A 144,179-nucleotide genomic window follows, 5' to 3' on the forward strand; every position below is an offset into this window, starting at 1 on the left:
CCTCTGCCTTTGGCCTCATCTCCTTTGAGCTTAGGTGGGGTGGTTTTGGCCTGCAAGGGGAGGGGAAGAGAGAGCGCGTGTCCTCTAGTTAGCTCAGCATAGCACACTTTATGTTACCGTAGAACAGACCTGATTACATAACCTAATTTCTCATGGACAGACTACATAAAACGGTACAGTAGATCTGTCATGATACAATGGGATGTGTATGATAACGAGCAGCATTAGTTTGGGTGCTTTGGACAAATCACGATTTCACAGGAGTCTTTCGAAATTGGGATGGGGAGGGGCCAGTTGGCCCATAGACTTGGTGTAACTAGCAGAGATTATATATAGCCTGACAGGTAACAGCTTGCAGGAAGCCATGTCACAGTTGGTGTAAGAATTAGCCGGGTAGAACGTGTCCTTGAGGGGCTACAGCACAATACATTTTTATAAGATTTATATTTTGTGAGTCCTTTACATCAAGTCATTAATTAGTTGTCCATTGCATAAATCCATATCGTTATGCAGCCCCGTCTGCAGAGGCCTGGTCGGTCCACTGCTCATTATGTGAATTACTTCATGTGTTATTTTTTTGGAGGATGATTACATGAGCGAGCTGCGCTAATCACCAGAAGCACTCCGGTACATCCCGAATGGCACCCTATTCATTAAATAGTGCACTACTTTTGACCAGAGCCCTATGGGCCCTGGTCAAAAGCAGTGCACTATTACAGCGAATAGGGTGCCATTTGAGATACAACCTCTGATTGGGCTTGGCAGGGAAAGGATAGCACCTACAATCACAGGCCACGAGGAGAGCTTATTTCAGATTTCAGTAGTGTGCACTCTGAAAAAGGTCAAAATTCAGCTTCACAATACCAGTGAAAAAGGGATCAGAGTTGTCAAGTTGGTTACAACTAATTCATGTAAACTACACTGGCGCTAGGCCTACATCATGGCTCATACTATTAAATATGTCCCTATAATTTGTTTGACAGATACAGTTCACTATTAGATCCACACAGTTCCACAGGAAACATTTTGCCTCCAGGTGACACTTCGCATACTTGAATAAGATCTTACCTGGCTGAAGGTTGGGGGTGGAGGGGGGCCTCCAGGGGGTGGAGGGGGAGGGGGAGGAATGGGCATCCTGACCCGCTCAACAAGTCTTGTGGATGGCCTGAGGTCTCAGATACACAAACTCAGTCACCACCTGCAATAACGCAGAAAAACATGTTTCAGAGTCATCTAGTGACATTTTTCAGTCTTATCTAGCATGAATTTGTCAACTAGTATAGTTAGCTAAGTAGAAGTGGTTCACTTTGATTTGATTGTTTTCCTTGCTAAAACTATATATTTTAAACCACGTAGCTAGCCATCTAATAAACGTTAACATACTGGTCTCATGTGACGTTACTGATGACGTCTTCACTTCGTTAGCAAGTTGGCCTATCTAGCTAGCTAGTTATGCTAGCAGAGAGCTAACGTTTGGTCAGTGCTGCTGTGTAATGGAAATGAGCCGACTGTAGATAGTGTGACGTCTCCAAATAAACCTGGTCATCCGTAGCTAGGTCAGATTAGCCAATTAATTGGTTGACTAACGTTAGCTAGCTAACCAGTTACCATACAAACTTGAAGCCATTGCGGCGGCACTTCAGCAAAAGGATAAGCTAACTCCATACATAACAGCTCAACTAGCTAGCCATCTTGTAATAAAGTATGGCTACAATACATCCTAACAAACGTAACGTTCGCTATGAATCTCAGCTATATCGTACATGGCGCGAACTCATCATGGCTATCATGTTTGGCTAATGTTCATGGCTGTCATGTTAGCTAACTACAGGATCAGTAGCGAGCTAACTACCTGGGTTAGCTTGCCAGAGTTGGCAACCTTTGCAAGTTAGCTTAATTAGGCGAGTTGCTAGCTAGATTGCTTCAGAATGCAACTTACTGGAGATCCTTAGCAGCCCATTCGTTTGATATTTGACGTTTTAACTCATATTAGTTTCTTCGTTCTCGGTAGTTCCTTCATCTCAAGTGTATTAATAAGTTTCAAGCCGGCCATTGATATTTCACTCCTGCATTCACGCACACGTCCCTTCACTTGCAGCAGAGAATTGCTGAAGCAGAGAAGATGGAAGTGTGCAGACGGAAGATTTCCAGAGATGGTAAAGAAAGCGAGACACCCCACTCCCTATTTTATTCGAGTCGGGGCGGGGCCACCCTGGTCTACCTATTGCCCCCGCCCAGCGGAGGGGGAGCCCCCAGAAACGTAACATCTTTCTAGGGCAGGGAGGGGGCAATAGGGCACCAATGTTCCAGGAAGTGAATTCTCAATACAATCACCCGTTGTGATAAATATTAGCATATGTTGATGTAGTGCCCATTGGTTAAGAATGTTTCAAACTCTGTCTTGAGAAGTCATGTTTTTACCGTCACTGTTATGGGTGTAAGATGGCACAGTGATGCCATCTGTTGGTAAATGTTAATTACTTGGCCCTGATGGTCAGATGCAGACAGGTCAAGCTAAGGCTAAGCATAAAAAAGCTTCAGTTTAAAGTGCCAGAGGTCCACTTTCATGGGCACATCTTGTCCTCCACCAGATTGAAGGCGGATCCTGAAAAAGTGAAGGCTGTCTTGAAAATGTCCCACCCATCTGACGTGAAGGGAGTGCAGCGCTTCGTCGGATTCGTCACCTACCTGGCCAAGTTCCTACCGCGGCTCTCTGAAGTGTGTGAGCCACTAAGGAGGCTCATGGACAAGGACACCATCTGGCATTGGCTCCCAAAACATGACGCAGCGGTGAGGGAATAAAACAACTGGGCACCCAGACACCTGTACTGCGATACTACAATGTGTCAAAACCTGTCACGATTCAGTGACTCAAGCCAGTATGGACTTGGGTGTTGCCTCATGCAGGAGGGCCAGCCTGTGGCATTCGCCTCTAGGGCACTCACCCCAACAGAGCAGAACTATGCCCAGATAGAGAAGGAGTGCCTCAGCATTGTGTTTGCATGCCAATGCTTCCACCACTACTTGTATGGGCACGACAATATTATCGCAGAGACAGATCACAAGCCCCTTATTGCTATATTCAGCAAGCCTCTTCTGAATGCCCCGAAACGACTGCAGAGCATGCTACTGGCTCTACAAAACTACAACCTCAAGGTGGTGTATAAGCCAGGGCCAGAGATGTATGTGAGTGACACACTCAGCAGGGCTACTGCATCAGGCACTCACACACGCTCCATGCATGAACAACACGCAGTGTGCAGCTTACAAACAGAGCAAGTGGATGTTGAACACATCAACCAGGCTGACTACCTCAATGTTACGGACCAGCGCCTTATAGAAATCAGACAGCACACAGACAGGGACGAGCAACTCCAGGCATTGAGGTCTGTGATTCTGATGGGCTGGCCCGACTGCAAAGAAGAAACTGCTTTAGCCGTCAGAGAATATTGGCCAGTCAAAGAGGAGCTCAGTGTTCAAAACGGAGTAATATTCAAGGGTCAGAGAGTCGTTATTCCCCGGTCTCTGCGCCCTGAGATGTTAGTGCGCGTGCACTCAAGTCACACAGGAGGTGAGGCCTGTTACAGACAAGCACGTGACACACTGTATTGTCCAGGAATGCAGAGTGAAATCAAAGACTATGTCAGTAAATGCACAATCTGCAATGAATATGCCATTGAGCAACAGACAGAGACGATGATGTCCCACGAGCTACCGATGCATTCCTAAGTCTAGATCTCTTCCAGCACAGTGGCAAAGACTTTCTGCTGGTAGTCGATCAATTACTCAGACTTTTGGGAGATTGACCTCCTCCCCGACCTCTCAGCAGAGACAACGATCAAACGCTGCAAGGCTCAGTTTGCCCGCTATGGCCAGACAGATAGGGTCATTTCAGACAATGGACCCCAATTCTCCGGAGTTGAGTTCCGAAAATTAGCTGCAGAATGGGAATTTGAGCACGTCACTTCATCACCACGACACCCAAAAGCTAATGGGAAGGCGGAGTCCGCAGTAAAAATCGCAAAGAACCTCTGCAAAAAGGCTCTGCGAGAGGGCAAAGATGCCTGGAAAGCAATCCTGCAGTGGCGCAATACCCCGACAGAAGGCATGGATAGCAGCCCGGCCCAGCGCCTCATGGCACGGCGCTTAAAAGCAGCTCTGCCAGTAGCCAGCACTCTCCTGGAGCCATGTGTGGTGACAGACGTGCTGGTGAAGCTACGTCACAGAAGACAGGTCTCCAAGTTCATCTACGATAAATCAGCAAAAGACTTACCTGAGCTCAGGGTGGGTGAAACGGTGCAAATGAAGCCACTACCAGGGGACCGGACGGGCCTCTGGAGACTCGGATCCTGTGTACAGAAAGTGGCACCACGCTCCTACTTGGTCGAAGTGAATGGATCACTGTACCGTCGTAACAGGGTTGACCTTCGGATTGCTGAGCCAGCACCTACTCAGAACCCTGATGGACAAAGGGGTCGCATGACAAAAGACGGAACCCCAGCAAGTCACATGGGGCCTGAGGCACTGGGCGAAGAGCCAGGGGATCACAGGTTGGCTGCTCCCTCGCCCATCAATACTCCCCATAGACAGTCAGGTGACACGCCTGTGCGGGAACCCGCAGTCCTCGCAGACAAGCCCCCTGTCTTTTCACGCTGCGGGCGTCTGTCCCAGCCACCAAAAATACTTAATCTGTAGGTTTCCCATCAGGGATTGTTGACAGACAGAGATAAAAGTGAAGAGAATATCAAAATGTGTTGTTGTTACCTGAATTTTTTTTTTTTTTTTAACTGTTCATGTTGGAATTTATTACTAGGTTTGTTTTGTTAGTGAATTGACACCTCCTGTCCTATTTTATTAAAGGGAAGATGTTATGGGTGTAAGATGGCACAGTGATGCCATCTGTTGGTAAATGTTATTTACTGCAACTCCTGTGTTTTACCGGTGTGCTTGAGATACCCGGATGTATTGTAATGTACTGAACAAGACTGGTTACTCGCATCAATGCCTCTGTCTCGTCATTTAACATTCAAACAGTCACTTTCTGGTACAAAGAGCACAAAATAACTACACGTACCATGAGCCTTGAGGTCTGTATCGTCAGAACACGTCACTTTACAGAGAATGATAGAGGTCTCTAATGGCCAGAAGGCCATATTCACATGGCCAGCGCCATTGAGGGCTTCCACCATGCTTCCGCTATTTTAAAGTAGTCATAGTAGTCAACTGGGTGGGGATTCCTATGTGTTGTTGTTGCCTCAATGATGCTGCCCATGCTGTCACCGGCGCTATAATGGCACAGATATAAAGATGAGTCCTCTATCCATGTATATCTTTTTTTATATTTTTAATCTCATTTTCCATCTACAACATACTCTCCTGCAACCCGCCTCACCCAATGTGGTATGGATCTGCTATTTTTTATACTTTAGAACCGGAACCCCCTTCAGAAGCTAGCCAGCTAGCCAGCTAACTAGCTACTAGCTAGTAGTCAGTTAGCCACTGCTAGCGGTCATCGCCGTTAACTCAGACATCTGCCAGCCTCAGCCCGGTCAACTCCTGCCAGCCTGCACAGCGCGATATCAACCCAGAGCATATCGGACTGCATCTCCGGATTCCTACCGCAAGCTCTGAACCTTTACTCCGGATCATTGCAGCTAGCTAGCTGCTATCCGAGTGGCTACTCCTGGCTAACATCTCTGTCCCGAAACAAGCACCAGTTAGCCTGGAGCTAGCCTGGAGCTAGGCCCATCTCCCGGCCAGCCGAAGAAATCCATCAGATAATACCTCTTTTGCCAATTGTCCTGGACCCTTTGCTGCCTACACGGAGCCCCGCCGATCCATCACGACTGGTCTGCCGACGTAACCGTCCGAGGGGGTTTCAACAGGCTCTCCCGTTGCAACGTCCCCCTGATGCCCATTTGCTAGCCTGCTGCTAGCCCCGGCCCGCTAGCTGTCTGAATCGCCGTGACTCCAGCTTGCCTAGCTACTCACTGGACCATATGATCCCTCGACTACACATGCCTCTCCCTAATGTCAATATGCCTTGTCTATTGCTGTTTTGGTTAGTAATTTTTGTCTTATTTCACTGTAGAGCCTCCAGCCCTGCTCACTATGCCTTAGCTAGCCAATGCCTAGGCTTACCTCCACTGTACTCACATCCTTCCATACCCATGTCTGTACATCATGCCTTGAATCTATTCTTCCGTGCCCAGAAACCTGCTCCTTTTACTCTCTGTTCCCGAATGCACTAGACGACCAGTTCTTTTAGCCCTTCAGTACTCTTATCCTACTCCTCCTCTTCCTCTGGTGACGTAGAGGTTAACCCAGGCCCTGCAGCCCCCAGCATCACTCCCATTCCCCAGGCGCTCTCATTTGTTGACTTCTGTAAGCGTAAAAGCATTGTTTTCATGCATGTTAACATTAGAAGCCCTGGTGCACAACTGAGCAAGAAGACAAGTACATTAGAGTGTCTAGTTTGAGAAACAGATGCTTCACAAGTCCTCAACTGGCAGCTTCATTAAATAATACATGCAAAACACCAGTCTCAACGTCAACAGCGAAGAGGCAACTCTAGGATGCTGACCTTCTAGGCAAAGTTCCTCTGTCCAGTGCTGTGTTCTTTTGCTCATCTTAATCTTTTATTTTTATTGGCCAGGTTTTGCTCGCCTGAGGTAGAGTATCTCATGATAAGCTGTAGACCACACTATCTACCTAGAGAGTTTTCATCTGTATTCTTCGTAGCTGCCTACATACCACCACAGACGATGCTGGCACTAATACCGCACTCAATTTTATATATTTATTTCACCTTTATTTAACCAGGGAGGCTAGTTGAGAACAAGTTTTCATTTTACAACTGCGACCTGGCCAAGATAAAGCAAAGCAGTGCGACACAAACAACAACACAGAGTTACACATGGAATAAACAAACATACAGTCAATAACACAATAGGAAAAAAGTCTATATACATTGTGTGCATAAGCAAACAGGAATAAGCAAACAGGAAACAGTTTTACCTAATTTCTATCAGCATGTTAAATGTGCATCCAGAGGGAAAAAAATTCTAGACCACCTTTACTCCACACACAGAGACGTGTACAAAGCTCTCCCTCGCCCTCCATTTGGCAAATCTGACCATAATTCTATTCTCCTAATTCCTGCTTACAAGCAAAAATTCAAGCAGGAAGCACCACTGACTACTTTAAAAAAGTGGTCAGATGAGGAAGATGCTAAACTACAGGACTGTTTTGCTAGCACAGACTGGAATATGTTCCGGGATTCTTCCGATGGCATTGAGGAATACACCACATCAGCCACTGGCTTTATCAATACGAGCATTGAGGAAATGTCCCCACAGTGACTGTATGTACATACCCCAATCAGAAGCCATGGATTACAGGCAACATTCGCACTGAGCTAAAGCGTAGAGCTGCCGCTTTCAAGGAGCGGGACTCTAACCCAGAAGCTTATAAGAAATCCCTATGCCCTCCGAAGAACCATCAAACAGGCAAAGCATCAATACAGGACTAAGAATGTCAGAATAATAGTAGAGATTTATTTCAGCTTTTATTTCTTTCATCACATTCCCAGTGGGTCTGAAGTTTACATACACTCAATTAGTATTTGGTAGCATTGCCTTTAAATTGTTTAACCTGGGTCAAACGTTTCGGGTAGTCTTCCACAACCTTCCCACAATAAGATGGGTGAATTTTGTCCCATTCCTCCTGACAGAGCTGGTGTAACTGAATTAGGTTTGTAGGCCTCCTTGCTCGCACATGCTTTTTCAGTTCTGCCTACAAATTCTCTATAGGATTGAGGTCAGGGCTTTGTGACGGCCACTCCAATACCTTGACTTCGTTGTCCTTAGCCATTTTGCCACAACTTTGGAAGTATGCTTTGGGTCATTGTCCATTTGGAAGACACATTTGCGACCAAGCTTTAACTTCCTGACTGATGTCTTGAGATGTTGCTTCAATATATCCACATAATTTTCCTACCTCATGATGCCATCTATTTTGTGAAGTGCACCAGTCCCTTCTGCAGCAAAGCACCCGCACAACATGATGCTGCCACCCCGTTCTTCACAGTTGGGATGGTGTTCTTTGGCTTGCAAGCCTCCCCCTTTTTCCTCCAAACATAACGATGGTCAATATGGCTAAACAGTTCTATTTTTGTTTCATCAGACCAGAGGACATTTCTCCAAAAAGTACGATCTTTGTCCCCATGTGCAGTTGCAAACCGTAGTCAGTTTTTTTTATTGTGGTTTTGGAGCAGTGGCTTCTTCCTTGCTGAGCGGCCTTTCAGGTTATGTCGATATAGGACTCGTTTTACTGTGGATATAGATACTTTTGTACCTGTTTCCTCCAGCATCTTCACAAGGTCCTTTGCTGTTGTTCTGGGATTGATTTGCACTTTTCGCACCAAAGTACGTTCATCTCTAGGAGACATCACACGTCTCTTTCCTGAGCAGTATGACGGCTGCATGGTCCCACAGTGTTTATACTTGTGTACTATTGTTTGTACAGATGATCGTGGTACCTTCAGGCATTTGGAAATTGCTCCCAAGGATGAACCAGAATTGTGGAGGTCAAATACATTTTTTCTTAGGTCTTGGCTGATTTCTTTTGATTTTCCCATGATGTCAAGCAATGAGGCACTGGGTTTGAAGGTAGGACTTGAAATACATCCACAGGTACACCTCCAGTTGACTCAAATTATGTCAATTAGCCTATCAGAAGCTTCTAAAGCCAGGACATAATTTTCTGGAATTTTCCAAGCTGTTTAAAGGCACAGTCAACTTAATGTATGTAAACTTCTGACCCACTGGAATTGTGATACAGTGAATTATAAGTGAAATAATCTGTCTGTAAACAATTGTTGGAAAAATTACTTGTGTCATGCACGAAGTAGATGTCATAACCGACTTGCCAAAACTATAGTTTGTTAACAAGAAATTTGTGGAGTGGTTGAAAAACAAGTTTTAATGACTCCAACCTAAGTGTATGTAAACTTCAGACTTCAACTGTATGTGAGAATGCTAGTCATTGACTACAGCTCAGCGTTCAACACCATAGTGCCCTCAAAGCTGGATCCTGGACTTCCTGAAGGGCCGCCCCCATGTGGTAAGGGTAGGTAACAACACATCCGCCATGATTATCCTCAACACGGGGGCCCCTCAGGGGTGCGTGCTCAGTCCCCTGCTGTACTCCCTGTTCACTCATGACTGCACGACTCCAACACCATCATTAAGTTTGCTGATGACACAACAGTGGTAGGCCTGATCACTGACAACGATGAGACAGCCTTTGGGGAGGAGGTCAGAGACCTGACAGTGTGGTGCAAGGACAACAACCTCTCCCTCAATGTGATCTAGACAAAGTAGATGATCGTGGACTACAGGAAAAGGAGGACCGAGCAACGCCCCCATTCTCATCGACAGGGCTGTAGTGGAGCAGGTTGAGAGCTTCAAGTTCCTTGGCGTCCACATCACCAACTAACTAACATGGTCCAAGCACACCAAGACAGTCGTGAAAAGGGCACGACAAAACCTATTAACGCTCAGGAGGCTGAAAAGATTTGGTATGGGTCCTTAGACCCTCAAAAGATTTTACAGCTGTACCATCGAGAACATCGTGACGGGTTGCATCACTGCCTGGTATGGCAACTGCTCGGCCTCCAACCGCAAGGCACTACAGAGGGTAGTGCGTATGGCCCAGTACATCACTGGGGCCAAGCTTCCTGACATCCAGGACCTCTATACCAGGTGGTGTCAGAGGAAGGTCCTAAAAATTGTCAAAGACTACAGCCACCCTAGTCAGAGACTGCTCTCTCTGCTACCACGTGAGAAGCTGTACTGGAGCACCAAGTCGAGGTCCAAGAGGCTTCTAAACAGCTTCTATCCCCAAGCCATAAGACTCCCGACCAGCTAATCAAATGGCTACCCAGACTATTTGCATCTCCCCCTTCTGTGCTGCTGCTCTGTTATTATCTATGCATGGTCACTTTAATAACTCTACCTACATGTACAGTGGGGAGAACAAGTATTTGATACACTGCCGATTTTGAAGGTTTTCCTACTTACAAAGCATGTAGAGGTCTGTAATTTTTATCATAGGTACACTTCAACTGTGAGAGACGGAATCTAAAACAAAAATCCAGAAAATCACATTGTATGATTTTTAAGTAATTAATTTGCATTTTATTGCGTGACATAAGTATTTGATCACCTACCAACCAGTAAGAATTCCGGCTCTCACAGACCTGTTAGTTTTTCTTTTAGAAGCCCTCCTGTTCTCCACTCATTACCTGTATTAACTGCACCTGTTTGAACTTGTTACCTGTATAAAAGACACCTGTACACACACTCAATCAAACAGACTCCAATCTCTCCACAATGGCCAAGACCAGAGAGCTGTGTAAGGACATCAGGGATAAAATTGTAGACCTGCACAAGGCTGGGATGGGCTACAGGACAATAGGCAAGCAGCTTGGTGAGAAGGCAACAACTGTTGGCGCAATTATTAGAAAATGGAAGATGTTCAAGATGACGGTCAATCACCCTCGGTCTGGGGCTCCATGCAAGATCTCACCTCGTGGGGCATCAATGATCATAAGGAAGGTGAGGGATCAGCCCAGAACTACACGGCAGGACCTGGTCAATGACATGAAGAGAGCTGGGACCACAGTCTCAAAGAAAACCATTAGTAACACACTACGCTGTCATGGATTGAAATCCTGCAGCGCACGCAAGGTCCCCCTGCTCAAGCCAGCGCATGTCCAGGCCCGTCTGAAGTTTGCCAATGACCATCTGGATGATCCAGAGGAGGAATGGGAGAAGGTCATGTGGTCTGATGAGACAAAAATAGAGCTTTTTGGTCTAAACTCCACTCGCCGTGTTTGGAGGAAGAAGAAGGTTGAGTACAACCCCAAGAACACCCTCCCAACCGTGAAGCATGGAGGTGGAAACATAATTCTTTGGGGATGCTTTTCTGCAAAGGGGACAGGACGACTGCACCGTATTGAGGGGAGGATGGATGGGGCCATGTATCGCGAGATCTTGGCCAAAAACCTCCTTCCCTCAGTAAGAGCATTGAAGATGGGTCGTGGCTGGATCTTCCAGCATGACAACGACCCGAAACACACAGCCAGGGAAACTAAGGAGTGGCTCCGTAAGAAGCATCTCAAGGTCCTGGAGTGGCCTAGCCAGTCTCCAGACCTGAACCCAATAGAAAATCTTTGGAGGGAGCTGAACGTCCGTATTGCCCAGCGACAGCCCCGAAACCTGAAGGATCTGGAGAAGGTATGTATGGAGGAGTGGGCCAAAATCCCTGCTGCAGTGTGTGCAAACCTGGTCAATAACTACAGGAAACGTATGATCTTTGTAATTGCAAACAAAGGTTTCTGTACCAAATATTAAGTTCTGCTTTTCTGATGTATCAAATACTTATGTCACGCAATAAAATGCAAATGAATTACTTAAAAATCATACAATGTGATTTTCTGGATTTTTGTTTTAGATTCCGTCTCTCACAGTTGAAGTGTACCTATGATAAAAATTACAGACCTCTACATGCTTTGTAAGTAGGAAAACCTTCAAAATCGGCAGTGTATCAAATACTTGTTCTCCCCACTGTACATATTACCTCAATTACCTCGACACCGGTGCCCCCGCACATTGACCCCCTGTATATAGCCCCGATATTGTTATTTACTGCTACTCTTTAAGTATTTGTTATTCTTATCTCTTACTTTTACATTTTTTTATAGGTATTTTCTTAAAACTGCATGGTTGGTTAAGGGCTTGTAAGTAAGCATTTCACTGTAAGGTCTACTACACCTGTTGTATTCGGCGCATGTGACAAATACAATTTGATTTGATTTGAGATGGAAACGTCAGACATCCTGCCCAGTGAATTACCACAACAGTCACTTGGTGGCAGTAGGCCTATACTGTATGAAGTCGGGACACAGACACACACACACTGACTGCCTCCTTTCTCTTATGTTATCCCAGAAATCCTATCCATATAATCAATGCTGAATCTCTACCTTCTCTTTATACACTTTATTTCATACTTCTCTCTTTTTTTATGGCTCTCTTGGCGTATGTGACGCACAGTAATGTCGGTTACATTGGAGCCGTAACCCGGATCCGATTCAATGGCACCGTTTCAAGCTGTGGGTGAGTTTATCCGGTACGATCTCCCTCTGTTACATGCACAGATGAATAGGGGTTAGTCATCAGTATATTTATCATAAGCTTTGGGTTGTTATTGCTATTTGAAACCCGAATGTGGTACTGCGAGGGCAGATTTCCTGCCTCTTAGGAACACATGGGGGCGCTGTGAGACAGAGTTTCCTTTGGATTCTTCACCGCCAGCCTGCAGTGGTTTTAAAGGCTGGAGTTCGGGCCTTGCTTGACTGACAGTGAGTGAAAGCAATAATGACCTCAAGGCTAAATAAGATCCAATTAGTCATACAAATACACAGGAGACAGGCTAGTTAATATAGTTTGTTTATTTGAAAAAAAGTTTCAAACTAAAAATGTTCTGTAAAAATGCATATTCATAGTGTTAATTTCCCCTTCATTCATATGGTATACTCATCTCTTATCAACATCATCCTTCTATCATCCCTCATTTCTCTTTCCCTTTTCTATCGTTTGGAAGGTAGGAATGTGCAGCGGGGTCGCTATGGAACACACACTCTACAAACAACAGGTTCACGATTACTGCTTCCCCCCACACAACCCCCACACAATCAAAATAGAAAATAAACAGAAAGCTATATGATTATCATCGTCACAAAATAAATCTCTTTGGCATACATCCCCTGCCTCTTACCTCAGTAAAACACACTCCCATCTTCCTCACCCCCTCCCCAACCCCCCAAAAATCAAGACAGAAAAAAACATCTTCCATAACAACGTACATACTTTGTGGAAACGTCAGTTGTAGTAGCTGTAAAAGGGTGCGGGCCTGCCAGACATGACGTTTTGGATCGTACACACATTTTATGTTGAAGCACAATGTATTAGTCCACGATGCATATGTATACTGTGTCGGTTGAGTGTCTGTAACTGTTGGTGAGCAAGACTGGTCCACAGGAACAGAGGTGAACCAACCGCACCAGCTGAAGTCGTGGTTTAGTGTGCTTAGGAGACCACTCGACTAGGAGAGAGTGGTTGTGGACAAACCTTCGGGGGAGAGGGTGCTTGTCTTGGAACCTCAGACCCAGCAGCAGTCTGGATCATGGACTGGACTGTGGGGATAGACAGTTATAGGCAGCACAGGGACCGCTGCTGCTCCAATTAGCCACCGGTCTCATTACGTGATAGGATTTCTTGTCTGAACTCAATGTTACTGGTTATTGTTGAGGACTACTGTATGTGGCTCTGCATACCGCCATGTAAATTATACACATGACGAAAATGTAAAATAATGTGCAAGGTAAATATGCAAGGAAACGTCTAAAACCAACACAGCATCTAAAAGTTAAAGTTCAATTTCCCTCCACATTAACTGTAACAAAGAAACTTTTCATTTTGAGGAACACTAAATTCTTGTTATTGTTTTTTTAAATTTTATTTTTCTTGTGTTTTCTGACAACAGCCCCTGATTGGCCAATGTCTCCCCATGAAATAGCAGTTTCCCTTTGTGAAATCCTCGTTCAGCTGTCCCTCCATGGTGTTCATGCCAATTTCACTCCTTCCATTTTGTGCCTTCAATGGAAAGAGGCAGTTATTTAGACATAAGTCATGTTTCATGTGGTCTTAAAATGTTGCAATTATGGAATGTTGAGTTATTCATGTGTGTACTATGCAATTGACTATGTAACTACAGAGCTGAGCTGTCTGTGTTTTACAGCCATTCTGGGCGTGTGTGTGTGTGTGTGTGTGTGTGTGTGTGTGTGTGTGTGTGTGTGTGTGTGTGTGTGTGTGTGTGTGTGTGTGTGTGTGTGTGTGTGTGTGTGTGTGTGTGTGTGTGAGAGAGTATGCATCTATATCACTGACCTTGCACTGTGTGTTAGAGGGGCTCTGGGTAGGCCTGTCGGGGATCGTAGGCCATCTCAGGCATGTACTGCTCATGCATCTCTGCTTCCAGTGGCATCCCGTCCATGCCCAGGTCAGAGTAGCCGTAGGGGGGGTAGCCTCCATCCAGCTCTGAGGAAAGGAGGGAGAGAGAGATGAGAGAAATATAGAATTCACAGGCCAACAGAGAGGCAAGCTCATCCGGTGTATTGACACTGACAGACAGTGTGCAAGCATCCAAATTATTAGACAGGCAGTCAGAAAGGAGCTTTGCTCCCATCAGCAGACGTTTTCCTGTGACGGATGGAAAGAAGAACAGGAATAACAATCTCTTTACCTTCACCTCTATTCTATTCCATTAATGCTATTTCATACCCTGTTTAATAATGTGAGCACTGCAATATGGATTAAGCGTCAGCAGCGAAAGGACGAATGGTGACTAATGTACCACACACACACACACACGCACGCACACACACACACGCACGCACATTCACACACTGGGGGATATATGAGGGATAGAGTTCAGAATTATAATTAAAGATATTGAGATGAGGAGGATTTACTGTGTGCAGAGAGAGGGATGGACGAGAGGAGAGGAAGACAGAGTGGAGATTCACAACGAGGACATATGACAGAGACCTAAGCTTAGCTGGAGAAAGACGCCGTATGACTGCAAAGAGATAAAGTAGTGACCGATAGAGCTAGGGGAAAAAAACAAAAGATAAATTCACCAGATAAAGAGAGAGTGCCAGTGTTTTCTGTTGAGGAGAAGTGTTACGCAATCACAGGAAGGAGGGAGGAAGCATTAGCCGAGCAGTGGAAAAGAGAGAGTGTGTGTCAACTCAGCAGCGTGTGTGTGTGTGTGAGAGAGAGAGCGGGATAGAGTGCGGGAGATCGCTTGACGATGATAGATGGCCAGTTAATGGAAATGTAAATGACATGGAAATGTGACCAGAGGGGAAATAGATAGATACCTCTGTGAATTTAATTCCATCCCAGATGACAGCACCCCTCCACCCTCCCTAACCAGCCCCCCCTGACACCCTCTCCAGGGCATGGAGGGAGCAGACACATCAGAGAGAAACACACACACACATGAATGGACATGACTGCACGCACGCACACACACCCACACTCTCCGCAGTGTGGCCAGGGGGCCGAGTCCATTATATAAACAGCAGGGGTCCCCCACATTCCCTGGGGTCTGATGGACTGCTGAGGGGAAAAGGACAAGACCTGGCTCCGGCTTTCTGTAGACACATGTCTCTCGTTTTCCTCCTCTCTGATGCTCACTACTGTGTATGTGTGTATGTGTACGCGTGTATACGAGAGAGAAACTCAATTATTTTGGATTTTTTTTCTTCCAATCATGTTCAAGTAAGTGTTTGTGTGTGTGCGTGACTAGTGAGATGAGGGCAGACTTTGCTGTGACATTGCGTGCACGCTGATTTAATGATCACCCTCTGGTACACACAGTCCACTGTCACTCGTCACAGCCACTAACAGGAAACCAATCAAGTGGCACTTAACCTAAATGAGGTCTGACGCTGGTATGTGTGTGTGCGTGTGTGTGTGTGTCAATCCATTTCAATCCGTGTGTGTCAATCAATCTCTGCTTCTCTCTCTTCTGGTCTGCGATCTGTCTCGCTCTTGCCTTTTTTTTTTGTGAAACGCAGTAGTGTAATGAAAGATGTTCATTGCAGTAGTATAATTAAGCATTAAGGCCTGAGGAGGTGTGGTATGTGGCTGATGTACCATGGCGATGGGCTGTTCTTACGGACGCCGCAACAGTGCCTGGATACAGACATTAGCCGTGGTGTATTGGCCATATACCGCAAACCCCCAAGGTGCTATTATAAACTGGTTACCAACACAATTAGACCAGTAAATAGTAAATATTTGTTATACCCGTGGTATACGGTCTGATATACCACAGCTTTCAACCAATCAGCATTCAGGGCTTGAACCACCTGGTTTATAATCTAGCATAGTATACAATAGTGGTGTACATTGGTGTATTGTACTGTACGATAGGACTCGTCCACACTCACCATCTGCCAAGTATGCAGCTTGCATGGGTACAGCATTGTGGGCCTGGAGAGAAAGAGAGAGATTGAGAAATATTCATGTAAATCTGTACAATTTTAACTTCAAAACACTATACTTTTACCGATCCCCTTCTAAAAAACAACAGAGGCAGACGCTGACTTTACACCTGGTGCCAACGACGCTCAGTCAGTAAATCTATCCCTTTGGAGTTCGATACTTCCTCATGGCGGATGTAGTGTAAACAGTAGACCTGTTTGCTTTCTGGCCTCCCTGTCTCCTCTCCCCTTGACAACCTGATGAGTCAGCAGGTTCCGCGGCTCGGTGTGATTGATTAACACCTGGGCCAGATCTGCCACTAATCCAATCGGTGAGCCTCGATAGTGGTAGTTATCCAATGAGCTTTGGGAGCCTGTGGCGATGTGTGGGGCTCAGAGATACTTAGCGCATTAGGCATGCAGGTTTTGAACAAACACTAGATAGAGTTAGTTCAGAGTTATTCATTCTAATAGTAATGCAAGTATGGAAGGTAAACATACAGATTGATTACTGAGTGGTATCGATTGTGTCGTGTGGTATCGATTGTGTCGTGGTGTGGTGTGTATTTAGATTTTGCTACAGTTCTTCCCTAAAGCAATGACTGACCTGAGAAATATTGGATTGGTTTAAAGCAATCCAAGGGTGGAGGTCAGTCAAGCCTCTAAAGACAAAGGAGATTAACCTTAAAGGTGTTCAAACAGGGCCAGCCACCACTGATCCTTGTACTGATCGCTCCCAGGCTATAGGCGGCGTCAGAGGCAGAGGCTTACCATCTCCCAGGCCGCAGGGTCGTGTTTGAACAGTGAGTGGGTGAGCTCCACGGACACACGCTTCCTGTAGTCAGAACTCTTGTCCTCCGAGATACGGAAGAGAACGGCTGCCGCATAGGTGGCTGTGAGGGAGAGGTCGGGGAGAGACATGGAAAGAGGGAGTGGGGGAAAGAGGGCGTGGGTGAGGGAGGGAGAGAAGAAGGACGAGATATCAAGAGGTTGTTTGTCATTGCCTCTATGCTATGACAGTTATGATGGGTACTCAAAATGCTAATGGGGTACATTGAGAAACATTGAGAAAGTGAGATGGGCAGAGAGAGGTGGGAGGCAGAGATATAGAGAGATTTAAAGAGGCAGAGAGTCATGTTTGATTAGTCAGCACACATTATTAAAAGGAGATGGAGAGAGCCCAGGGAGAGATAGAGAAAGAGGTCATATTTGTTTGTAAGAGGTCTGTGTGCATATGCTTGTGAGAGAGAGAGAGCGCGAGAGAAAGAGAGAGAGAAAATAAAGAAAGTGTGGCTTATGGTGTGTTTGTTTGTGAAGACTTGTGTGTACACTTCGAAAAAACGTTTTCCAAAAGGATTCTTTGTTTGTCCCCATAGGAGAACCCTTTTTGGTTCCAGGTAGAACCCTTTTTGGGTTCCATGTAGAACCCTCTGTGGATAGGGTTCTACCTGGAACCAAACGGGTTCTACCCAGTACCAAAAAAGGTTCTACAAAGGGTTCTCCTATGGGGACAGCTGAAGAACCCTTTTAGGTTCTAGATAGCACCTTTGTTTTCTAAGAGTGTAGGAGTGTCACGTGTGTGTGTGTGTCTATTTGTATGTACAGTATATGGGACTGTTTTGAAAGCCCAAGTCTTTAAACAAGATATAGTTGATTGTTCGTTGAAAGTCCAAGAGTCCAAGTGCTGTATAAAATCCACTAAAGCGTAAGCTGCTGTTTATGAAGAGACTGACCAATGCCCTCGTTGCTGGAGTGCAGCAGCTCCATGAGCGGGGCAGAGGCTCCCTCTGCGTCGATCATCTCCGCAGACTGCTTGTCCAGGGCCAGCTCACACAGCACCCCCGCAGACACACGCTTCACATTCTCCACATACGAGTACAACAGCTGCGGACGGATGGAGAGAGGGAGGGGAGAGCTCAGACACATCTGCTAAAATACACCAAAAACTCACAAGTACACACACTCACTTGTTTTCACTCTCTTTCCCACGTTCTCTCTCTCTCTCACACAAGTGCATACAACACCAACTGAGAGTTTGGTGTGTTAGACGTTAACCTGTACAAAGAGTGGGATGGTCTGCATGCTGGCGATCTCTCCCCTGTTGACGGGGTCTCTGGCCAGGATGTGCAGGGCTCCTGTACAGCCCTCCACTATCTCCTCCATACGAACACCATCCTGGGAAGAGAGTGGGGAAGAGATTTGGGAAGTGTGTGTAGTATGTGTAACTTTGTGGAATCCTCTGTGGGATGAAACATTGATGTATGGGTTTGTTTTCAGCACTTAACATTGTGTGTGTGTGTGTGTGTGTCTGATCTACTTAATGTAAGCTGGTTTGACAATCTTAACAATACAACAGCTGGGCGCCATTCACTTTGACACTCAGAGAGGACTGTAATCCCAATGGCTTCAAAACCCTGTAAAATGATTAATAGACTTGAGAGGGTGTATTGGTGTGTGTGTGTGTGTGTATGTATCCTGCCTCATGTTTAAGTAAACCATTTACAGACAACGAGCAAGGGGAATGGGCCTGTTGTGCTTAGTAATCCTTTTTGGCTTGCCGGAAAAAGCTGACAGGTGAAAATCCGAAACAGGTGGGGGCATATGTCTGCAACCTTCTGCTGAGAATTAGTGAAAAACTCCCTGGTCGTCTCTCACAAACTCAGCCTACATTTCTTATTTCCCCTCAAACCACAGCTCTCTGTCTATACGTGCGAGTATTGTTGTGCAGCTCAGAGTTCAAAGTGGGCCAGTGGACTGAAATGGATCTCTGCCACTGGGTCTCCCTATAGGCCAACTGGCATACACTGGGTTGGAGAGGTCTGGAATGGGGCGTGTGCTGGAGCTGTGCCATGGTGTTGACCACTGGACTATCCCCTGTGTCTGACCCCTGTGTGACGCATTGCACCCCTTTGCTGAGTCTGAAATACAACCCACTCGTTTTACAGTGTGAGGAGCTGTTTCAAACACAGAGAATACGGTCTTGGAATTTGTGTGATTTGATGTGCAGAAGTGTTGAAAGAATGTTGCCTTGGGTGCCTCGGTGTATTTGAATTGTGTATTTGGCTGAGGTGATTGTGTGATACGGCTGGCATGTAACGGAGTGGATTCGTCAGCCGGGTTGCAAAGGAGGCGACTCCCTCCTGTGTAAGTGCTGTAACTGTGAGTGACTTGCATATTTGTGGTGAAGGTGACATAACTTCGATCGTCATGGATTGTGACAGTGTCATTCCTGTGATCGTGAGTCTGATGTGTTGAATGGCGTCGCGGCTGACCTGGTACGTCTGCTGAGAACTGGAGGCGTGTCTCTGGGTGTCCTGGTGAGCCTTCAGCAGCAGGTTGACCAATCGGGGGATGGCTCCAGCATCCCTCAGTGGGGCCTGATTGACTGGGCACAGCGCCAGGTTACGGATCAGACCAACCGTGGCCTATGGGAAAGAGAGGGGTGGCGGGTTGAACGCAGCTCTATGGAAAAAGCATCAATATAATCTCTGTTACTGCTACAATACCTTATCCACAAATACATAATATACTGCATGACTATGAGAGTGCGTGTATGAAAGCATACAGCTATTAAGGACTCGGCACTGCAGTGTGGCGCTCATGTGAAAGAACGCATACGTACCCTAAGATATACACCTTTATGTGCGACTGTGCAAGCGGTGCACGCTGCGGCAATGTAACTGCAGTCACATTTAGCAGAACGTGAGATGCCATCTCCTGATATGATGGTCTGGCTTACCATAACCCTGCCCTGTCCTCTGATGTCTCCTCCCATTTCACATACCCCGACCCCTAGCCCCAACAGGGGCCAATAACATCTTATATAAAGTCCCCTTCTAAAAAACCTCATCATTCAATTCACATCATAAAATAACAATATCCCCTTTATTAAAAGAGCTCCGGCTGGATTGAGAATCCTCCACTGGCGTGTGCTGTGATGGAGATCGGGTCGCCTAATTCTCCACACACACACACACACATGCACACATGTGCACACACACACGCACACACACACACACACACACACACATTCCCTGCTGTCTGTCAATGAGGAGTGCAGATCAAGAGGAAAATTCAGGCATGGCTCGTAGCATCTGCCTCCGTACCGCACTGAGAGAAAGAGAGAGGGAGAGGGCGGAACGATTGGCTAATTCAGACTGTAATTGAATGATTAAATCCCGCTTAGGCACAGACATGTATGTGTACGCAGTCACAGATGAACATTACACACGAGTGCATTCCAGCATTCCCAGGTAAATATTTATAAGGCTCTCTCTGCTTATCCATATGAGTTTGGACAAGCACACACACACACACACACACACACACACACACACACACACACACACACACACACACACACACACACACACACACACACACACACACACACACACACACACACACACACACACACACACACACACACTATGAGATTTAAATTCAGAAGGCGTAAATGAGTGATTAGGCACAGCTTGGTGCAGAGACCTTCTGGCTGACGTAGAGCAGAAGGAGGCAGAGATAGAGGAGTGTGTGTGTAATGGAGAGAGCAGTGTGTGTGTGTGTGTGTGTGTGTGTGAGAGGGAGAGAGAGAGAGCCGTGTGTGTGTGTGTGTGTGTGTGTGTGTGTGTGTGTGTGTGTGTGTGTGTGTGTGTGTGTGTGTGTGTGTGTGTGTGTGTGTGTGTGTGTGTGTGTGTGTGTGTGTGTGTGAGGGAGGGAGGGAGAGAGCAGTGTGTGTGTGTGTGTGAGGGAGAGAGAGAGCAGAGTGTCTGTGCGTGTGTGAGGGAGAGCGCAGTGTGTCATTCATGTCCTTTGTGTGGGAACTAAATACTAGTCAATCAGAGCTAATGAACTCAAAAAGCCTAATATCCCCCAAATGGGAAGAGTTGTATACATGGTCAAGTAATCGGGAACAAGGTGCCAATACATGGATAGCTGGCTGCCAATAGGCCTTAGAAAACCACAACAACCCTTTCTTTCAGTTGGAGTAGAGGACGAGAGACGTCAATGTTTACCTGGTGCTGCAGATGGGGGAGATGTGTCACTGGAGTCATGAAGACACACATGGCCACTTGTCAAGTGTACATGCATAGGCCTACATGCACACACAGAGAGTACAAATACTCTTAAATAGATTACTTCCTCTGTCCTTTAAGACCAATGACAGGTCGAAAAGACTAGATAGCTGCCTACCATAGTGCTTTCACTCACTCATCAAATACTTTCAGATCAGAATTGAAGGAAAGGACACAAGGAAAGAACACCTCGATGGACTATTGGGACACAACCACGACACACAGAGAGGCTAGTGCACATCGGGGTAAAAACAAAGGGTCATTCTTGTGGACCAGTGCCCATGGGAACAGAGCAGGACAGCAAGACACACAAGCACACTCGACCATTGAAGGGTTCTGATCCGATTGGCATGAATTCAAGCGTGCTTCACGGATGCTGCTTGCTCGGAGCGAATCAGAGGAGCATCTCGAAACCAATCAGCGATCAGACACTGAAGCACGGGCTTGGAGGGGGAAGGGAACCTAACATTTCTTATTATACTAGTTGACTGTCTAGATCATAAGAGAGGAAAACTACCAATCATAAAGCAATGATGACATTAACTGGTAGGTGGTATTTTTAAAACAATGATAATGTACCATTGATATTACTATTACTGGTATCCAACTATTGCTATTCTGTATTACTATTGATATTACTGTTATGCCTACTATCATCTTAATAGATCTACTGTATATCAATAGCATAGCTAATAATGTTAGATATTGGTTTACCCTCATACTAGGCTGACATTTTAGCATGATTTACTTCGTTCGATTATTCTGGCAAGTTGAGCATGTAACTAACTTGCTATCCTTAAATCTACCTGCTGTCAAAGATGGGTGTGCATTATTCCCTGATGAAACAGGGAATAACACATTGATATAAATTCCTAAGGTAGCCACTGAATTCAGAGAAGAATCCAACCAATCTTGTTTTCATTGCAACAAAAAAAATGACAGCGACGGCCTTGCAATTCCCAGATGATGTTATCCTTGTTTCACGGTGCCATTGTTGTGTAAAGCATACTACACTCGTCTCTCTCTCTCTCTCTCTCTCTCTCTCTCTCTCTCTCTCTCTCTCTCTCTCTCTCTCTCTCTCTCTCTCTCTCTCTCTCTCTCTCTCTTTTTCTCTCTCTCTCTCTCTCTCTCTCTCTCTCTCTCTCTCTCTCTCTCTCTCTCTCTCTCTCTCTCTCTCTCTCTCTCTCTCTCTCTCTCTCTCTCTCTCTCTCTCTCTCTCTCTCTCTCTCTCAAGTTAGCCATGTCTATCTTACTTAATCTTTGTGTATTTTCCCTCCCTCCCTCCCTCCCTCCCTCCCTCCCTCCCTCCCTCGTTTTCTCCAAAACAGAAACAAAAAGCCAGAGGTGACAGTGGGAGCCAGCGGGTGTTGTCCCAGCAGGATTATGGGAGGTACGCCCTGTGCCCTGCCTCGGGGTACAGCCCAGAACCCTGCCTGCACTACATCTCACATAGTGAACAACTTCTTCCCCTATGCAGGTCTCACTCTCTCCAAACCTGCTTTAATTTAAAAGTAATTCTTCATTAAAGTACTACTTCAAACGACACTTCCAACTAAATGAAGGGCTCTATTCAATCTCTAATGCTGAAGTGTTACAGATTCCGCAATAGAAATGTTAAGGTCATTTCCGATTGGGCCGACATATGCAGTGTTCACTATGACTAAAGTCTCCACTAAACATTCAACCACGCTGTAAAGCTGAACTTCCGCAATGCAAATGAAATAGAGCCCTATATAGTACCGCCATGTTGTTTCCAATTAAAGCCTCAAAGAAAATGCATTAATATGTACAGTGCATCATACATTGCAAAGAAGGGGACAATGAGTGGTGGCTGTATGCAATGATTTTAACCTCACTCAAGAGCCCGTTAAATAAGGAATCATTAAAGACTGACTGCAGCTGCTGGATATAGACACGTAGACAAATGGATGTACCACAACCAGTTATTTAGGTAAACAAAATAATCACAAAGACAAAGCAGCCAGCCGAACAAAACAACCGAACACTCAAGCCAGACACCTTCAACTTAACCAAAGTTCAGTAATTGAGCTTCCAGCCAGACAAAACAACGAGCCAGACAAAAAAAGCACAGTATACCTTTTTCTCAGCTCTTCCCCACTCCCACTCCCATCCCCTCCCCAACCAACTATCTCCCCATCTCCCCCCTCACCTTCACCACAGGCCAGTAGTGGGGCTGCCCCAGCAGCTTGACAATGGCAGGAATACCATAATGCAGCCGCACAGCATTCTGGGCCAGCTCGGCGTCCTGGTGGCGTGACGTCAGGTGGCGCAGGGCGCAGACGGCGGGCTCGGCCACGTCCTCCTTTTCTCCGGCCCGCAGCACGGCGTGGATGAGCGCCTCGACGCCGCCGCACTGCGTGACCAGGGCCTTGTTGCGGGAGTTGTTGCAGGTGAGGTTGGACAGGATCCCTGTGGCGCACGTCAGCATGTTGACATCATCCGAACCCAGCTGTCCCACTAACACCTGCAGCAGGCCGTCCAGACCCTCCTACAGACAGAGAACGGGGGAGGTAGGAAGAGAGGAGGGGTTTGAGAATTCTATATTTGTCTTTGTTCATTATATGTTTTACTGTAGAACTCCAACTATGTTACTGTCTCTGTGGAACTCGATGGTACTGTCTTTAACAGGGGAGAACGACTGCCTCATTGAAGCCACAGAAGTTCAAGGCCGATCGCGGGAGAAAACAGGATCTCCCATTATAGAGAATGGAAAAATTTCAATCTTCGTGGTCCGTCTTCATCAAAATAAATAAATGTTTTGAAGACAATCATGGTACCAACAACTGTTTTTCTAACACACAAGATGTACAGTATGTCCTTGAACCGATTATTTGAAAATCGCACACAGAAGAATTTAGTTTGCGAATGGCAGCCTGCCGTACCCTGGTCGGCCTTCAACTTGATTTACTCAATGAAAGCGGGCAGCACTGAGCTAGCCTGCAACTTCACTTCCTGAATTAGCTCAAACTGTGCACGTTACATCTCCATGAGGCGCAATCTTAACCGACTTCATTTGGTTTCAATGCGCTATCGAGTCTTCACATAGGAATACATACTGTCACGTGATCGATGGCTTTGTTCATTAATATATATAGTCATTGGTCTTCATAAACTCTGTACTATCTCTGTATTACTCTATGGTACGGTCTCTGCGGATTCAAAATGGATTCCTGACCTCTTACCTGTTTAGTGGCAGCATCAGACAGGTTCCTCAGGGTCCAGAGGCAGTTCTGTGTGAGGCGCTGGCTGGAGCCAGTCAGGTGCTGTCCCAGGGCTTGCATGCCCCCTGCAAGGATGAGAGAGGGGAGGTTAAATGGCTCTTTTATGGTAAGGATGAGATAACAAACACACGCACAGACACACACATATGTACGAACACACACATAACACACACCCTCCCCAAAAACACACACACACACTCACCAGCTTCCACTATGGCGGGCTTGTTGCTAGGGCACACTGAGAGAACTTTGAGCACCCGGCTGGTGGTCCACAGCAGTTTCTCATAATTATAGTTCCTCATGATGAAGACCAGCCCGTCAGGGCCCCCGTTAGCTAGGATGATAAGCTGAGAGGAATAACAATGAAAACACACTGTCGTATACAATGAAATATCGTTACAGAGTTTGGACATTACATTACATTGCATTATGAATTGTCTCGCATATGATTGTCAGAGTATTAATAGCAGTATGTGTATTTGATTTAATTCTATTCACTTAATGTTCAGTATATTACTGATGCAATAGAGGGTACATTACTAACCCCATACAGGGTTTTACATTTGCTGCACCAATGCAGTTGCAAGCAGCCAGTGGTAAGGACATGTACAGTGTGTGAGTGCTCGTGTGTGTGCATGTACACACACACACACATCACGTGCATATACACCCTTGCTCTCCTGCGGTGGCACTAAAAGGGATCACGCATAATCCAGACCCACACACACACACACACACACACACACACACACACACACACACACACACACACACACACACACACACACACACACACACACACACACACACACACACACACACACACACACACACACACACACACACACACGCACACTGTGAGAGCAAAATTGCAAGATTATGTTATAATGCTGTAATTGCATCAAAGGGTTGTTTAATGCAACAGAATAACGGGTTGTTAGAACTCTCATCTGTGTGTGTTCTACTGAGGATGGGCCTCTGGAAGATTTATGATGTCTTTGGGTGATACCGCATTCCAGAGCATGACTTAATGTTTCTGTTCTATAAGGTACCAGGGAGAGATGACTCCAGGGCCAGACCCTGGTCTCTACACATTCAGATACTGTCTGCTGTGAATTCTAAGTATCTTTCATACTAGTCTTAACCTTGTGACCCATTCCATACATCTGTTGTTTGTCATGTAGCCTGAAGGGGGTGTATCTTGGCTATAAAAGACCTTTGTACCTTTGTCTCGGGGCTCTCAACGAATCATCTGAGGGTGATTCGTCGACCAGTCATCATTAACGTAACGAGCACTCAATCGATTCACTTTATATGTGTGTGTTGTATTGACCTGCTCTCTTACTAATAAGTGAATAAAGATTTAGTTGAAGTATAACTCTGACTTGTATGATAAATTTGTCTCTCCTCAATTGATAGTAAAGAAATTAAACACCACAACACACACACACACACACTCCCCTGGCTGCAGTGAAGATGCAGGTAGTCCGTGCCAATACCACTATGCCAAATATGATGGCTCAAGCATTATCCGCACGCATACACGCCAAAGACCCCCCCCCCACCCCCCACCACACACCTTGCTCTCCTGGTTTCCGTAGGAGAGCAGCTGCAGGCAGTCAGTGGTGATGGCCAGGAACTTGGGGTTGCTCTTCTTCAGCAGGGGCACCATCCTCTGCAGGCCGTCGGCCAGGCGCACCGCCATCTTGGCACCCTCCTGATGCAGTAGCATGTTGTGGAGGGTGGTGATGGCATAGAAGAGCACTGACTCCATGGGAGAACTGAGGGAAGAGGAGAGGGAGGGGGAGGTAAGAGGAGAGTGGAGGGAGGGGAGAGGGAGAGGGAGGGAAATAGGGAGAGTAGGTTGAGAAAAAGAGAGAGGAAGAGGAGAGCAGAGGAAGAGAGGGAGGTATGATAGAAATTAGCATGACCTTTCTTTTCCCAATTAGTTCCCTCTGAATTTAATTTGCTAAAAAGAAATTGCCCTTGCTGCTCTTTGTATCATTAAAACGCTCATATTTTTCTATCGTGAATCTGCATCTAAGTCCCTATTTGACAGTCTTGTACAGGAAGGTTTTTTACCGTTTGTATTTATCTGAATTATGTTTCTGAATAAATTAAATGTCTTGATTTAGTTTCTGTCTAATGCCCCCTAGACTGTTATACAGGGTTTATACTGTGTGAACAGAGATAAAGGGACTCTGCCTGAGAAATGACTATGTAAAATGGCCGCCACTTATCGTGAGGTTAAAATGAGCCTGGTGGTCAGGTTGAAATGATGTGCAGACCAGTTTGGCCAAGTTAATGAGCACAGCATGACACCTCATTTCTGATGGGTAATAATGTGATATGCTAATATCTTAGCCTGCAGGCAGTAGTGGACATGGTGGTGGGGATACATACACATAAGCATGTATGCACGCACACACACACGCATATGCTTGCATACATGCAAGCACACACACACGCACAAATTAGCACACACAGCACGTACACAATTGCAGATGCAGACAGGCCAGAACAGTGCGTGCCTAAATCACTTTATTTCTAACACTGAATTCCATCTGACAAGTATATATTTTTCTCTCTTTCACCCCCTTGCTTTTTCTCTCTCTATATTTCACTAATTCACTCCAAAATCAAACCACCAACCTACAATGCCTATAAAAATATAAATCCATCACTATCCATCCATCCATCCATCCATCCATCCATCCATCCATGCCTATTCACCCCAACCAGTCCATTCTTCACTTTAACCATAAAAGTATCCAAACATCTACCGATCCTTCGATCTACGATCCATACCTACTCCTTCACATCAAACCATTTACCAACAATCTATTCAAACATCTGTCGATACTTCTATCCACCCATCCATCCATACCTACTCCTTCACATCAAATCATTTACCAACAATCTATCCAAACATCTGTCGATACTTCCCTCCCCCCATCTATCCACTCCCATCTACCCCTCAACATCCATCCATCCACCCACTAATCCATCCCTCCTCTCCTACCTGAGCATGCGGACCAGGGCGGGGATGCCCCCGGACTTGAAGATGGCGAGCAGGCCCTCTCTCTGGTGGGACAGGCTGTGGAGGACGCTGGCAGCACAACGGGCTGTCTCCATGTCTCCCGTGTTCTGCATGGCCCGCACCACCGCCGCCACCATCTGGGGGGACTGCATCAGCACCCGGCGAGACGCCTCTTTCCGCGTCAGCTGGTTCACGATCATGGCCGCCTTGTTGACCACCACCTGTGGGGAATGAGACAATGCCTAATTGTGAATTTCTGTGCATGCAAAATGGTGGCATTGGGTTGGGACCCATTGTTAGGTCTGCACATTTCTTTAGGGTCATGGCTTTAAGGCATAGCTGATTTCAAACGTTGCACTTCAGCAATTCATTGGTTCATTGAACATAGGCATTGATAACAAGATTCTGGAACAGACCACGCCTTGAGTTTGAACTGTGAGTAGAAGACAGAGAAGGACTAGGGTTCATCATGACTTTCAATCATAATCAGAACTAGGCTTCAACACAAGCAATGTTGTACACTGAATCCTTTAAGGACAGCTGAAATGATGTTAAATGACAATATAAACCTATAGAGGATTTGTTTCTGGGGTAGTCCTAATCTGTGTCCAATCTAACTGGCTCAGTCACGACCTTGACAAGCACAGCCACAGCCACAGAGAGCTAGGAGCTAGTCAAGCATGGAACTGGATCAATGCTAGTCAGTAGGACGGTGCTCAAGTGTGAGGAGGGACAGCACACAACAGTGACAGCGTCAATGTCACTATTAAGGACATAATGGTACAAGAGATACAGTGCCTTCAGAAAATATTCATACCCCTTGACTTATTCCACATTTTGTTGTGTTATGGCCTGAATTAAACATTGATTGAATAAACATTTCTCACCTATCTACACACAATACCCCTTAATGACAAAGTGGAAACATGTTTTTAGAAATGTTTGCACATTTATTGAAAATTAAATACAGAAATATCTAATTTACATACTTTCTAGAAGCACCTTTGGCAGCAATTATAGCTGTGAGTCTTTCTGGGTAAGTCTCTAAGAGCTTTCCAAACCTGGAACGTGCAACATTTGCCCATTATTATTTTCAAAATTCTTCAAGCTCAAATTGGTTGTTGATCATGGTACTTAGACAACCATTTTCAGATCTTGCCATAGATTTAAATCAAAACTGTAACTCGGCCACTCAGGAACATTCACTGTCTTCTTGGTAAGCAACTCCAGTGTAGATTTGGCCTTGTGTTTTAGGTTATTGTCCTGATGAACTGAGAATTAATCTCCCAGTGTCTGGTGGAAGGCAGACTGAACCAGGTTTTACTTTAGGATTTTGCCTGTGCTTAGCGCCATTCTGTTTATTTTTTATCCTGAAAAACTCTCCAGTCCTTAACGATTACAAGCGTACCCATAACATGATGCAGCCACCACTATGCTTGAAAATATGGAGATTGGTACTCAGTAATGTGTTGTATTGGATTTTCCCCAAACATAACATTGAATTTTTTTTTGCAGTATTACTTTAGTGCCTTGTTCTAAACAGGATGCATGTTTTGGAATATTTGTATTCTGTATAGGCTCCCTTCTTTTCACTTTGTCAATTAGGTTAGTATTGTGGAGCAACTACAATGTTGTTGATCCATCCTCAGTTTTCTCTATCACAGCCATTAAACTCTGTAACTGTCACCATTGGCCTCATTGTGAAATCCGTGAGTGGACTTGGGCTGTTGCAGTGACCATGTTATCGCCACACAGGCAGTCATGAGTCGTGACCACAGTAAAATTCCATGTGACTGTTGAGTCACAGTAATCTCATTTTATGCCCTCTGGACATGCTTTGGTAGTACCCAATTTGCTAACTACCATCAGGACCTAATGGCCTGGTACTCAGGCCTCTATTTTCCCTCTAACCACTCTGACATCCATGAAAATGCTTCGACAGAAACACATCAAATACTTATCATCAAATCAGTTGGCCTATCATACTTTAAAAGTCACCTCACTGTGATGATTAATACGAAGAAAGAAGTTCAACAGCAGGTTGAAACAGTGAATATTAACGTGGTTGTCGTGGATGCTGTTTCAAAGCCTAACACAACGAAATGGACAGGTGATGCATATTAAAGCTTATGCATAGGCTTATGAGCCCAAGCCAGAAAAAAAAACGACATTAAAATGATGATTGTGCCGTTATACAACACACAGCCTAGAGCATATTACGCATGGCAGAAAAACATTAAAAAAACACTGATTTAAGACGTCTTGGTATGTAATTGTTCTAGGCTACGCTCCAAAAGTAAACAAATTTGTGTAATGGCCTTTGAGTGTGGACTGTATTATTATACATACTGGATGGACTGGTTACCTTATGCTACTCTCCAAAATGTATATCCACGAGTCTGGGAGAGATCATATAGCCAGGCCTAGGGGATGCTGTTGGTTCATTGTTTGTGCAGGACGGCTTACAGTTAGCCTACAATTAGTGAATTTGTATTTGATTTTGAATAGCCTCGTAATAGGGATTTAAAAAAAAATATTTTCATAATTAATTGAGAGTCACATTACCTTCAGCTATACAGAATATCTCACCACCATGCATTTCCATCTCCTCCTCTCTCTCCTTTATCCTTTCTTGGGCACGCAGACGGGCTGTCAACAGTTGTTTTGTTGCAAAAAGACGTTACTATTGATGTTCCCGAACAGATTTCGATTGGTTTCCCAAATTAAGCACTGGGTAGCTGCAGGAAAAAGGTTTGAGAGCCCATGGTATTTAGAGTTTGGCGGAATATCTCCTGTCGGGCAGCGATAGCGTGCTCCTCAAACAGTGTTTGACGCGTGGAATGAAACAACTGTTTTTATATTTATTTCACAGCTGCTCATATTAACCCTTGTGTGGTGTTCGGGTCCGTTGACCCATTTTCAATGTTTACTAAAAGAAAAATCATACAATGAATATTTTGTAAAAGATGTAAAAGAACACATTTTCATTGAGTGCACACTGTGCATCCCCCTACAAATGTGTATTACATACAGTGGGGAGAACAAGTATTTGATACACTGATGATTTTGCAGGTTTTCCTACTTACAAAGCATGTAGAGGTCTGTAATTTTTATCATAGGTACACTTCAACTGTGAGAGACGGAATCTAAAACAAAAATCCAGAAAATCACACTGTATGATTTTTAAGTAATTCCTTTGCATTTTATTGCATGACATAAGTATTTGATACATCAGAAAAGCAGAACTTAATATTTGGTACAGAAACCTTTGTTTGCAATTACAGAGATCATACGTTTCCTGTAGTTCTTGACCAGGTTTGCACACACTGCAGCAGGGATTTTGGCCCACTCCTCCATACAGACCTTCTCCAGATCCTTCAGGTTTCGGGGCTGTCGCTGGGCAATACGGAATTTCAGCTCCCTCCAAAGATTTTCTATTGGATTCAGGTCTGGAGACTGGCTAGACCACTCCAGGACCTTGAGATGCTTCTTACGGAGCCACTCCTTAGTTGCCCTGGCTGTGTGTTTCGGGTCATTGTCATGCTGGAAGACCCAGCCACGACCCATCTTCAATGCTTTTACTGAGGGAAGGAGGTTGTTGGCCAAGATCTCGCGATACATGGCCCCATCCATCCTCCCCTCAATACGGTGCAGTCGTCCTGTCCCCTTTGCAGAAAAGCAGCCCCAAAGAATGATGTTTCCACCTCCATGCTTCACGTTTGGGATGGGTTCTTGGGGTTGTACTCATCCTTCTTCTTCCTCCAAACACAGCAAGTGGAGTTTAGACCAAAAAGTTATATTTTTGTCTCATCAGACCACATGACCTTCTCCCATTCCTCCTCTGGATCATCCAGATGGTCATTGGCAAATTTCAGACGGGCCTGGACATGCCCTGGCTTGAGCAGGGGGACCTTGCGTGCGCTGCAGGATTTTAATCCATGACGGCGTAGTGTGTTACTAATGGTTTTCTTTGAGACTGTGGTCCCAGCTCTCTTCAGGTCATTGACCAGGTCCTGCCGTGTAGTTCTGGGCTGATCCCTCACCTTCCTCATGATCATTGATGCCCCACGAGGTGAGATCTTGCATGGAGCCCCAGACCGAGGGTGATTGACCGTCATCTTGAACTTCTTCCATTTTCTAATAATTGCGCCAACAGTTTTTGCCTTCTCACCAAGCTGCTTGCCTATTGTCCCGTAGCCCATCCCAGCCTTGTGCAGGTCTACAATTTTATCCCTGATGTCCTTACACAGCTCTCTGGTCTTGGCCATTGTGGAGAGGTTGGAGTCTGTTTGATTGAGCGTGTGGACAGGTGTCTTTTATACAGGTAACGAGTTCAAACAGGTGCAGTTAATACAGGTAATGAGTGGAGAACAGGAGGGCTTCTTAAAGAAAAACTAACAGGTCTGTGAGAGCCGGAATTCTTACTGGTTGGTAGGTGATCAAATACTTATGTCATGCAATAAAATGCAAATTAATTACTTAAAAATCATACAATGTGATTTTCTGGATTTTTGTTTTAGATTCCGTCTCTCACAGTTGAAGTGTACCTATGATAAAAATTACAGACCTCTACATGCTTTGTAAGTAGGAAAACCTGCAAAATCGGCAGTGTATCAAATACTTGTTCTCCCCACTGTATGTGGTGTTCGGGTCCACTGGACCCGAGGGTAATAAAAGTGTGTAAAAGTGTGTTTGTAGGTGAAAACAAGTAAAAATGTAAACAAAAAGTTTTGCTGCGTGCCTTCACTCTGTCTTCCTCCTCCCTGAGCCTGCTGTTTCAACATAGCACCAATAACCTGTCTGTCTCTCTCCCTGTCTCCCGCTTTTCTTGCACTCTTTACCCTTTGTAGTGTGTGAAACTACACAATGTCTTGCGGGTACCTGCACAATGTTATTACAATACATCATTTTTTCGATACATTGTAAAAAATGCAGTATTTTCTCACACTCTACCCCAGCCAAGTGCAAATTGGGGGAGGGACACAACAAAGAAATAGCCTTGCATGTGTGGCTCCTTACCACAATCAATCAGTATGGCAAAAAGAATCTCTGCTCAGAGGGCCTTAGCCATTTGCTTTGCAGAGAGAGAAGCTAGTGTGGAAGAAACGTCTTCCACTTTGAAAGATGAAGTATTTTCAGAATATTAGGTTCATGTCTCTGTCAATTCGGAGTCTGACAGTGAGTTGGAAGAAGAGGATGAGATTGACCCTCAGTCAGCCCCAGGACCAGCCCGTCAGCAGCCAGCTCGCCAGCCCCAGGAATAGCACGTCAGCAACCAGCTCATCAGCAGCTTGCAGGCAGAGAAATATGGATGTAGAAAATAAATTTAATGGTCTTCTTGCCCAAGGATTGAGCCACCCGCATGGCTGCCAATGTGATGCAGATGCAACCAAGGTCGACGCGGGTGGCGGTTACTCATGGGCAGGACATAAACTCTTCTTTTGAACTGTTCATCCCAGACACCATGTAGAAAATCATTCTGGACAGCACTAATTTGGAGGGAAGGCGTGTTTTTGGAGAGAGATGGAAGGAGATGAACCAACTCATTTACATGCATACTTTGGGGTTCTTATCCTTGCTGGTGTTTTCAGATCCAATGGGGAATCAACAGAATCCCTGTGGGATGCAGAAACTGGCAGAGAACTTTTCCGTGCAACAATGTCTCTGGAAAACTTCCACATTATTTCCAGGATTATCCGCTTCGATAACCGAGACACCGGACCAGCTTAGCGGCAGAGAGACAAGCTAGCTGCAATCAGGTCAGTGTGGGACAAGTGAGTGGACCGCCTTCCCCTATTTTACAACCCTGGGTCCAACGTTACTGTTGATGAGCAGCTTATGCCATTTAGGGGCCGCTGCCCCTTCAAGCAGTACATACCGTCTAAACCTGCAAAATATGGAATCAAGATCTGGGCTGCCTGTGATGCTGCTTCATCATATGCGTGGAACTTGCAAGTGTTTACGGGGAAGCCAGATGGAGGAGCCCCTGAGAAGAACCAAGAGATGCGGGTTGTCCTGGACGTGACACAGGGATTCCGTGCCCACAACATCACATGCGATAACTCATGAGTACGCTGCATAGGGATGGGAGAATCTGTGGCAAGGAACATAAAAAAACGGAAATCATAATTGATTACAATGCCACAAAAGGAGGGGTGGAAAATTTAGACAAGCTGGTGACTGGCTACAGCTGCAAAAGAAGAACCCTACGCTGGCCACTTGTGATATTCAACGCGTTTGTCATCCAGATGGCATTGAACCCAGATTGGAACAGGGGGAAGCTCCAGAGGAGACGGCTCTTTCTCGAGGAGCTGGGCAAGGCATTGGTAAGACCTCAAATCCAGAGGAGGCAACATATCCCAAGGACCCCAGATTCTGCAGCCATTGTGAGGAGGATTCAGGAGGAGGATGCTGGTGCCCCATCCGCCCGACCTACAGAACCAACAGCTCCAATACCGGACGTAAGTGTGAGTGATGTTGTTGCATTTGTGTGCGCCTGACTCTCTTACCTTGGCCTACTGTAACTATATAACGTATGCGACTGAGTGAGACGTTAGTACAATTCCTGAACTAAGTGTTTTCATCCTTCTAGATTGCAGCCGGTAGCAACAAGAAGAAGCGCTGCGATGTGCGTGGACCCAAGGACAGGAAGACACAGAACACATGCAATAAATACATATGCAACACACACACATGAACACCACACAATTATAATAACATAGTCCTACAGTCGGCCAACTCATATTCCGTTCTTCTGAAATACATTTTCTTCGTATCCTAATGTTTATTTAGAACTGACAAAAAAATTAATAATGGATGCGTTGTGATGGTGTATTTTAAATAGATGTATTAGACGCTTGTTAAATGTAGATGTTTCAAAGGCGAGCCTCAGCAGCTTGTACGTGTGGAGGCCTGGAGATGCTAAACGTGTTGATGTTAATTAACGGTAAATTACCATGAGACCGGCAGTCTTTTGTGTGACAATAACGGGCTGACACATGTCATGATCGCCACAGCCCTAGGAAGGACGCCTGCTATCTTTGTAGTGACTGGGTATATTGATATACCATCGCAAAGTGTACTTAAAAACTTCACCCTGCTCAAACGGATATTCAGTGTCTGCTTTTCCCTTGTCACTGTGGTTGAATCTGTGAAATTCACTGCTCTACTGAGGGATCTTGCAGATAATTGTATGTGTGGGGTACAGAGATGAGGTAGTCAATCAAAAATCATGACGAACACTATTATTGCACACAGAGTCCATGCAATTTATGTGACTTGTTAAGCACATTTTTACTCCTGAACTTATTTAGGCTTGCCATAGCAAAGTGGTTGAATACTTACTGGCTGAAGACATTTTAGCTTTTCCCTAAAAAAAATATATATATATTTCTAACAACATAATTCCTCTTTGACATTTTGGGGGTGTTATGTGTAGGACGGTGACAAAAAAACCCGGCAATTTAATGAATTTTAAGTAAAGGGGTGTGAATAATTTCTGAAGACACTGTACATTAGATACACATAGTACACCCGTTTATCTTACAATAGTCACTGGCTGAATCATTTCCAAATCAGCCTATTTGTTGAAACAGTGTCCTAGAGTTTTATCAAAGATTGATCCCAGCAGGCAGCAAGAGGCGGTTGGGGGGGGGGGGGGGTCAAGGTCAAGGTCAACCATTGGAATGTCTTTAATCTAGAAATCAAAGACCATCTCTTCTATTTGATTAGCTGCATCACTAATTCATTAATACTGATTGAAGGTTCAGATAGTTTTTTTTAATAGGAGCACATTGGAAATAGTGTTGTTTAATACATTCATGTGTTAACAGCTGGGCTTTGTGAAAATGGGATTTATATCAAAGGTACGTTTTTTTGGAACTCTTAGAGGTTAGTTACCGCATCATCATCGGCCAGCAGCTTGGTGAGCTCGGGCACGGCGCGAGTGGCCAGCTCGGCGTCATCCTGGTAGTTAATGAGGTGGACGATGGCGGTCTTGAGGAGCTGCGAGGGCTCAGTTAGCCGCTGGACGTTGGTCTGCTGACCCGGGTCAGTCTGAGTGGACAGCACCGCCTCGCCCTCCACCAGGGTCTCTGGGAACATGGCCGCTCTCACTCGCTGGGCCCGTGTCAGGGTGTACTGGGCCTCCATCTCTGGTGGGAGAGAGGGATAAGAGAGGGATGAAAGAGGGAGGAGAAAGGGAGGAGGAGGAGATCATTGGATACATGGATAGATATATCCATAGATAGTGTTTCAAACTAGTGATAGTTTTCAGAAGAAGAATCATGCCTATTTTAAGACATGAAGCCAGTCCAAACTGGCCTGTGTATGTATGTGATGGCGTATGAGCGAGTGAGTGAATCACAGCATGATTATGACATTGAATGAGTAAGTGTTGACCTATTTGTACAGACAGACAGAGAGATGTAGAGAGACTGAAAGAGAAGTAGAGCAAGGGGGAAAATTGGAATGAGAGAGAAAGGGAGGGATGGGAAGAGAGAGTGGGAAGTGGGAATGTGAGAGAAAGGGAGAGAGAGAGAGATAACTTATACCTGTAGGGTTTTCCACCAAGGTGGTGGTAACGGCATACTTCTTGGCGCTGTACTCTGTGCCCTCATCATCTCGCACGGTGGTGGCGCCTGATTGGATGCCGGAGTCGTGGGCATAGTACGTCTGCTGCCACTCGGCCACCTTCACTGACCCCTCTGCCTCGTTCACTGTGAGGAGAGACAGAGACAGAAGAGAGAGTGAAAGAAAGAGAGAGGGAGAGAGAGAAGAGAGAGCGAAAGAAAGAGAGAGAAGAGAGAGAGAGGGAAAGAGAGAAGAAAGAGCGAAAGAAAGAGAGAGAAGAGAGAAGAGAGAAGAGAGAAAGCGAAAGCGAGAGAGAGAGAGAGAGAGAGAGAGAGAGAGAGAGAGAGAGAGAGAGAGAGAGAGAGAGAGAGAGAGAGAGAGAGAGAGAGAGACAGAGAGAGAGAGAGAGGGGGGACAGGTTGGAAGAGTGACATAGCGTCTAATTATCCCTTTTCACCAGCCTAGACCCTGGATTAACCTTTTGACACAGTGGATATGTAAAACGGGCTATAAAAATAGTGTGATTGATTGACGGAGAGCAAGTGGTCAGTTGTCTCCCTCGGCCCCATATTCAGACACTATATTTATGCTCAGCCACTCTGAAGGGACACTGAGTGGACGGTTGCTCGTGTGTTTCTAGGGTACAGCAACACTGTGCTCCAAACTTTGGTTCATCAAGAATGATTCTTAGCAGATTAAACGAAGCCAGCGAGTCTTTAACAAAATACTTACTTTGCATGGATATCATCACTGTCCACTCTCAAAACTGGCCTTTGGAGAGAACTTTCTGGAAGAAAGGAAGAAAGAGAAAGAGAGAACATTAGACCAGGAATCATGGCCCTTGCAGCGCCAGGGTTGTGGGTTGGTGTCACTACTGTAAGTCGCTCTGGATAAGGGCGTCTGCTAAATGACATAAATGGAAAACGACCATCAGAGAGCTAATAAATCTGAAGAAAAACAAAAACGAATGCATCCAGAGCAACTATACATTGCAATGCCCTTATTGCTGCGGGATAGCTCTAGTACAAACAATGGAGCATCTACTGTAATAACTCGTTGTATAAACAACTAGACGATTATCTGCCCGGTAACAACTGAAAAGTTCATAAAACGCCTTTGGCTGTTGATTTCTTTCATTGAGTCCAATGCTCCCATGTAAGTGAGGCACAACTAAACTAGATACTCCAAACCATGTAAAATGTCACATTAAACTTAATATAATATTAAGTGTCCCCATAAAATCGAACTAAGTTTGTGCAGCACGACAGTATGGACTGAGAGTGGCGTAAATGGGACAGACTCCATATCCCGTCCCTACGGTACAGCCCGGCCCAACTACTGCAGGGCGGGTGGGGGGGGGGAGAGAGACGGTGACATTTAAGAAGTGGTGAGCGTCACGATCCCTGAAAAGGTTTCTCCTTTCAGTTTGCAGAACAATGCTTAATTCATGACTATAATTAGGCCAATGGTGGAGATGAGCGACAGAGGGAGGAGGCTGGCGGTGGTGTGGCAGAGAAATAATCCAACTGCATTACGGGAAAGAGCATTGTCCCCTGCTGTTTGTGACAAAAATTCCCCAAGAGACATCAGAGAGCTTTTCTGCATGTTTGTCGCTGATGTAAATAGCTGCAAAGTACTCGCTGGAAAGAGCTTAATCAATTATTGACCCTAATTTTGGGTGGGAAATCTTGTTTTTCTTCTATCCTCTGAGCTAATCAATGTCTGAAATGGCCATTCTGCCAAATAGCTCAGATCTATTTGCTAACCACTTACTGAGCAGCATATAAAACAAAGTGATAAATGCATGAGTGAGTGATCTAGGCTACTTGGAATGTGTGGTTATGTGGAGCGCAATATGAGTGTGTCTGTGTGTGCGTGTGTGTGGTGTATGTCCACTGTCCATGTACAGTTGAAGTCAGAAGTTTACATACACTTAGGTTGGAGTCATGAAAACTCGTTTTTCAACCACTCCACAAATTTCTTGTTAACAAACTATAGTTTTGGCAAGTCGGTTAGGACATCTACTTTGTGCATGACATAAGTCATTTTTCCAACAATTGCTTACAGACAGATTATTTCACTTATAATTCACAGTATCACAATTCCAGTGGGTCAGAAGTTTACATACACTAAGTTGACTGTGCCTTCAAACAGCTTGGAAAATTCCATAAAATTATGTCATGGCTTTAGAAGCTTCTGATAGGCTAATTGACATCATCATCACTGATGTCAGGAAGTTAAAGCTTGGTCGCAAATGGGTCTTCCAAATGGACAATGACCCCAAGCATACTTCCAAAGTAAAATGGCTTAAGAACAACAAAGTCAAGGTATTGGAGTGGCCATCACAAAGCCCTTACCTCAATCCTATAGAAAATGTGTTTTGCAGAACTGAAAAAGCGTGTGCGAGCAAGGAGGCCTACAAACCTGACTCAGTTACACCAGCTCTGTCAGGAGGAATGAGCCAAAATTCATCCAACTTATTGTGGGAAGCTTGTGGAAGGCTACGTGAAACGTTTGACCCAAGTTAAACAATTTAAAAGGCAATGCTACCCAATACTAATTGAGTGTATGTAAACTTCTGACCCACTGGGAATGTGATGAAAGAAATAAAAGCTGAAATAAATCATTCTCTCTACTATCATGTACTGGTGATCCTAACTGACCTAAGACAGGGAATTTTTACTAGGATTAAATGTCAGGTATTGTGAAAAACTGAGTTTAAAAGTATTTGGCTAAGGTGTATGTAAAAACTTCCGAGTTCAACTGTATGTGCATCTGATACTAATCTTGTTCGAAGCGAGATATCTAAAACTCATTATGCTAGCCTGTATATAAACCACATTTTCTCCATTCCGAATGAGAAATAGCCTACAAATGATGACAGATACACTCTCTTTAACTGAGCTTAAACTGACTGGAAGGCAGACGGAGGACAAAACAAATGAGCAAAGCGTAACTGCTTTTCTCCAGGCATGGAAAACGGCTCATACATTTCATCATCAACCCCTTCACAACGTAATGAAGTGTTCCGCGTGACTGACAGGTAGATGAAAGACCTCCAGTTTCCACACCAACCACACAATCACCCATAGAGCCAATGCTACTGAGTGAGGGCCTCGATCCGCACCCACACTTAGAGATAATGCAGCCTGTCTGTCTGACACAAAATGGCAGGGTGACATGAAAACAGAAGCATAACTCATAAAAAGCAGATTTGGACATTTGGACTGTCATAACAGGCTTTCAGAGAGCCATTTTATCAAGTTGACCGTTCGATGTTCACCTCAGCGGCACCTTGAGAGAAAAAAACCTGAATGTTAGTTCTCGATATAAAAAATTTAGAAACCTCCACTAAGACCAACTGACAATTCTCTTTAGCACAAGGGTGTTTTTGACAGAAGCCGTCATTCTTAAAGTTTGTTTCTGCAATCTCTACGGACACGCCTTTTTCTCGCAACCTCTTTTTCCTATCTCTCTCTCTTTCAATCCATCCCTCATGTTCTCTCTCCAAGGACACCTAATCTCTTTGCTCATTTTCAGCCACACCATTAAACTGTTGTATTTTCTCAATCGTTCCTTCAACCCTCTGTTTAAATTTTTTTTTTTTCTTCCTTCAACTGTTTTTTTCTCCCTTTTTCCTCTTTCCAAACCTCTGTTCCTCTCTAAAGTCACTCTCACTCCCTCTCTCGTTCTCCATTTATTCTGGAGAAGATAAAAAAACAACTCCACCATTCTCTCACTGTCGTTGGGACACACACAAGGCTTCTGGGAAATAGCTTTTTTAATTGTTGTTGTTATGATGCCACGGAGCCTGTTTCCCACCAAGTCATTAATCAAACTGGCCATGGAGTGTCTCATGTCGATGCACGCACACACGCACACACACACGCACACACACACAAGCCCCAAGAGCCAGTTGGTCTAGTCAACGGTGGCCAGGGATAATATTTAGTTAATTAAAAAGCACTTAAAAACACTGGTGGAATTTAAAAATGGCTTTTTACAGAACTGCCTTGACATAATGAAATAATACACTGTTAGCATATTTCTCTTAGATTAACCTTCTTCATAAATGTTTATTCAGTTTATCTGAAGGCTTTGGTTTGCTTCAAAGGGCGAAATCTCCTCTGTTAACCCTGCTCTCTGATTTAGAAAGAGAAGGATATTTTTATTTCCTTTTACATTAGATACTACTTAAAGTAGGCTATACACACGTACTGCTGGGTTTAATCTTGGTCAGTTGCTTTGAAGAGTATTACTGTAAGTGTGTGTGTGTGTATACGTGTGTATCCTCATAGGTCAAGGACAGAAATAACCAGGGCAGGAAAGAGCAGGAGAGGAAATTCCTGTTTTCTGTCCATTGTCCCAGTGAAGGTCATGATTATATTCATGTAATCTCTTTTTCTCTTTCCTTTTCTCTATATCCCATTCTTTATTCCACCTTTACAAGTCCCCTGCTTGCTTTCTCAATAATTCTTGGCTTCTCTCCTTGTATGTTTCTACTTCTCTCTTGTATTCATCTCACATATCAATTTCTCTCTTTCTCTCTTTCACTCACACACACAGTACATCAAGGCTGCTGTTGCCAGGGCTCTCAGGCGCAGGAAGGATGTTTTTGGACGGCGCACAGCTGAACAATGACACACCAGCAGATCTGCCTTCTTCTATTTGACCTCAAGGGTCTGTGCAAGTTTGGCAGTCTGCGTTTGTGTGTGCGTTTGTAAGTCGTAGGGCAACAGGTTGTGTGTGATGTGTTTGTGTGTGTGTAAGACGTATTGATGTTGATGACACACATATGTATTGATGACTGACTCACGGGTCCTTGGTACTTATACTACACTGTGGATCAAAATGTGCGTGGGTGACTGATAGTGAGTGTGTGTGTGCAGACAAGGTCAACGGTCACCCCGTCTCTCCATGACTGACTCATCTCCGGGATCTGATAATGAGATGACAGTCTCTCTCTCTCTCTCTCTCTCTCTAACTCTCTAATTGCTATACACACCGGGCCATGCAGATGAAAGCAGCGGCCGTTTATTTGGCATCACATTCGGCAGCAGACACGCCATGTTTGCCAAACTCCTGGAGTGGATCTGATGACACCATCACTCCCCCCCGCCGGTCGCCCTCCAATTACAAACCCGGACAGTGTTCCCAACTTTCCTTCCCCCCATACCTGTGCTACTGATCTCAGACCTGTGAAAAGCTACTGCTGTTGCTGTTGTTAATTCTATTTCTATGTTGTTGTTCCCAAGGGCAAGCACTACGCTTTTGGGGGCCTTAAGTGAAAAATTGTTTTCCCTCCACCTTGCAGGAAATCATTTTAGTGGCCCAACTCTTGACGGTGCAGTGAAAAAAAAAGTTTTAAGAGTTCATTTTCTGCAATTCTACACATTTTGCCATGGGGTGTAGAGCAAATTTTTCCATTTGATAACTAATTTCATTCAAATATGCTCATTTTAACATTGGGAGGAGATAAAAGTGTGCAGTTCTACAACAAATTTCCTGCAACTCTACACATTTTGCCATGACTTAAGCCATGTTATGCTATCTGAGAGAGAGTGACTAACAAAATAAATGGGGGCCCCCTGGAGGTCAGGGCCCCTGGGCACGTGCCCTACATGACCAGTCGATAATTCGACCATGATCAGTACACGTTTAGATAGCTGGCTAGATTAACTTACCAATCAAAAAAATCTTAGCTGACATGGGCTAATTGAGTGACTATCAGTGACTGACATTACAAGAGAAAAACTGCTGATGCAAAACCAAATTTAGAAACTGCACCTGTATTCTACTATTCTAACTCTCAAAAGTAAGTTGAGACCATGACTGAGCCCCCCCCCCCCCCCCCCCACCCCACCCCACAAAAAAAAAGTGTGGGAACCTAAGCGGTCGCTTATGCCGCTTATGCCCAGGGATGGCCCTGTTGTTCCCTCCACAATGCTCTCCCACTGTCCCTAGACCTGTGAAAAGGTGCTGCTGCTGCTGTTATTCTAAGCTCACTGACACTCTCCCACTGTTCTCAGACCTTTGAAAAGGTGCTAGTGCTGCTCCTGTTGTTGTGCCCTCCCAGTTGCTCTATTCACCCACTGTTCCTAGACCTGTGAGGAGCTGACTGCATGTTAAGTAGTGATCCCTTGTTTGGTGACTGACAGTAACACGTTGTACTTTGATAGGTCAGGCTGACCTACGTATTTCCAGTGGAGACACAACCACCACACTGAGCTCCAGAGAAACCATCACACTGAGCTGCAAATGAGTTTGGAGAGTGGACGCTGTGCAGAGTTCTGCTTTTGTCCTACCAACCTAAATAATTCAAGTGTTTACAACACCCTTCTGTCACCATCACCCTGACAGCAGCTCAAATGTCACTTAAAGGGATAGATCAGGCCAAATTTATATTTGAGTCGAATTACCATTACCTGAGTTGTCTGAAGGCCATGGTGACAGAATCCACAAGAATCCATTAGTTACTTCTGCCACGGCGACAAGTTAGCACCTTGTGTATTCTAGAGAAACCATCACACTGAGCTCGAGAGAAACCATCACACTGAGCTGCAAATGAATTTGGAGCGTGGGTGCTGTGCAGAGTTCTGCTTTTGTCCTTCCAACTTTGTCAAAATTCATGAATGTAAACAGCCAAAAGGATGTTAGCAATGCTGCACTACAAGCCCAAACTTCCTCAAAAACACTTAAAACGACTATTTTTGCAGTATTAAGCGAATATTCCAATGCTCTGATAGTTCAATTAATCCACTGCTGAGTTTGTTCACAGCTCTGGTAATCAATCTGTGAGTGCCCAAAGGAATACAATAAAACTTTATTGTACATTTTACAGCAAAGAACAGAAAAAGATGCGGAGGTGCGACTACATGAGTAAAAAGTTCCAGTTTAAAGTGTAAAATGTTGGTCCCATGAGCTGAAATAAAAGATCCCAGAAATGTTCCATACGCACAACAAGCTTTTTTCTCTCACATTTTGTGCACAAATTTGTTTACATCCCTGTTAGTGAGCATTTCTCCATTGCCTAGATAATCCATCCACCTGACACATGTGGCATATCAAGAAGCTGATTGAACAGCATGATCATTAAACAGGTGCACCTTGTGCTGGGGACAATAAAAGGCCACTCTAAAAGTTGCAGTTTTGTCACACAACACAATACCACAGATGTCTCAAGTTTTGAGGGAACGTGTTCCTCATCAATCTACACATAATTTATTTTTGCACATGTATAAAAAAATAATATATATATCACATTTACATAAGAATTCAGACCCTTTACTCAGTACTTTGTTGAAGCATCTTTGGCAACAATTAACAGCATCAAATCTTCTTGGGTATGATGCTACACGCTTGGCACACCTGTATTTGGGGAGTTTCTCCCATTCTTCTCTGCAGATCCTCTCAAGCTCTGTCAGGTTGGATGGTTGGATGCACAGCTATTTTCAGGTCTCTCCAGAGATGTTCGATTGGGTTCAAGTTTGGGCTCTGGCTGTGCCAATCAAGGACATTCAGAGACTTGTCCAGAAGCCAGTCCTGTGTTGTCTTGGCTGTGTGCTTAGGGCAGTTGTCCTGTTGGAAAGTGAACCTTCACCCCAGTCTGAGGTCCTGAGGGCTCTTGAGCAGTTTTTCATCAAGGATCTCTATGTACTTTGCTCCGTTCATCTTTCCCTCGATTCTGACTAGTCTCCCAGTCCCTGCCGATGAAAAACATCCCCGCAGCATGATGCTGCCACCACCATGCTTCACCGTAGGGATGGTGCCAGGTTTCCTCCAGACGTGACGCTTGGCATTCTGGCCAAAGAGTTTAGTCTTGAATTCATCAGACCAGACAATCTTGTTTCTCATGGACTGAGAGTCTTTAGGTGCCTTTTGGCAAAATCCAAGTGGGCTGTCATGTGCCTTTTACTGAGGAGTGGCTTCAGTCTGGCCACTCTACCATAAAGGCCTTATTGGTGGAGTGCTGCAGAGATGGTTGTCCTTCTGGAAGGTTCTCCCATCTCCACAGAGAAACTCTTGAGCTCTGACAGAGTGACCATTGGATTCTTGGTCACCACCCTGACCAAGGCCCTTCTCCACCATTTGCTCAGGCCAGGTCTAGGAAGAGTCTGTGGTTCCAAATTTCTTCCATTTAAGAATGATGGCGGCCACTGTGTTTTGGGGGACATTCAATGCTGCAGAAATGTTTTGATACCCTTCCCCAGATCTATGCCTCGACACAATCCTGTCTCTGAGCTCTATGGACAATTCCTTCGACCTCATAGCTTGGTTTTGCTCTGACATGCACAGTCAACTGTGGGACCTCATATAGATAGGTGTGTGCCTTTCCAAATCATGTCCAATCAATTACATTTACCACAGGTGGAAGCCAATCAAGTTGTAGAAACATCTCTAGGATGATCAAAGGAAACAGGATTACCTGAGCTCAATTTCGAGTCTCATGGGAAAGGGTCTGAATATTTATGTAAATAAGGTATTTCTGTTTTTTATTTTATTTTTTAAATTTGAAAACATTTCTAAAAACCTTTTTTCGCTTTGTCATTATGGGGTATTGTGTGTAGATTGATGAGGAAAATATTTTATTTAATCCATTTTAGAATAAGGCTGTAACGTAACAAAATGTGGAAAAAGTCAAGGGGTCTGAATACTTTCCGAATGCACTGTACATGCAAGTTCCTCTATCAGAATACAAAGATTGCATTGACAAGACAGGTCGCATTGTAGTCTGACTTCGTTCAGATTTGGCTGTCCACCTCAGGTGGTGGTCAGGGATATATTGTGTGCCAATTTCTCCTCAGTCTAGCGCATACCGTGGGGTGACGTCATCAAGACTCTGCCCACAAGTCTCCAGAAAACTTGTGCTTTGGGAACAAGAGACACCTTTAAAATGTTTGAGGAAATACGTTCCAAGCATGTAAAGGGATGTGTTTGCAATCCTTTTAGCTTTGCTTGCTAGCTAGCTACAGAGGTTAGCTGGCTAGTTAGTTACAGTAGTTAGCTAGCTACAAGTTGGTGTTGTGTTATTTTCATATTTAGCCAATTCCAGCATTTGCAGAATGCATATTGGGCATTTGAATATAGCATGGGAAAAGGGAATCCGGACACAATGTGGACATCGTGGACACATTTACAGTTGAAGTCGGAAGTTTAGATACACTTAGGTTGGAGTCATTAAAACTCGTTTTTCAACCACTCCACAAATTTCTTGTTAACAAACTATAGTTTTGGCAAGTCGGTTAGGACATCTACTTTCTGCATGACACAAGTAATTTTTCCAACTATTTTTTTACAGACAGATTATTTCACTTATAATACATTGTATCACAATTCCAGTGGGTCAGAAGTTGACTAAGTTGACTGTGCCTTTAAACAGCTTGGAAAATTCCAGAAAATTATGTCATGGCTTTAGAAGCTTCTGTTAGGCCAATTGACATCATTTTAGTCAATTGGAGGTGTACCTGTGTACCTGATGTATTTCAAGGCCTACCTTCAAACTCAGTATCTCTTTGCTTGACATCATGGGAAAATCAAAAGAAATCAGCCAAGACCTCAGAAAAAAAATTGTAGACCTCCACAAGTCTGGTTCATCCTTGGGAGCAATTTCCAAATGCCTGAAGGTACCACATTCATCTGTACAAACAATAGTACGCAAGTATAAAGATCATGGGACCACACAGCCGTCATACTGCTCAGGAAGGAGACGCGTTCTGTCTCCTAGAGATGAACGTACTTTGGTGTGAAAAGTGCAAATCAATCCCAGAACAACAGCAAGGGACCTTGTGAAGATGCTGGAGGAAACAGGTACACAAGTATCTATATCCACAGTAAAACGAGTCCTATATCGAAATAACCTGAAAGGCTGCTCAGCAAGGAAGAAGCCACTGCTCCAAAACCGCAATAAAAAGCCAGACTATGTTTGCAACTGCACATAGGGACAAAGATCGTACTTTTTTGAGAAATGTCCTCTGGTCTGATGAAACAAAAATAGAACTGTTTGGCCATAATGACCATCATTATGTTTGGAGGAAAAAGGGGGAGGCTTGCAAGCCGAAGAACACCATCCCAACTGTGAAGCACGGGGATGGCAGCATCATGTTGTGGGGGTGCTTTGCTGCAGGAGGGACTGGTGCACTTCACAAAATAGATGGCATCACGAGGTAGGAAAATTATGTGGATATATTGAAGCAACATCTCAAGACATCAGTTTAGGAAGTTAAAGCTTGGTCGCAAATGGGTCTTCTAAATGGACAATGACCCAAGCATACTTCCAAAGTTGTGGCAAAAATGGCTTAAGGACAACAAAGTCAAGGTATTGGAGTGGCCATCACAAAGCCCTGACCTCAATCCTATAGAACATTTGTTGGCAGAACTGAAAAAGCGTATGCGAGCAAGGAGGCCTACAAACCTGACTCAGTTACACCAGCTCTGTCAGGAGGAATGGGCCAAAATTCACCCATCTTATTGTGGGAAGGTTGTGGAAGGCTACCCGAAATGTTTGACCCAAGTTAAACAATTTAAAGGCAATGCTACCAAATACTAATTGACTGTATGTAAACTGACCCACTGGGAATGTGATGAAAGAAATAAGTCATTCTCTTTGCTATTATTCTGACAATTCACATTCTTAAAATAAAGTGGTGATCCTAACTGACCTAAGTTTTACTAGGATTAAATGTCAGGAATTGTGAAAAACTGAGTTTATATGTATATGGCTAAGGTGTATGTAAATGTCCGACTTCAACTGTACATGTAGGTGTAAACGCATGATGTGTTTGGAATTCCATGATCAGAATAGAAAAACTGCATTACTGTCAAGTCTAGTCACAGCCTAGGTCATCTAGAATCAGCTTGCCCTCCTCCAATGTTAACCTTAACTATGATATAAAATGTAAAACTGGCCTTAGATCAGTGTCTTGAGGTTAACTTTGTTCTACTCCCACCTGTGAAGACGAAGGCTTAATTATACACTTTAGTATTCCATATAAGACATTGGCTTGAAAAGAACATGTTGATTCCACAGCAACATGGCACTGCATGATGAAAGGCAATATGAAAGGTTTTAAAGAGAGTAGCTGGTTCAGTTCAGGGTACTTTTTGCTACTTGAGTTTCTTATTCCTCACAGTGAGTACATTTACATGATCAGTTTAATATGACATTATTACTGTGTATGTCAGTAGGCAGATTACGCAATAGTCATGTAAACACCTTACTCTGCTAGTCTTAGTCGGCGTAAGGTCAACATTGAAGTAATTATACGCCGGTTAAAACGTCTGGTTTTCTAAGCAATCTTTGAAATTATGAGCACATATAAACACTTTCATTGGCATTCCAGCTGTGTATTTTCATATGCTTGTGCTAGCGCCAGCCGAGCGAGCCTACCTCTTTAGCACTGCCATCTGCCCGGTACAGTTGAAACCGGGATTCATCTGCAAAGAGAACACTTCTCCAGCGTGCCAGTGGTCATCGAATGTGAGCATTTGCCCACTGAAGTCGGGTTACAACGCAGAACTGCAGTCAGATCAAGACCCTGGTAAGGACGACAGGCACGCAGATGAGCTTCCCTGAGACAGTTTCTGACAGTTTGTGCAGAAATTCTTCGGTTGGGCAACCTACAGTTTCATCAGTTGCCCGGGTGGCTGGTTTCAGATGATTTCGCAGGTGAAGAAGCTGGATGTGTAGGTTCTGGGCTGGCGTGGTTACACGTGGTCTGTGGTTGTGAGGCCGGTTGGACCTACTGCCAAATTCTCTAAAACGACGTTGAAGGCGGTTTATGGTAGAGAAATTAAAATTAAATTCTCTGGCAACAGCTCTGGTGGACATTCCTGTAGTCAGCAAACCAATTGCATGCTCCCTCAAAAATGTTGACATCTGTGGCATTCTGTTGTGTGCCAAAATTTGTTGACACATTTTTGAGTGGCCAGCACAAGAAAATGCTCATGCTGCTCAATCAGCTTCTTGATATGCCACACCTGTCAGGTGGATGGATTATCTTGGCAAAGGATGCTCACCAACAGGGATGTAAACAAATTTGTGTACAAAATTTGAGAGAAATAAGCTTTTTGTGCACATAGAACATTTCTGGGATCTTTTATTTCAGCTCATGAAACATGGGACCAACACCTTATATGTTGAGTTTATATTTTTGTTCAGTATAGTTTTCACATACAAACTTTTTGAGAAGAATAAAATATTCTTCAAAAAAATAACATTTATTTTGATTGGTGATTTTCTGCATTTATCAAAGTGCCACCAGGTAGCCTGATTTCAGATGTATCCATGTAAACCGGATTATTAGGAAAATCGTTCTTCTTGCAAAGCATGTAAACTTTTTAAACAAACTATTATATTAATCTGACTAACCACAATAATCACATTATTGTGTGCATGTAACCACACTCAGAGAAGATATTGTTTATAAGGGATAGACGTATACTAGACTTCTTTTATATGTAAAGCCTTTACAAGCAATATCTTCACTTGCTCCCTTTATAGAGGCAACTGTATGCGTTCCTTTTCTGACTTTACAGAATATTACCCACCTCTTTCTTTGCCCCAACTGCCATTTCTCTGTGCCCTCTCTCTCCCCATCAACCAGATTTCTCTCTGAGAACAATATCTGTTGAGTCAAACTGCAAAACCTCTGCAGTTTGTACGGTATCTCCCTCTCTCACAACTCCTTAATGCCGTCTGCTCCCTCCTCTCCCCGCGTACCTCTACAGACTCTATAACCAAGCAGCACTCCCTTATCTTTCTATAAGGTATTTGCTGAGTTAGAGGGTTTAGTATGGCCGGGAGCTCAGGGATCTAAAGTCTTTAGTAAATCTGAGTTTACATACTGCGCTCAGCAGGAAGTGCCCTACAGGTCTATACATATGTGGGTCAAACTTCTGTTGAGTGGGGTGTCTCACTTTAAACATTCGGGCCTCTGCTTATTAAAAATCCTAAATTACTTGGAATGATCATTTCGAGATATTCCTAGAGATCTAGCCTACCTATACAAGTGCACACAACATTTCCAGTTCTCTGCTGCCAATGACTGAAACTTATATCTCCCTCTCTAACTTTAAGCATCGGCTGTCAGAGCAGCTTACCAATCACTGTACCTGTACACAGCCCATCTGTAAATAGCACACCCAACTACTTCATCCCCATATTGTTATTTATTTATGTTTTGCTCTTTTGCACCCCAGTATCTCTACTTGCACATCGTCATCTGCACATCTATCACTCCAGTGTTAATGGTAAATTGTACTTATTTCGCCTCTATGGCTTATTTATTGCCTTACATCCCTACTCTTCTAAATTTGCACACATTGTACATAGATTTTTCTATTGTGTTATTAACTGTACGTTTGTTTATGTGTAACTCTGTGTTGTTGTTTTTGTCGCACTGCTTTGCTTTATCTTGGCCGGGTCGCAGTTGTAAATGACAACTTGTTCTCAACTGGCCTACCTGGTTAAATAAAGGTGAAATAAAAAAATTCAATTAAAAAAATGTGTCTAGCTGAATCACCTCATCCTCTGCAAGTGGCTACACTCAGCAGTTAACGAACTCCATAGGGTAGATGATCTAATATGAATAATCATCAATCAATACAGACTGATCACTGGAGGATGGCGGGTGATCATTAACTGAAATGATGTCACTAATGTACTTATGGAGATCGATGAGGTGAATAAACATGGCGCACTCACAGAATAGGATAGGAGAATATTGGGAATTAGTAGATGTCAACGTAGCATCCTGCGCTCATGTTTCCATGTGAACGAGAGCAGCATGGACTAGCATTCAAACTCAGAGGTAACAGCAGGGTTTAGGCTAATTTGTGCCATAGCTCAGCCCTATGCAGTATATGATTAAAGCTCAGCCAAGGGCCAGGTGTCATAAGAAACTCTCCAAATGAGTCGCGGAGGGTGAGAAATGATTTGAGCACAACAAAAAACGTCCCTGCTAGTGGTGAACTTTCTATGGATTTCAATGGAATGATGGGACAGACCAGAGAGAAAGGAATTATGGTCTATTGTATTGGACCAACTAACCAAGACATTATAGCCAGGACTTTTTGCTCTCACTTTTATTCAGTTTGTTCAAAAGAACTGCCCTTCACACAAGCACGATAAAAGTGATGAGTTTGGTTGTTCAAAGGAGGCTTTAGGAATACATTTCTGTAATAATGAGTTGGCATAAGAACTTAGTGTGCTACAAACTACAAAGCTGGCCAAATGTGAGAAACAGAATAAATAAAAGCGGACCAAAAGGACAGTCAATTATTTCCCAGTAATTTACAGAGACTTTGTTCCCATAAGAGTAGTAGCATTGCCTCACATGACGGGCGAATTACCTCATATCTGCCACGTAAGTGGGCACAGCTCACAAGGAACCGAGCACAAGGGAGATGAGGATACAGGTCAAAGAAGAGACCCCGAAAACTGCTTTTTCGGGTTCACAAAAGGACATGCCTAACCTCACATGCCCCCAAAGAGGAACAACTTATTTTCTATCCCTTTCTCCTAATCTTAAATTGCACTGGCAAGTGCTGTGCCCCGCAGAGATAAGGTAAAGAGACACCAACGGGCCAAACGTTTGAAGGCCAGGTAACAAATGGATACTGTCACGACAGAGTCATGAATTAATTAGTTGGCCATTCTTCAGAATGCACCCAGTTCCAGTTCCCAGCCAGACTCATCCACTAAGGGAACATCAAGAGGAGACTTTTCAATGAAGTGTGAAAAACGATTTCCGACTTTTTGTCAAGAATCGTAATATTCCCCCCAATGGGCTACTTAACGTTGGCAAAAAAACAAAAACAACAACTGCAGCTTTCTGTTCTAAAGACTTCAAAAAGTCCTGTAGCTGGTGGCTCAATTCAAAGACACCAGGCAGACAAGACAGACAGTCTGGCTTTAAGCAGTTGCATCGCTTCCCGCAACTTCAAACAGCCACCAAAGATTTGAGAAAAACAGAGCTACAGGGTGATTATCGAAAGTGAAAAATCCTATTATCATCCACTTCTGAAAACAGTCATGAAATGACGGCTGGCGTCAATTCAGCAGCGGTTTTAGAATCTAAATTTAGACTATAAAAAATCCTTGGAAATCGGGATGCATTTTTTTTGTGCGTGATGGCTGCGCCTTTGATGTCAACCTGGAAGCCTTGTTGGCTAATGAGGTGTGGGAAGGGGATGCTGAAATAAAAGACCTCCACTTATCTCCTGCCTGTATCCCAACACAGCAGTTTCAGTACAACAGGATAACCAAGTCTGCCACGCACGCACGCACACACACACACACACGTCTCTGTGGGGAATGAAGGCCCTTTCATCTTCAGTCTTCAGTAATCCGCTGCTATTAGCAGTGCAGTGGAGGGAGGGAGTCGCGTAGCGGCCCTGGGATGACGGATATGTGCCAGCATGGCGGTGACTGGTGAACCTGAGAGGCAAGCTGAGGCGGTAAATAGAACAATCCCTCTCATCTCGACAAGCTCTGCACATGGGACACGGAGAGGGAATTAATCCCTAGGAGGCTCGCTAATTAACGAATGCAAAACGTATTTGAGCCTAACGAGACTTCCGTCATCATTGCCTTATCAACGCCTCCCTCGCTCGTTGTGAGTCTGCAAGCTAAGCTAATCATAGTTTCGAGAAATACTCTACATGAGGCTGCTGAGAATCAGAGTATGGAAGAATGGATACTGAACGATAGCCTGTGTTTGGTTTGCTAAACTGCCGTTGGACATGCAGTTATGGAAACGAAATGAGGTACACTCAACAGTAGCAAATTAAATAGGGATAAACCTGCGCAACTGTGTGAAACATAAAATGCAAATTAAAGAGCATGAAAACTCTAAGGAGTTGATGCCCGGTTTGTGGAATATATTCAGCCAATTATGCTTTTCAAAACACTAGCCTCCGACTGTGCTGTCTGTTCAGCCAAGGCCAAAGCTATGGTCCACTGAAACAAGTTTATTGCGAAAAATGAAACCTTGAAAGTCTGCTACAGGAATAAAATAAACACATTTGTCAATAACTTCACCCGAATCGAATGCTGAGTGGGAGAGTGTTGTTGGAGAGGAAATGGATTTCATGTTTCATGTTGAGTGGCGATTTTAGCATGTAAATCTTGGTGGGGCAAACCCCCCCCAATTTTTCTTTTAGCAAAGCCACTACAAAACACAACACTAAACAGTACATTAATTGCACTATAACGGTGACAAACGGTGCCCACAAACTGTCAGGACCTACATAAAGCTGTCCCAACAGCAGAGTCCCAACAGTAGTCCCAGAGCCTTATCTGGCAGCGAAACAGTTAATTCAGCCTCATTTACTTAGAAAAACAGAGGTGATATGACTGACTTGCTTAAACAAATGTGGTTTCTACTGACAATTGAGATGCACAAACTATGGCATAAGGGGACGACGAGCGGATAAGAGGCAATCCGTAATTGTGATTAAGACATTAATGAGCGAGCTAGGACGGACGGAGTCAATAACTATGTGTTCAGCGATTTTGAAATGTACAGCGACAGAATTCAGAACATGGGCCGTTCTTACATTATTCTCCCTGTACACCAAGTCAGAACCGTAGAATAAATAAATGGGGCATATAAGCAGACAATGAAAGATTTTACAATATTTGATGATGAAATTTCTCCCAAAAAATCTATAAGCCACATGTGCACCACCAAGTCAGAACAGTAGGCTAAGTTATTAGGGTGAGGCTACTACACAACATACACTTAGTATGACTTCCTTAGCTACAGTATACATATCTCCCTGGCATATTACATAATTTATGCAGCAGCATACAATACATTTTTTGACTCACCTTGTTATGCTGCATTCATTTGAACTGGAAGGAGGTGCAGAGGTCCTTTGTGGGTAAATTTTGTCAACAAACTTTGTCATCAAAGTCTGGCATTCTCTGGATTTATGGTGCTTTCAAGACAACTGGGAACCCTGAAAAAACATGGTCAAATCATGATGACGGCAGTGATCTTCAGGTCGGAGAAAGAGGCCAGAGTTCCCGACTTGGAATTCCCAGTTGGATGACTGTTCAAAACGTATTTTCCCAGTCGGAGCTCGTTTTTTCCAGTTCCGAGTTTCCAGTTGTTTTGAACGCGGCAGAAGTCATGGCCAATGTTGAATGTTTATCCTTTTAAGCTTGGTCCACACACCCACTCCACTGATTAGCAATCTAGTGATTGCTTTGCAATGCTTGCAATTAACCACTGATTCCAGCCAAACCCCTCATTGTTGAATTTGTAATTTCAAAATTGTTGTGTAATGTTTATGTCCAATGATGAGCACCAATACGTTTTATCTATAATTTATTTTCATAACTTCTCTTCATATGACAAGGATTTGCCAGTAGATTGTCTCTTTGATTCATGATGATGACTGTTAGCTTGCTAGCTAAGATTTTGATAGTATGATGTTGACATGATCAGTACAATCAAAGCTACGGTGAGACATAACATGATTTGACATCATTTCATCTGTGGCCAATGACCTTGAGCCTACTTGGATGAGCACTTCTAATGTAACTCTATGGCAGCACCAAAGGGGCTTGAATATTAGAGCTCTCCCTGTAGATTTTGCTGTGACGTAGTGTCCCCATGAGTAACAGAACTAGAGAACATTACCAACCCCTACGCTCCGTATTTTCCGCTGGCTGCCCCACCACCAATGAAAGCACTGAGCTAGGCTGAAACACCTGCATTTTGGAGCTGCCTTGATCAAGAAAACAAAAAGGAAACCATGTTTGTATGCAGCTTTATTAACAAAAATATGGTACATTTTTATTACATTGTTTTGAAACTGATATATGACACGTAATAATGACAAAATAACATGCAAAACATTTTTGTTGTTGTTGACTAAACAGGTGAGGGTCAAAAGAGGTGGGGCATCTCTCTAAATTCTCTTTCCCATCCTTGTCTCACTCACTCAATTGCATTCTGACCGCTTCCTCTACACGCTGCTGAGTGCGCACAGAAGCTCCCGTAAGCCTACAGAAATAAATGCCTATTAAAAATGTATCTAACTGATGGGATTTACAAGCTACATTCCTTGCCAAATGATGACAGTTTTATCACACTTTCAAAAATGACTGATTGATTGAAGTAGGGAAATATGTGCTCCAACAATGAGCTGCAGTTTTGGAAAAATTGCATCCCGTCTATTTTCCGCTTAGGCTACTTTTGTGAACTACTAGAGCCATTTAGAATTATAAAAATGATTTCACCTTTATTTAACCAGGTAGGCTAGTTGAGTACAAGTTCTCATTTACAACTGCGACCTGGCCAAGATAAGGCAAATCAGTGCGACACCATCAACAACACAGAGTTAAACAAGTGTACAGTCAATAACACAACAGAAAAAAAAGAAAGTTTATATAATATACAGTGTGTGCAAATGGCATGAGTAGGTAAGGCAATAAATAGGCCATAGTAGCGAAGTAACTACAATTTTGCAAATTAATTGTTTAGCCTAGGCCATAAACCCTCTAAAAATAGACAGGTTCCACACTGAAAATATGCAAAAACATGAATTAGATAAAGAGTGTATTTTCATCAGAATCATTAAGCCTACTCATCAAACAGATGTTGGGGCTGTAATTCATCCCCATGCAGTGTTCAATGTGGAAATATTCATACATTTGGAAAATTCCAAAGAACAGGCAGAATAAACTAAATTGAACGTCTGTATTAGAGGTCGCCCGATTATGATTTTTCAACGCCGATACTGATACCGAATATTGGCTGACCAAAAAAAAGCCGATACCGATTAATCGGACGATTTTTATATGTACAATTAAAGTCAGAAGTTTACAAACACTTAGGTTGGAGTCATTAAACTCGTTTTTCAACCACTCCACAAATTTCTTGTTAACAAACTATAGTTTTGGCAAGTTGGTTAGGACATCTACTTTGTGCATGACACAAGTAATTTTCCCAACAATTGTTTACAGACAGATTATTCCACTGTATCACTATTCCACTGGGTCAGAAGTTTACATACACTAAGTTGACTGTGCCTTTAAACAGCTTGGAAAATTCCAGAAAATGATGTCATGGCTTTAGAAGCTTCTGATAGGCTAATTGACCTCATTTGAGTCAATTGGAGGTGTACCTGTGGATGTATTTCAAGGCCTACCTTCAAACTCAGTGCCTCTTTGCTTGACATCATGGGAAAATCAAAAGAAATCAGCCAAGACCTCAGAAAAAAAATTATAGACCTCCACAAGTCTGGTTCATACTTGCGAGCAATTTACAAACGCCTGAAGGTACCATGTTCATCTGTACAAACAATAGTACACAAGTATAAATATCATGCACACAGCTGTCATACCGTTCAGGAAGGAGACGCGTTCTGTCTCCTAGAGATGAACGTACTTTGGTGCGAAAAGTGCAAATCAATCCCAGAACAACAGCAATTGATCTTGTGAAGATGCTGGAGGAGACAGGTACAAAAGTGTCTACATACACAGTAAAACAACTCATATATCGACATAACCTGAAAGGTCGCTCAGCAAGGAAGAAGCCATTGCTCCAATATCGCCATAAAAAATCCAGAATACGGTTTGCAACTGCACATGGGGACACAGATTGTACTTTTTGGAGAAATGTCCTCTGGTCTGATGAAACAAAAATAGAACTGTTTGGCCATAATGATCATCGTTATGTTTGGAGGAAAAAGGGGGATGCTTGCAAGCCGAAGTACACCATCCCAACCGTGAAGCACAGAGGTGGCAGCATCATGTTGTGGTGGTGCTTTGCTGAAGGAGGGACTGGTGCACTTCACAAAATAGATGGCATCATGAGGATGGAAAATTATGTGGATATATTGAAGCAACATCTCAAGACATCAGCCAAGAAGTTAAAGCTTGGTCGCAAATGGGTCTTACAAATGGACAATGACCCCAAGCATACTTCCAAAGTTGTGGCAAAATGGCTTAAGGACAATAAAGTCAAGGTATTGGAGTGGCCATCACAAAGCACTGACCTCAATCCCTATAGAACATTTGTGGGCAGAACTGAAAAAACGTGTGCGAGCAAGGATGCCTACAAACCTGACTCAGTTACACCAGCTCTGTCAGGAGGAATGGGCCAAAATTCACCCAACTTATTGTGGGAAGCTTGTGGAAGGCTACACGAAACGTTGGACCCAAGTTAAACAATTTAAAGGCAATGCTACCAAATACTAATTGAGTGTATGTAGACTTCTGACCCACTGGGAATGTGATGAAAGAAATAAAAGCTGAAAGAAATAATTCTCTCTATTATTATTCTGGTATTTCACATTTTTAAAATAAAGTGGTGATCCTAACTGACCTAAGACAGGGAATTTTTACTAGGATTAAATCTCAGCAATTGTGAAAAACTGAGTTTCAATGTATTTGTCTAAGGTGTATGTAAACTTCTGACTTCAACTGTATATTTGTAATGATGACAATTACAACAATACTGAATGAAGACTTTTATTTTAACTTAACATAATACATAAATTAAATCAATTTAGTCTCAAATAAATAATGAAACATGTTCAATTTGGTTTAAATAATGCAAAAACACAGTGGCGGAGAAGAAAGTAAAAGTGCAATATGTGCCATGTAAAAAAGTTAATGTTTAGGTTGCTTGCTCAGAACATGAGAACATATGAAAGCTGGTGGTTCCTTTTAACATGAGTCTTCAATATTCCCAGCTAAGAAGTTTTAGGTTTTGGTTATTTTAGGAATTATAGGACTATTCCTCTCTATACCATTTGTATGTCATAGACCTTTGACTATTGGATGTTCTTATAGGCACTATAGTATTGCCAGCCTAATCTCGGGAGTTGACAGGCTTGAAGTCATAAACAGCGCTGTGCTTCAAGCATTGCTAAGAGCTGCTGGCAAACGCAGGAAAGTGCTGTTTGAATGAATGCTTACGAGCCTGCTGCTGCCTACCACCGCTCAGTCAGACTGCTCTATCAAATATCAAATAATAGACTTAATTACAATATAATAAACACACAGAAATATGAGCCTTAGGTCATTAATTAACATGGTCAAATCTGGAAACTATCATTTCGAAAACAAAACGTTTATTCTTTCAGTGAAATACGGAACCGTTCCGTATTTTATCGAATGGGTGGCAACCCTAAGTCTAAATATTGCTGTTACATTGCACAACCTTCAATGTTATGTCATAATTATGTAAAATTCTGGCAAATAAATTACGGTATTTTTTTAGGAAGAAATGGTCTTCACACAGTTCGCAACGAGCCAGGCGGCCCAAACTGCTGCATATACCCTGACTCTGCTGGCACTGAACGCAAGAGAAGCGACACAAAACCACTCTTTGAGAATAACTATTCCAGACGCAAGATACGCATCACTTCGCACTGGCAACTTTTTTCCTTAAGAAAAATATTATTCTGTTATATTACATCATGTTTTTCATATATAAAAATTTAAAATAGGTGTGTCTTGACTGTGATAAGGGCTCAGGAAACAAGAGCGTCTTGTCTGCTAAATTAACAAAACAAGGCTATGCCATTGCACCGCCATAAGCAAGCGCCACTGTTGAGGTTACTATATACTAGGTGGTGTCAGAGGAATGCCCCAAAAATTGTCAAAGACTCCAGTCACTCAAGTCATACACTTTTCTCTCTGCTACCACACGGCAAGCGGTACCGGAGCACCAAGTGTAGGACCAAAAGGCTCATTAACAGCTTCTACCCCCAAGCCATAAGACTGCTGAACAATTCATTAAATGGCCAGACGGACTCTTTACATTGACCCCTTTGTTTTTACACTGCTGTTACTCGCTGTTTATTATCTATGCTTAGTCACTTTACAAATTACCTCAACTAACCTGTACCCCCGCACATTGACTCGGTACCGGTACCAGTTGATATTACGGTGTAAATAAATTCCTCTTAAATGGCACTTGTTTTTTTATTGACTGAATAGTATACTGTATATGGGGCAATTTAGTAATTTAGCATCTTTTTTTCCAGTGCCGGCCTTGTGTTCTAAAAGTATAGATTTTCTAATTTGAGTACCCGAGTACTCAAAAAATAAATAATGCGAGTACTCGAACAGTCAAAAAATTTCAAATACCCATCAGACATCATTACGAATGTAAATACATCCATTTCAGAGTAAAAAAAGTCTAATAACCTTCACAGTGAGCAGTCAAATTTTTGTTTGTTTGTTGTAGGTGGTCTTTATTACAGGCCGAATGGCATCCTACTGAATCCATAAGACCCTGAAAGTGCCACCTGCAGGTAAATCAATGGGAAGGCGCAAGGCAGGGATCGATAGTGCTTCTGCTTTCTCTCTGGTGGATGGAGGCTGTCAGCCCACGGAACATCAGGACATCTGACGGCAGGAATGGGGATCCCGGGGAATGATGAGAGAACGATGAAACGTAAACACGGGAGAGATCGAACCCCCTGCTAATATCCATGATGGATTCTGTGAGTGTCACGGTGGGGCGCTGTGGTGTGTGTTTGTGTGCACGAGAGTAAGTGTTTGTGTTAGTGTGAATGTGTGTGTGAGTGAGTGCATATGTGTACAGTGCACTGCGGTATGTCAACGTGCATGTAATTGATGCCCGGGGGGAGCAACACTTCCTGCATTTAAAGTTAACAAGGGGGAGGTTGAAGGTCACGGAGGATGAGTCTAGCTGTCATTTCTACTGGATCAGATCAGGCAGGGGATGACATTTACAGCGCCATCCATATCCAATCCAATGACTGACTGTCTGTTCATCCGGAAAAACAGTTTAAATGGTTGAGGCACGATCGTGGTTTTTGACCAAGATGTGATTCTTTTGATTTACATACTGTAGCAGCTTCTGACAAACCTTGAATGCTTTCTGTCTCGACTGCATAGTGACCTTCTGGAGGTATCAGAGCCTCATGAAATATGAAAATGCTGCGTAGACACGGAGAGAGAGTGAGGAGAGTCATGTATTATTGAATTACACAGAGGAGATAGATCAGGAACATGTCCACAGATGATCACGAACCAACACTGTAAAGGTGTCAGTCTCGACATAGTGGAAATGGAATTTACACATGGCCACACATTCAATCTCAGATGTACTTCCACATATGGGTCCCGGTAGAAGCGCACCCAAATCACAGGCTAACTAAAGCCAAATGATTTCGCCGACATATCCAGTCAACGATTCAAGAAGATGGGAAACATTCTAGCGCTTCCCTCAGCTTTTGTGGCATATGTACTGCGGTTACGATTCCTTCCTAGTGGTGGTTACGATTCCTTCCTAGTTCCAGAGAGCTGTTTCTGACGACAATGTCAGCTCCCACTCCCCACCTGCTCCGCCCTGCTCCCTCATGCGCTTGGTAATTATTACGTAGGAAAGCAGCGGTTCACCTTTTCGCCAAAGCGATCAACACAGCAAAGCAGAGCCACTCCGCAACCAACTGTGATTAAATCAATAGACAGGTAGAGGTAAATTAAATCCTGCTCCTATGAGTGCACTGCAGCGCTGTGCTGAAATTAAAACAGTGTTTGGGTTGGTAAAGCGTACGCACACACACACACACACACACACACACACACACACACACACACACACACACACACACACACACACACACACACACACACACACACACTATGTTCTACCTTCTTTCAGGGGTCAGTTCAGAGAGAAAACCAGTGAGTGAGGTATTCTAGGTTCTCTGAATCGTGTGACGTAGGGCTCTCTTATCGGATTTATTTGTCGACATTGTAATGGATCCGTTGGACCTTGTTCCTGGATGTGATTTGCCAGTTCAATAGCTCATATCAAGTGCTCTTGGGAAGGTTGAGGGATGAAGGTTTCTCTATTGAGACTGAACGAGAGCCAATAGAAATGAACCTTTATAGTGATTAAGCTCTCCCTTTCAAAAGCTTCTCATTCAGAGGACCGTAAGCTGCACAATACGATAATATAAGGGAGCCTTAAACTCTCAAATCAAATTTTTCTTAAACAACAACATCCAGTTTAACTGCAAACACAACCCATCTGAAGTCTGACTACAACCCTCATTCTACCATTTCATCACAGGTCTCTTCCCTTCTACCAAATGGGCAGTCATCTCAAAGACACACCAAACCATAACATACATAATGATCACATGTACTCCATCTTGGGTTGTAGCTTATTCTGTAATAGTGTCCTGAACAAAACAAATGTGTAGTCTAACTTATACCATACTATTCACATTGTCCTCTCATGCCTTCATTCCAAATGGGCTGACACTGCAGCTGTGGTATGGTGTGTTGTTGTGTTGAAAGTAGAGAGGAAGGAATTTCCCTCTGTTTCTAACCTCCTCCCACCCACCCTCTCTGCTCTGGCCCCTCTGTAGGATTTTAATGAAGCACAGAGTGAGTGGGAGGGGTGCTAACCATCATATATATTTTCTCTCTCTCTCTCTCTCTCTCTCTCTCTCTCTCTCTCTCTCTCTCTCTCTCTCTCTCTCTCTCTCTCTCTCTCTCTCTCTCTCTCTCTCTCTCTCTCTCTCTCTCTCTCTCTCTCTCTCTCTCTCTCTCTCTCTCTCTCTCTCTCTCTCTCTCTCTCTCTCTCTCTCTCTCTCTCTCTCTCTCTCTCTCTCTCTCTCTCTCTCTCTCTCTCTCTCTCTCTCTCTCTCTCTCTCTCTCTCTCTCTCTCTCTCTCTCTCTCTCTCTCTCTCTCTCTCTCTCAAATTCAAGCTGCTTTATTGGCATGAAAAACATTGTGTCAATATTGCCAAAGCAACAATGTATACAATATACATTGTAATACAATTAAAACAATGACAAATAATAATATAGAATGGCAGTAAATAATAATACAAAATTAAATATAAAAATAGTAACAATAAAATGGTAACAGTCAATAGTCGAATGTTATGTATGGTGTAATGCACCACTACCACCACCACCATCATTAAACTGCTATCATTACCATTACCACCCATACCATTACTATTTGGAATGATAAACAACAATAATAATACTAATAACAATAACAGTAAAAACAATAACAGTCACTTACTATGCAGATGTTATTATTCAGTGTCCCTCAGGCTATGGCAGGCAAATATATATTTGGCTGCAAGAGGAGCCATTGCTCCTTCGCCCATGAGTATTTTTAGTTTTTCCTCTGGGTTTAATAAGTTAAAATTTGGAATAAATGTAGTCATTTCTGTGAATAATGAATCTCTTGGTGAGGAATATTTATCACAGTAAAGGAGAAAGTGCATCTCTGTTTCTACCTCCCCTGTCGTGCAGTGACCACATACACGCTCCTCTTTGGGTAGCCATGTCTTTTTATGTCTGCCGGTTTCTATTGCCAATCGGTGGTCACTCAGCCTGTACTTGGTAAGGATCTGTCTCTGCTTCGAATCTCTGACAGAGTAGAGATATTCAGCCAATTCATATTCTCTGTTTAGGGTCAGATAGCAATTTAGTCGGCTTTGGGATTTGGTTTCGTTTTTCCAATGTTGTATATATGAGTCCTTTGATTGGTTCATGATTTTGTTTATTGGAATTCTTTCTTTTGAAGCAGTGCTGGTGTCAGCTTGGTTGGTTAGGTCCAACACCAGCTGACTGAGAGGGCTCGTTTCTGGGCTCAGCTCTTGGGTTTGAAGTGCTTTAAATTGCAGACTCGAATTTGGACTTGAATTTAGATGTAGCCAAAATTTTAATGATCTTTTCTGTATTTTCATTATTACTGGAAAGCGGCCCAATTCTGCCCTACATGCATTAGTTGGTGTATTTCTCTGGACTTGTAGGATTTTCCGACAGAATTCTGCATGTAGGGTTTCAATTGGATGTTTGTCCCACATTTTAAAGTCCAGTTTATTGAGTGGCCCCCAAACCTCACTTCCGTAAAGAGCTATTGGTAGGATTACACTGTCAAATATTTTGGTCCAAATTCTAATTGGGATGTTGATTTTGAATAATTTCATTTTTATTGCATACAATGCTCTGCGGGCTTTTTCTTTGAGTGCATTCACTGCCATATTAAAGTTTCCCGATGCAGATATGGTCAGACCAAGGTAGGTGTAATTTTTTGTGTGTTCAATGATGGTGTTGTTCAGGGTGAATTTATATTTGTGTTTCTGACATCTGTTTTGTTTTTGGAAAATCATGATTTTAGTTTTTGGGAAATTTACTGCCAGGGCCCAATTATGGCAATATTGCTCTAGAATATTAATGTTCTGTTGAAGACCTTCTTTGGTTGGTGATAGAAGTACCAAGTCATCAGCATATAGCAGGTATTTCACCTCTGTGTCAAATAGTGTGAGTCCTGGGGCTGGAGAATGGTCCAACATGTCTGCTAATTCATTGATATAAATGTTGAAAAGATTTGGACTCAAACTACAGCCTTGTCTCACACCTCGACATTGTGAAAAGAATTCTGTTCTTTGGTTTTTGATTTTTATTGCACACTTGTTTTCTGTGTACATACATTTTATTAAGTCATACACCTTACCACCAAGCCCACTTTGTAGAATTTTGTAGAATAGCCCTTCGTGCCAAATAGAATCAAATGCTTTTTTAAAGTCAATAAAGCAAGCAAAGATTTTGCCCTCTTTTTTTTGGTGGACGTGTTTATTAATTAGTGTGTGTAAGGTGTATATATGGTCAGTAGTGCGATGGTTAGGGAGAAAGCCAATTTGACATTTAGTTATTACATTTTTTTCTTGAAGAAAGGTTTGGATTCTTGAATTCAAAATGCTACAGAAAACCTTTCCCAAGTTACTGTTTACACAAATTCCCCTGTAATTATTGGGGTCTGATTTGTCTCCACTTTTGTGGATAGGGGAGATGAGCCCCTGGTTCCAGACATCAGGGAAGCAGCCAGAAGTTAAAACCATGTTGAACAATTTAAGCACAGCATTTTGCAACTCAGGTGTGCTGTTTTTCAGCATTTCATTTCTGATGTTGTCTAGACCACAAGCCTTCTTTGATTTAATAGATTTGAGCTTTTCATTTAGTTCTTGTTGGGTTATTGGGTAATCTAATGGATTTTGGTTATTTTTAATGACTGATTCAAGGATGTTCAATTTTTCTTTAATTTCTAATTGGTTCTGTTTTAAGTCTTTTTGTGGGATGTTTTTGTATAGATTATCAAAATAAGTTTTCCAAATTCCTACATCTTGTATGGCTAATTCTTGTGGCTTTGTTGTGCTTAAATTGTTCCACATGTCCCAGAACTGATTTTGGTCAATTGCGTTTTCAATTTCATCAAGTGTCTTGTTGGTATAATTCAGTTTCTTGCGTTTCAGTGTATGTTTATACTGTTTCAGAGTTTCAAAGTATTCATATCGTAGCTCTGGGTTGTTTTGCTGCTTATGTTTTTTGTTTGACATTTGTCTTAGGTGTTTTCTAATTGTTTTACATTCATTATCAAACCATTTGTCAGAAACATTTTGTTTTTTGTTTCTGATGTTGCATTTCTTTGGTTTTCTCAAATTTGCTTTCGATGCTGCTTTTTGGAATATGCAGTTGATGTTTAGAGTAGCCGAATTGACACCATCTTTATTGTTTTGGTATTGTGAGTTATTGAAAAACTGTATAGAGTTCATCATTTCTTTTGAGTTCAATGTTTCAATGAATCTCTCTGCACTGTTTGGAGCCCATCTGTATGATTGGTTTATGTTGAATAGTTTATTGGGCAGTTTTTTTGAATGAATATTGCCGGTTAATTTCTTCAAGAACACGTTGATCTGACTGTGATCTGACAATGGTGTCTGTGGTCTGACAGTGAATGCACTAATGGAGGAGGGGTCAATGTCCGTGATGGCATAATCGACTACACTTGTCCCAAGAGCTGAGCAGTAAGTAAACTGACCTAAAGAGTCCCCTCTGATTCTACCATTAAGCATGTACAGGCCTAAGGCTCGACAGAGATGCACTAACTCCTTCCCATTTTTGTTCAGTATTTGGTCAGGACTGTTTCTATTATTTATAATAGGGCTGCTGTACAAGGAGGGGTGACCAAATATGTGGTGGTTACCTCCCGCATCAGTGTAGTCAGGCTCAGAACCTGTTCTTGCATTGAAATCTCCACAAAGAAGCACTTTACCCTCTGCCTGAAATGTAATGATTTCTGTATGGAGATTGTCAAAAAACTGATCATCATAATATGGTGAATCTGAAGGAGGAGCATAAGCTGCACATATGTACACATCATTGTCACAATAGATTGTACCTTTGTTAAGTTTTAGCCAAATGTGACTGGTACCTTTTTTCATTTCATTCAGTGCCAAGTCCTGCTTATGCCAAATGATGATTCCACCTGAGTCTCGGCCCCGTTTAACATTTTTATGTTTGATTGATGGTAGTAAGCTTTCTCTATACCCTGAGGGACACTGAGTATCTATGTCTCCACGACACCATGTTTCCAGTAGGATTATGATGTCCTGTCCCTGGATGTTTTTAATAAATTCTGGATTTGTTGTTTTATAACCAAAATGTGAAGAGTAAAGTCCCTGGATATTCCAAGAGCTGATAGTTAATGATCTCATTTATAATAAGTGATATTCACTGGTTTGAGTAAAGTACATTGAAAACAATACAAAATAATATATATATATATACAGTGGGGAGAACAAGTATTTGATACACCGCCGACCCTGCAGGCCCTCCCACCCACAAAGCACGCAGAGGTCTGCAACCTCCATCATAGGTACACTCCAACTGTGAGAGACGGAATCCAAAACAAAAATCCAGAAAATCACACTGCAGGATCCCCAAGTAATTAACTTGCATTTCACTGCACGACACAAGCATTTGATCACCTACCGACCAGTAAGAATTCCGGCTCCCACAGACCTGTTAGTTTTTCTTTAAGAAGCCCACCTGTTCTCCACTCATTACCTGTATTAACTGCACCTGTTTGAGCTCGTTACCTGTATAAAAGACACCTGTCCACACACTCAATCAAACAGACTCCAACCTCTCCACAATAGCCAAGACCAGAGAGATGTGTAAGGACATCAGGGGTAAATTGTAGACCTGCACAAGGCTGGGATGGGCTACAGGACAATAGGCAAGCAGCTCTCTCTCTCTCGCCTTATAGGGTCTCACACATATGGATAGAGTGAGTCATTAGCCACTAGCAGCAAGTTCACTGACATAGTGTAATTGCAAGCAATGTCTGCAGCTCCCACGCTAGTCTGTAGTCTGTGTATGTGTGTGTGTGTGTCTGCATCTATGTGTGTATCAGACAATGCACTTGAGGATGTGTCCGTGTGCGTTTACAAGCCAGTAAATGAGAACGAGGGAGAAGCGTGGTTTAAAGGCCCAGAAGGTTGGGCTCAAAGCTGACGGAGGGGAACGATGAAAGCATCAGGTCTTCAGAGAGGCGGGGGGTTTGAGCTATCTTCACTCATCAGATCCCTTATCCGTTTTGGCATGCGTTCCTGTGCTATGAGTAAATGGGAAGAGATCCCCGAGCCAACGAAGGATGACTTTAAACAGTATGGGGGAGGGTTGTGTGTGGCTAGCTCACTGTAGGTTGATTAAAGCTGAGGAAATGGAAATGAAAAACAGGGAGGGATGAACACAGACTGGAATCCAGGCCATTGTGGTACAGTGGATCCAATGCTAGATAGACACTGTGGGTGGAACCACTAGGGCCGACCCTCACAGGTCAAGGTCAGTAGAGCAAAAGCCTGGACATGGCAGAAAGTGCCTCTAGGGGGTCAAAGGTCACTGGTAGGAGAAACAGCAGACTCAGCAGCCCATGAAGGAAAAAAAGGGCAAATGGATGAGGTTCGGGGTGAGAAAGCCAGGCTTTACAAGAGTAAATCAAAATGCTCCGCTGAATTTCCTCACTACAGTGCAGTGCCTGGAGGACTGTGGGGGGCCAGGGTGGGGGACAGGTCACGTCCTGGCCCTGCCAGGGTGGGGGACAGGTGAGGGACAGGTTAAGCCCTGGGCATGACAGGGTGGGGGACAGGTTACGTCCTGGCCATGCCAGGGTGGGGGACAGGTGAGGGACAGGTTAAGCCCTGGGCATGACAGGGTGGGGGACAGGTTACGTCCTGGCCCTGCCAGGGCGGGGGACAGGTGAGGGACAGGTTAAGCCCTGGCCATGTCAGGGTGAGGGACAGGTTAAGCCCTGGCCATGCCAGGGTGGTGCCAGGGTGGGCATTTCTATTTACTAATTTTATCAGCAAATTGGTGACAATATACAGACATGTTTTATACCAGGTTTTCCCCACATCCTTCTCTCCACACAGGTTGTGAATACCTTTTATGGATGACTAGGATACGAGAGTCCATTATGCAACAAGAAACATGGCTTACAAATATAATTTTGTTGGCAAAATTGCACGTAGCATGTAGCATGCCAAAATCAACTCAGTCATTTTAAACCAAGTTGAAAGGAATTTCACTTCTGTGAACTCTTGTGGCTTGTTGACTTTCAATGGCAAAGTAGATAGGGGAAAAGAACATTGGGAACATTGTGAGGAATGCTGTGTGGTGTGAGTTTCACAACGACCCTCCAACCAGGACTTTCAAGTTCCATCTCAAGCTCCATCCCCAGCTTTGTTTTGCTACTTCCCCCTGGTACCAACCACAGCTAGCCTTCTTCTTTGATTGTGCGATATGAGGAGACGAGCGTTTTACCCAGCAGATAACATCATTTTTGTAGCAGAACCCTTTATCCACGCTCCACACTCAGATAAGACATCTATCCAGTCCTCCTTCATACCAGCAAAAAGCTCCAGGGACTGAGGCGAGGCGGACGAATATTTGTTTTCTCCCTCTCCAGGTTTCCCTTGATGTGTTTTTATTTCCCCCATTCCCTCCATTTTACCCTCAGCCCCCTACCACAAGAGGTGGCAGGTAGCCGAATGGTTAGAGCATTGGGCCAGTAACCGAAAGGTTGCTCGATCGAATCCCCGAGCTGATAAGGTAAAAATCTGTCCTTCTGCCCCTGAACAAGACATTAAACCCACTGTTCCTAGGCCGTCATTGTAAATAAGAATTTGTTCTTAACTGACTTGCTAAAAACCTGAGGAACAGATAAATGGATAAGACCCACCAATCAATGCCAGGCTCAGCAATGGCTAAGATGGGGACAGAAATTAGTACAGGAGGAGAGAGAGAAACGAAGGATTGAGAAAAAAGTGTGCTGGCTCCTGGTGAGTGGTGCGGATTTGTGGCGATTACACACTAGGCGTTTAATAAATCAGCCGAGCGCCTAAACGGCTCGCTTTGGAACTGTGCCCACGGGACGGAGAGCCGAGCCCGACCTCAGAGACCGAGAATGAAAGACGAGGGGAGTGAGAGAAAACGAGAAAGAAGGGGTACATGAATTGGACAAAGAAGCATGAAAAATATATATACAGAGAAGATTGAACAGAAATAATGAACTAGAGGGGAAAAGAAAGAGAGATGGAATTGGAGCGATGAGAATAGAGAGGAAAGAGTGACAGAAAGAGAGTGAGAGTGACTGAGGAAGACAGAAATAGTGGAGGGAGGCGGAGGGCTAGAGCCTATGTTTACAGGCAATATTTATCCAATTTTCTATATCGGATAGATATAGAATTTACTTTCCCTCTGTTTGAAGGGAGCAGAGGAAATCCCCCAAAATTCCCTTTAGAGCTTGTCTGGAAAATAATATAACATGCAACAGGAGAAAACATTTGTAGATACTAGCCTGCCTTGCCAGAAGAAAATGGATTTCAAAGATCAGACAGAGAGAGAGAGAGAGAGAGAGAGGGAGAGAGGCCTCCAAAAATGTGTCTCGGCTGCTGAACTGCACAACAGAATTCATCAAGCAACTTATTATTGCCAAAAACTCATAGTTCTTCCTATAAAAGATTTCGGTTTGTTTTCTAAATGAACCCGCTTGGTTTGCTAACAGTGACTATTTAGCCCCTCGTCTGCTGGTGTGTGACGCCAGGAGGACATTATGCTGTCACTGCACTGGGTGAAAGCCCAGCCAGCTTCTCAGCTTTGCATACTGAAGCACTGCATGATGTCGTAGCAATGCAGCCAAATCCAACTCTGACGCCGACAGACTGAGCAAAAGACAAGGCAACAGAGAGAGTACGAAAGTGGAAGCGGACCGTGGTGAGACAGAGAGAGGAGAACTGGACAGACGAGGGATAGGGGGAACATAATGAGTAGAACAATAAATAGTAGGAAAAGAAGGAGGGATATGGCACAACAGAGGAATGGAAAAAGTATGAAGAAAGACCGTTAGGCAGGAAAGGAAAATGGCAGAGAAAAGCAAAGGGAGATAAGGAAGACGGAGTGAAGAGCGGAGAGGAGGAGATCGTGAAGAGGTTGGAAAGTGAAGGAGGTGGGGGGAGACAGTGACGGTAATTGGAGAAGACAGGGCCTTCAATATTCTGAGCGAGGCGTCAATTGAAAGGAGTCGACTGGCTCACTGCAGGGGCCTGGCTCGGTACACATCCTCTCACTGGAGACACACGGGTTATAGACTACTGGGGCTTGCCTGAACACACACACCATACACACACACATGCGTGTATGCAAACACACATGTACACACACACATGCACACGCTACTTTTCTTTCACAGCGACAAAGCAGGCATTGAAATGGTGCTTATTTAACTGCAATGCTCCCCACTGACATTGCACGCTACATTTTTGCACAAAGCATTATGGGTAAAAAAAATTCTGAACAAAACATGTTTTCCTCCTTTGGCAACCACCTAATTTCTGTCTTTCAACAAGTCTAAGTCCTTTCATCATCTCCATCTCTCCACCCTCTGTCTTCAGCCTCCCGCTCTCTGTCTGTCTAGATCTGTCTCTATCTCTGCCTGTCTGCCTCTCTCCTCTACTCCTCTCCCTGCAGCCCTCCTTTCTTCTTAGATCCTGTGGGAGCTGTTCCTTGACCAAAGAGAAACTGGCTCTGTCAGATAGAGATAAAAGTGTGTGTGTGTGTGTGTATCTATATATGTGTGTGTGTGTGTGTGTGTGTGTGTGTGTGTGTGTGTGTGTGTGTGTGTGTGTGTGTGTGTGTGTGTGTGTGTGTGTGTGTGTGTGTGTGTGTGTGTGTGAGACAGCCTCAGGGGATGGCATTGTGGCCTGCAATACGTCACCCTTCCCTTCAAAAAACTCTGATAAGCACACAAAACGCAGCACCGGATAATCTGAGGTCATGTCTCTTAACCACTATTGACACTGCTCTGTTCTCACGCGAGCGAGCGAGCGCGCACGCACGCACGCACGCACGCACGCACGCACGCACGCACGCACGCACACACACACACACACACACACGCACATACACAAAAAACTGACAAATACACACAAAAACATACAGCCATTGGACCATAATATATACACAATATGTTTTTTTTTTAATCAAAATGCCTTTCTTGGCAGAACAGTTTTGTCTTCTGGAACATGTGAACTTTCATGTGCCTTAATAACAAACTTGTATGCCATCTGTAAATACAAATACAGTTGTTCAATTAGGAACCTAGTTGGTTTAGCCACAGAAGAAGTCAGCAACCTTCTCGCTAGCCGGCTGAGATAATGGTTAGGACATGCCGAGGGATGAGTTTGGTTTGGTCTGCCATCTAGCTGCTCAGCATGTGTAGATAATCCTTTCTACTGTCTTTTTTGAAAGATGTCATGAAGAACTGCAAAAGAGCTACCCTGAAATTAACAGGCACTATCGACGAAGATCAGTGGGGAAAAAGTTGTAATGGAATACTTTCTGGAGGGCGATCGTGCCATGATGACTCTCTCTGACTCTGAAAATGAACCAGACGATGAGGAAATCCCTGATTTAGGTAAAAACATTTGAATTGAAGCAGACATTGTAGAGCCTTCTGATGACAGCGATGGGGAAGAAACGGCGATCAACGGTGTTGTTGTCATGGAAGAAGTTGGAATGCCCGGTGGAAGCAGAGACTGATAGCTCAGGAGATGGAGACAATTTTGGCGTTGGGGGGGAGTCGAAAAGAGAACACAGAAAACACCTGTCTCCTGGTTACATCTTCAAACTAAGGGCAACCATGGCATCCGTGACAGAGAGGGAGAAGCATTCATCTCCGTATACAGAGTCTAGCTACATTTTCAGATATTTTACGTTTCTAATTTTGTCAGAAACTAATTTTCATTGCAAGTTAAAGCAAGTTAAAGCATACTATTAGCTAATATTATTTGTATCTCAGAAATGTATTTGCATAGCTAGTTATAGCCTAATGTTAGCTAGCTAGCTAAGGCTTAAGAGGGTGTGAATGATACTGAATGGGTGTAGCCCAGTGGCGGTCGGTCCGGTCCAAGGTTAGGGAGGATGATTCTTTTTTTAATGAGCATGGCCTTATTTCTATTACAGCATATTGGATGGCTGTCATTCATATTTCATTCACCCAGCTAGGTTTACTTGAATTTTCCCTGTACCCATCATGAGGTTGCTACAACATAGCCTATGAATGAAAGTTTACAACATAGAACATTTTTAGTAATCAAGGTGACAGACAGTGACACATTCTATACCGTCTTGTAAGAACCGAGTAGAGTAGAGTAGAGAAGCAGGTACGGAAAGTGAACATTTCATTTTGCACAGACATGGAACATGACAGGAACAGCGTTAGAACCGGGTAACACAACGACATACGACAATCAATGCTGAAGAGGGGAACAGAGCTGGGGAACAGACAGATATAGGGGAGGTAATAACACAGGTGAGTCCAGGTGAGTCCAATGAATCGCTGATGCGCGTGACGAGGGAAGCAGGTGTATGTAATGATGGCAGGAGTGCATAGTGCAGGGCAGCCTGGCGCCCTCGAGCGAGATTGGGAGCAGGCGTGACACGCCTTGCACACTCTTGCCTTCAACTAGCCGATCTAGGGAGTAATCATCAGTCCAACAGTTGCAAATGAGAATTTCTACTGGACAAATTCAGGTATTTTCGTTCCGTTTGCTTCCGTTTAAGAAACGTTTTTGAACAGAATCGGCGGAATAAATACACCCCTGATCACACGCAAACACAATTCACTTTCATAGCAGCCACATGAAAACAGCAACTATCTACGCACTCTCCTCCTCTCACCTCTTTCCTTCGCTTGTGGACTTCAGTGCACAACACATCAGCTATCTGTGACTAGAGAAAAAAAAACTTTCCAAGCCAAACCCTCATAACATGACAGCTATAACCGCTACACACAGCCTACATTGTTGTCACGTCATAGTCAACATAGCTACAAGAACTAACGTATTAGTAAACCCTCTACAATCATGCAGTACAGTGTACAGTCAGAAAACAGTTTAGCAGTTACACCGGCAGGCCCCGGTGGCAAGAAATTAATAAAACCAAAAGCTTACCTTGACTTGGAAGAGTTGCAGTGTTGGATAGCCATAGTCAGCTAGCTAACATAGCATCCCTCTCTGTTTGAGCTGAGTGTTTGAGTAGGCTAAACTAGCTAGCTGCATTCAGTAGCTAAGTGAAAGTGAGAGTAAGAAGAAATACAAACAAATAGCTAGCTCTCTCTCTCGCTTCTCCTTAATTTTGGAAGAAATTAATTTGTTCAAAACTGTTTAACTATTGTCTTTCTCTCTCTTTGAGTCAACTACTCATCACATTTTATGCACTGCAGTGCTAGCTAGCTGTAAGCTATGCTTGCAGTACTAAATTCATTCTCTGATATTTTGATTGGGTGGACAACATGTCAGTTCATGCTACAAGAGCTCTGATAGGTTGGAGGACGTTCTCTGAAAGTTGTCATAATTACTGTGTAAGTGTCACGCCCTGACCGTAGAGAGCTTTTTATTCTCTATGTTGGTTAGGTCGGGGTGTGACTAGGGTGGGTCATCTAGGGGATTATGTTTCTATGTTGGCCAGGTATGGTTCCCAATCAGAGGCAGCTGTTTGTCGTTGTCTCTGATTGGGGATCATATTTAGGCAGCCATTTCCCCTTTGTGCTTTGTGGGATCTTGACTACGGATAGTTGCCTGTTAGCACTATTATTAGCTTCACGTTTTGTTTTGAGATTCATAGTTTTGGTTTTGCTGTGAGTTTCACTTAGAAATAAAAAGATGTGGAACCCAGATCACGCTGCGCTTTGGTCCACTCATTATAACGAACGTGACAGTAAGTCTATGGAAGGGGGTGAGAACCATGAGCCTCCTAGGTTTTGTATTGATGTCAATGTACCCAAAGGAGGATGGAAGCTAGCTGTCCTCCGGCTACACCATGGTGCTACCCTACAGAGTGTCTCTTGAGGCTACTGTAGACCTTCATTGCAAAACAGTGTTTTAATCAATTATTTGGTGACTTGAATATATTTAGTATAGTTTTATCTAAAAAGGATAACTTTTTTAATGTTTCACTATTTGTACTTTTATGAAATTCACTGAGGAGGATGGTCCTCCCCTTTCTCTTCTGTGGAGCCTCTACTGGTGTAGACAAAGAAGAGCTCTCCAGTAGGTGTACCAGAACATTCAAGGGCCATTTTCAAAAGTTTATCAACTTCAAAGCAGAATTACTTTTCCATTGTTCCTCAACTGCAGTGTATGATATACAATTTTCGAGCTTTGAGTCTCTACTTTTATCCACTGTAAAAAAATATATATATATATGTTGCTACATAGGACTGAATCGAGCTGGTCTGTCACATATGGCCAAAGCCAGTTGGACAAGAGGCCGATCCTAGTGTAAGGACCAGTACAGATAAAGAGAGACAAGTGGACCTCTGAGAGAAACATGTTAAAAGTGAGGAAGGCTGAGAAAAAGACAGAGGGAAAAGATGGACAGGAAGACAAAGTTAAGAGACAGGGAGAGTGCATTAGTCGGGGAACGGGGTCAGAGATGGTACGACAAAGAAGAAGGAGTAAGAGAAAGGTAAGGAGAGAGAGAAAGCGAGAGAGTGTGAGAGAGAGACAGAGAGAGAGAGAGACAGAGATACAGAGAGAGAGCGAGAGAGAGAGAGAGAGAGAGACACAAAGAGAGACAAGAAGCTTGTAGGCCAAAACCTGAGCCCTCCTACGCCCTCTTGTCCTCCAGTCATCCTGATTTTGTGCAGAGGAGCCAGCTGTATGCTGTATGGCTCAACAGGCCTACACACACACACACACACACACACGTACACGCACACGCACACGCACACGCACACAGATGGAGAACAGAAGTGGGTGCGGTGGACTACAAGACAATAGTATGCAAAGGCCATTTGAATAAGACCTTAACCTGAAAACAACAAGCGCTGGACATTGTGGAGATGTAGCCGGTCTGGTCTGGTCTGTCGCGGGGAGACCTGGCAGAGACCTGACAGCCTGCAGACACCCGGCTCCACTCTCCCTCCCACCCTCCGACCCAAGGGGTTGGCACGGTAACCGCGAGGCAACGTGGGCAGATCTGACAGACTGGGCTCTCCTCACCCCCTCAGCCTCATGGGAGAAATAATCCGCACACTGAGTGAACTCTTCCTCCACACACAGACAGAGGAAAAACAGGGGACGGTTAAGCCCTGTGAAATTTAACAGATCAAACTGCCCAGAGCTGAGGAGGAAGAAACCAAGCGGGGGTGCAACAAGCGGGGGAGACGTACCCGTTGACATAGCATGTGTAGAAATGGATATGTTCGTTTAAGGCTAAAGTGGATTGTTCGCGAGCCATTTCAGATGACTCAGTCAGTTCTCATTTTCTCATGTTCCAATCGAATGCTTGTTGACGAGAGCACCTCATTGTTCTGTTCCTTGAGCTACACTCATTATACCACAATGTGCCAATTCAAATTGGTTGCCATCCCCTATAATTCAAATAAATGACGGCTTACATCAAAACAATCATTACGTAAACACAAAGGAGGAAAGGTTGGTGGGCAAGTCAAGGAATAAAATGAAAAGCATTCTTATAAACGGGCAGCGAATTGGCAAAGTAAATTGTGTCGTAAACACAGAGGCTGAAATAATCAACCACTTCTCTCCTTTGAAGATGACTCTTGACAAGGTCCCATTTGATGGTGTGTGTCACGCCCTGGCCTTAGTATTCTTTGTTTTCTTTATTATTTTAGTTAGGTCAGGGTGTGACATGGGGTATGTTTGTGTTTTGGGTGTTTATTATGGTAAAGAATGCTTTTCATCGTTGGTTTTAGTGTATGGGTTTGTGTGGAGTGTATGTGTCTAGTATTGTCTATGGTTGAGTGTAGGTGTTTAGGAAAGTCTATGGTTGCCTGATTTGGTTCTCAATCAGAGACAGCTGGTTATTGTTGTCTCTGATTGGGAGCCATATTTAAGGTAACCATAGGCTTTAGATGTTTGTGGGTAATTGTCTATGTTTAATGTTTGTAGCCTGTGTGTGTGTGTGTGTGTGTGTGTGTGTGTGTGTGTGTGTGTGTGTGTGTGTGTGTGTGTGTGTGTGTGTGTGTGTGTGTGTGTGTGTGTGTGTGTGTGTGTGTGTGTGTGTGTGTGTGTGTGTGTGTGTGTGTGTGTGTGTGTGTGTGTGTGTGCACTACGTTATTTAGCTTCACGATCGTTTGTTGTTTTGTATAGTTTGTGTAAGTGTTTCGTTTCGTGTTCTATCATCTTCATAAATAAAAAGAAGATGTATTCATATCCCGCTGCACCTTGGTCCGTCTCTCCACACGATCGTGACAGAATTACCCACCAAAGGACCAAGCAGCGTGTGAAACGGCAACAGGACCCACCTACACAGGATTTCTGGAGATGGGAGGACGAATTGGATGGAAAGGGACCTTGGGCTCAACCTGGAGAATATCGCCGTCCCAAAGCTGAGCTGGAGGCAGCGAAAGCAGAGAGGCGGCGATATGAGGAGGCAGCACGGAGGCAAGGCTGGAAGCCCGTGAGTACTACCCAAAAATTTCTTGGGGGGGGGGCTAGGAGGTAGTGGGCCGAGGGCAGGTAGGAGACCTGCGCCTACTTCCCAGGCTAACCGTGGAGAGCGGGAGTACGGGCAGACACCGTGTTACGCAGTAGAGCGCACGGTGTCTCCTGTATGTGTGCATAGCCCAGTGCGGGTTATTCCACCTCCCCGCACTGGTAGGGCTAGATTGAGCATTGAGCCAAGTGCCATGAAGCCGGCTCTACCTATCTGGCCACCAGTACATCTCCTCGGGCCGGCTTACATGGCACCAGCCTTACGCATGGTGTCCCCGGTTCGCCTACATAGCCCGGTGCGGGTTATTCCACCTCCCCGCACTGGTCGGGCGACGGGGAGCATTCAACCAGGTAAGGTTGGGCAGGCTCGGTGCTCAAGGGAGCCAGTACGCCTGCACGGTCCGGTATTTCCGGCGCCACCTCCCCGCCCCAGTCCTGTTCCACCAGTGCCAACACCACGCACCAGGCTTCCAGTGTGTCTCCAGAGCCCTGTTCCTCCTCCACGCACTCGTACAATGGTGCGTGTCTCCAGCCCATTACCACCAGTGCCTACACCACGCACCAAGCCTCCTGTGTGTCCCCAGAGTCCTGTGCGTCCTGTTGCTGCTCCCCGCACTAGCCCTGAGATGCGTGTCCCCAGCCCGGTACCACCAGTTCCGGCACCACGCACTAGGCCTAATGTGCGTTTCCAGGGTCCAGTCTGCCCTGTTCCTGCTCCCCGCACTAGCCCTGAGATGCGTGTCCCCAGCCCGGTACCACCAGTTCCGGCACCACGCACCAGGCCTACAGTGCGCCTCAGCCGGCCAGAGCCATCCGTCTCTCCAGCGCCATCTGAGCCATCCGTCTCTCCAGCGCCATCTGAGCCATCCGTCTCTCCAGCGCCATCTGAGCCATCCGTCTCTCCAGCGCCATCTGAGCCATCCGTCTCCCCAGCGCCATCTGAGCCATCCGTCTGCCCAGCGCCATTAGAGCCGCCCGTCTGCCCAGTGCCGTCAGAGCCGATCGTCAGTCAGGAGCCGCTAGAGCCGATAGTTAGACAGGATCTGCCAGAGCCGCCAACCAGACAGGATCTGCCAGAGCCGCCAACCAGACAGGATCTGCCAGAGCCGCCAACCAGACAGGATCTGCCAGAGCCGCCAACCAGACAGGATCTGCCAGAGCCGCCAACCAGACAGGATCTGCCAGAGCCGCCAACCAGCCAGGATCTGCCAGAGCCGCCAACCAGCCATGAGCAGCCAGATCCGTCAGCCAGCCATGAGCAGCCAGATCCGTCAGCCAGCCATGAGCAGCCAGATCCGTCAGCCAGCCATGAGCAGCCAGATCCGTCAGCCAGCCATGAGCAGCCAGATCCGTCAGCCAGCCATGAGCAGCCAGATCCGTCAGCCAGCCATGAGCAGCCAGATCCGTCAGCCAGCCATGAGCAGCCAGATCCGTCAGCCAGCCATGAGCAGCCAGATTCGTCAGCCAGACATGAGCAGCCAGATCCGTCAGCTAGCCAGGATCTGCCAGAGCAGTCCAGCCAGGATCCGCCAGAGCCGTCCAGCCAGGATCCGCCAGAGCCGTCCAGCCAGGATCCGCCATTTAGTCCGGTGCTGCCCCTTATCCTGGTGCTGTCCCTTATCCTGGTGCTGTCCCTTATCCTGGTGCTGTCCCTTATCCTGGTGCTGCCCCTTAGTCCGGTACTGCCCCTTAGTCCGGTGCTGCCCCTTATTCCAGTGGGTTTAGGAAAGCGTGTAGTGACTATGGTGGGGTGGGGACCACGACCAGTGCCGGAGCCGCCGCCGTGGACGGACGCCCACCCAGACCCTCCCCTAGACTATGTGCTGGTGCGCCCGGAGTTCGCACCTTAAGGGGGGGGTTATGTCACGCCCTGGCCTTAGTATTCTTTGTTTTCTTATTTTAGTTAGGTCAGGGTGTGACATGGGGTATGTTTGTGTTTTGGGTGTTTATTATGGTAAAGGGGGTGTTGGTTTTAGTGTATGGGTTTGTGTGGAGTGTATGTGTCTAGTATTGTCTATGGTTGAGTGTAGGTGTTTAGGAAAGTCTATGGTTGCCTGATTTGGTTCTCAATCAGAGACAGCTGGTTATTGTTGTCTCTGATTGGGAGCCATATTTAAGGTAACCATAGGCTTTAGATGTTTGTGGGTAATTGTCTATGTTTAACGTTTGTAGCCTGTGTGTGTGCACTACGTTATTTAGCTTCACGATCGTTTGTTGTTTTGTATAGTTTGTGTAAGTGTTTCGTTTCGTGTTCTATCATCTTCATAAATAAAAAGAAGATGTATTCATATCCCGCTGCACCTTGGTCCGTCTCTCCACACGATCGTGACAGTGTGTGAGTCCAGAATATGTTTTAACTAATGTGGGAAAAGCAGCATTTTCACTACTGCATGTGTTTCTTTATAAACCATTTTGTGTTGTTTTGACTAGTGCGTGTAGTAGCAGTGTTTTGACTGCTGTAAGACGTCAAGTTGAGTGTCAAGAGTGTCATGTCTTCAGTATAAATGCTGTGTGAAGTCTTTGCACTAGAACTACCTTGTGGTATTCAGAATAAAGGGTACAGTTAACTCTTAAGACGACTATGTAGTGCACTCTTTAAAGCAGAACTGAACTCAAAAACCAACTTCTCTAGTTGAAAATGACATATGTGACAATATTAGTCAGAAACATTTATTCCAGTGCCAAAATTGACTAAAAAGTGCAAGTCGGTTAATTTCTGTCATAAAGTCAGTATCATCCAAAAAACAGTTTTGTGAGATTTGTGTAGATGAGGGTTGGGTTTTGATTTCGACAATACCCACTTGCCGACTACCATGGGATAAACAGCTGCGGCGATTGTGGTCTATCCAATCGTACAGCAGAACACAGACAGTGTGACAGACGTGCCCAGCAAAATACAATCAACTATAGCTAGCTCTCTCTCACTTCTCCTTAATTTTGGAAGAAATGAATTTGTTCAAAACTGTTCAACTACTGTCTTTCTCTCTCTTTGAGTCAACTACTCACCACATTTTATGCACTGCAGTGCTAGCTAGCTGTAGCTTATGCTTTCAGTACTAAATTCATTCTCTGGTATTTTGATTAGGTGGACAACATGTCAGTTCATGCTGCAATAGCTCTGATAGGTTGGAGGACGTCCTCCGGAAGTTGTCATAATTACTGTGTAAGTCTATGGAAGGGGGTGAGAATCATGAGCCTCCTATGTTTTGTATTGAAGAAAATGTACCCAGAGGAGGACGGAAGCTAGCTGTCCTCCGGCTACACCATGGTGCTACCCTACAGGGTGCTGTTGAGGCTACTGTAGATCACTTTTTAATGTTTCAATACTTATATTTTTATGAAATTCACTGAGGAGGATGGGCCTCCCCTTCCTCCTCTGAGGAGCCTCCACTGGTATAGACAAAGAATTGGCAAAGTAGATTGTGTCGTAAATACAAAGGCTGAAATAATCAACCAATTCTCTCCTTTAAAGATTAATTGAAGATTACTCTTGTTAAGGTCCCATTTGATGGTGTGTGAGTCCAGAATATGTTTTAATTAATGTGGGCAAAGCAGCTTTTTCACTACTGCATGTGTTTCTTTATAAACCATTTTGTGTTGTTTTGACTAGTGTGTGTAGTAGCAGTTTTTTGACTGCTGTAAGATGTCAAGTTGAGTGTCAAGAGTGTCATGTCTTCAGAATGATGCTGTGTGAAGTCTTTGCACTAGAATCCAATCGTACAGCAGAAGACACAGACAGTGAGACAGACCTGCCCAGCAGCACAGCGGATCAAACTTTGACTTGCGAAATACTGCACCAAACACCTTAGCTAGTAAAATTGCTATCTAAAAGATCCTCAGCAAAAACATCAACATTATTTACAGATTTCTTGAGTTATCTTAGATTCATTTGGACTATTTTGAGGAAGTGATACTGGCTTTGTTCCTATGGTGTCCAATGAGGGGCAAACTTAAGTAACTGCCACATCGAGCCACACCCCCAAGACTAAAATCTTGTTTTTCTTAATGAGCAAAAGAAAAATATGCAGAATCGGTGCGTTCAGTCGCTCTTTAAAATTCTTAAGGCTAGGGCAGTATTTTGACGTCCGGATGAAAAGCGTGCCCAAAGTAAACTGCCTGCTACTCAGGCCCAGAAGCTAGGATATGCATATAATAGATTTGTAGATTTGGATAGAAAACACTGACGTTTCTAAAACTGTTAGAATAATGTATGTGAGTATAACAGAACTGATTTGGCAGGCGAAACACCGAGCACAATCCATCCAGGGAAAAATGTTTTTGAGGTCATTGTGTTTTCCAATTGTTTTCTATGGGAAGCCCTATTTATGAGGAACCTGGTTGCTGTTCCTATGGCTTCCACTAGATGTCAACAGTCTTTAGAAATTGGTTGATGTTTTTCTTTTGAGAAATTAAGAAGTAGTGCTATTCACTGTAAGTGTCACTCCAGGTGGACTCTACTGTTTTGGTGCGCGTGAACTGGAACGCACTTCACGTTGTTTTTATCCGGTATTAGAAACAGTTTATTCCATCTTAAATTTTATCGATTATTTAAGTTTTAGGGTACCTGAGGTTGGATTAGGAACGTTGTTTGAAATGTTTGGACCAAGTTTACAGGTAACTTATTAAATACTTTGTGGGCATGTTGGGCGAGTTGAAACCGGTGTATTTCTGAATCAAACACGCCAAATAAATGGACATTTTTGGGACATAAAGAAGGACATTATCGAACAAAAGGACCATTTGTGATGTTTCTGGGATATTTTGGAGTGTCAAGCGGGCGATATCGCGACGTGAGCAGGTGGTAGGGGATAAGCAGAAAGGCGCCACAGGGGAAGCGCCTTTAGTGTGTCACTTTAGCTTGTCAGGCTCCGTCTGCAGGTTTCTCTGATGATATGGGCGAAAGGAACAGAAAGATCATGTTGGCTAGCGCTCTTACACTGCTGGCAGCAGTTGGATGGATGGTTGGAATGTGTGTAGGTAAGGTAGAGAGTGAAAGGAGGAGGAGAGAAGAGGGGCTGTGTGTGTGAATCTGTTTGAATGGTCTCACTTCTAAGCAATTCTGAGTGGTCCAATTTCAATCACATTCACTCACACCTGCGGTTGGAATGTGCTGAAATTCTCCATTGCAACCACTGACATAGTCCCTTTAAATCTGGGCTCGTGGTTTCAGAGGTACTATAAGAAGTAGGGGCTTTGGTTTTTATCTTGAATGGCAGCTTACCTTAAAAGTGTCTGCAATGTATTTTTCCCTTGAATAAGTATAGTCTTTCAGTTCTGGCACTGAGGCGCATGCAGGACTCGTCTCACACTGTGCCTTTGGTTCCCATTTGATGCAATTAAAATGCTCCTGACATTCAGCCGCTTTAAAGGCAGAGTGATCCTTAAATTGAACAATACCCCGAGGACCATTACAGAGCTGCACTTACAGGGCTAAAGCTGTGCTCATATCGACTTTATCTTCCCTTTTATGAGTTTGTTTTTTAAATGGGATGTTTTTTTAATTGGAGGCCTTGGCGACGTTACTAGTTGAGTGTAACTTTGAACCTGACCTAGTGAATCTGCCTTGACCTTCGAGGGATGTTGTTGACAATAGCCATCTGGTTTACAGTATCTGAAGCCACCCGCCCATTGCTTTGATGCTATTCCAACATCAGATGAGACCAAAAGCTATTGGAGAAATGAAAGAAGAGTCCATTGATTGAGGCCTAAGATCATTCTCCCACGAAGAGTCGCCTTGAAGATAAAGCCCATGTTGAGGCGACATAACACTTGGTCATGCCAAGTGTATGTTGCAGGGAGAGATGAAGTGAAGGGGAGAGGAGCATGCTATTCCCACCATCCAACCACATACCACAGGTCTCTAGTAATGAAGAAGCTTTGTATCAAACAATCCCTTCGCATAACCCACAGATTTACCCCTTGTACACACCCAGGCCAGAGCTAACACCCACACAAATACTCAGTCACACCAAATCCACAGATGTAGCTCGTACACACTTGACGCCACTCAAGGCATCTGCCACTCACCCACTCTTAAGCACGTACGCACAACAGACACACACCAGTCAAACCTGCAGATACCACACACACACATGGATGTGACAACATACTGTTGTTACTGGTGTAATTAGAGTACTATTTAACAAACTAAACCCCAAACACGAGACAACTACCAACATGCCAGATGGACGAACGGACACACACGCACACGCACACACACACACACACGCGCGTTTTGTTCTTCTATTCTCATGGGGACATTAAATGTATTTACATCCTATTTTTCCTGACCCCTAACCCTAAACGTAACCCTAACCGTATCCTGTAATCGTAACCCAAACCATAAACCTAACCCTAACCTAACCACTAATCCCTTACCCATACCCTAATTCTAACCCTAAACCTTACGCTTAAAATAGCCTTTGTCCTCATGGGGACGTGATAAATGGGGAGAATTTTCCTTGTTTTACTATCCTTGTGGGGACTTTGGGGGATTTTAGGTCCCCACAAGGATAGAAGTGGGGGGGATAGAAGAGAGCCCTTGTTTCTCTATGGTGTAGTAGGTCAGGGCGGTATTCTAGTTTATAATTTCTATGTTGTGTTCTAGTTTATATTTTCTATGTTGGTGTTTTGTATGATTCCCAATTAGAGGCAGCTGGTAATCGTTGTCTCTAATTGGGGATCATATTTAAGTAACTATTTTTCCCACCTGTGTTTGTGGGATATTGTTTTGTGTTTGTGCATGTGCACCACGTAGTCACATTTAGTTGTTCGTTTATTGATATATTTTGTTTTGTTTAAGTTTCTCTTTGAATTAAATATGTGGAACTCAACATCCACTGCGCCTTGGTCCCGTTCTAACGACAGCCGTGACAGAATATCCCACCAAAAGAGGACCAAGCAGCGCATCAACGAGGTAAAGGAGTTTTGAACATGGGAAGAAGTGATGGGTGGATGCGAGACCCTTCCTTGGCGGCAGACGGAAGGTAATAATGGAGGACAGCGACGACGCCAGGGTTCGTGTCCACAGAAAGCCCAAGGACAACCCCAAGATTTTTTTTGGGGGGGGGGGCACAATGGGTGGCCGGCTGAGCCGCGGGAAGAGCCAGAGCACATGGAGCAGGCGATAGAGAAGTGGTCAGTCGACCCAAGGAGAGTGCCAGAGCCTGCATGGAAGTCGATGGAACAGTGTGAGGAAGGATACCGGAGAATGGAGTTGGCGAGGAGTATGCGGCAGTGCAAGCGTACTGAAGAGCGGGTCATCAGTCCGGTGTCATATGTGACGGCTCCACGCACCAGATCTCCAGTGCGCCTCCTCAGCCCGGTATGTCCTGTGCCGGTTCCTCGCACTCGCCATGAGGAGCGTGTCGTCAGTCCGCTGCCAAAGAATCTTGGGGGGGGGCACATGGAGCTGGCGGTCGAGCAGCGGAGAATGCCAGAGCCTGTGTGGGAGTCGGAGGAGGAATTCGATGAAAGATTCCGGAGAGAGGTGGTAGCGATGAGAATGCTGCAGCACACTCGTCCTGGAGTGCGTGTCCCCAGTCCGGTACGTCCTGTGCCAGCTCCCCGCACTCTCCCTGAAGAGCCAGAGACCGTCAGGGAGGCGATGGAGAAGTTGGGAGAGAGAGAGAGAGGAGAGAGATGTTTTGCAAGTGTGTTCTGCTCAACATTCGACCAGAGGATCCGGTTAGCAGTCTGGTGAAACCTGTACCGGCTCCACACATCTGGACTCCAGTGCGCCTCCCCAGTCCGGTACGTCCTGTGCCTTCTCCCAGCACTCGCTCGGAAGTGTGTGTCACCAGTCTTGTGCCACCTGTACCGGCTCCATGCACTAGGCCTCCAGTGCGCATTCACAGTCCAGAGCTTCCGGCGACGGTCCACAGTCCGGAACCTTCTGCGACGGTCCACAGTCCGGAACCTCCTGCGACGGTCCACAGTCCGGAACCTCCTGCGACGGTCCACAGTCCAGAACCTCCTGCGACGGTCCACGGTCCGGAACCTCCAGCGAGGGTCAACAATCCGGAACCTCCAGCGAGAGTCAACGGTCCGGAGCTTCCAGGAAAGGCGTCCAGTCCAGCTCCAGGGCAGGAGCCTTCCTCTGTGCCGGTGCACAGTCCGGGTACGGCGTCCAGTCCAGCTCCATGGCCGGAGCCTTCCTCAGTGCCGGTATCCAGTCCGGGCACGGCGACCAGCCCAACTCCAAGGCGGCAGCCTTCCTCTGCGCAGATGCCCCTTCCAGGCACGGCGACCAGCCCAGCTCCAAGGCGGGAGCCTTCTTCTGCGCCGATGCCCAGTCCAGGCACGGCGACCAGCCCAGCTCCAAGGCGGGAGCCTACCTCTGCTCCGGTGCCCAGTCCAGGCACGGCAGCCAGCCCAGCTCCAAGGCGGGAGCCTTCCTCTGCTCCAGTGCCCAGTCCAGGCACGGCAGCCAGCCCAGCTCCATGGCCGGAGCCTTCTTCTGCGCCGATGCCCAGTCCAGGCACGGCGTCCAACCCAGCTCCAGCGCCGGAAACCCTCCTCCGTGCCGGTGCCCAGGCACAGCGTTCAGCCCGGCGCCATGGTCGGATCCGGGGTCTGGGGGGGGGGGGGGGGGCTACGACACGCACCGGAGCCTATGACACTAGTCAACCCCCCTAACCCCCCCATTTGGTTTCAGGTTTTGCCGCCGGAGTCCGCAAAACGGAGTAGGTCAGGGCGTGACTGGGGGGTTAGTCTAGTTTATATTTTCTATGTGGGGTTCTAGTTTTGTTTTCTATGTTGGTGTTTGGTATGATTCCCAATTAGAGGCAGCTGGCTATCGTTTCTAATTGGGGATCATATTTAAGTAGCATTTTTCCACCTGTGTTTGGTGGGATATTGTTTATGTGTAGTTGCATGTTAGCACTCCATTGTCGTCACGTTTCGTTGATTTCTTTATTGTTTTGTTTTGTGTGTTTCTCTATTAAATATGTGGAAACCATATCGCGCTGCACCTTGGTCCGATGATTATTCCAGCGAACGTGACAGTATTCTAGTTTATAATTTCTATGTTGTGTTCTAGTTTATATTTTCTATGTTGGTGTTTTGTATGATTCCCAATTAGAGGCAGCTGGTAATCATTGTCTCTAATTAGGGATCATATTTAAGTAGCTATTTTTCCCTGCTGTGTTTATGGGATATTGTTTTGTTTGTGCATGTGCACCACGTAGTCACGTTTAGTTGTTTGTTTATTGATATATTTTGCTTTGTTTAAGTTTCTCTTTGAATTAAATATGTGGAACTCAACATCCGCTGAGCCTTGGTCCCGTTCTTACGACAGCCGTGACATTCCTGCCCACTCAAAAAATACCTTATTATAACTTTATCCCCTGACAGTCCCTGTGTGAACCCGGGGCCCTGGCAGTACTCCCTTCTGGTCTCTTGCACATGGGCAAGACGCCACACCCCACCGAAGAGAAGTAATTTTGATGGGCAGTTTCAACAACAGTGTCAACAAACACTGCAAGGCAACCGTAAAAGTGCTGTAAGCAGTTTGGTCACCACTAATCTAGGCTAAACAGACTCTGGCTACATTTCATTCTGCAAACCTCTTCATGGATCAGATAAGAAAGCAATATGGCGGAAGGCAATATGAAACTCCACTTAACAGAGGGCAAGATGGGGCTATAGGCATGTTTCTGATAGTATCCCAGTAAATGAAGCCTTGATCAGCAAAGTGGAGAGAAATAGGAGGATGGGATGAATTGCTTATGCAACAAGATGCAGCCACTGCTTTGAAAGCTTTACGTTTGAACTTCCAGTTGGTTCCCTTTTCCACCTGACAAACACATTATGTCAGCCACCTAGGTAAAAACCTGTCGCCGGGCTTCAGTCGGCTCAGGTCGTCCCTAGATAACTCGGCTATAATCCATCTTGTGATGTGGTAGGCTATATTTGACACTTCACAAAAGCATTCAGCCATCTAGGTACTGAAATACGGATGACTGGATTCACCTGATAACCTGAAAACTATTATGGGTGTTGAGATCTGCCCAAGTTTGACGTCAGTTGCCAACCAACCAGTTAGAAATGAGATTTCATTAGCACCCAGAGCAATCTGGCTTAATGTCATAAAAGGCTACTGCAGACCAAGATGCACTTGAAGATGTAATAAGGGGGTAAAGGAGGAAAACCACTATGATAGTGATTCAAAGAAGAGGGATAGTTTACCACCTGGAAATATCTATGAGGAGAGGAAAAAAGCTATTTGGAGAGGGGAAAAGGCTGTAGCCTATATCTCAAAGGCATAATATGAGGGGGGAAAAGTGAGCTACTGAATGAGCAACTGAATGATGGCAATTTTACAGCATTTGGACAAGAAAATGACCATACCCTATTTTCAAAAGGGGATAATTATTAACAACTAAAGTGGCCGTAGTAGGTCTGCGCGAGATGGAGTGAGCGGTGGCAGTTGATAGGCGTGTGATGGGGGCTTGTAGACCGCAAAGCAGAGTATCCACTGTCACAAGCACTTTTAGAAACTTGTTTCCCAGCCTGGTCTCATAGACTAGACGTAACATAGTAAATGTAAATCGGGGACATGCAAATTAGTATGATATGTTACGTTTGGTATGGTTACATAAGACAGATGGAAAAGGGTGGTTGGTCGGGGTGGATGGGTAAGCGTACAATGCGAATATCTAACAACCCAAAGGTTGCAAGTTAGAATTTCATCACGGACTACTTTAGCATTTTAGCTAATTAGAAACTTTTCAACTACTATTACTTACTTTTGAGCTACTTTGCGACTACTTAGCATGTTAGCTAACCCTTTGCCTAACACTAACACTAACCCTAACCTTAACCCTTTATAGCTAACTCTTCCCCTAACCTGGGGTTGGGTGGTATCCAGATTTTCATAGCGTTATACCGTCCTTCTCTTATATCGGGATATATGGTATTCCCGGATTATATCAAGGGGACGCCCAAAAACGCAAAAAAAAACATTGGGCATCTATTACCAGAATGCTAACAAAATTAGCACAAGTAATAGCGAATTTCAATGGAGGCTGCTAGCTTAATATGCAAACGAGCGGCATGTGTACACGCTGTGTCTTTGTGGAGTCTGGAGTCGCTAGGGCAACAGGGCTCTCTGCTCTGCTCAGGGAAGAGAGGGAGGAGAAGACTGGCCGAGAACGGAGAGGAGAAAAAACGTAAGGAAATCAAGATAGTGGCAGCTGTACAAATAACTAATCCAAAGAACTTTGACTTCTTAAACATGGCAGAAAGCTGGCACTACATGATGCCCTGTCACCTTATTAATTCAGCCACTTACTTAGATTAACTAGCAAGTTAAATATAGGGTTCGGGTTAAGGCAAAATTCTGAGTTTTTCACACCAATTATAATTTTTTAAATGCAGGTGTAAAATGCTTCTTATCGTAATTTCTGCTCGGCATCAGATGCATTTTCTGCTTCAGTTGCACTTCTCCACTCGGATGAGAACTCACGAACAAGCATTCTATCAGCATACAGCTCTCTGACTGATGTGTAGCTACTTTACTCCAGTACTTTTCTCGTGTAGCCAGCAGCAGTCCAATCCAATTCCATTCACCCAATGTGCTCCAAACAGGGATGCCATGTCCGCAGTTTTTCTGCTAAATTGGGCAACTTTGAAAACGATTTGAAAACGTATTGGTCCTAGGTTGCGGGTTTTTGGGCTACTTCTACTTGCTACGTGGCCGCCATGGCATTTCTCTTAAAAAAGTCTATTTCATTGTGACCTGCTGCTGCTGACTATCAGGCAATGAGGCAGAGTGTTGAGAGAGCGTGTGTTGAGAGAGCACTGCAGCATGCAGCTTAGTCCACTATTGGCTGAGTCAAGTGAGTGAGAGGAGACAGAGCAGCACATGCGCACATCGTGACAACTTTTTACATTTTAATGGAAGTTATAGAACTCCATGGTGTGCTTCTGTTATGGTGAAAAGTCCTCAATGAAACTGACATTAAATGTGGCGAATGATACATTTGCATCTGTTGGCCATCGAGTAGCCTATTCATTTATATGCCATTGCAGGCTACTGTAGGCTAACATTTGATACAATAAATATGTTGAAATTACTATATTACTGGAGTCGTTGCAAATCAATTTGTGCCACTTGTGTAGCCAACCTGGAGCTGTCAAACAAATGTAATAAATAGCCTATAGCCTATAGTGTATTGTTGTTGTAGCCTTGTGTTATTATGCAATTATTAATGGCCATGTTTAGTTAATTAACTTGGAAGTTCTAAAAGCTCTATCGCAATTGCCGATCAGTTGTTGGAATGCATTAGACTGACTGCAACATTCAGTCAGATTAGGCTACAGGTAAAAAATAAAAAGTAGAAATAAACACTGGCTGTTGTTGACAAGCATATTCAGTTAATATACAGTTCCATTCAAAAGTTTGGACACACCTACTCATTCAAGGGGTTTTCTTTATTTTTACTATTTTCTACATTGTAGAATCATAGTGAAGACATCAAAACGATGAAATAACACATACGGAATCATGTAGTAACCAAAAAAGCGTTAAACAAGATTTTATATGAGATTCTTCAAAGTAGCCACCCTTTGCCTTGATGACAGCTTTGCACACTCTTGGAATTCTCTCAACCAGCTTCATGAGGGTAGTCAACTGGAATGCATTTCAATTATCAGGTGTGCCTTGTAAAAAGTTAATTTGTGGAATTTTTTTCCTTCTTAATGCATTTGAACCAATCAGTTGTGTTTTGACATGGTAGGGGTGGTATACAGAACACAGCCATATTTGGTAAAATATCAAGTCCATATTATGACAAGAACAGCTCAAATAAGCAAAGAGAAATGACAGTCCATCATTACTTTAAGACATGAAGGTCAGTCAATCCTGAAAATTTCAAGAACTTTCAAAGTTTCTTCAAGTGCAGTTGCAAAAACCATCAAGAGCTATGATGAAACTGGCTCTCATGAGGACCGCCACAGGAAAGGAAGACCCAGAGTTACCTCTGCTGCAGAGGATAAGTTCATTAGAGTTACCAGCCTCAGACATTGCAGCCCAAATATATGCTTCACAGAGTTCAAGTAACAGACACATCTCAACATAAACTGTTCAGAGGAGACTGTGTGAATCAGGCCTTCATGGTCGATTTGCTGCAAAGAAATCACTGCTAAAGGACATCAATAAGAAGAAGAGACTTGCTTACTCCGAAGAAAGACGAGCAATGGATATTAGACCGGTGGAAATCTGTCCTTTGGTCTGATGAGTCCAAATTGTTATTTTTGTTTCCAACCGCCATGTCTTTGTGAGATGCAGAATAGGTGAATGGATGTGTGGTTCCCACCGTGAAGCATGGAGGAGGTGTGATGGTGTGGGGATGCTTGCTGGTGACACTATCCATGATTTATTTCAAATTCAAGGCACACTTAACCAGCATGGGTACCACAGCATTCTGCAGCGATACACCATACCATCTGGTTTGCACTTAGTGGGACTATCATTTGTTTTTCAACAGGACAATGACCCAACACACCTCTAGGCTGTGTAAGGGCTATTTGATCAAGAAGGAGAATGATGGAGTGCTGCATCAGATGACCTGGCCTCCACAATCACCTGACCTCAACCCAATGGAGATGGTTTGGGATGAGTTGGACCAGGGAGTGAAGGAAAAGCAGCCAACAAGTGCTCAGCATATGTGGGAACTCCTTCAAGACTCGTGGAAAAGCATTCCATCTGAAGCTGGTTGAGAGAATGCCAAGAGTGTGCAAAGCTGTCATCAAGGAAAAGGGTGGCTACTTTGAAGAATCTGAAATATTTTTATTTATTTAACTAGGCAAGTCAGTCAAGAACAAATTCTACTTTACAATGACGGCCCACTGGGGAACAGTGGGTTAACTGCCTTGTTCAGGGGCAGAATGACAGATTTTCACCTTGTCAGTTTAGGGATTCAATCCAGCAACCTTTGGATTGAATTCCTGGCCTAACGCTCTAACCACTAGGCTACCTGCCACACTTTTTTGGTTACTCCATGATTCCACGTGATATTTTTTAGTTTTGATGTCTTCACTATTATTCTACAATGTAGAAAATAGTAAAAATGAAGAAAAACCCTTGAATTAGTAGGTGTGTCCAAACTTTTGACTGGTACTGTACATATTATTCATATTTAATTCAGTGGTTGAAATTACGACCCCATCCTCAGTAGTCTATTCCAGCAGGCTATTGTGAAACACAAGCACTTCTTACCTCGAAATCGCCAAGCTATTCATGTTGAATAAATTACTCTGTTAATTTGAACTAAGCAAGCTGCTAAATTGTTCAGTTTACATCTTGCCTAGGTTACTGTAGCCTATCTGAAATAAGATGTAGGCCTATCAGGGGCTATAGGCTAGCTGCATCTATCTAAGCAAACTATGGCAAGGTTGAATTACAATCATAAACCCCGATTTTAATCTCTAGCCTATGCTTATTGAAATGACAAGTCAATCTCGTAAATGGGTCATTTATAACTGTTTGTAGTCTTAACATCTGGTTTGTGGTATATGTCCAATATACCAAGGCTGACGGCTGTATGCAGGCACTCTGCGTTGCATCACGCTTAAGAACAGCCCTTCGCCATGGTATATTGGCCATATACCATACCCCGTAGTGCCTTATTGCTTAATCATAGCAGTCAGACAAGTTAAATCGACATCCATTGATCGAAAATGATCTGACGAATTTAATAAGGACAACTTATCTTTTCTCTTGCAACATATTCAAATTCGTTTGCAATAATTATTATTTTGATGAAAACCGAATTTTGATTCTAATGTCGTTACAATTTATCCCGATAGTCCTTAATTTGCTCAATAACGTTATGGTAAAAGGGTTTTATTGTATCAATGTGGCAACTCCTGTCTTGCTGTGAAGAAAACAAATAGGCTAGTTTTCAGGCTTTTTGCATGGGTTTTGAGTGGTCACAGAAAGTGAAACATTGATTTTCCCTAACGGCAAGAACTCCAATCCGTTTTACACGTAGCCTAGGCTGCAATTAGGAAACATGACTGACGCTCACGATGAGTGTGAGATAATTTGATATAGGTGTGGCACTTATGGGACTCACTCGCGTATCGATTTTCACAACGAACACCACTAACAAAACAACTTCTACTGTAATTGTAATTACCGTGACGGCATCGTCCGGGTAGCCACGCACAACACACAGGAGTGGACATAACTGTAGCATACGGTAACACTGAGCATATTCCAATACCCACACAAATATTTGGTGAATTGACAACAGGGTGAGTTTCATGTTTTAGAATGAGCTAAAACAATAGTCTAGGCTACTTATAACAAACTAGTCATGCCTAGGCTATTCTACTCGCATGCATCCCTATTTGGAGATAGAGGTGCACCTCTATTCCTGAGTTCCTATCAATAAACAGTCAAGTTTCCCCTAGCCAGGTCACTCGCACCGACACCGATGGGTTGCTGCCTACACCCATGTCACAGACAAAGAATGTCGATTCAAAAGCAACAGCAACATTGCAGAAGTGTGAGACAATTCTGGTAACAATTATATAGCTCAGTGCGTAGCCTATTCGACCGAAACAAAATGTCCCACATCTGGCAAGACTAAAACGCTCAGGAAGGTTGGCTGGCTACGTTCACGGACACAATAAAAGATGCCAGACAAACACGACATAGAGGGAGCATATCAGTCTCAGTAGCTGGAAAGGAATGTCACTTGGTATTGATAATGCTATAAACTACATCTGATCAATAGGCTACCTTACCTATTCACAACGCATCACAGCATCTTGTTGGAGAAAACACTGTTGCTCGAATATCTTTGATCGGAACAGAGAACATTCGCTTTCCGAACACTACAAAACATGACATTATCTGAAATAAACTCCACTATGTTACAGCATGCGACTGAAGCGACGCCCCAGAGCGCCAGTGTGTTGACAGGTTGGTTACCTTGCGCAATTAAATCGCCGGTTTCAGGACCTCCTTGCGCGCAGCACTCCGAGTATAAACTTTTCTTAAATCCCGTGTTCGCCTGCTCGTTCTGGATCCCTCCGTTCCAAGCAAGTCGGGAATGTGTTGAGCAACGGTTCAGTGACAACGTCAATTTCGTCGAGTCTCCACCCACGGCACCAAGAGAGACCCAATAGGCGGGTTGTTGAAACGGTCATTGGCTAAATCGACAAATACAGTGTTATTACAAGGTAATTGAAAAGTATGTGCAATATCGGTAACAATTTTCTATTCCTTCTGGAGTGAGGAATAGGCGAAATATTTGTCTCCTTTATGTTTCTCCCTGCACAATTACGAAATAGATTGTGATACATCACGAGGAATAACTATCATCAAGAGACATTCAAATAACAATTTAAAAACAGAATATCTAATATGACATTCACCAAATGTAATAATTCCTGCTTGTTTTAAATCTAAGCAGAAAAGCCTACATTGAAATGTCTGCTTTCCTATCACCCATACATCTCCAGAACCTGCCACAATAATTACAACCAAATGAAACATGTGGGCAATATCATTTATCTCTTCCTCTCTTATGTACATCTAATCTAATTAAACTTTCAGTGCCCCCATTAGAGAGTTATGACCAAATAATCCCTCTTAACTCCTGTACTCTGCCAGCCTCTCCACTTGAAGATTGTGATGTGTGATTGTCACTGAGGCAACAGAGAAGCATTGTGAAAGTAATTCATCAATGTGTGTATTATACAGAATGTGCCTTATAAGTGTGGGGGGGGGCTCCCGAGTGGCGCAGTGGTCTAAGGCACTGCATCCTGGTTAGTGGAGGTTTTGGCCGAGGGGGCTTTACTTGGCTCATCGTACTCTAGCAACTCCTAGTGGTGGGCCGGGCGCCTGCAGGCTGACTTCGGTTGTCAGTTGAACAGTGTTTCTTTCGACACATTGGTGTGGCTGGCTGGCGGGGGTTAAGGGATATGAGATCTAGTCACAAAATGACCATGAATCAGTCGTTGTTACCGACAACAGTCTTTTGTGTGGCTAATATGATGAAGAAGAGTTGAATTAGAAGAATATCAGGTTTGCAGTTACTGTACTGGAAGGAAAATCCACAATCTATGAGAACATATACTACATGACCAAATGTATGTGGACCCTTGCTCGTCAAACATCTCATTCCAAAATCATGGGCGTTAACGTGGAGTTGGTCCACCATTTGCTGCTATAACAGCCTTAACTCTTCTGGGAAAGCTTTCCACTAGATGTTGGAACATTGCTGCGGGGACTTGCTTCCATTCAGCCACAAAAGCATTAGCGAGGTCGTCACTAATGTTGGGCAATTAGACGTTGCTCGCAGTCGTTGTTCCAATTCGATGGGGTTGAGGTCAGGGCTCTTTGCAGGCCGGTAAAGTTCTTTCACACCGATCTCGACACACCATTTCTGTATGGACCTCTCTTTGTGCATGGGGGCATTGTCATGCTGAAACAGGAAAGGGCCTTCCCCAAACGGTTGCCACAAAGTTGGAAGCACAGAATCATCTAGAATGTCATTGAATGCTGTAGCGTTAAGATTTCCCTTCAAGGGGCCTAACCTGAACCATGAAAAACTGCCCCAGACCATTATTCCTCCTCCACCAAACTTTACAGTTGGCACTATGCATTAGGGCAGGTAGCTTTCTCCTGGCATCCGCCAAACCCAGATTCGTCCATCGGACTGCTAGATGGTGAATCTTGATTCATCACTCCAGAGAACACGTTTCCACTGTTCCAGAGTCCAATGGCGGCGAGCTTTAATCCACTGTAGCCAACACTTGGCATTGCGCATGGTGATTTTAGGCTTGTGGAAACCCACTTCATGAAGATCCTGACAAACAGTTATTGTGCTGAAGTTGCTTCCAGAGGCAATTTGGAATTCGGTAGTGAGTGTTGCAACCGAGGACAGATTATTTTTACACACTACACGCTTCAGCACTTGGCGGTCCCATTCTGTGAGTTTGTGTGGCCTACCATTTTGCGGTTGAGCCGTTGTTGCTCCTAGACTTTTCCACTTCACAATAACAGCACTTACGGTTGACCAGGGCAGCTCTAGCAGGGCATAAATTTGACAAACTGACTTGTTGGAAAGGTGACATCTAATGACTGTGCCATGTTGAAATTCACTGAGCTCTTCAGTAAGGCCATTCTACTGCCATTGTTTGTCTGTGGAGATTGCACGGCGGTGTGCTCAATTTTATACCCCTGTCAGCAACGGGTGTGGCTGAAATAGCCAAATACACTAATTTAAAGGGGTGTCCACATACTTTTGTATATATAGTGTATTTGTGTGGGTTGGCACATGGCAGCGACTTGAATTGAAGAAATTAACTCAACCAATTTCACACTGGGGTGCCCATCTAAGAACTGTGCTCGACTGGAAGGCAAGCATCTGCCTCCTACCTTGTGACTTCCTTCCCATTTAATTGCCAGTTATCTGCTGAGACATTGATTGTTTTGCTACTTGACATGTTTCTCTGAATAAATAAGAAAGGGATTTAAAGGGGAGATAGATGTTGAAAGGTGAGAAAAAAACCACACGTCATAATGGGTTCAAATGAACAACACCAACAATATGATGACGGAGTGTCTCAGAAGAAAACAAATGATGCCATTGATATTGTCTCTGCCCAACTTCATTATCTAGTGAATGTTCAAACCCATTTTCATTTCGTTTTAAGGGGTTTTTAATGCCATATGTGACAGTGTGGGTGAAGTTATGAGGATTTACTTTGCGCTATCCCCTTAGGCATGTACATTCCTCTTACGATGGCATCTAATAGTGGTCAGAGTTCAAGGCTTCTCATTGTTAGGGAAGTGATGGAAAAGCCATGTGAGATATGAATGAAGAAGAAAATTACTTTTTCAATTGTCACTGAGATACTGATATTTGTCTCTTTCCTTTATCCTAACCCCTGCGAGACACACATACACACATACTGTACACACACCCACAGAGAGCTTGGAGGACACAGTCAGCAGCAGTGCAGTGTCCCTGCAAGGCTACTACTCTGGCAGTTTGGTAGTTAAAAAAGTTATGGAGAAAGAAGCCAAATACAATCAAATCAAAGTTTATTCATCATACATGCACAGGATACTGTATGAACTGTGCAATGAAATGCATCGCAGTAAATACATCCTGAGTGGTAGTCCAGTAGAAAGTCATAGACGATAAAGACGATACATCAACATTTTGGCTTGTGGCAGCTGTTAAATACTGTGTTTATGGTACCACCTAACCATTTGGCCTAAACCTCTGGGGTTGGGGTGAGGACAGAGATTTTTGTCTACTTCTAGACTAGACTTCACAACAATACCCAGGGGCGGACTGGCCATCTGGCATTTCGTGCAAATGCCAGATGTGCTGGCCCGTTTTTAGCCTAGTGGGCTTGTCTAACTATATACATTTATTTTGTGCAAAATTATCATTATCGGGTTAATAATGGGTGCCTCAAGGAAAGAAATGGGCCAGTGTTTGGGCCTTCAGGAAAAAAATGGTTCGGTGTGGGGGCCTCAAGGAAAAAAATGGTCCGGTGTGTTAGAAATGCCAGGGCCGATTTCTGGTCCCAGTCCGCCCCTGAAAATACCCAACAGTTGTGTGGATCTTGCTGAGCTCCCAGTCCCATTAGATTTACTGCCCTGTTTTTGGAATAGATTAAGCAATATCTTTCAGATTGAGCAAAATCTATCTTTTAATGTAAAGCAGGGGCTTTACTTTAAAACCCAGTCGTGAATGAGGCTATTCCCAAACTCATAATACACCAGATAGTAGGAGAATAGCTGCCTCATTCAGCCTACACATGCAGGACTCGACACAATCATCTCCCCTGCCTGTACAAGTCATATGACGGCACAAAATGCCACAAAAGCAGAATTTCGCTATGATTATTGAAGTTTCCCCTGATTACCATGGCTGGTTAAGCATGACGAAAGGCCTCCATTTTGTTGCCATGGTGAGGAATATTACTCCCTGCCTGTGAGGAGATAGCAGCTAGCGTCGTATGAAGACCTCTCTCTCTATTTCTTTAGGCTTTAAAAAGTAGCTTCATTTCCGGAGCGGGGTTATTCTATTCGCTGTGCCTGCAGACAATTACTGTCTTAATCGTGTCCGGATTGATTGGGCAGATGAGGCCTTTATACGTATCTATCACAGACACATTAGTCATGTCAGGAGCACTCACCATTGTTAGGGACTGGTATTAGTTAATTAAATCAAATCCAATTGTATTTGTCACATGCGCCGAATACAACAGGTGTAGACCTTACAGTGAAATGCTTACTTACAAGCCCTTAACCAACAATGCAGTTTTAAGAAAATACCCCCCAAAAAGTATGAGATAAGAATAACAAATAATTAAAGCAGTAAAAAACAATGGCGGGGCTATATACAGGGGGTACCGGTACAAAGTCAATGTCAATGTGCGGGGCCACCGGTGTTGAGGTAATTGAGGTAATATGTACATGTAGGTAGAGCTATTAAAGTGACTATGCATAGATAATAACAGAGAGTAGCAGCATCGTTCCAAGGGAGGGGGGCAATGCAAATAGGGCCTTCCTCTGACACCGCCTGGTATAGAGGTCCTGGATGGCAGGAAGCTTGGCCCCGGTGATGTACTGGGCCGTATGCACTACCCTCTGTGTAGTGCCTTGCAGTTGGAACCCAAGCAGTTGCCATACTAGACAGTGATACAGCCAGTCAGGATGCTCTCAACGGTGCAGCTGTAAAACCTTTTGAGGATCTAAGGACCCATGCCAAATATTTTCAGTCTCCTGAGGGGGAATAGGTTTTGTCATGCCCTCTTAGTGTGCTTGGACCATGTTAGTTTGTTGGTGATGTGGACGCCAAGGAACTTGAAGCTCTCAACCTGCTCCACTACACCCCTGTCGATGAGAATGGGGGCGTGCTCGGTTCTCCTTTTCCTGTAGTCCACAATCATCTCCTTTGTCTTGATCACGTTGAGGGAGAGGTTGTTGTCCTTGCACCACACTGTCAGGTCTCTGACCTCCTCCATATAGCCTGTCTCATCGTTACCACTGTTATCTCATCAGCAAACTTAATGATGATGTTGGAGTCTTGCCTGACCGTGCAGTCATGAGTGAACAGGGAGTACAGTAGGGGGTTGAGCATGCACCCCTGAGGGGCCCCCGTGTTGAGGATCAGCATGGCGGAAGTGTTGTTACCTGCCCTTACCACCTGTGGGCGGCCCGTCAGGAAGTTCAGGATCCAGTTGCAGAGGGAGGTGTTTAGTCCCAGGGTCCTTAGCTTAGTGATGAGCTTTGAGGGCACTATGGTGTTGAACGTTGAGCTGTAGTCAATGAATAGCATTCTCACATTGTCACGCCCTGACCTTAGAGATCCTTATTTATTCTCTATGTTTGGTTAGGTCAGGGTGTGACTCGGGTGGGAGAATCTATGTTGTCTATTTCTTTGTTGTTTTTGACTAGTGTGGTTCCCAATCAGAGGCAGCTGTCTATCGTTGTCTCTGATTGGGGATCATAGAATAATTGTCATTTTCCATTTGGGTTTTGTGGGGTGTTGTTTTCCTTTTAGTATCTGTGCCTGATGGAACTGTTCGCTCTCATTTCGGTATTCGTTATTTTTGTTTGAGTGATTCTTGACAATAAAGATCATGAACACTTTCCACGCTGCGCTTTGGTCTCATTCCGACGACAGCCGTTACACACATACAGTTGAAGTCAGAAGTTTACATACACCTTAGCCAAATACATTTAAACTCAGTTTTTCACAATTCCTGACATTTAATCCTAGTAAAAATTCCCTGTTTTAGGGCAATTAGGATCACCACTTTATTTGAAGAATGTGAAATGTCAGAATAATAGGCGAGAGAATGATTTAATTCAGCTTTTATTTCTTTCATCACATTCCCAGTGGATCAGAAGTTTACATACAGTCAATTAGTATTTGGTAGCATTGCCTTTAAATTGTTTAACTTGGGTCAAACGTTTCGGGTAGCCTTCCACAAACTTCCCACAATAAGTTGGGTGAATTTTGGCCCATTCCTCTTGACAGAGCTGGTGTAACTGAATCAGGTTTGTAGGCCTCCTTGCTCGCACATGCTTTTTCAGTTCTGCCCACAAATTTTCTATAGGACTGAGGTCAGGGCTTTGTAATTGTCACGGCCGTCGTAGGGAGGAGACCAAGGCGCCGCGTGGTAAGCGTACATTCTTCTTTATTTAAAGAATGAACACTGAACAAAACGAACAAAACAACAAAACGAACCGTGAAGCTAATATGGCTAGTGCAGACAGGCAACTAAACATAGAATAAGAACCCACAAAACCAAAAGGGAAAATGGCAACCTAAATATGATCCCCAATCAGAGACAACGATAAACAGCTGCCTCTGATTGGGAACCAATTCAGGCCACCATAGACATACATATGCCTAGACTTGCCAACACCCTTGACATACAAAAATCCCTAGACAATATAAAACAAGCATACCCAGCCTCGTCACACCCTGACCTAACCAAAATAATAAAGAAAACATAGATAACTAAGGTCAGGGCGTGACAGTGATGGCCACTCCAATACCTTGACTTTGTTGTCCTCAAGCCATTTTGCCACAACTTTGGAAGTATGCTTGGGGTCATTGTTCATTTGGAAGACCCATTTGTGACCAAGCTTTAACTTCCTGACTGATGTCTTGAGATCAGGGACTGCTTCAATATATCTACATAATTTTCCTACCTCATGACACCATCTATTTTGAGAAGTGCACCAGTCCCTAACGATGGCCATTATGGACAAACAGTTCTATTTCTGTTTCATCAGACCAGTGGACATTTCTCCAAAAAGTATGATCTTTGTCCCCATGTGCAGTTGCAAACCGTCGTCTAGCTTTTTTATGGCGGTTTTGGAGCAGTGGCTTCTTCCTTGCTGAGCGGCCTTTCAGGTTATGTCGATGTAGGACTCATTTTACTGTGGATATAGATACTTTTGTACCTGTTTGTTCCAGCATCTTCACAAGGTCCTTTGCTGTTGTTCTGGGATTGATTTGCACTTTTCGCACCAAAGTACATTCATCTCGAGGAGACAGAACACGTTTCCTTCCTGAGCAGTATGACGACTGCCTGGTCCCATGGTGTTTATACTTGTGTACTATTGTTTGTACAGATGAATGTGGTACCTTCAGTTGTTTGGAAATTGCTCTCAAGGATGAACCAGACTTGTGTGGAGGTCTACAATATATTTTCTGAGGTCTTAGCTGATTTCTTTTCATTTTCCCATGATGTCAAGCAAAGAGGCACTGAGTTTGAAAGTAGGCCTTGAAATACATCCACAGGTACACCTCCAATTGACTCAAATGATGTCAATTAGCCTATCAGAAGCTTCTAAAGCCATGACATAATTTTCTGGAATTTTCCAAGCTGTTTAAAGGCACAGTCAACTTAGTGTATGTAAACTTCTGACCCACTTGTATTGTGATACAGTGAATTAGAAGTGAAATAATCTGTCTGTAAACAATTGTTGGAAAAATTACAAATTTACTAATTACTGTCATGCACAAAGTAGATGTCCTAACCGACTTGCCAAAACTATAGTTAACAAAACATTTGTGGAGTGGTTGAAAAACGAGTTTTAATGACTCCAACCTAAGTGTATGTAAACTTCCGACTTCAATGGTACGTGTTTCTTTTGTCCAGGTGTGAAAGGGCAGTGTGGAGTGCAATAGAGATTGCATCATCTGTGGATCTGTTGGTGCGATATGCAAATTGGAGTGGGTCTAGTGTTTCTGGGATAATGGTGTTGATGTGAGACATGACCAGCCTTTCAGAGCATTTCATGGCTACAGACGTGAGTGCTATGGGTCGGTAGTCATTTAGGCAGGCTACCTTAGTGTTTTTGGGCACATGGACTATGGCGGTCTGCTTGAAACATGTTGGTATTACAGACTCAGACAGGGAGAGGTTGAAAATGTCAGTGAAGACACTTGCCCTGCGGCCTTGTGAATGTTGACCTGTTTGAAAGTCTTACTCACATCGGCTATGGAGAGCGTGATCACATAGTCGTTCGGAACAGCTGATGCTCTCATGCATGTTTCAGTGTTACTTGCCTCGAAGCAATAATATAAGTTATTTAGCTCGTCTGGTAGGCTCGTGTCACTGGGCTGCTCTCGACTGTGCTTCCCTTTGTAGTCTGTAATAGTTTGCAAGCCCTGCTTTATCCGACGAGCGCCGGAGCTGGTGTAGCATGATTCACTCTTAGTCCTGTGTTGATGCTTTGCCTGTTTGATGGTTTGTCGGGGGGGCATAGAGGGATTTCTTCTAAGCTTCCGGGTTAGAGTCCCGCTTCTTGAAAGCGTCAGCTCTACCCTTTAGCTCAGTGCGAATGTTGCCTGTAATCCATGGCTTCAAGTTGGGGTATGTACGTACAGTCACTGTGGAGACGACGCCATCACTGCACTTATTGATAAAGCCAGTGACTGAGGTGGTGCACTCCTCAATGCCAAGAATCCCGGAACATATTCCAGTCTGTGCTAGTAAAGCAGTCCTATAGTTTAACATCTGCTTCATCTGACAACTTTTTTATAGACCAAGTCACTGGTGCTTCCTGCTTTAATTTTTGCTTGTAAACAGGAGTCAGGAGGATAGAACTATGGTCAGATTTGCCAAATGGAGGGCGAGGGAGAGATTTGTATGCGTCTCTGTGTGTGCGAGCAAGGAGGCCTATTAACCTGACTCAGTTACACCAGCTCTGTCAGGAGGAATGGGCCAAAATTCACCCAACTTATTGTGGAAAGCTTGTGGAAGGCTACCCGAAACGTTTGACCCTAGTTAAACAATTGAAAGCCAATGCTACTGAATACTAATTGACTGTATGTAAACTTCTGACCCACTGGGAATGTGATGAAAGAAATAAAAGCTGAAATAAATCATTCTCTCGCCTATTATTCTGACATTTCACATTCTTAAAATAAAGTGGTGATCCTAACTGACTTTTTACTAGGATTAAATGTCAGGAATTGTGAAAAACTGAGTTTAAATGTATTTGGCTAAGGTGTATGTAAACTTCTGACTTCAACTGTATGTGTGTCACGACTTCTGCCAAAGTCGATGCCTCTCCTTGTTCGGGCGGTGTTCGGCGGTCGACGTCGCCAGTCTTCTAGCCATCGCCGATCCATTTTTTATTTTCCATTTGTTTTGTCTCGTTTTTCCACACACCTGGTTTTCATTTCCCAATTACTGGTCATGTATTTAACCCTCTGTTTCCCCCATGTCTCTGTGTGTGATTGTTTATTGTTCATGTCGGTACGTTTCCGGCTGGTTTTGTCCGGGTGCTGTTTTCACCCGTGTGTTTTGTGGCAACCGTTATTGTTCGCTCATTGGTACTGTTACTAGTGCTATTTTCTTGAGTAAAGTGCGTTGTTCACTCATCTCTGGTCACCTGCGCCTGACTTCATGCACCAGCTACACCCACCGCCTGACAATATGCATAGGCCCCCGCTCCGGGTCTTACTAGAGGCTGCTGTTCTGTTCTGCCGATGGAGTGTATAACCCGCCAGGTGTATGTTCTTAATGTTGGTGTTCAGCCACGACTCGGTGAAACATAAGATATTACAGTTTTTAATGTCCCGTTGGTAGGATATAAGTGCATTCAGCTCGTCCCATTTATTTTCCAGCGATTGAACATTAGCTAGCAGGACGGAAGACAAGGGCAGATTAGCCAGATTAGCCGGATCCTCACAAGGCACCCAAATCTTTTCCCACAAAATCTCAGTTTCCTTCTCCAGCGATTCACGTGGCTCTGGGCCTGGTTGGGTGTCTGTAGTAGTATATCCCTCCCGTCCGACTCATTGAAGAAGAACTCTTCGTCCAGTTTGAGGTGAGCAATCGCAGTTCTGATGACCAGAAGCTCTTTTCAGTCATAAGAGACGGTAGCAGCAACATTATGTACAAAACAAGTTACAAACAACGCGAAAAAACAAACAAAATAGCATGGTTGGTTAAGAGCCGATAAGTGTACCTTGGCCAATGCGATGTCAGTGTGCTTCTTGAATATGAGAGTGGAAGGATAGTGGATTGTGGGAGTTTTGAGGGGTGTTCAGTAAGACTGTCTGCACAGAGAGAGGCTGAAGGAAGAGGTGACTTGAAACAGATTTTATTAATGTGTGGTTAACTCAGTGCTGTAGTTGTACCACTAGTAGTACACTGGTCAACTGTTTCTTCTCCTCCTGCTACAAATACAACTTATGTTGAAGATCAAAGAGTCTCTGTTCAGGCTCCCAAGTGGCGCAGCAGTCTAAGGCACTGCATCTCAGTGCTAGAAGCGTCACTACAGACCCTGGTTCGATCCCGGTCTGTATCAGAATCGACCATGATCGGGAGTCCCATAGGGCGGCGCACCATTGGCCCAGCGTCGTCCTGGTTAGGGGAGGGTTTGGCCGGGGTAGGCTGTCATTGTAAAATAAGAATATGTTCTCAACTGACTTGCTTAGTTTATGTGATGTAAAGTGCTTTGGAGACAGTGGAAAGTGCTTGGCTATAAATGCTATTAATCCATTATTATCATGCCCACAGTCTAGACAGCCAGCAACCACTGGAGGCGCACTCTGAAAGAAACTTCCCCTCTGCATTTGAGAACAACAGGCAAGCATCCACTATCACCATCACGACATGCCTATGGGCTCCTGCTATCACAGCACTGGCTTGCAGTGCTATAGAGGGGAGCTGGAAGTGGCTGTCATCGCTGTTGCCAGTATGTGAAAGCAGCATATTTTTTGAGGCGGCGGCAATTTGCATGATTAATAAAAGTATTTTAATTAGGACTCATTCTTATCAATGCAACTGTTGTTCGCAGCGGAACATAACAACCACAGCCGTTATCAGGCTGTCCTCCCACGGCTGCTTCACAAAATGAAAAACTGAAATAAAAAACGGGCTGTGGTTTGGCAGCTGGCAGATAGGAGCCATTATCATTGTAATTAACAGCCAGACACAGTGTAGCGCAGTGGAGGGAGACTCACACTCACTGTTGCTTTCTGCCCCAAAAACCAGTGGGAGGAGCAGGAGGCAGGAGCACGTATTACCACCATTATCCACGTCTGAAAACACTGTGTTATCACTGTTCCCGGTGCCCAAACCCATCGGCTATTTTGTATGTGTTGAAATTACTGTGCAGCTGCGTTGAATTCACATTGATTGATTTATAGTCAATTGTTCAAAATACTAGGTTCCATGAAAACATTTTCTGTTTTTTCTTTGGTCTTTGAATATAAAATAGCAGTGTTCTGACCATGCTTGTTCCACAGGAACAAGAACTGACATAAATGGTACCAGGACAAGATGTTCATTTGCACATCCGGAAAACAACCAGAAACTATTCAAGATATGTGTGTCTCAATGACACAGCAGTTCTCTCTTTTTGAAGCTCTGAAACTTGCTGCGGTGTTGCTACTGTAATCACAGCGTTACTACACCGGTATAGGGCAAGATAGTGTTACCGTCTTTGTTTTTGACAAGGATGCCTTCCTAATTTTTAGTCCTCTTGTCCTTTTTTCTTTTACCCCTTTTTTCTCCCCAATTTCGTGGTATCCAATTGGTAGTAGTTACAGTCTAGTCTCCTCACTGCAACTCCCGTACGGACTCGGGAGAGGCGAAGGTCGAGAGCCAACCCACAACACAACCCAACCAAGCCGCACTGCTTCTTGACACAATGCCCATCCAACCCGGAAGTCAGCCGCACCAATTTCTAGTCCACTTTAACCACACTAGAAGGCTTTCTAGTACCTCCTTATGCCTATAGTTACATCTTGTCTGTGACTCAACTGGGTGAAAATGTATGATATGGAGGTTAAACTCCCAGCTAACAAGCACTGCTTCATGTCTGTAGCGATCGTGACCTTCCAGTTCGTTGTCCTATCACCAACCATTTGACCTCTGACCTTCTCCGTAGCCGATGGCTGATTTAAAAAACGTTCTTGTGACGAGTTACGTGTAGCACATGTTTATGATGAAAAACCTCATTTGAGCCTGGTTCTGGTTATAGGCCGAAGAAAATCAAACCTAGCTCATTCTTCTCCCTCCCTTGGTTGGCTTGTTATTGTCTAACCCGGAGGGCACTGGGAGAGATGTGCATCGTTGCTGAATTTATCGGCCAGAGGAATGTGCTCCTGTTTAATCTCCTGAGACCCATGCAAGCTGCCTATATGTGTGTTTGTTTGTTCAAGCATGTGTTTATATTTGTATGTTTGTTTGTGCGTGTGTCTGCATGTGTGCCTGTTTGCGTGTATACAAACAAGCGTGTGTTTACACACTTACAAGAGAGATCTCATTCTCAATGTGACGTCCTGATAAAAATACGTGTGTACGTGTCATGCATACATGCGTATGTGTGTGTGTGTGTTTGTGTACGTGCGTGCAAATTATGCTATTGCACGCACGCATGTGTGTGTGTGTGTGTGTGCGTAGCGCCACAGTCCTATAACACGGTTGAAGCCTAATCTCCCTGATACCACCATACATATAAGATAATGCTGGTGAGCTTTAAATGCCTCAGGTGTCAGGTTTTGGCCAGGACTGTTCTGGTTTTTTGTCACTAGATGTCCCCATTGCACCTTTTTTGTACCTTTTGTTTTTCCCTTGCTCTATTATTGTTTGCACCTGTATGTCGTTCCCTTGTTAGTATTTAATCCCTGTGTGTTCCTTAGTTCCTTGCTCAGTGTTTGTATGTTAGCACCCAGCCCCAGCCCAAGCCTTGTTGTGAACATATATTTTTCTCTTGTTGGATTTTCCAGAGGTTCTCTGGTTTTGTTCTTTTGTATTTTGTATTAGTCTTTTAGGTTTGTTTTTTCCCTTGCTGTTTTTTCCACTTTGTGGATTTTCTTTGTATTTTGGAAGTTATCTATTTTTTATTAAACCACCATCTCTAGTACTGCTGTGTCTGCCTCATCTTCTGGGTTCTGCCGATTTAGTGACTGTTTCTAGCACCGGGTCCTGACATCAGGGCTTATCATCCTCACGTTGCTTTCACTCGCAATGGCCTTTTGTTGAGTCCCTCCCTCACATTCACACATACAGATGCACACACACACACACACACACACACACACACATACACATACACATACACACACACACTTGCACATACACGTACACACACACACACAGTCCTTCACTGTAGCTGTTACTAGCTGTCATATGTGTTGAGTCTCTGTAACAACAACAACAACCATGTATTCAGAATGACTAATGTATTCAGCAGTGCCTCAACAGGATTACTCATATGTCACTACCTGCAGGGCAGGCAATGTGCTGCTGTGCTGCTCTGTTCTAGTATTTGGTGTGTGTCTCACTTGTGAAGTAAAGGCAGAAGTTGAGGATTACAGCTGCTGATGTGCTAAGTGATAATTGCAACGTATGTTGATCCTGTTTGATGATTTACTTATTTGCTTAGTGGGTAGAAAATAATAACATGTGGGGAGGATGGGAGGAGAGGGAGTCGACAAACCAAATCTCTTACTCACTTTGCACATTCTGACTTACTAAATTCCACACACGCACGCTCGCCCCCACACACACATCCAACCATGCACACACACACACACACACACACACACACACACACACACACACACACACACACACACACACACACACACACACACACACACACACACACACACACACACACACACACACACACACACACACACTGCTGTTATTTTGCCTCAGACACAAACTGACAAACAAGGCTGCATCCCCCCGGGCTTCCTGCTCTTCCAAACCTTCACCTTCTCACTGAATGATATACACCTGAGAAGAGTGGGTGCCAGGAAGAAGGATCCTGTCAATGTCTCAGGTAAACGTCCTCCTGTGACTAAAAGGTCACGCTCAGGTGCTTTCACACATAAATTCCCTCAATCACTGAAACAAACTCACACACACGCACGCCTACGCATGAACACACACAAAACTACACATGCATACATACCTACGCACACATGCAACTCCACATACACACGCGCAGGTCTGTAGAAGCCCACGCAAGCATACATTCATGAAATTCGCAAGCTGCTGTAAAAGGCTTGCAGACCTGGCTGCTTTTCCTCCCCAATAAGCATTTCCCTTATTCCATCTTTAAATAGGAGGCAGATACTAGTCATTCTTCATGTTTCATTTGGCTTCCTATGCACTGTAGTACAAGTAGAAATGCCTTAAAGGGGAAGGATACTTTTTGTACCCTCAGCACTGACTCATTACTGTAGCTACACTGCCAACACCTTTAAAACATATTCATTTACATAATATTATAATATACTCTGCTTCTTTTTTTTTTTTACAGTGCCCCTCATTAAAGGGAAAAGAGGACCTGAATCCAGACGCTTTAGTGGGCCCCTGGTATTTTGAAGCGCCATCAGGAGCACATGGTTACTCCAGTCAAGACTGTAATTCATCTTGTTTGGATATTTCAAAGTTTAGTGGGCCTGAAATCCTTGAGTTTTAAGAGCCGCTCAGGACCTAGAGATGCGAACTGTGGTTTATTAAAATGGCCTTGAGTGCAGCTTGATAATGAGATCATACAGAATTACCTTTAGTGAAATTGATTGGAGGTAAGCCACAGATACTCTGACAACAGTGGGGGTGGTATTCACTCTCTTAGAGCAACCTCATATACTGTATTTGTTTAGTATTCTTGTGTTCCTGCCATTCCCGTGGAGTGCCAGGACCTCCGGGAGGTGTTCAGTAAGGCCCAGGCCACTTCGCTGCCGCCAAACTGACCATATGACTGCGGGATTGACCTTCTCCCAGGCATCACACCGCCCCGGGGACGACTGTACTCTCTGTCGGGTCTGGAGACCAAGGCTATGGAGACCTACATTGAGGACTCCCTAGCTGCAGGGTTCATCTGTCCTTCTGCCTCCCACGCCTTCGCAGGGTTCTTCTTGTGGAGAAGAAGGACAAAACCCTGCACCCGTGCATCGAATACCGGGGTCTCAACGACATCACGGTGAAGAACCGCTACCTCTCATCTCCTTGGCCTTCGAGACGCTCGAGGAGGCCACCGTGTTCTCCAAGCTGGACCTACGGAACGCCTAACACCTGGTGCGGATACGGGAAGGGGATGAGTGGAAGACTTCCTTCAACATGGCCAGCGGTCACTACAAGTATCTGGTCATGCCATTTGGCCTTACCACCGCCCCTGCTGTGTTCCAGGCTCTGGTTAATGATGTTCTCCGCGACATGTTGAACCGGTTCATCTTCGTCTACCTTGATGACATCCTCGTCTTCTCCCGCTCCACCCAAGAACACGTGCTCCATGGCCGACAAGTTCTCCAACGCCTGCTGGAGAACCAGCTTTTGTAAAAGCAGAGAAGATCAAATTCCATCGCTCCACCATCCCCTTTCTGGGTTACATCATCGCTGCAGGGAGTGTACAGATGGATCCCAGGAAGGTGAGAGCGGTGGTGGATTGGCCCCAGCCTATGTCCAGAGGAGCCTACCTCTGCCTGTGCCTGTCCCTCACCGTCCCTGGTCTCACATTTCCCTGGACTTTGTCACGGGTTTCCCCCTGTCTGATGGCAACACCGCCATCCAAACCGTATTGGATCGCTTTTCCAAAGCCGCCCACTTCATTGCTCTTCCCAAGCTATCCTCTGACAAAGAGACGGCACTGCTCATGGTGCAGCGCGTCTTGCAGATCCAAGGACTGTCGGTAGACATGGTCTCCGACCGGGGTCCTCAGTGTTTTGAGTGTTCCCTGGGGTATCAGACCCCGCCCTTCCCTGAGCAAGAAGAGGAGGTTGGCATGTTTGTCCGCCGCTGTCATCGTACCTGGAGGAGAGCCCGGTCGCCAGTCCTCAAGACCACCTCCAGGTATCAATGACAAGTGGCTCCCTGGTACCATCTCAGGCAGAAGGTATGACTATCCACCCGGGATCTGCCCCTCTGGGTGGAATCCCGCAAACTATCCCCCCGGTTTATCAGCCCTTTTCCCATCTCCAAGGTCTTTAGCCCCTCTGCTGTTCGTCTTCTGTTGCCCCGTACCCTCCATATACATTCCACCTTTCATGTGTCCAGAGCTAAACCCATGTCTCACAGCCCTTTGTCTCCTGTTTCCAGGACCCTGAGACTGTCTGCCGTTCTGGGCCTTTTGCACCTCTCTGGATTACTGAACTCTGCCTGCCTTTGACCTGTCGTTTGTCTGCCTCTGTACTAGAAATAAACGTTTGTTTCTTCGACACCGTCTGTATCTGGGTCATACCTGAAACCTGATAGTAATTGTCTGCATCATTTCTAATACCCCATATATACCGCATATATATTTTTTTGTATATACAGTACCAGTCAAAAGTTTGGACACACCTACTCAATCCAGGGTTTTTCTTTATTTTTACTATTTTCTACATTGTAGAATAATAGTGAAGACCTCAACACTATTAAATAACACATATGGAACCATGTAGTAACCAAAAAAAGTGTTAAACAAATCAATTTGAGATTCTTCAAAGTAGACAGCTTTGCACACATTTGCAAAGTATTCAGACCCCTTGACTTTTTCCACATTTTGTTGTGTTTCAGCCTTACTCTAAAATGGATTAGATTGTTTTTTTCTTCATCAATCTACACATAATACCCCATAATGACAAAGCAAAAAAAGTTTTGCACATTTATATACAGATATATATATATAAAAGAAATATCACATTTACATAAGTATTCAAACCCTTTACTCAGTACTTTATTAAAGCATGTTTGGCAGCGATTACAGCCTCAAGTCTTCTTGAGTATGACGCTACAAGCTTGGCACACCTGTATTTGGGGAGTTTCTCCCATTCTTCTCTGCAGATCCTCTCAAGCTCTGTAAGGTTCGATGGGGAGCGTCACTGCACAGCTATTTTCAGGTCTCCAGAGATGTTCGATTGGGTTCAAGTCCGGGCTCTGTCATGGCCACTCAAGGATAATCAGAGACTTGTCCCGAAGCCACTCCTGTGTTGTCTTGGCTGTGAGTTTAAGGTTGTTGTTCTGTTGCAAGGTAAACCTTTGCCCCAGTCTGAGGTCCTGAGCGCTCTGGAGCAGGTTTTCATCAATGATATCTCTGAACTTTTTGGCCTAAATGCCAAGCCTCATGTCTGGAGGAAACCAGGCACCATCCCTACAGTGACACATGATGGTGGCAGCATCATGCTGTGGGGATATTATTTAGCGGCAGGGACTGGAAGACTAGTTAAGATTGAGGCAAAGATGAACGGAGCAGTACAGAGAGATCCTCCGGACCTCCGACTAGGGTGAAGGCTCACCTTCCAATAGGACAATGACTCTAAACTCACAGCCAAGACAACGCAGGAGTGGTTTCGGGACAAGTCTTTGAATGTCCTTGAGTGGCCCAGCCAGAGCCCTGACTTGAACCCGATCAAACATCTCTGGAGAGACATGAAAATAGCTGTGCAGCAACGTTCCCCATCCAACCTGACAGAGCTTGAGAGGATCTGCATAGGTGTGCCAAGGTGTGCCAAGCTTGTAGCGTCATACCCAAGAAGACTCAAGGCTGTAATCGCTGCCAAAGGCGCTTCAACAAAGTACTGAGTAAAGGGTATGAATAGTTATGTAAATGTGATGTTTCTGTTTTTTATTTTTAATATTATTTCTATTTATTTCTAAAAACCTGTTTTTACTTTATCATTATGGGGTATTGTGTGTAGAAACAATTTAATCAATTTTAAAATAAAGCTGTAACCGAACACAATGCGGCAAAAGTCAAGGGGTCTGAATACTTTCCAAAGGTACTGTATATATATATATATATATATACACACACATTAAAAAAAGAAATATATATATATGGGGAATTGGAAATGATGCAGCCAATTATATATACAGTATATAGTCATAGTATTGATACATTGCACAACCTCCCTTAGAATGGAGGTAATATACAGCATCAGACTGTAGCCTATATTACTCTGTTCCTGTTCTACTGCAGACTTCTTTAAACCTCTTCCATCTCCACACAGGGTCTGAAAGGAGTGTAGCTGTCAGATCCTTCTCAGGATGAAGGGAGAGTTGACACAGGGGAACATGCACTGTTCACTGTAAAGTGTCAGACCTCTATGATGGGTGACTGCTGCGTCTCATGGCGGGGAGCCAATACCTGATTGATGTCGGATTCAGAGAGTGCTCAACACTGCGGTGACTTCCACTTGAAAACCCCATGCGTTAACTTACGCTAATTCAAAGCAAGTAAATACAATTAACTGTGATGTTATATTATATTAGAAATCATTGGAGAGAAAAAAAAGGGAGTTCTTGCCAAGCAGGTGCTTGCTTATGCACGAGGTAGGGAAATACTGTTCAATTTCACTCCAGCCTAGCTCATCTGCACATTCTCATTATCGTCAGCTGGTTGTTTGAGGTCTTGTAGGGTGTCTTCTTTCTTACGGGAAATAAATGAAGTATTTGTGTCATTGCATTTTGTATCAAAAGTAAGCTGGCCCTCTTTGAAGTCTCGTAGATCAATGCATTGTACTCTTTTTGTCCGCCATACCGTACCTCATGCTAACCCTGGAGATCCCTTTAAACTCCACCAGCTTTATGTTTTGTTGCGCCTATCATGTGGAATGATCTCTAAAACTCCTTAAAGTTGGTGGAGTTGGTGTCTATAGGGCAATTCAGGTGGATGTTGCAGAGCCTTCAACTGAAGAATATGTTTGTTTCATGTGATTGTGTTTTGCTTTTCATGTTTTGTGAAAGAGATCGCGGTCTCAGCATGACTCCCTGCTTAAATAAAGGTTAAATATATCTCATATGGTGCCAAGCATAGAAATCAACCTAATCACGACTTGTCAGTTCAAGGTTAGGAGGACCTTCTATGAGACATGGTGCAGGTATTAACAGAATTAACAAACAGAATCCCCAGGAGAATCACGGTTTTACTACAACTACGTTTGGGACAGGTAATGAGTGCCCTTGGGGCGGATCATGAATAAAATATCTGTTTGGACTCTTTTTCCTGACATTCCTGTCAATCTCCACAACAAAAGATCTGTTTGATGAGTGTGTGTGTGTGTGTGTGTGTGTGTGTGCGTGTGACAATGTGACACTGCTGTCTTCATTAAAGGCTACATATTAACTTGTGACAGGAGTCACAGACGATAGTATATCACGCCTGACAGGAGAAGAGTGCAATTGAGGTTCGTAATTCGAGGCGTTCCTGCACGTGGGTGTTCCTGCATCTGCAGGAACTCCTCTTTCTACTTCTATTGGTTCACTTTTAAGTTAGGACAGGCAAGGGGCCACCCAGTACAGTAGGTGGCGTTAATGTACAATAGCGTTGGATGCCAGCCGCCGATAAACCCCACAGAAGAAGGGGAGAAGGGGTGGGGGCGACATCGGTAGCTAGGTAGTCGTACACCGGTAGACAGTGTCCTTCACCCCGCCTGTCGGGGGACTGTTTTCACGCAGGTCTGTTAACGACGGTGAGGGCAGGTTTTGGCAGGTGGGAGCGAATGACACTGCATGCTAGCTTAGCCAGCTAGTCCTAAGGAGGACTCTGGTACACAGCAGGCGGGAGGTGGGGGTGACACCGTGAGCTACAACCGGAGCGAAAGACACTGTCTGCGGCTAGCTAGCAAGGAGAATTCCGGTAGGCAGGGGGGATAGTACTTTTATATCCCTTCCTATAGGGTGCTCAAGGGGGGGCGTTCATGCAGGAACCAATGGGGTGCTCGGGGGGGTGTTCATGAGGAAACCAATGGGATGTTCGAGGGGAGGCAGTCCTGCAGATGCATGAATGCCCACATGCAGAAATGCCCCGAATTGCGGGCTGCAGTTGTATGCAATTGCCTGACAGGGGTGACATGATGTTTTTTCCAAGCTATTAGCCAATTACCAAATCGACTGAACAAACCGCAGATAATTGTCATTGCTTTAGAATGAAAACCAGAGGGGTATACTACAAAGTAAGCTAAATCTACTCAGGGTTTTCTAGCCAGCTTCCGTTAGCTTCACATTCTAGCTCAGGCTTCATCCGTACTACGATTGCTCGTCCGCTTGCTGCTCTAGCAGGCTAGTAACTACGCGTGCATGTCGCACGTGGCTAGTCGAACGCGGAAACAATGCTGAAACATCAACCCATTGGAAGTCAGTGCCACATTTAAATTTGTCCCGAAATCTAAATGAAACAAAATGTATCTTGCAAATTCAGCAGGCTATGCAAAAAAACATATTTGACAAATAAAATATTTAATAATTCGTCTTCCTGAAATGAAGAGGATGATGACACAATCTTTGCAATAGGAAGGGAATCTGCCCTGAGTTGGCCTCCCTGGGAGCAGGTTAGTTCTGAAGGATTTGTTGCCATATACATTTTCCTGGCTAAAATGTGAGCCAATTTCGTGGTACCGGTTATCCTGAGTTGAACTCAGAGTTGTACAAAGTTACCTCGGTAACTCCTCAAACCTGATTCGTAGTTGTCATGGCCCGTCAAAGGAAGTGGACCAAGGTGCAGCGTGGTAAGCGTACATTTTCCTTTTTATTAAAATGTCGCCAACAAAACAACAAACGAAAGAAACAACCGTGGGTCTGGGTGGGCATCTATCCGTGGTGGCGGCTCAGGTGCAGGACGCAGACCCCGCTCCACCTCTGGCTCACCCCACTGATGGCACCTCTGGTGCAGGGACCCTCGTCGCCGACCCCGGACTGGGGACCCTCGCAGCTGGCCCCGGACTGGGCACCCTCGCTGCGGGCCCCGGACTGGGGACCGTCGCTGGAGGCTCCGGACTGGAGGCCGTTGCTGGAGGCTTCGTGCCATGACTCCTCACTGGAGGCTTCGTGCCATGGATCATTACTGGAGGCTTCTTGCCATGGATCATCACTGGAGGCTTCGTGCCATGGATCATCACTGGAGGCTTCTTGCCATGGATCATCACTGGAGGCTTCGTGCCATGGATCATCACTGGAGGCTTCGTGCCATGGATCATCACTGGAGGCTTCTTGCCATGGATCATCACTGGAGGCTTCTTGCCATGGATCATCACTGGAGGCTTCTTGCCATGGACCATCACTGGAGTGAGGAGATGTATGGGCAGTCTGGTACGTGGAGCTGCCACAGGGCTCACCAGGCTGGGGAGATATACAGGAGGCCTGGTTCTGGCAGCAGGCACAAGACTCACCAGGCTGGGGAGACATACTGGAGGCTTGGTTCTTGGCGCTGGCACCGTATACACTGGGCCGCGGAGGCGCACTGGAGGTCTCGAGCGCAGAGCTGGCACTACCCGTTCTAGCTGGATGCCCACTTCCACCCGGCAAATGCGGGATGCTGGAAAAGAGCACACCGGCCTGTGAATGCTCACTCGAAACACCGTGCGCATCGCCCCATAACACGGTGCCTGACCAGTCACATGCTCCCCACGGTAAGCACGGGAGTTGGCTCAGGTCTAAACTCCGACTCCGCCAATCTCCCAGTGTGCCACCCCCCCCCAAAAAAAATTGGGAAGCTGCCTCTCGGGCTTCCGTGACTGGGTCTTGTCCCCTGCCATTCTCTCCTCCCCGGTCCAGCTCGTCCTCCAGGTTGGCGCACGCTGCTTGGTCCCTTGGTGGTGGGTAGTTCTGTCACGGCCGTCAAAGGAAGTGGACCAAGGTGCAGCGTGGTGAGGCTACCTAAGTATGGTTCCCAATCAGAGACAACGATAGACAGCTGTACCTGATTGAGAACCATACCCAGGCAAAAACATAGAAATAAAGAAACCTAGAAAACAAAACATAGAATGCCCACCCCAAATCACACCCTGACCAAACCAAATAGAGACATAAAAAGGCTCTAAGGTCAGGGCGTGACAGTAGTATTAAAGCTCTGGTGTATGTTGGACTGACCTTGAGTCCCCATAGTCCCTATTGTTTTGAGTTGAGTGTACGGTAGAGCGTGAAACAAAACAAATTTTGTGAAAGAAATCATGGTCGGGTTTGGGGATTTATGAGACAAAGTTATCGTTTTTTTGCATTTTTATCAGATAAGTTGACAGAGAACACATTCAAGAGATGCATAATGCATCCTGTAGAGTTCTGACTGACAAGTAACAGGAACATAATGGGTGACCCTGCACTTGGCCCACCGACACAGGATACATGGTGGATTCATTACCCATGGTCCTTCATTGATTAGGTTCAAGGGAACCAGCCTCCCAGGTTCCGAGTCTTAGGACCAGGATGTTGTGGACACTTATCTGGCTAAACAGGAAGTGGATTTTAATCAAGATTTAATGACTCTCAGGTTAAGAGGCACAGTAATCGTGGAGGGGCTTTTCGACATCCTAGGGGAGATATACGTAGGTTAATGTGTTGTATATTGAATGGGAGTAGATTATCACCCCTATGCCTGTTCAAAATCTTTCTGTGTAGTCTCTTGGTGCTTGTTATGATATACATTATACCTTTTATGATGCTATTATTGACTACACTCTCTTTCTCTCCTGTACGATTCACACAGCTGTGCAGTTGGAGGCATGTGCACACACACACTCACACACCAATTTTTGCCAGATGTTTATGGAAAACCTCTCTCACGGCAGCTGTCGTTTCTGGCTGGAGAACCCGTAACCTGTTCAGTAGCTGTTCTGATGGACTGATGATGCGGCTGCTCCCCAACACCGCTGCCATTTGAACTGTCCAACCCTAGCTCTACCCCCTTCCCCTCCACCACCCAGGCACTGTCCCTTCCCTGGGCACGAGACCGGAAGAACCAGCAGCTGCCTGGGATCCGGCCATGGAGGGCTGCCCATTGTCCAGCTCAGAGAGGCTACACTGAGAACAGGCTTTGTGTTCCCAGGCAGATGGATAGCTGGCTGGATGTTGACTATGAGCCCTCCACTGTTCACCATCCACCAACAACCCCCTGACCCCCCTCCACTACCCTACACAACAGGGCCTGTTTAATCACAGTGGCTGGTTTTTGTCTGGCTCACCATAAAGTCTGTGCGGGTGTGACGGATGGAGGTGAGGGACGATTGGGACAGAGGGGGGTTGATTAGCGTCTTTGGACAATGTCCCCTTACACACACTTCTCACTCACAGCACCAGACCCAGTCTTTTAGAATGCAGCTCATACACAGACAGACAGACAGACAGACAGACAGACAGACAGACAGACAGACAGACAGACAGACAGACAGACAGACAGACAGACAGACAGACAGACAGACAGACAGACAGACAGACAGACAGACAGACAGACAGACAGACAGACAGACAGACAGACAGACAGACAGACAGACAGACAGACAGACAGACAGACAGACAGACAGACAGACAGACAGACAGACAGACAGACAGACAGACAGACAGACAGACAGACAGACAGACAGACAGACAGACAGACAGACAGACAGACAGACAGACAGACAGACAGACAGACAGACAGACAGACAGACAGACAGACAGGACACACAGACACACACACAGACACACAGACACACACACAGACACACAGACACACACACAGACACACAGACACACACAAACACTCAAAACAGAGCATAGCCAATGTGTTTTGTCAGGCTGGAAACATTTCAGTCACAATGGGACTGAAGCAGAAAATTATACACAGGGGAATGAAGGCTTTGTGGACACAATATAGAGCATATGGACACGATACTGCTGCCTCATGCCATGATGCACTCTGTGTTCTTGTTGTTGTAGTGAACACAGGCCTCAAGATGTAATGCAAAAAAATATATATATTTTCACATTTCGATTGAAGATGATTGTTTGGATAGCCCTTCAAACACATGCTGACAATTTGATTCATCACCATGGTTACACATGAAGACTTAAGATTTTATTTGTATTTCTTAAATTATACACTATAAGGAATGGGGGATAATGGATTTTTTTTGTGCTGCAGTACAGTACAGTAGGAGCTTTTGCCCACTCTCCATGGCTGTTTGAGAGGGCGTGTGCATGAAAACATTGCATTAGGGTTGAAAAGATGTGCCGCCTCCACCCAAACACATTTCACAGAGTGTAATGTCAGAGTGGTCCCAGCGAAGCCCACTGCGTCCATCAGAGAGAGTCATGATTATCACAGGAAATGTGTCATGACATGCTGTGCCATGCAGTCAGTGCTCTCTGATTAAAAGCCATCAGAAACAGGCTGAGTGAATGTGCTTGGAACCAGAGCCTCTATTCCGACACACACATAAGCAACACACACACACACACATGCACGCACACGTACTAGCACCTAATTCTCTAACATACATCAACGCTCACACATACAACACACTCACATATTCATGCTTTCAAACATAAGCCATCAACTGTCACATTGCAGCCAGTTCGCTCAAGATTCACTTCAAAATTGTACGTCCATGCACGTCCCGAGGACGTCACGAGATGCCTTCAAAACTTGCCGCTAGTGGCAAGATTGAGCGTTATTACCATCAAGTAGGCTTGGGTATTGCTATGGCATTATGGAAGGGAATGGCGGATGGGCGCAAGCCGCAAGCTCCGGCTCCGAGGGTCGCGTATTCAATCCCAGCGGTAGACGCTCATTCTTTTTATAAATGTTTACCCTATTCCAAACCTTAACCTTTAACTTAACCATTCAGAATTAATGAAGGGGGAGCTGTAGCAGGGGGAGCAACCCAGTAATTCATGTTTCACTAGAGCAACTTCGAAATTTGACGTTCGGAGAAACGTGGAACAATTTCAGAATCTGAAGTCAAATTGGTCAAACCGTGAGATCTTGTTGCACACTCACTCACATGCTCGCAGATATATATTCAAAGCACCAACTTAACCTCAAATGCAACTCACATGCAACTCAAATAGACACACACACAGCAAAACAAAATTGGTTCTATGAAAGTTCCTAGAACATTTGTTAGGTTGCGGCAAATGTTCTCATAACACAAAAACTGTCCGGTTGTGCTGATGATTGTATGAAACATTCACCTGACATTGATACGTTCCCAGAACACATTTAGTCTGTTCTTCGAAAGGTTCCCAGAATGTTTCAATGTGTTATGGAAAAAGTCTGGTGGGAACATTGTGGGGACATCACAAAAGATATCTTCCCGAAACATAAAAACTGTCCAGATGTGCGGAGGATGATACAATGTTTCTTTTAGGTTGCAGAAAACATTAACCTGATGTTGCAAGAACCAAATTTTTTATGTTCTTTAAAAGTGATTAAAACATTTCTTTAGGTTTTGGGAACATTGCAGGGATATGACATGAGATAGGTTCTCAAAATACAAAATCTGTCCAAAATCTGTTGATGACATTCTTACAATGTTTGTATCAGGGTGCACAAAACATTCCCTCAATGTTCTTTGAATGTTATTCCTATGTCCCCAGAATGATAAAATAACGTTTTTAACAGTCCATGGAGGTGTATTTCATGTGTTTGTGTTATCTTACTGTTGAGGAAGTTAGTTGTACAACAATCCATGTAGAAACACATATGGCAAATATAGCTGTGAGTAGCAATGAACAGGGTTCACAGGATGACAGAAAGGACACAAGATCAGTTGGATAACAAAGCAAGCACTCTATCATGTAGGAACTAGCTTTCTTTATGTGCAATCGTGAGTTTAAATACAAAATCTGGAGTGAGTCTGATGTATGGTTCATGAGGAGAAGATGTTGCAGATGATTTTGAGCATTAGCATTACATATGCTAAGAAGGACTTGCTAATAATTTCCTTGTTCTTTGAGATATTAAAACCTCTTGCCACTATAGGGGGTGCTGTTTCAACTTCGACATTTATCGTTCCCAAATTAAACTACCTCGTACTCAATTCTTGCTCGTACAATATGCATATTATTATTACTATTGGATAGAAAACAATCTCTAGTTTCTAAAACCGTTTGAATTATGTCTGTGGGTGAAACAGAACTCTTTCTGCAGCGAAATTCATGACAGGAACTGCGAAGGTCTGAAAACGAGGCTCTGTTCTCAGATCAGTTTAAAGCTCTGTATGTATCCTATGGGTCGACATGAACTGCACGCGCCTTCCCCTGGATGTCAGTAACCAATGAGAATTGGAATGGAGTTTCTACGTAGATCTCAGACCTTATAAAGCCGCAAGGAACGGAGGGAGCTCTCTTTTTGACGTTCGTCATGACGCAAAGCAAGACCTCAGGATGGCATTTTGAAACGCTCAGTTATCGGCCTTAGATATATCCGTCTGTAATTTAATTCGATATAGGTGTTAGAAACATCATAACGAAGTTATTTTAAACCGAGTTATATCAGTTTATGCGAGTATATTGCAATTTTCGGAATTTCCTTAGTATTGCGTTTTGAACATTTGGGCACGTCTTCGCCACATGGCTAATGTTTGCTGCTAATTCCTAAGTTGAAGACGGCAATCTACAACCGAGCAACGATGATTCTGGACAAAGGACCACTTGCCCAAGATTCTGATGGAAGCTCGTCCAAAAGTAAGAGCTATTTATGATGTTATTCCGTATTTATGTGGAAATATGTAAAAGGATTTGTCCGCCATTATTGCAGCACTGGTCTGGCTGTAACGCACACTGTATGTCTAGTAACGTTAATTTTAAAAATCTAACACAGCGGTTGCATTAATAACTAATGCATCTTTCAATTGCTGTCCAACCTGTATTTTTTAGTCAAGTTTACGATTATTTATCGATTAGATTAGGTGCCTCTCCAAGATGGCGCCGGCCAGAATGCATGAAATGCTGCTACTGTTCACATTGTATAACCACGATTTGTGCCGCTAAATATGCACATTTTCGAACAAAACCTATATGCATTGTGTAATATGATGTTACAGGACTGTCATCTGATGAAGTTTATCAAGGTTAGTCCAATTTAATATCTTTTGCTGGATTGTTACGATCGCTAACATTTGCTGCTGGTAAATGCGGTTGTGTTTCTGGCTATTGTGGTAAACTAATATAATACTATATTGTGTTTTCGCTGTAAAACACTTAAAAAATCTGACATATTGGCTGGATTCACAAGATGTTGGGCTTTCATTTGCTGTACGCTGTGTATTTTTCAGAAATGATTTATGATGAGTAATTAGGTATTTGATGTTGGTCTCTGTAATTATTCTGGCTGCATCGACGCTATTTCAGATTGCAGCTGCAATGTAGAACTGTGATTTATACCTGAAATATGCACATTTTTCTAACAAAACATATGCTATACAATAAATATGTTATCAGACTGTCATTTGATGAAGTTGTTTCTTGGTTAGTGGCTATTTATATCTTTATTTGGTCGAATTTGTGATAGCTACTGATGGAGTAAAAAACTGGTGGAGTAAAAAAGTGGTGTCTTTTGCTAACGTGGTTAGCTAATAGATTTACATATTGTGTCTTCCCTGTAAAACATTTTAAAAATCAGAAATGATGGCTGGATTCACAAGATGTGTATCTTTCATCTGGTGTCTTGGACTTGTGATTTAATGATATTTAGATGCTAGTATTTACTTGTGACGCTATGCTAGGCTATGCTAGTCAGCTTTTTTACTGATGGGGGTGCTCCCGGATCCGGGTTTGGGAGGAATTAGAGGTTAATACCAAATTCAGTGTGGTTCATCTTAGGGTAGTCCATGACAGCGATGACATGTTTTTTTCAAATTGATAGGCCACTGTGGAGTGGATTTACACTGGTTTAAATGGACACGTAAAAATAAGATTTTCATTTGTAAATAACTCAACCATCTTTTGACCAATCCCTAGTTAGAGACAAGCTAAGTTAAGACATGTACCATGGGCCTACATTCCACATTCTGGGTCATTTGGTTCTATTGTTCATGAGAAGAAGATTTTTATATTATTTTGCTGTGCATATTTCAGCATATTAGCTTATGTGTTAATATGCATCTACTGGTATAGTATGGCCATCTTTTAATGCATCATAGATATTTTCTCAAACTCTTTAGGGATAATTGTGATGAGTCCAAAGACCAAATTTGGAGTGAATTAGATTTTTAGTTCATTGAGAAGATTTAAAAATTATTTTAAGCATAAGTGTTACAAAAAAGTGAATTGTTAATAGTTTCCTTATTTTGTAAGATAATAATGCCAAACTTAACATAGTTCATCATGGCATTGTCTTTGATGACCCTAAAATGTTTCAAGTTGATGGGCCATTGTGAAGTGGATATACACATTTCTGAAATACATTGCTTCAGTTGTTGTTTAGCTAGCTAGCACATTTCAGCCATATTAGCATAGATGTGACATCAGTCAAAGCACCTTAAAACAAGACATGGTATCAATAACAAGATAAAACTAGCTGAAATGAGCCACCTACGATTCCCCGCATGGCAGCTTCTTGTCATTGTTGCTAGCAATCTGCCCATCCAGAATCACAACGTACGGCCTTCTGCATATCATTTTCGTGACGTTGTCAGCTAACCCGTCTATGCTCCAACATTTTCTTGCAGAAGTATGTTCAGGTAAGGTTATTGGAACCATCATGTTGTAATGTCACACTATAACTTTATAAGACCATTGTAGGAATATTCCCTGCTTGTTGTTATGGGTGTTTTGAATAACATATCCATCAACATTAGCAGAACGTTTAATGTTTCCTCAGGACCATTTCTATTGTTCCCACATTTTGTTGCAGCAGTATGTTTAGAGAACATTACCGGAACATTGTGTTCCCTTTCTCTGACAACCTCATGAGAACCTTAGGGGAATGTTCTGTGGTAGTTTTTATGATTTTATGAACATCATTTTCGTGAATGTTAGGAGAATATTCCAAGGATATTTCACTTCAAACATTTTCTTTGAAAAACATATATGGCGATCAAAAACATTCTTTGAATGTTTGTGGGACGCTGTCATCCATGTGTCAGCTCAAAACCTAACTATAACTTGGGAATGTTAGCTAATGTTCTGGGAATGTACCTGGTTGCTGGGCACAGATTGGACCATGAACACACAGTCTTCCCCTCTTCCCCTATCAAATGAAATGAAATCACATTTTATCGGTTGTATGCACGTTTGGCAGATGTTATTGCGAGTGCAGCGAGTGTAGCTCCCAACAGCGCAGTATTATCTAACAGTACACACAAATCGAAAAGTAAAAGAATGGAATGAAGAAATATTAAGACGATGGGATGTATAGACGTTATGGACAGTATGTGGATAGAATATGTAGCATATCTGAAGAATACGTAGGATAGAATAGTATTTGTACAACAATAGTTGAACAGGGTGGCCTTGACTAGAATACAGTATATCTGCCATCCCTCCAGCTGATACCCCTCCCATTTCTGTTGCAGACTGACAACTGGACTCATCTGCCTGGCAGGAAAATCCACCCTAAGACAGAGAGGTATATGAGAGAGATCAATAGAGGGAGAGATATGGATAAATGGAGAGAGAGAGAGAGAGAGAGAGAGAGGAGTATGGGAATAATGAATACATTTACATTTACATTTAAGTCATTTAGCAGACGCTCTTATCCAGAGCGACTTACAAATTGGTGCATTCACCTTATGATATCCAGTGGAACAACCACTTTACAATAGTGCATCTAACTCTTTTAAGGGGGGGGGGGTTAGAAGGATTACTTTATCCTATCCTAGGTATTCCTTAAAGAGGTGGGGTTTCAGGTGTCTCCGGAAGGTGGTGATTGACTCCGCTGACCTGGCGTCGTGAGGGAGTTTGTTCCACCATTGGGGTGCCAGAGCAGCGAACAGTTTTGACTGGGCTGAGCGGGAACTGTACTTCCTCAGAGGTAGGGAGGCGAGCAGGCCAGAGGTGGATGAACGCAGTGCCCTTGTTTGGGTGTAGGGCCTGATCAGAGCCTGAAGGTACGGAGGTGCCGTTCCACTCACAGCTCCGTAGGCAAGCACCATGGTCTTGTAGCGGATGCGAGCTTCAACTGGAAGCCAGTGGAGAGAGCGGAGGAGCGGGGTGACGTGAGAGAACTTGGGAAAGTTGAACACCAGACGGGCTGCGGCGTTCTGGATGAGTTGTAGGGGTTTAATGGCACAGGCAGGGAGCCCAGCCAACAGCGAGTTGCAGTAATCCAGACGGGAGATGACAAGTGCCTGGATTAGGACCTGCGCCGCTTCCTGCGTGAGGCAGGGTCGTACTCTGCGAATGTTGTAGAGCATGAACCTACAGGAACGGGTCACCGCCTTGATGTTAGTTGAGAACGACAGGGTGTTGTCCAGGATCACGCCAAGGTTCTTAGCACTCTGGGAGGAGGACACAATGGAGTTGTCAACCGTGATGGCGAGATCATGGAACGGGCAGTCCTTCCCCGGGAGGAAGAGCAGCTCCGTCTTGCCGAGGTTCAGCTTGAGGTGGTGATCCGTCATCCACACTGATATGTCTGCCAGACATGCAGAGATGCGATTCACCACCTGGTTATCAGAGGGGGGAAAGGAGAAGATTAATTGTGTGTCGTCTGCATAGCAATGATAGGAGAGACCATGTGAGGATATGACAGAGCCAAGTGACTTGGTGTATAGCGAGAATAGGAGAGGGCCTAGAACAGAGCCCTGGGGGACACCAGTGGTGAGAGCACGTGGTGCGGAGACAGATTCTCGCCACGCCACCTGGTAGGAGCGACCTGTCAGGTAGGACGCAATCCAAGCGTGGGCCGCGCCGGAGATGCCCAGCTCGGAGAGGGTGGAGAGGAGGATCTGATGGTTCACAGTATCAAAGGCAGCCGATAGGTCTAGAAGGATGAGAGCAGAGGAGAGAGAGTTAGCTTTAGCAGTGCGGAGCGCCTCCGTGACACAGAGAAGAGCAGTCTCAGTTGAATGACTAGTCTTGAAACCTGACTGATTTGGATCAAGAAGGTCATTCTGAGAGAGATAGCAGGAGAGCTGGCCAAGGACGGCACGTTCAAGAGTTTTGGAGAGAAAAGAAAGAAGGGATACTGGTCTGTAGTTGTTGACATCGGAGGGATCGAGTGTAGGTTTTTTCAGAAGGGGTGCAACTCTCGCTCTCTTGAAGACGGAAGGGACGTAGCCAGCGGTCAAGGATGAGTTGATGAGCGAGGTGAGGTAAGGGAGAAGGTCTCCGGAAATGGTCTGGAGAAGAGAGGAGGGGATAGGGTCAAGCGGGCAGGTTGTTGGACGGCCGGCCGTCACAAGACGCGAGATTTCATCTGGAGAGAGAGGGGAGAAAGAGGTCAAAGCACAGGGTAGGGCAGTGTGAGCAGAACCAGCGGTGTCGTTTGACTTAGCAAACGAGGATCGGATGTCGTCGACCTTCTTTTCAAAATGGTTGACGAAGTCATCAGCAGAGAGGGAGGAGGGGGGAGGAGGGGGAGGAGGATTCAGGAGGGAGGAGAAGGTGGCAAAGAGCTTCCTAGGGTTAGAGGCAGATGCTTGGAATTTAGAGTGGTAGAAATTGGCTTTAGCAGCAGAGACAGAAGAGGAGAATGTAGAGAGGAGGGAGTGAAAGGATGCCAGGTCCGCAGGGAGGCGAGTTTTCCTCCATTTCCGCTCGGCTGCCCGGAGCCCTGTTCTGTGAGCTCGCAATGAGTCGTCGAGCCACGGAGCAGGAGGGGAGGACCGAGCCGGCCTGGAGGATAGGGGACATAGAGAGTCAAAGGATGCAGAAAGGGAGGAGAGGAGGGTTGAGGAGGCAGAATCAGGAGATAGGTTGGAGAAGGTTTGAGCAGAGGGAAGAGATGATAGGATGGAAGAGGAGAGAGTAGCGGGGGAGAGAGAGCGAAGGTTGGGACGGCGCGATACCATCCGAGTAGGGGCAGTGTGGGAAGTGTTGGATGAGAGCGAGAGGGAAAAGGATACAAGGTAGTGGTCGGAGACTTGGAGGGGAGTTGCAATGAGATTAGTGGAAGAACAGCATCTAGTAAAGATGAGGTCAAGCGTATTGCCTGCCTTGTGAGTAGGGGGGGAAGGTGAGAGGGTGAGGTCAAAAGAGGAGAGGAGTGGAAAGAAGGAGGCAGAGAGGAATGAGTCAAAGGTAGACGTGGGGAGGTTAAAGTCACCCAGAACTGTGAGAGGTGAGCCATCCTCAGGAAAGGAACTTATCAGGGCGTCAAGCTCATTGAAGAACTCTCCAAGGGAACCTGGAGGGCGATAAATGATAAGGATGTTAAGCTTGAAAGGGCTGGTAACTGTGACAGCATGGAATTCAAAGGAGGCGATAGACAGATGGGTCAGGGGAGAAAGAGAGAATGTCCACTTGGGAGAGATGAGGATCCCAGTGCCACCACCCCGCTGACCAGAAGCTCTCGGGGTGTGCGAGAACACGTGGGCAGACGAGGAGAGAGCAGTAGGAGTAGCAGTGTTATCAGTGGTAATCCATGTTTCCGTCAGTGCCAAGAAGTCGAGGGACTGGAGGGAAGCATAGGCTGAGATGAACTCTGCCTTGTTGGCCGCAGATCGGCAGTTCCAGAGGCTGCCTGAGACCTGGAACTCCACGTGGGTCGTGCGCGCTGGGACCACCAGGTTAGAGTAGCAGCGGCCACGCGGTGTGAAGCGTTTGTATGGTCTGTGCAGAGAGGAGAGAACAGGGATAGACAGACACATAGTTGACAGGCTACAGAAGAGGCTACGCTAATGCAAAGGAGATTGGAATGACAAGTGGACTACACGTCTCGAATGTTCAGAAAGTTAAGCTTACGTTGCAAAAAATCTTATTGACTAAAATGATATAGTACTGCTGGCTGGTGAAATAGGCTAGCTAGCAGTGGCTGCGTTGTTGACTTTGTTTGAAAGTGTAGCTGGCTAGGTAACCTCTAACTGGCTAGGTAACCTCGACAATTACTCAAGACTACACAATTATCTTGGATACAAAGACGGCTATGTAGCCAGCTAAGATCAAACAAATCAAACTGTTGTACTGTAATGAAATGAAATGTAATACTACCTGTAATACTACCTGTGGAGCAAAGCGGAATGCAACTACTCGCTCCAAACCAAACCGGAAGTGCGTATCATAGAGGGAGAGGCAATAGAAGTGTTGTTTCTTGTATTATTGTCTTTTGTGTCTTTAGAGGACTGCTTCACCTTAATGTCCCCTTTCCCTTTTCTTCTGTCCTTATTTTGTCCCACTTTGTCCCTTCTTTGTCCCTTCTTCTCTTCTGCCAACTAGACACTCCTTGTTAGCTAGCTAGCTTCTTTCAGGAATGTCCCTAGCAACTGCCTAGCAACAGGTAAACAACTTAGCTAGCTAAGAAAACGGTATAATTTTATGAAAAATTGTTACTTTTTCAAAAGCCTTTCTTCTTTGTTTGCTGCTTGTTTGGTCTCCTATTCAGTTTGCAGTTTTCTTTTGATTTTTTTTCGATGTACTTTACTCTAAAAAAACATTTAAATTTCAATATTTGTAGGAGCTCATCTTTTCAGCTGCTGCTTTAGATTTGTATGTATTAGGTAGTTATAGCACAAATAGCACAAAGAGATAAAGTAAGTGTATGGTAGAGTGAGAGAGAGAGATGGAGGGAGAGAGAAAAAGGAATGAGACAAACAATAATTATTCTAATGGGAGGAAAGAGGGCCAGCCAAAGTACAGCACCAGCAGTGGAATATGTGTATGCCTGCCACTGCCTGGGGGGTTTCTGGATTCACTGTGAGAGTGCCGCAGTCCTGACAAGGGGAAGAATGGGCGCAAACAGGAATGACAAAATTAGGTGGATGGGCCAAGGCTAGGTGAAACAACAAGGCCACATTTCTATAGACAGATGAACAGGTATCCATGCGCAAAGAAACAGGGAAAAGGGTCAGACAGACAGACAGACAGACAGACAGACAGACAGACAGACAGACAGACAGACAGACAGAGAGACAGAGAGACAGAGAGACAGAGAGACAGAGAGACAGAGAGACAGAGAGACAGAGAGAGAGACAGAGACAGAGACAGAGACAGAGACAGAGACAGACAGACAGACAGACAGACAGACAGACAGACAGACAGACAGACAGACAGACAGACAGACAGACAGACAGACAGACAGACAGACAAGGAGACAGACAGACAGACAGACAAGGAGACAGACAGACAAGGAGACAGAGAAACAACCAACACCCAGACGGACATATTGACATACAGATAGTGGAGGCAGACAAAAAAGTGGCAGACGGATGGACTGCTAGGCATGAACAGATACAGACAAAGAAGACAGCCAGAAAGACAGAAACAGCCTTGAGTATAATACACCCTCTACAGAATGTTAGGATCAAGGAACAGCATTTCAAGCACGATACAACAACTTGGTAGCAGTCTAACTATCCCTCTGTATAGTTTCATTTACTCTGTCAGCTAAATGCAATCTTCAAAGCGCATCAAATCACTGGTGTGAAGAAGCCTGAACGCTGAGCCGTGATTATAGTTGTAGAAGGGAAATGAAGTCCCCTAGAGTGAGATGCAGTAGAATCAGTCTACCAAGCTCAATGCAGTGTGCATTCTGTATTCAATGCATAGTCAATCCATATGATACCCATCTGATCTTAGGCCACTCTAGTGGGACCTGATGTGGTGACTCAACTGTCTGTCAGTGAACAGCTAAACAATGTGCGATTCTCATATCATTATTTACAAAGCCTCTAAAACATGCTATACTCTTGCATGGTGGTTTACTATTATTTAAAAAAAAATATTTAACCTTTGTTTATCAGACTTAAGCTTACTGGCACTTTTAGTCGTCTGACGTTGAGTAATTACCACACTGTTCAACTCAAGAGACAGAAACATAAACAGAAGAACAGATACGAGCAGGTCACAGATACCAACCTGCTCCTGATTGTTTGTTTCTGTCATTTACCGGAGGGAGAGAAGCGGCGGGAGGCTTCCTCAGTCTAAAAAGGCGGGGAAAGAACGTATACATAGACAAGAGGGTAACAACTTGACAAGTCGGCTGTATAGAAGCCTCGGGAAACTGACAGCGTTGTGATGTTTTGACATCAGTCTGTATCAATGACAGTATATCTCCACCTTTCAAGTCAACAGTAATGGTCCTAATCAGCGGAACTTATCTCTGTAGATGTCTATTTATAGGATCTAGCTACCCCTGTCTATCTAGCAACATCGATTGTTATTGGAACAGATCAATGTAGCCATCAATGTAGCCATGCATGTAGCCATGCATGTAGCCATGCCTAATGATGTCTTTATGTCAATACAATCTCACTTCCTGTCGATGTCTGTCTGTACGCCGCTGACCTCAGTTTCAAAACCAGGATCTTTTAGAGCGTATTAATATAAATATTATTTTCAATGAATAGAACATACTTCTGCCTAGCAACCTTGGATGGTTTCTATAGTGAGAAAATAACTTATGTCACCTGTCTCAATTCCCTTGACAGTTATTATGAGAATACCTGACCTCCCAAAATACATGACCTCTTTAAGGTTTGAATGAAAATGCTTGATCATACTGTGAACCCCACTCAAACCTTTGAGCCACATAGATAGATACATTCATTTTTGACCATTTAAAACACAATACAACCACACACACGTGGATAAAGCATTTAAAAGCATCGAGGATGACACAAAACAAGTTTGGGAAACCTATTTCCATTGTGGTCCTCTAAATAAATGGTTATAAAATGTACAAACATACATATGGTAGTTGTAGGCTACACAGTAGACCTAGCCTACTTGGGTTACACATATAACACGTACCAGAACAAAGGACAGGACGACATTGTCATAGCCATAGAGCAGGACTTCCTCAGTAAATCAGGGATCTCAAGCTTCTAAACTGAGTTCGATGATGGTGATGCCAGGTGATGCAGTTGGCTTGCCGGCTCAGATGTTATCCTCTGCCTCTCTGTAGCTTGTGATGCCAGGTGATGGAGTTGTCTTGCTAGCCCTGGTGTCATCCTCAGCTCAGCCTCTCTGTAGCCCTCTATTTTTGATCTATTTATAGTTTTCCAACCAGAAGTGGACCCCAGAGCATTTTTTATGAGAAGAACATTATTGAGTATGGAAAATGCCACCCAAAAAAGCGAAGGGAAATGCTCTTGCTCTTTTAACTAGGTGAGCTGCAGGCTTCTGGTGTTTGTGTTGCTGTTGCTATTATAATGTTTGTCATGTTCCAGGATAGAGCATGGTGTGGGTCGTGTGCCTGTTTGGGAAGCTTAGCTATCCTCGGGGAGAGGAGAACATTTGGAATACAGTCGACATTCTTAATGGGCCATTTATGAACTCCGGTACTCCCTTATGGCAGTTTATAAAGGTGAATTATTATGGCCCTGATAATGATGATGATTATTGGGGGAGGGTGATAATGTTGTTTGTATTACCTGAGGGGGCCCTAAGTCAGACACTGTCTTTCCAGGCCACTGGTCATAATCACACAGACAATGTTGGTTATTGATGGAGGAGAAAGTGAAGGAAAGAAAGAGAGCGTGAGAGAGAGAGAGAGATGTGAGAAAGACAGAATTCATGATCTTACCGGCCCATCTCCTCTGTAAACAATGATGTGATGTATTATTTGGGATATGGACTCTGCTAGGGCAGACAGTTCTCTACTCATACAATAAGTGCCACGCACATTCTTTCAGAGGAGATCATGAACTAGACCAGCACTCACACACCGTACACACATAGCTACACATCTGTAAACATACAGTAACAGTCAAAAGTTTGGACACACCTACTCATTCAAGGGTTTTTCTTCATTTTTACTATTTTCTACATTGTAGGATAATAGTGAAGACATCAAAACACATACATAATAATTTAGTCACCAAAAAAGTCAAACAAATCCAAATATATTTTAGATTCTTCAAAGTAGCCACCCTTTGCCTTGATGAGAGCTTTGCACACTCTTGGCATTCTCTCAACCAACTTCACCTGGAATGCTTTTCCAACAGTCTTGGAGGAGTTCCTACATATGCTGAGCACTTGTTGGCTGCTTTTCCTTCACTCTGTGGTCCAACTCAGCCCAAATCATCTTAATTTGGTTGAGGTCTGGTAATTGTGGAGGCCAGATCTCCATCACTCCATCACTTCCCTTTTTGATCAAATAGTCCTTACACAGCCTGGAGGTGTGTTGGGTCATTGTCCTGTTGAAAAACAAATGATAGTCCCACTAAGCACCGACCAGATGGAATGGCGTATTGCTGCAGAATGCTGTGGTAGCCATGCTGGTTAAGTGTGCCTTGAATTCTAATAAATCACTGACAGTGTCACCAGCAAAGCACCTGCACACCATCACACCTCCTCCTCCATGCTTCACGGTAGGAACCACACATGCGGAGATCATCCGTTGAAATTAATTCATGAAGCTGGTTGAGAGAATACCAACAGTGTGCAAAGCTGTAATCAAGGCAAAGGGTGAATACTTTGAAGAATCTCAAATATAAAATATATTTTCATAGGTTTAACACTTTTTTGGTTACTATATGATTCCAAATGTGTTATATCATAGTTTTGATGTCTTCACTATTATTCTACAATGTAGAAAATAGTCAAACCAAAGAAAAACCCTTGAATGAATAGGTGTGTCATAAACTTTTGACTGGTACTGTATAATCCCATTGTTCTCTTAATCATAACGATCAGTATTCTTCATACATAGGGGATAACAGTTGTGGTTATTGATGATGGCTATGTTATGTAGTGCTGTTTAACAGTAGGCGACAGGCAGGCTGTGAAATGCCATTCCACTATAGTACAGTGTGGGGAAAGACCTTTAGATTCCTTATGGGTGATTCACTGACATTATGACATTCCTGGACTCCCCTCACGGAACGTAAGCACAGTGAGTCCAGACTCAGAGTGACTAAATGGACAAGTCCCTAGAGTCTATCCCCCAGTAACACATCCACTCCACTTAAAACACTCCACTAATAAAACAAACATGGGCTTTAGTGCTTCAGGGGTTTAATGCTTACACACACACAAACACATGCACACGTGCACACGCACACACATACACGCACCGCACACACACACACAGTGGACTGGCAGTGGTGTTATTTCAGGTTGAGTGAGGGTGACATTTTGGCAGCATATTTGAAAATGCACTGTTACATAGCAAATATACTGTTACGCAGCACAAGTTTAGAATGCATCAGTTACGTAACTCAATTGGGCATCTTGCATCAGCACCATAAATTAATACATTATTGCCACTGCATTAATTCCACTATAAGTGGAATTCTGAGTAGCATGGTCTCCTATACAGGAATCTAGTTAAACAATAATTATACAGTACATTGACATACAGATGTAGAATCTTAATTTGATCACTCTTTTGTTGCTGAGGATTTTTGTGCACAGCAGGAAATGCAAAGTTGTAGTGTTTTCAAGGTTTTAAATGGCTTCTAAAGTTTGTAATTTCCACTTTAAAATGTCAGACTGGATGAAAAATGTATCAACCCCTACAAAAAAAATGTCCATTAATAATAATCCACATAATAATTCACATTTCCTTTTGCTGCAGGAATATTTTCCTGCTGTAGCAAACTGACTCTAATTAAGATCCTATATCTGTTTCAGAGCTCTTACTCTACAGTACTTAGACACACATGTTGCATTAGAACAGCCATTACTCATGTACTTTTTATATGTAGGTCTACTCTTATATACAGTGGGGAGAACAAGTATTTGATACACTGCCGATTTTGCAGGTTTTCCTACTTACAAAGCACGTAGAGGTCTGTCATTTTTATCATCGGTACACTTCTACTGTGAGAGTCGGAATCTAAAACAAAAATCCAGAAAATCACATTGTATGATTTTTAAGTAATTAATTTGCATTTTATTGCATGACATAAGTATTTGATACATCAGAAAAGCAGAACTTAATATTTGGTACAGAAACCTTTGTTTGCAATTACAGAGATCATACGTTTCCTGTAGTTCTTGACCAGGTTTGCACACACTGCAGCAGGGATTTTGGCCCACTCCTCCATACAGACCTTCTCCAGATCTTTCAGGTTTCGGGGCTGTCGCTGGGCAATACGGACTTTCAGCTCCCTCCAAAGATTTTCTATTGGGTTCAGGTCTGGAGACTGGCTAGGCCACTCCAGGACCTTGAGATGCTTCTTACGGAGCCACTCCTTAGTTGCCCTGGCTGTGTGTTTCGGGTCGTTGTCATGCTGGAAGATCCAGCCACGACCCATCTTCAATGCTCTTACTGAGGGTAGGAGGTTGTTGGCCAAGATCTCGCGATACATGGCCCCATCCATCCTCCACTCAATACGGTAGAGTCGTCCTGTCCCCTTTGCAGAAAAGCATCCCCAAAGAATGATGTTTCCACCTCCATGCTTCACGGTTGGGATGGTGTTCTTGGGGTTGTACTCATCCTTCTTCTTCCTCCAAACACGGCGAGTGGAGTTTAGACCAAAAAGCTCAATTTTTGTCTCATCAGACCACATGACCTTCTCCCATTCCTCCTCTGGATCATCCAGATGGTCATTGGCAAACTTCAGACGGGCCTGGACATGCGCTGGCTTGAGCAGGGGGACCTTGCGTGCGCTGCAGGATTTTAATCCATGACGGCGTAGTGTGTTACTAATGGTTTTCTTTGAGACTGTGGTCCCAGCTCTCTTCCGGTCATTGACCAGGTCCTGCCGTGTAGTTCTGGGCTGATCCCTCACCTTCCTCATGATCATTGATGCCCCACGAGGTGAGATCTTGCATGGAGCCCCAGACCGAGGGTGATTGACCGTCATCTTGAACTTCTTCCATTTTCTAATAATTGCGCCAACAGTTGTTTCCTTCTCACCAAGCTGCTTGCCTATTGTCCTGTAGCCCATCCCAGCCTTGTGCAGGTCTACAATTTTATCCCTGATGTCCTTACACAGCTCTCTGGTCTTGGCCATTGTGGAGAGGTTGGAATCTGTTTGATTGTGTGTGGACAGGTGTCTTTTATACAGGTAACGAGTTCAAACAGGTGCAGTTAATACAGGTAATGAGTGGAGAACAGGAGGGCTTCTTAAAGAAAAACTAACAGGTCTGTGAGAGCCGGAATTCTTACTGGTTGGTAGGTGATCAAATACTTATGTCATGCAATAAAATGCAAATTAATTACTTAAAAATCATACAATGTGATTTTCTGGATTTTTGTTTTAGATTCCGTCTCTCACAGTTGAAGTGTACCTATGATAAAAATTACAGACCTCTACATGCTTTGTAAGTAGGAAAACCTGCAAAATCGGCAGTGTATCAAATACTTGTTCTCCCCACTGTATGTACTCTATTATAGAGGGGTCACAGCACATGGACTAAAATATATAACCTTTTTCCATGAGCAAGGACATGGGGATGGAGATGGAATAAATGATTTAAGTGGCCTCATCCAGAAAGCGGCAAATTGGCCTTCAGAAGTGGCCCTAAGGTCAGTACCCTCTAATCAAGCCTATTGAAGGGGTAAGGATGTGGAGGAGTGGAAAAAGCCATTGAGTACCTCATCTGGTGGGTTGAGGGTGTCTGATGCATATACTGTACATGCAGGTTCTGATCACGCTATTCAATCATCACCATTTATACTATATCCTGTATAGAATTGAAACACAAAATTGATGATTCCTTTAGAAGTCTACCTCGGCCCATGATTGACTCATTTTAGTAGCGAAGCACATAGCCGTGGGAAGTAGGGGTAGTGAGGTTGCTGCAGTACCCGCACCCCCAAACATCTTCCAGCGGATATGGCAAAGCATCACTTTACCCATCCACATAGATGGGAAAAGATCATATCCTGTTACAATTACAAAATACTTTAAAGACCAATGTATCATAATAAAATACAAAATACTTTTGCAAAGTATTGTATTTAATCAAAATACAGTAATTTGTTTGCAAGTATAATCCTTCACTACAACAACATTCTCAGTAATGGTAACAAACAACGTTTTACTTGTTATGATTGCGATATGTGGTTGTTAATCTACCTGAGTTGAACTAACTGTAAGTTGCTCTGGATAAGAGTGTATGCTAAAATAAGCAATTGCAAAGCACACTGGATATGCCCCCCTAGGCACAACTATGACAACATAACCAACAAAAACAGATCACAACTCCTGCAGCTCGCAAATGCACATAGTCAATGGTAGGCTTCGAGGGGACTCCTATGGTAGGTACACCTATAGCTCATCTCTTGGCAGTAGTACTGTACAATAGATTACTTTATCACTGACCTCAACCCAGAGTCTCTCAGAGCGTTCACAGTCAGCCCACTGACACTCCTATCAGATCACAGCAAAATCACAGTCTACTTGAACGGAGTAATACTCAATCATGAGGCATCAAAGCCAAAGGAACTGAGTAACATTAAGAAATGCTATAGATGGAATGAATGTAGGGTGAAACCTACCAAAAAACAATTAGGCACCAACAAATTCAAGCCCTTTTAGACAACTTCCTGGACAAAACATTCCGCTGTAATAGTGAAGGTGTAAACTTGGCAGTAGAAAATCTAAACAGTATATTTGACCTCGCAGCTTCCCTATCAAATCTAAAAATTTCAAACAGAAACCCGAAGAAAATGAACAACAACAAACGGTTTGATGAAGAATGCAAAAACCTAAGAAAGAAATTGAGAAACCTGTCCAACCAAAAACATAGAGACCCAGAAAACCTGAGTCTACGCCTTCACTATGGTGAATCACTAAAACAATACAGAAATACACTACGGACAAAGAAGGAACAGCACATCAGAAATCAGCTCAATGTAATTGAAGAATCCATAGACTCTAACAACTTCTGGGAAAATTAGAAAACACTAAACAAACAACACAAATAATTATCTATCCAAAATGAAGATGTATGGGTAAACCACTTCTCCAATCTTTTTGGCTCTATTTTATCTTTATTTAACTAGGCAAGTCAGTTAAGAACAAATTCTTATTTTCATGACGGCCTAGTAACAGTGGGTTAACTGCCTTGCTCAGGGGCAGAATGACAGATTTTTACCTTGTCAGCTCGTTACTAGTCCAATGCTCTGTTCCTAGGCCGTCATTGTAAAAAATAATTTGTTCTTAACTGATTTTCCTGGTTAAATAAATATAATTCTCATGCTTTGTTGATTTAAAAAAAGCCTTTGACTCAATTTGGCATTTGGGTCTGCTATACAAATTGATGGAAAGTGGTGTTAGGGGGAAAACATACAACATTATAAAATCCATGTACACAAACAACAAATGTGTGGTTAAAATTGGCAAAAAACACACATTTCTTCCCACAGGGCCGTGGGGTGAGACAGGGATGCAGCTTAAGCACCACCCTCTTCAACATATATATCAACAAATTGGCGAGGGCACTAGAACAGTCTGCAGCACCCGGCCTCACCCTACTAGAATCTGAAGTCAAATGTCTGCTGTTCTACTGATGATCTGGTGCTTCTGCCACCAACCAAGGAAGGCCTACAGCAACACCTAGCTCTTCTGCACAGATTCTGCCAGACCTGGGCCCTGACAGTAAATCTCAGTAAGACCAAAATAATGGTGTTCCAAAAAAAGTCCAGTTGCCAGGACCACAAATACAAATTCCATCTAGATACCTTGGCCTAAACATCATCGCCACAGGTAACTTCCACAAAGCTGTGAACGATAAGGCAAGAAGGGCCTTCTGTGCCATCAAAAGGAACATAGAATTCGCCATACCAATTAAGATCTGGCTAAAAATACTTGAATAAGTTATAGAACCTATTGCCCTTTATGGTTGTGAGGTCTGGGGTCTGCTCACAAACCAAGAATTCACAAAATGGGACAAATGCCAAAATTGAGACTCTGCATGCAGAATTCTGCAAAAATATCCTCAATGTACAACGTAAAACACCAAATAATGCATGCAGAGCAGAATTAGGCCGATACGCGCTAATTATCAAAATCCAGAAAAGAGACTCTAAATTCTACAACCACCTAAAAGGAAGCGATTCCCAAACCTTCCATAACAAAGCCATCACCTACAGATAGATTAACCTGGAGAAGAGTCCCCTAAGCAAGCTGGTCCTGGGGCTCTGTTCACAAATGCATACAGACCCCAGAGAGCCCCAGGACAGCAACACAATTAGACCCAACCAAATCATGAGAAAACAAAAAGATAATTACTTGACACATTGAATTAACAAAAAAACAGAGCAAACTAGAATGCTATTTGACCCTAAACAGAGAGTACACAGTGGCAGAATACCTGACCAGTGGCAGAATACCTGTGACTGACCTAAACTTAAGGAAAGCTTTGACAATGTACAGACTCAGTGAGCATAGCCTTGCTATTGAGAAAGGCCGCTGTAGGCAGACCTGGCTCTCAAGAGAAGACAGGCTGTGTGCACACTGCCCAGAAAATTAGGTGGAAACTGAGCTGCACTTCCTAACCTCCTGCCAAGTGTATGACCATATTAGAGACACATATTTCCCTCAAATTACACAGATCCACAAAGAATTCAAAACCAAACCCAATTTTGATAAACTCCCATATCTACTGGGTGAAATACCACAGTGTGCCATCACAGCAGCAATATTTGTGACCTGTTGCCACAAGAAAAGGGCAACCAGTGAAAAACAAACACCGTTGTAAATACAACCCATATTTAGGTTGATTTATTTTCCCTTTTGTACTTAATAGCAGTAATAGCAAATTCAATGTTTCAGCCAATCATTTTTTTCAGATATTTTTTTTATACCTTAAGGGGTCTTACAGTTTAAAATCAAATAGCTAAATGATCCTTGGTATGATTATCTTAAAACAATTCAATATGTTAGCTTAGAACCCCCCCTCCCGTGGCTTAGACAGGGCTTAGACTCTAGAGCAGGGGTGGGCACTCCAGTCCTCGAGGGCCTGATTGGTGTCACACTTTTTCTCCATCCCTAGCAAACACAGCTGATTAATCAAATTGCATTCTGAACTGAAGATCACGAGCAGGCCTTTCTAATCGACCTGGCCCGGGTACCCTGGAAGGATATTGACCTTATCCCGTCAGTTGAGGATGCCTGGTCATTCTTTAAATGTTACTTCCTCACCATATTAGACAAGCATGCTCCGTTCAAAAAATGCAGAACCAAGAACAGATATAGCCCTTGGTTCACTCCAGACCTGACTGCCCTCGACCAGCACAAAAACATCCTGTGGCGAACTGCAATAGCATCGAAGAGCCCCCGCGATATGCAACTGTTCAGGGAAGTCAGGAACCAATACACGCAGTCAGTCAGGAAAGCAAAGGCCAGCTTTTTCAAGCAGAAATTTGCATCCTGTAGCTCTAACTCCAAAAAGTTCTGGGATACTGTAAAGTCCATGGAGAACAAGAGCACCTCCTCCCAGCTGCCCACTGCACTGAGGCTAGGTAACACGGTCACCACCGATAAATCCGTGATAATCGAAGACTTCAACAAGCATTTCTCAATGGCTGGCCATGCCTTCCTCCTGGCGACTCCAACCTTGGCCAACAGCCCCGCTCCCTCCGCTGCTACTCGCCCAAGCCTCCCCAGCTTCTCCTTTACCCAAATCCAGATAGCAGATGTTCTGAAAGAGCTGGAAAACCTGGACCCATACAAATCAGCTGGGCTTGACAATCTGGACCCCCTATTTCTGAAACTGTCCGCCGCCATTGTCGCACCCCCTATCACCAGCCTGTTCAACCTCTCCTTCGTATCATCTGAGATCCCCAAGGATTGGAAAGCTGCCGCGGTCATCCCCCTCTTCAAAGGGGGAGACACCCTGGACCCAAACTGTTACAGACCTATATCCATCCTGCCCTGCCTATCTAAGGTCTTCGAAAGCCAAGTCAACAAACAGATCACTGACCATCTCGAATCCCACCGTACCTTCTCCGCTGTGCAATCCGGTTTCCGAGCCGGTCATGGGTGCACCTCAGCCACGCTCAAGGTACTAAACGATATCATAACCGCCATCGATAAAAGACATTACTGTGCAGCCGTCTTCATCGACCTGGCCAAGGCTTTCGACTCTGTCAATCACCATATTCTTATCGGCAGACTCAGTAGCCTCGGTTTTTCTAATGACTGCCTTGCCTGGTTCACCAACTACTTTGCAGACAGAGTTCAGTGTGTCAAATCGGAGGGCATGTTGTCCGGTCCTCTGGCAGTCTCTATGGGGGTACCACAGGGTTCAATTCTCGGGCCGACTCTTTTCTCTGTATACATCAATGATGTTGCTCTTGCTGCGGGCGATTCCCTGATCCACCTCTACGCAGACGACACCATTCTATATACTTCCGGCCCTTCCTTGGACACTGTACTATCTAACCTCCAAACGAGCTTCAATGCCATACAACACTCCTTCCGTGGCCTCCAACTGCTCTTAAACGCTAGTAAAACCAAATGCATGCTTTTCAACCGTTCGCTGCCTGCACCCGCACGCCCGACTAGCATCACCACCCTGGACGGTTCCGACCTAGAATATGTGGACATCTATAAGTACCTAGGTGTCTGGCTAGACTGCAAACTCTCCTTCCAGACTCATATCAAACATCTCCAATCCAAAATCAAAGCAAGAATCGGCTTTCTATTCCGCAACAAAGCCTCCTTCACTCACGCCGCCAAACTTACCCTAGTAAAACTGACTATCCTACCGATCCTCGACTTCGGCGATGTCATCTACAAAATAGCTTCCAATACTCTACTCAGCAAACTGGATGCAGTTTATCACAGTGCCATTCGTTTTGTTACTAAAGCACCTTATACGACCCACCACTGCGACCTGTATGCCCTAGTCGGCTGGCCCTCGCTACATGTTCGTCGTCAGACCCACTGGCTCCAGGTCATCTACAAGGCTATGCTAGGTAAAGTGCCGCCTTATCTCAGTTCACTGGTCACGATGGCTACACCCACCCGCAACACGCGCTCCAGCAGGTGTATCTCACTGATCATCCCTAAAGCCAAAACCTCATTTGGACGCCTTTCCTTCCAGTTCTCTGCTGCCTGCGACTGGAACGAATTGCAAAAATCTCTGAAGTTGGAGACTTTTATCTCCCTCAACAACTTTAAAAATCTGCTATCCGAGCAGCTAACCGATCGCTGCAGCTGTACATAGTCCATCTGTAAACTACCCACCCAATTTACCTACCTCACCCCCCATACTGCTTTTATTTATTTACTTTTCTGCTCTTTTGCACACCAGTATCTCTTCTTGCACATGATCATCTGATGATTTATCACTCCAGTGTTAATCTGCTAAATTGTAATTATTCGATTTATTGCCTACCTCATGCCTTTTGCACACATTGTATATAGATTCTCTTTTTTTCTACCATGTTATTGACTTGTTTATTGTTTACTCCATGTGTAACTCTGTGTTGTCTGTTCACACTGCTACGCTTTATCTTGGCCAGGTCGCAGTTGCAAATGAGAACTTGTTCTCAACTAGCCTACCTGGTTAAATAAAGGTGAAATAAAATTTTAAAAAAATGATTAGGTGATTATTCGAGTCAGGTGTGTTAGCTAGGGCTGGGGCAAATCTGTGACACCAATCAGGCCCTCAAGGACTGGAATTGCCCACCCCTGCTCTAGGGGGATAATTATTCATGTGAAATAGAACTTACCCAGAACGTGGTTGCCATGTTCTCAGAAGATAAGATATCAATGTTCTAGACACATTTCATAGTAACGTTGCAAGAACATTCATGTGTCCAGTTTTCTGAAAGTTAGGAGAATATTCCATCAATGCCCCACCAAACATATACGGAACATGGTTGCCATGTTCTCTGAATATAAGATATTAATGTTCTAGACACGTTTCAGGAATATTTCTGTGTATCAGTTGTCCGGATGGTCCCAAAGAAACGTTCTCCCCCAGAAAAGTTACATTACACATCACACCTTGTTACCGTGCCAATCAAGGCCCTGATTGGTGAACCACTGATCCATTCATAGCACTTTTTCTGATGGCATGGTTAAGAACACTCACAAACAGTGCTTTTAACATAGTGTTTTCAATTTACATATTTGATTACATCATGCATGTTGTTTTAAATAGTAATTAATATTCAACATGTCCTCACCTGGAATTTGAACTCACAACCTGTCACGTTCCTGACCTGTTTTCTGTTAGTTTTGTATGTGTTAGTTGGTCAGGACGTGAGTTTGGGTGGGCAGTCTATGTTTTCTGTTTCTATGTTGGTTTAAAGGGTGACCTGATATGGCTCTCAATTAGAGGCAGGCGGTTGTCATTTCCTCTGATTGAGAGTCATATTAAGGTAGGTGTTTTCACACTGTTTGTTGTGGGTGGTTGTCTCCTGTGTCTGTGTCTATACCATACGGGACTGTTTCGTTCGTTCGTCGTTTTGTTTGTAGTAAGTACTTGTTCGTTCGTTCTTCATGTTTCATGTAAGTTCGTGGTCCAAGTCTGTCTACATTCGGTTTGTTATTTTGTTTAGTTGTCAAGTATAGTTCGTTTTGTCTTGTTCAATAAATTCATCATGTCATTTCACTACGCTGCGCCTTGGTTTAATCCCTGCTCCTCTTCGGATGAAGAGGAGGAGGAACGCCGTTACAGAACCACCCACCAATCCAGGACCAAGCAGCAACAACAGGAGAGGCTGAATTATTTGGAGAAATGGACATGGGAGGAAGACCTAGAAGGCAAAGGACCCTGGGCGCAGCCAGGAGAATATCGCCGCCCCAAAGAGGAGCTGGAGGCAGCTAAAGCTGAGAGGCGGCGATATGAGGAGGCAGCAAGGAAGCAAGGCTGGAGGCCGGAGAATCAAGCCCAAAACCGGCGTTATGAGGGGACGCGTCTAGCACGGAAGCCCGAAAAGCCCGTGAGTACTACCCAAAAATGTCTTGGGGGGGGCTAAGAGGTAGTGGGCCAATTGCAGGTAGGAGACCTGCGCCCACTTCACAGGCTAACCGTGGAGAGCGGGAGTACGGGCAGACACCGTGTTACGCAGTAGAGCGCACGGTGTCTCCTGTACATGTGCATAGCCCGGTGCGGGTTATTCCACCTCCCCGCACTGGTAGGGCTAGATTGAGCGTTGAGCCGGATGTCATGAAGCCGGCCCTACATATCTGGCCACCAGTACGTCTCCTCGGGCCGGCTTACATGGCACCAGCCTTACGCATGGTGTCTCCGGTTCGCCTACATAGCCCGGTGCGGGTTATTCCACCTCCCCGCACTGGTCGGGCGACGGGGAGCATTCAACCAGGTAAGGTTCGGCAGGCTCAATGCTCAAGGGAGCCAGTACGCTTGCACGGTCCGGTATTTCCGGCGCTACCTCCCCGCCCCAGCCCAGTACCACCAGTGCCTACACCACGCACCAGGCTTCCAGTGCGTTTTCAGAGCCCTGTTCCTCCTCCACGCACTCTCCCTATGGTGCGTGTTTCCAGCCCAGTGCCTCCAGTTCCGGCACCACGCACTAAGCCTCCTGTGCGTCTCCAGAGCCCTGTACGCACTGTTCCTTCTCCCCGTACTCGTCCTGATGTGCGTGCACTCAGCCCGGTGCCACCAGTGCCGGTACCACGCACCAGGCCTATAGTGCGCTTCGAGAGGTCAGTGTGCCCTGTCCCTGCTCCCCGCACTAGGCTTGAAGTGCGTGTCTCCAGTCCGGTGCCTCCAGTTCCGGCACCACGTACCAGGCCTACAGTGCGTCTCAGCCGGCCAGAGTCTGCCGTCTGCCCAACGGCGCCTGAACTGTCCGTCTGCCAAGCGCCGCATAAACTGCCCGTCTGTATTGAGCCTTCAAAGCCGCCCGTCTGCCATGAGCCTGCAAAGCCGCCCGTCTGCCATGAGCCTACAGAGCCTTCCGCCAGACAGGAGCCGCTAGAGCCTTCCGCCAGACAGGAGCCGCTAGAGCCTTCCGCCAGACAGGAGCAGCCAAAGCCTTCCGCCAGACAGGATCAGCCAGAGCCATCCGTCTCCGCAGCGCCATCTGAGCCATCCGTCTCCTCAGCGCCATCTGAGCCATCCGTCTCCTCAGCGCCGTCTGAGCCATCCGTCTCCCCAGCGCCGTCTGAGCCATCCGTCTCCCCAGCGCCGTCTGAGCCATCCGTCTCCCCAGCGCCGTCTGAGCCATCCGTCTGTCCCGAGCCATTAGAGCCGTTAGTCAGTCAGGAGCCGCTAGAGCCATTCGTCAGTCAGGATCTGCCAGAGCCGCCAACCAGACAGGATCTGCCAGAGCCGCCAACCAGACAGGATCTGCCAGAGCCGCCAACCAGACAGGATCTGCCAGAGCCGCCAACCAGACAGGATCTGCCAGAGCCGCCAACCAGACAGGATCTGCCAGAGCCGCCAACCAGACAGGATCTGCCAGAGCAGCCAGCCAGACAGGATCTGCCAGAGCCGTCAGCCAGCCATGAGCGTCCAGAGCCGTCAGCCAGCCATGAGCGTCCAGAGCCGTCAGCCAGCCATGAGCGTCCAGAGCCGTCAGCCAGCCATGAGCGTCCAGAGCCGTCAGCCAGCCATGAGCGTCCAGAGCTGTCAGCCAGTCATGAGCTGCCCCTCAGCCCAGAGCGGCCATTTATCCAGAACTGCCCCTCAGTCCAGAGCTGTCTCTCTGTCCGGAGCTGCCCTTCAGTCCGGAGTTGCCCCTCTATCCTGAGCTACCTCTCTATCCTGACCTACCTCTCTGTCCTGTGCTATATCTCTGTCCTGAGCTACCTTATCCCGGTGCTGCCCCTTGTCCCGGTGCTGCCCCTTATATTAAGGTTACCATTAAAATTAAGTGGGTGTAAGATGAGGGTGGTCATTCTAAGGGGGAGACGTAAGCTGGGATTGACTATGGTGGGGTGGGGACCTCGCCCAGAGCCTGAGCCACCACCGTGGTCAGATGCCCACCTAGACCCTCCCCTAGAGTCTAGGGCCTACCCTAGTCTCACATTCTTAGCACTATATGTTAGTCATTATTTGGCAACAGTTACAACACACCTATCTGATCTAACAAAACATTTAAATGAGTTTCTAGCTAGGTTACCGCAGCACTATCATCCCAATCTCAAATAAGCTATTTAACAATTGGGAGTGAAAATTGGCGACTGCATGGCAAGAACCTAGTCTGCAAATTTACTGGCACCATTTTAGCTTGGTCTCAAATCCTTATGCTCGCATAATAATTATGGGGGGGATTTCTCTTCTGTTTGTGCTCATATTAAATCTAAACAATAGAGAAACAGGGGATTCTTGATGCAGCAAAGGGACTCTTCTGCACAGTTTAAACCCACAAACCAGTGGTAGTGTGCCCGTTGTCGTGCCACCCGGGTCGCCGTGGACACCGCAAGAGTCACTCATGCAGCCCCTTTCTATTATTTCCATTAAACTAAAGTTCTTACATTTAATCCCAATTCAATGAGAGACAGCAATTCCCAGGGAACAGCAGCAGCCTACATCTCATGAAACAGAACTAATGTATAGGAGGAGGCGTGGGGGACATTGTATGGGTGTATAACTGGAAATACCATACATTACGCATCAAAGCATCCATTATTCAGGATCACTTGTATAGTATAAAGCAATGATAATAACTTGAATGCCTGTGTTAATCTGAAGCGTTACCATTCCTTGCCCTACACCAGTATAGATATTTAGTGAATGTATTGTACTTAAATACGTTCTTGGATTATATATATCTATTTTAGTTTTTTTTTTGGGGGGGGGGTTGTCTCTCCATTTGTCTCAATAATAATGTTGTATCTCTTCTCTCCCTCTTCCTCTCTCTCTCTGTCACTCACTCTTTCTGTCTTTCTCTCCTTATTCCTCTCTCACTGTTTAGCTTTATGGAGGTATTGCTCTCTTGCCGGCCAGTCACAAACCAATAAATTTTACAGCCTGTCCAATAGACTGTGGTAGGGGCTCCTTCGTCCTTGAGGTGAACTTAACCAGTGAGCATTTAATCACTCACACACACACACACACATACACAAAGAGAGAGCTAGCAGAAAGTGAACTTGGCAGTTACCCAAAAGCATTTTAGCTCTTCCCCATTACAATTTCCTACTTGTAATTTAAGTATATGAACAGTGTTTGCATGGATAAGCAGTATGCTCTGAGTCACTGTTACAGCTTAGGTGATAGACAGCTACTGATTGGCCACAGCAATGAATAACTAGTACCATCCAGGTGTTGATTGGGTGGACACAGTTCCTCGAGGCTTGCCAAGCAACGTGGCCAGTCACCCCTAACAACATCTAAATATTGGAGCTGTCATGCAGGAAGAGGGATGTAATGTAACTATATGACAGGCAGCTTGGAGGCATCCCTCAAAATTGACAGAAATGTGGGTGAGGCTTGGGTTGATAGGGGACGGGCTAGCCTCCAAGCGGGAGGGCCTAACATGAAGATGCAGCATCTTTGTAAGCTATAACTGTACATTAGAACTCTGTCATAATGTGTCTAATTTAAGAAACAAAGTTACTCTCTCTTCATAAATACATGTTCTCAGCTAATGAATAAAATAGCCATAATAACATTATTTCACCCCTCTAATGTGGTTTTCATGTGAGCCTAGAGTTAACATTGAATTTCCAGCCATGATTCTCAAATACATTTTGAATGACCGTCGTCGGGTCAAATATCAATAATCCTTCTTTTTTTAGACACCCTCGGCGTGCTTCACGGAAGCGTTTCCAATCTTAAATGGTCCGCACGGGAGACAGTCGTTTTGTCGGACAAGGCCTCATCTGATTGGTGGATGGGGGGTTTTCGATATCTGACAGCATGCTAATGTTGAATAATAGATGTGCGTGAGCAAGAGCCAAGCTGCATTTAAAATCAATTATTCAAACTGCCTCCATGCTCTCCTCCTCCTTCTCCTCCTCTTGCCCTCCCTTCCTCCTCCTCTTCTTCTCACCCTCCTCCCCTGCCAGCTCTATTATGCCCGCCACTTTATTTATTTAATTCTCAACACGTTTGTCGTGTGCTTCCGCGTGAGCGATAGCAGGGACTCGGCCCTGCGAAGAATTTGAATATGAGCTTTCTTATCGAACGATGAGGGAGCCTGTCATTATTTTCTCCCTTTCTCCTCCAGTTCGCCCCTGTCTCGCTTATCTGGGAGTCCCACACGCCGAACTGTGTGGACGTGCACTCTTTCCGAGACACGCTCGCACGGACTCTTCTGTGTCACCCTCTCCCTTTCTCTCCTTCTCTCTCTCTCCCCTTCTCTCTCTCAACCTCTCTCTCTCCTCTTCCTGTTTGCTTGTGCTCAGTCCCTCTTTTTTTCCTCTCTCTCCCCATTGTAACTCTCTCTTGATATGTATCCATCTGTTTATCCCTTGTTCACTGTCAGTTTTGGCCCCGTATCTCCTTGTCCATCCCCATGTTCCCATTATATTTATCTTGCTCATTTTATAGCTATATTGCTGCCTGTGACATCCCCTGTGCCTCCCAATATGACTGTGTAGTGTCACCATGAGAGTGATGTACAGTAAGTGTTAGGAATTCTCCCTATAGGTTCTTTAAAGCTTTTTCCAACAGCTTTCACTTAGCTGTACACAGACAAATTTGCATTGAGACTCATACCAACTGCAGTAATAAAAGGGTGACTAATGGGAATTATCTGTCAGAAGTTTTACTTTGCTTGAGGCTGATCCGGTGATTTCATGATGGGAGCCATCCCTTCCCTTTGAAATGTATTAGATCACGTAGAAAAATGCTCAAATCCACCAGAAGCCTCCTTTTACCTGTATTACATTCAACTATTACGACCAATCGTTTCTATCTTGAATCAAGAATGCTTGGCCTTTCAGTGATGCCCTTGATACTACATTTTTTCAATAGCTCAGGCTTGACACTCAGTCAGTGCTTGTTCACAATGCTCAAACCTTTGGTTGAAAAATACATGTATTGATGGAGGTCTGAATGACTTCTGAATGACATGTAAAGCTTACAACTTGGTAAGCTTTACATGTCAAAGTGAAATGGCAATTGTTCGATGGGACTGCAATAGGAGGCAAAAGGAGATAGATGAATAGATAGACAGAGTATCAGAATGGAGACGTAAAGGGAGAGTCCTTACCCTTGGAGCTCTCACACACACACACACACACACACACACACACACAGAGCGTAGGCAATAACAGGGCTTCATGATCCGTGAAAGAGGCCTTATCACCAGGTGAGTTATCACCCCCAGGACTAGGCCGTGTCCTGGAAGACGCTCCATGTCCTCCACAGTGTCCCCAACTCGCTGAACATCCAGGTGAAAAGACCCAGGTTAGGGGTCACCTCCATATGTAATGCCCGCCAAGGTGCAGTGCATGGGCTCTGGTTGACAAATTACGTCCCTAAGTCTCATTGGAGCCTGGATGACTGAGTCAATTCTTCCCACTGGTTTAATTTGAGATTGTTAAATGTTATGGAAGACACTGTTCACTTCACCTGTCCTACATGTCACTGCAGACAGCTAGTGTAGCATTAAAGGAGAATCATAGCTAGCTTTATTTAATAAATGTAATGAAGAAGAAAAATGACGGTTGCATGGGCAGAGATGGGCAGTGTTTCTGTTACATGTAATTGTAAATACGTATGTA

At 44.5% G+C, this 144,179-nt stretch overlaps 2 protein-coding genes across 5 annotated transcripts in view; both read right to left on the minus strand.

Moving 5' to 3' along the window:
- Positions 1–2,193, minus strand: part of LOC139564930 (WAS/WASL-interacting protein family member 2-like) — a 7,215-nt gene extending 5,022 nt beyond the window's left edge. Inside the window, exons 1-3 of one of the 2 annotated variants that reach the window (XM_071384856.1) lie at positions 1,940–2,193; positions 1,069–1,198; positions 1–50 (exon numbers count right to left, since the gene is read on the minus strand). The exon at positions 1–50 is cut by the window's left edge and continues 83 nt beyond it. In XM_071384856.1, the coding sequence (XP_071240957.1) occupies positions 1–50; positions 1,069–1,134 (116 nt within the window). In that variant the 5' untranslated portion in view covers positions 1,135–1,198; positions 1,940–2,193. The remainder of the gene's footprint in view (positions 51–1,068; positions 1,199–1,939) is intronic. The other variant, XM_071384858.1, reaches the window with a different exon arrangement.
- Positions 2,194–12,499: 10,306 nt separating this feature from the next.
- On the minus strand, positions 12,500–90,940 carry LOC139564799 (junction plakoglobin-like). 3 transcript variants are annotated; one of them, XM_071384629.1, is made up of 16 exons: positions 90,818–90,940; positions 36,778–36,832; positions 36,027–36,191; positions 35,374–35,627; positions 27,457–27,695; positions 26,014–26,215; positions 24,637–24,781; positions 24,396–24,499; positions 23,363–23,701; positions 19,390–19,542; positions 18,173–18,292; positions 17,851–18,001; positions 16,889–17,010; positions 16,085–16,127; positions 14,013–14,162; positions 12,500–13,721 (listed from the first exon to the last, which is right to left on the minus strand). In XM_071384629.1, exons 2-15 carry the CDS (start codon positions 36,791–36,793, stop codon positions 14,026–14,028), a joined length of 2,190 nt encoding a protein of 729 aa, XP_071240730.1. In that variant the 5' UTR covers positions 36,794–36,832; positions 90,818–90,940; the 3' UTR covers positions 12,500–13,721; positions 14,013–14,025. The 3 variants fall into 3 exon arrangements, with proteins under 3 accessions (XP_071240730.1, XP_071240728.1, XP_071240729.1); XM_071384627.1 differs by having other exon boundaries at positions 90,631–90,891; XM_071384628.1 differs by lacking the exon at positions 90,818–90,940 and adding an exon at positions 47,432–47,542.
- Positions 90,941–144,179: the final 53,239 nt, after the last annotated feature.

The sequence above is a fragment of the Salvelinus alpinus genome, chromosome 36, assembly GCF_045679555.1.
Source record: "Salvelinus alpinus chromosome 36, SLU_Salpinus.1, whole genome shotgun sequence".
NCBI lineage: Eukaryota > Metazoa > Chordata > Actinopteri > Salmoniformes > Salmonidae > Salvelinus > Salvelinus alpinus.

Excerpts from the sequence above, each read along its gene's own strand:
- LOC139564799 (XM_071384629.1), bottom strand. Across the intron at positions 24,782-26,013 it reads ACGGAAACCAGGAGAGCAAG|CTTATCATCCTAGCTAACGG; the intron begins GTGTGTGGTGGG and ends TATTCCTCTCAG. Across the intron at positions 23,702-24,395 it reads CTGATGCTGCCACTAAACAG|GAGGGTCTGGACGGCCTGCT; the intron begins GTAAGAGGTCAG and ends CTCTGTCTGTAG.